Consider the following 144,179-nt stretch of genomic DNA (forward strand, 5'->3'; position numbering starts at 1 on the left):
TTTTATTATTTTTCCCTAACTAAGGGGGTGATAAAGGGGGGTTCGATTTACTATTTATGGCAGGTTTTTATGTTTGGCAGCTGTCATATGCTAAAAGACGTTTTTTATTGCAAAAATAGTTTTTGAATCATTGCATTTTGAAAGCTATAATTTGTCCATATTTTGATCCACAGAGTCATGTGGTCTTATTTTTAACGGGACGAGTTGATGTTTTATTGGTACCATTTTCGGGCACATGATATTTTTTGATCGCTTTTTATTCCGATTTTTGGGATGCAGAATGAACCAAAACCAGCATTTCATGAATTTCTTTTGGGGGGTGTGTTTACACCGTTCCGCGTGTAGTAAAATTGATAAAGCGGTTTTATTCTTCGGGTTAGTACAATTACAGAGATACCTCATTTATATCATTTTTTTTATGTTTCGGCGCTTTTATGCAATAAAAACAATTTTATATAAAAAAATTATTATTTTTGCATCGCTTTATTCTGCAAGCTATAACTTTTTTATTTTTTGCTGATAACACTGTATTGTGGCTCGTTTTTTGCAGGACAAGATGACGTTTTCAGTGGTACCATGGTTATTTATATACGTCTTTTTGATCGCGTGTTATTGCACTTTTTGTTCAGCGGTATGATGATAAAGCATTTTTTTAGCCTAGTTTTTTTTTGAAGGGGTTCACTAAAGGGGTTAACTAGTGGGACAGTTTTATAGTGCAGGTCGTTATGGATGTGGAGATACTAAATATGTTTATTTTTATTGTTTTTGTTTTATTTACAAAAAAAGAATTTATTAGGGATTTTTTTATTATTTATTTAGGATTTTTTTATAAATTATTTTTACACTTGTTTTTTTTTTTCACTTTATTATATTGTCCCAATGTGGGACATTACAATAAAGTGTCAGACCGCTGATCTGACAGTTTGCACAGCACTCTGTCAGATCAGCGATCTGACAGGTGCTGCACAGGCTTTCTCAGTGCCTGCTCTCAGCAGGCACTGAGGAAGCCGCCTCCCTGCAGGACCCGGAAGGCCCCTGTGGCCATATTGGATCTGGGGGCCTGCAGGGAGGAGACCCTCAGAGCCCCCTCCCTGCACGATTCTTCCCTAATCCCCTGGTACACTGCGATCATGTTTGATCGCAGTGTGCCAGGGGTTAATGTGCCATGGGCGGTCCGTGACCGCCCTTGACACATAGTACCAGGTGTCAGTTGTGATAATCAGCTGACACTCGGCTGCAATCAGCGGCACTCCCCCCCACGGGGGCGCCGCTGATTGCTATGACGTACTATCCCGTCCGCGATCATACGGGCCCGGGTACCATGGACGGGATAGTACGTCAGATGTCAGAAAGGGGTTTTAGATAGCATTAGTAACTGGCTTCCTGGATCTCTGCAAAGTAGCAATTACTGTGTCAGAAAGTCCTCTAGCCCTTAGCACCTGGGCCTCAGTAACCAGGCAGCTAGATTCAACTCCTGAGGGTTTGGATGATGAAGAGGCTCTTGTGACAGGAGGTCAGTTTCCTTTGGTAAATAAACTGGTCTGTCTACCTGTAACTCGATAACGAGATTGAACCAACTTCTCCTTGGCCAGACCGGAGCTACTAGGATGGTTGGGACTGCATCCTCCCTGATTTTCCGAAGAACTTTTGCTATTATTGGGATGGGCAGGAATGTGTAAGCCAACCGTAAGCCCCATTTTTGAGGAAGGCATCTACTCCCCTGGAGTTGTCCCTGGGATTCAGGGAAAAAAAGGCTTTGACCTGCGTGTTTTAAATCAAAGCAAACAGATTGATTTCTGGTAGGCCCCATTTGTCTACCAGCATTTTGAAGACTGTTCTGTTTAGGGTCCATTCCCCTGGCTGTACATCCTGGCGACTCAAGAAATCTGCCTGAATGTTTGAAGAGCCTTTCAGATGGAGAAGGTGTTTTTCGGCCCAACAGAATATTCGATTTGAAATGCTCTTTAGGTTGTTCAATCTTGTGCTCCCCTGATGTTTGAGGTGAGCAACTGTAGTCATGTTGTCCAAATAGACCTGGACGTGACATCCGGAGATTAGACTGCTTGCTGTCAGAAGAGCTTCCTCCACCGCCTTTTCTCTGTAGTTGAACGACCTGGCGCTTGTCGCCTGGTCCCATCGTCCCTGGAAAGGTCTATGGGATACTACGGCCCCCCCATCCCCGCTTGCTGGCATCGGATGTAATCGTGACCAGTGGGGATTGTGACCAGCTTATGCCTCCAAGAATATTCCTGGGATTCAACCACCACGCCAGGGAGGCCTTTACATGTCCTGGAGTGTGCACTCTCCTGTTCACAGAGCTGGGATTCACGCTCCAATTCTCGACGATGTGGGTTTGAAGGACTCTGGAGTGGGCCTGCACTCAGGACAATGACTGGATACAGGACGTAATGGAGCCTAGGACCGACATACACTCCCGACTGGTAGGGGATCTCTGGTCTCTGAAGCTTGAGACTTTTGTCATCATGGCCAGGCAATGATCTTCTGGAAGAAAAGACATCTGTTTGGCAGAATCTAGAAGGACCCCCAAAAACCTTCTTGTTTGGGAGGGCTGAGATTTGTTTAGATTGGGAAGCCATCCAAGAGATTTCATAATATCGAGAGATCTCGATACATGACTCCCGAGAATTAGAGCGGAGGAACCCACGATTAGCAGGTCATCCAGATAAGGTATGATGCAGATGCCCTGTATCCGGATATATGACACTGCCTCTGCCATTATCTTGGAGAAGACTCTTGGTGCAGAAGAAATTCCGAAGGGGAGCACGTTGAACTGGTAGTGCTCGACCTGCTGGTTCTTCTGTACCATGAACAGTTAGATACTTCCTGTGTCGAGGATGGATCGGCACATGGAAGTAAGCATCTTTCTGGTCGATGGTTGCCATGAAGAAGTGCTGGCCTATCAGAGGAATGGCCGATTTCACTGACTCATACCTGAATCTGCGATACAAAACGTGCTGATTGAGCCTTTTAGATTTATGATAATAAAAGCCTCCCCCCAATGTTTTTTTTACCAAAAGAAAAAAAAAAATTGGTAGTAGTGGCCTGCACCCCACTCTGTTGCTGGCACTGGGGAGATCATGTTTGATTTTACAAGATTCTGGAGGCCTGATATCAATGTTGTCTGAGCTCCCTGGGATGAAAGGGACTTGACTCTCAGACCCCGAGGAGGGGAGGACTCGAACTCTATAAGGAGGCCCTCCTGGATAACATTGAGAACCCAGTGGCAATCGGTAATGGCTTGCCATTGGTGAAAAAAAATTGCGAGCCTCCCCTCAAACCAGGTCGGAATCATTGTTTATCTTGCTGCTGTTGTTGTTGGGGAACAAGGATATTCTTCCCCTTCCCTTAGCATAGCTCCATCTCCCAGTTTTTCCCTTCCATTTGGATGGGGGGGCTGAGCCTGAGAGGTACGAAAAAAACACTTCCTGGTCGGTTTCTGCTTAGGGAGGGATTTTTTCTTATCTGTGGCCTTCTCTAGAATTTTGTCAAGCACAGGGCCAAAGATGAGATCGCCTTTAAATGGAATTGAGCATAATCTGACCTACGAGCGGACATCCCCACTCCACATCTTAAGCCAGAGGGCTCTTCTGGCAGAGTTAGATTGGACTAGGGATCTAGCAGCAATCCTAATAGAGTCCATGGAGGCATCAGCTAGATAAGCAGTTGCTCTTTGGAGAATGGGCAGAGAGTCCAACAATTCCCCCCTTGAGGTGCCTTGGGAAATATGACTTTCCAACTCCTCCAGCCTTCGAAAGAGGGCTCTGGCCACGCAGGTGGAAGCAATGTTGGATTTTAGCGCCGTAGAGGATGTTTCCCAAGCTTTCTTCAACAGACTTTCTATTTTCCTATCCATAGGATCTTTCAGCTGTGAAGAATTCTCAAAGGGGAGTGGTTTTTTTGCTACTCTCCCCACCTGTGCATCTACTTTAGGCACCTCCCACCTAGTGGAGTCGCCTTCCAGTGGAAATCTGTTTTAATTCTGAGGGAGTAGTGAGGCATTTCTCTGGAAATTCCCATTCCTAGGATATCATATTCAGAATATTCTTATGGATTGGGAAGCCAATCTGTCTCACTGTTTTTAGTCCCCCAAACATCTCATCTTGAACAGACTGAGGGACTAACTCTTCCTCCAACCCCATAGTAGTACGTACTGCGCTCACCAGCTCTTCGATATACTCATAGGAAAAAAGATATTTTTTTTGCCTCTGAATTTTTCGAGGATGTAGATTTTCCCATCTCCCCGAAGATGATGTGTAAGAGTGTTCGGACTCAGAGTCGGAGTCCTCTATTTGGAACTTCCTCTTTCTAGAAGGAGATGGTCCTGGAGAGGGAGGTGGCGGCGGTGGAGAGGTAAAGGTGGCTAAGGAGCATTGCATCTCGTGTTTAACAAGAGTACATATTTCCTCAAGGAGAGAGGGCTGTTCTGCTCTGACCACCTTTTCTGTAAACACTTGACAGAGCTTCTTCTCCCATCGCGAGGGAAGCTTGATATTGCAAATGGCACATTTCTGAGTCTTTTTGGTAGGGGCTTTATGGGCAGACTTGTCTCCTTAAAAGAGAGGGAGAGTAGTGTAAGCAGGAGAACCTACTATTAATGCCCAGGCCCCTAACCCAGGACCCACCCCATTCACAGACTTACTGGAGCTGGGGCAGCACTGGGCTCTGCAGGCGCAGGGCAGGAAGCGCCATCTATACTGACAGGGGGGATCAGTCTTACCTGGAGGTGTCTTCAGGCGGGTTTTTATGGCCATAAACCCCTCCCTCAGCGTGAATGAAGCAATTTCCCTCCTCCTCCCTGGGTCCGTGAGCAGGCCTCTGGTAATTTGCGTGCTCAGAATGCCATTATGTCAATCCAGGGGCCAAAACCAGAAGTGTATGTGCTCCAGGGTGGAATGCAAGACCCAGAAGTGACATGCACGCCCGATGACGTAACTCCGAGGACACCGAACAACGTGAGGAGAGGGAGGAAGAAGACCGGAGGGCTCAGGGAAGCCTCTGGTCGGGATCACTGGCCCGCTTTACCCCCATGTGGGGATGCAGGTGGACAAGGATGGTCCTGAGGCTGCCGGATACGGTGAACGACGGGAGCAGGACGGAGGAAGAGGGCTGAACCCCCGACCACCACTGCCCGGCTAACAGGCTCTGCAACACAAGAGGTAAGCTGCAGTCACCGGCCACCACAGCAAACGAAGTAACCTCTCCCTGCCCCATGGGGGACAAGAAAGACACTGGCGAGTAGGAGGTGGGAGGGGCTTTTAAACTCTTTGTGCTTCCTTTTCCCATTACGGAGTGGAGACAACCTCCATATGCTGTCGTGGAAGGTGACTAGAGAAATTGGGGGTAGATAAAGGCTGCATAAGGCTTTTGGGTACGGTTTAGTTTAATAGCGAATTATGTTCAGAGAAGTAAAGAATAGGCTATATATATAAAAAAGGACTTTGATTAGGGAACGTGATAGGCCGCCCTAAGCAGATGTGTTTTTTAGGAGCGCCTAAAAATGTTTAAGTTGTGGTTAGTCCTAATTTCATGAGGTAGAAAGGGTAAAAGGTGAGTTATCCTTTAGGTGATTTCGTTTACTAAGAATACTCGATAACAATGAACTTGGTAAAAATGTGACTTTCTGCTCTCAAACTACTAGATGACTATGCTTAGATCATGGAGAGCCCCACATACAGAAACAATAAATAAATAAATATAGGTTTAATATATCTAAGATTGCCATTTGTTGTGCATCTTCTATATTTGACAGTCTGAAAAACAGTCGGAGGACTGTAAGCCATTCTTAATGCTTGTTCCTGTGTGTGGGTGTATAGCTGCTTCTCCCATTGACAGATTGAACAGCTTTTACAGATATTTCAGCCAAGTTTCCAATTTGTGTTAATTAATTTGGGAATACATTTATAATTGACACTTTTTATGAGGACATCTTTGAATATGGTATATATATTGTACGTTAACACTTGATGAAAATCTTTCTGTTCAAATGTTGTATTAGAAATACCTTGACCTTTCCACTGATGTCCATTCCCCTATATACAGTAAGAAAGAATGGTGAATAACAGCAATAATGAACAATGGATGATATGAGTCATACTCCTGTAATAATGCAGTGTTACCTAGCAACAAAGTGGACCACTTCAGATTTCATCTTTAAAGCATTTTGACATATGATGGATTGAAATAGTTTCTTAGCTTTCTCTCACTATATAATCATACTTCTTGCTAATTAGAACCCATTTGTCACAATGTTCTACTGCTCAGCGCATTTATGCTAGAATATTCTATAACCACATAAAATATCCCTTTTTTTTCTCATTGCATCAACACATTCCTATTACAGTTAAATAAGGAATTTAAGGTATTTGCAGATAATGGCTGTATATTATCTGTCTATAACTACTCAATAAACAAGCAGGATATTTTCATCACTCAGTAATGAAGAATTCTGTCTTGAAATTTTGTAAATGTTAATAATTTAAGAATGCAGATAGAAAATACTACCTATTTATACAGTTTTCATCAATATATGTAAAGATTTCAAACACGCCGTGTAAGATATTTTCAGTTGCTCCTTAACACAATATGCAAAATTTTCACAAAATTTGTACCTTTGAGATTTGAACGGCGCAAAGTACTTAAATATAATAAAAAAAGTCTTTATGCGGTGGTAAGGTGAAAAAACGCGACTGAGCCTTTGTTACTTGCTTCGTTCTTTCAGAATTCAGTGTGCAGCAAAACTGACCTGGTAAATTTATTCTGTAGGGCAGTATGATTACGACAATAACAAATTTATATGCTTTTTTTTTACTATTATTTTACTGCTATTTTTGAGTCAATTTTGACTTTAAAGGGACGCCACAATTGTTATTTTTTTTAATAATTATTATATAATTCATTTTTTTATACAGCATTAAATTCACTATTTTAACTGTCTTCATTATAATTATATATTATTAATTTTTATTATTTTTTTACTCAACCACTGGGGGCTGCCATTTGCATTTGCTGGTGTGTAAGGACACTTACACACCTGAAATACAGCAGTCCCTGTATATAGGAGTCTAGGTGGAGGGGTACATAGGGCGGAGTGTGCGGTCAGAAAGCTGACATAGAAATAATAAAAAACTGACTGGCACATCCAAGCTAGACACTATCTTAGGAGCAGTTACCTCCATGTATAATATACAAAAAAGTTGTACTCTATCATGCTAAAGCATGTCAATGTGAAATATATGAAATATGAATAGCTATACGGCCCAGGGCCTCACTTTCTCTGAAAACGGCCCTGAGAATAATCCCAGGGTCAGTGATAGACTAGGGCTTCTCTAGACTAGGGAGAGTATAGGGCTCCTCTTCCTTAGCTTTCTTATAGTCAGAGCGACAACAGGTCTCTGTATTTGCAGCATGGACAGATTTATATATGGGGATACTTATGTAATATTTGCCAGTATACACTTGGTACCCTTGATTCAGAAATGACATCACTATTTCACTGACAATTTTACCAGGGATGCCAATTTTCTGTGGGCACACAAACCCTAAACCTAGCTAATGGCAAAGAAAGAAACATGAAAATCTAAACATGTCATCTGGTCAAGGGAAAGACACGGAAGGCGGGATGATCAGGGAGGTGATTTGGGAAGGATTTATTGAAATTGATTTCAAAATTTGATTCTTCTTTGACAGGATAGCACTTTGGCTGTAGTGTATCTCTCTTCTCTTCCAGAACAACTACAAGGGGAGAAGAGAGAGGTACAGCCCAAATTCTGTCTTGTTTTATACACAGTTTTCATTTTGATTACTGTGATAGGGTCTATCACATGATTAAACATCAGGAATCAATGCACTTCTGATTGAACAATGATCTTGGCAACGCATGGAGGCCGAGGGATGGTGTTACCAATACAGAGGTACAGTAAATGTATTTCATGAGATGATGAACACAGACAGGTATTTATATATGTAGAGTGGTAATACAATAAATTGGCTTGATAAGTAAAGGCCAAAAAATGTCTTCTACAGGTCATTGTTTCTTTCAGCAGGTTTATGAAAATGAATGTTTAAACTGTATTAGTGATAAAATTGTGAAAGTGTGGTTTGTTTGGCTCTTTTCCTGCTGAAGGGGGCAAGTTTACCTTTCAAATGGTGTATCATTTGTGTGTGTGGGGCGAAGTAATCAGCAAAGAAGCAGGGCATGTTTACAAATGTGTTTGCATATGTGACTCACCTGCAGTGAAGTGTGCAAATCTCCAATGTGCCTGAAATAGGATAGGCAAACACTTGGGCAAGCTGGAAAGACCCCAAGGCAAATGTTTGGATTTGTTAGTGATGTCTGTAAGCAGCTTTGTGGTAGTGTGCTGCCACCTGCAGGTCATTTGACCTTTCAAATGGTGTATCATTTGATTGTGTGGGTGGAGTATGAACAGAGCAAATGTGCAATTCAATAGGCAGTGCATGTTTACAAATGTGTTTGCATATGTGACTCATCTGCAGTGAAGTGTGCAATCCTCCAATTTGGCTGAAATAGGCTGGGCAAGCAGTTTGGCAAGCTGGAAAGCCCCCAAGGCAAATGTTTAGATTTGTTTATGATGTCTGTAAGCAGCATTGTGGTAGTGGTAGCCTTACAGTGTTGGGGTCCTGGGTTCAAATCCCACCAAAGTACAACATCTGCAAGGAGTTTGTATGTCCTCCCCGTGTTTGCTTGGGTTTCCTCCAGGTACTGCAGTTTCCTCCCACAATCCAAAAACATACTGATAGGGAATTTAGATTGTGAGCCCCATTGGGGACAGTGATGATAATGTGTGCAAACTGTAAAGCGCTGCGGAATATGTTAGCGCTATATAAAAATAAAGATTATTATTATTAGTGTGCTTTGGGGTAGTGTGGTGCCACCTGCAGGTCATTTTTCCTTACTGCAGGTTTATGAAAATGAATGTTTAAACTGTATTTTGTGATCAAATCGTGGATGTGTTGTTTGTTTGGCTATTTTGTTGCTGAAGGGGGCAAGTTTACCTTTCAAATGATGTATCATTTGTGTGTGGGTGCAGTATGAATGGAGATATAAAGTAATCACCGAAAAACAGTGTTTAGTAATAATAAAATAAAGTAGATAAGTGTTTTTATTGTGTGTAGCAAAACCTAAAGAAAAAATATATAAATCTGGTATTTCTGTAATCGCACCGACCTGAAGAATATATCTGCTTTATCACTTATACCGCACAGTGAACCGCGCAAAAATAAAAATAAGAACTATTCTTGTACTGCTGTCCACTTGTTCATTCTGCCTCCCAAAAATAATAAGGCTCGGCTTACATTTTTTCCCCAAAACCGCGATTCAGGCAAAACTGACGGAACCACTGACTTATGAGGCAGATGGAGTCACTTTGGACTGCAGACACCAAACAGAGTATGAAGTATCTCCATCTGCCTTATTATGGTGGGTGGTTCCATTGGGGGATTCATCTAAATTGCATTTTTGCGAAACCCTGATGTAAGTGCTCAGTGTAGAACACAAGAATCCAGCCTTATACTGGAAGCAATAAAAAAAGATGTACCTCAAAATGTTACCAATAAAACCCTAATTTATCTTGCACAAAATCAACCCCCACTCAGGTCCATCATTTGTCACTGAAACTTTAGGGGGTTCCTACGTTACTGATAGGACAAAGTCTCTGGAAAAGCGACATGGTTCCTGCCCCCTCAAAAAAAATTCATTGAATTCTGTGCTCCCAAATCAAAATGCCCCCCAAATTCTGAGCCCCACTGTGCCTAAAACATAGTAAGCGGCCACATGTTTGGCATTATTATAATGGAGAGAAGGCAAAATTAATTCATGGGTGCGTATCGCCAGAAGCACAAGCTGGGCACAATGTATGGGGTTCTACAGTATATGGCGGCTCTACGTTGTATGGGGACCCAATATATGGGTACTAGACTGTCAGATTTGCAATTCTCAAAAAAAAGTCACTGCAGCCATAGCTGAATTCATTGAGAGGTGCAGTTTCTACAATGGGATAAATTTTGTTTTTTTTCTGCAGTTCTGGCACCTTTGATACTCCGCAAATGTGTCCCGCAAACTATTCTAGCAAAATCTGTGTTCCAAAAGCCAAATAGTGCTCCTTCCTGTTCAGCCCTGATTTGTGACATAACAGTAATTTCTTACAGCATATGGGGCAGGTCCTAGTTTGGGAGAAATTGAGCAAGAAATTGTGGGTTCTAGTTTCACCTATTAACCCTTGTGTACCTGCAAATTTTCAGCAAATACAAAAGTTACATTTTTACCACTAAAATGTCATATTTCCACGTCTCATTGTTATAAAATTCTGTGAGGTACCTATGGGATCAAAATACTCATTGCACCCCTAGATGAAATCCTTGAGGAGTCTAGTTTTCAACATGGGGTCACTTGTGGGAAGTTTCTGCTGCTTTCACAAGACAGGGGCTCTTCAAATGCGACATGGCATTCACAATCTATCCCAGGGAAATAGTGCTCTTTCCTTTCCTAGCCCTGCCATAACCCCAAGCAGAAGTTTTTGACAAAATATGGGGTATTGGGGTCGTATCCATTTTTCCTATTATCCAATGTGAAAATTACAAATTCAGGGAGAAAACATTTTCGTGAACAAAATGAAAATTTTCAATATGATGACCTAATGTTATCAAATTTGATGTAGTATCTGTGGGTTTTAAATGCTCACTATACCCCTGGATAAAAATCTTGAAGGGTATAGTTTCCGAAATTGAGTAACTTGTGTGTGGGGGGTTACACTGTTTACGCACATCAGGGGCTTTACAATGTGACATGATGAGCGCAGACCATTCCAGCAAAGTCTGCGTTCCAAAATGTCACTCCTTCCTTTCTGAGCCCTGCAGTGTCCCCAAACAGTAGTTTTCCTCCACATATGGGGTATCGGCAGGGTGGGACTGGGTGGTTAGGGCCCACCAGTGGAATTGACTCTAGGGGCCCACCCTATGGCTACCATAAATGGTTTTATTATTTGCTCATTTATTGGCCTCTCACTAAAATGTGTGCCTTTTAGCAAACTATACAGTATGCAAAAGAGAACTGTGTGTGAACAGTCCAGTGCACTATATCAAAATGTTTCTTGTTAAGCATCTTATATATTGTAGTTGATAACGGAATGTTATTTACAATCAGTAGTTTTTGCACAATTGTCCTGGTAGACCACCTAGTCCCTCAGCCAATTTTCAGGGAAGCTATCAGGTCTCCCCGCCCTCAGAACCACCAAAGTCGTGTCTGCATATATAAACACCCTGCCTAACAGTCTCTGCATTATATTACACACACAAACTGATCTGTAGAAAAAATATTTCTAAAGTCCATTCATCATATGTAAGTGAGGCCTTTGACCAGTCTTTCTGCACTCCCTATCATGCTCAGTGCGCTTCTCTAAAGCCAGGACATGTACATCCAACTCCAGAGGATCAATGCAGTGAGGGGACGAAGCTGCGCACATGCGAGGTAAGTAGCGAGCCGGCAATGACCCCGACGCTTGTAAGTCATGTCATCACGCCCACAGGGGCGTGATAACATCTAAGTTTGCCGATTAGTCTGGGGACACTAACACCCACACGACTTGTCAAAGCTCTCATTTGCATATCATAAGCGGACTTTAGAAATAATTTTGTAGACCTGTTTATGTGTGCAATGTAATAATGGGACTGTTAGGCAGGGGATTTACATATGCAGACACAAATGCTGGTGGTTCTGGGGCATGGGGGACCTGACAGATTCCATTTAAACAATATTCAAAGTGAAGCAAAATGTTATCCAGCAACTTCAAATGGAAACGTTTACTACAATGAATACACCTCTGTCGCCATCTATCCGCCCCTAGAGGGTCTTTTACAACTGACTTGGGAAATACCCCCAGAAGAGTCAGTATGTGGAGGTGTAAAGCAGATTCACTTCAATAAATTTTTCCATCTGAAGACGCTTGTGAACATTTGCGTCATTTTAATCAGACGGGTTTCACAGGATCCGCTTGATGCAACCTGATGCTCCCATTGACTATAAGGAGAGACCACCCGGATCCGGCATTGATACAGCAAAACGACCAAATCTCAACATGGTTTATTTCCAGCTGGCTCGAAATTTTTTTTTTGCTGGCTCGTGACCGGCCTTCCATTATAGTCAATAGGAGCATCTGGCTATATAATGAAAGTGCTGGATTCTGTGAATTCCATCCGGCTTTTCTTAGACTGAAGAGTCTGCCGGATTTCACAACACAAGTATGAAAGTAGCCTACCAGTGTGAATGACTTTTGATGCTGCGAGTTCAGATGCAACACCTGTCCCAGCATCTTCACTGCATTAACAAACCTACAACTACCAGCAGGCCCTGAAGGTTTGAATCTGACAGGACATGCTGGGAGTTGTAATTTTCAGGGGGAAGGTTAGCAATAGAATCTCAGTATGGCGTCAGTCCAGCTTGCCTGAAGCATGTCCCTCTCTCCTCAGCTGGGATCACACGCAGTGAAAGCTTGCCGCCACGTTCTGCAGACTGGAGGTGGGCCACGGGGTCCTCACTGTCTGCCCCATGCGTGAGAAGCAGGGAGCGGAGAAAGTACATGTCAGGAGGCCGGGGCCAGAGTCAACGGCACAGGATGTCCAGCAGGCTGGACAGGGACAAAAAACCGCCCTGCCATACAAACCCTAAAGCCCACATAATATAACACTCCCCATCCCGATCAGTGAATTTTACTATACTTTGTCATGCCCCTCACCACTATCTTAAAGTACTGTAGTTATTTGAAGAGTCACATGTGAATGGCGCCGCACTACGTATGATCGACAACAGCTCCATTACATGGTGCTCTTCAGAGCGCTGGTTCTCAGGATCGTGGTGTCCCAGCAGTTGGATCCCCAACGATTGGATCGATTTTTATTTGCCCTTAGGAATATAGAAAATTATAAACAAATAAATTGCCCACAACTCACGTTGCATCCAAACATTACATTAGGCTGGTTTCACATTTGCGTCTGTGTGCGCAGTGTTTGATCCGCATAGATCCGCATGCGTCATGCGTACATATATTTAACATGGTGTACGCAGGGACGTGCGTTTGCATGCATTTGCGTATGCATGCGTCATTTCACAGTGTTCGGCGAACGCAACATGTTGCATTTTTTGAGGCATCAAAAATCCGTCAAATATGCGCAGGCATGTGCATGAGTCCGTCAAAAAAACGTATTATTGTCTATGGGAATACATTGGTACGCAAGGACATGCGTACGTTATTCAAAATATATGTAGAAATCCCATAAGACACGCTCATTTTATATCGAACGCATGCGCATACACAATGCAAACGCATGCAAAAACGCACACAAAAGCATGCACATGTGTTTTTTCTGACATGCATGAGATGATGCGCATAAAAAACGCTGTGTAAACATGTGTTTTGCATGCGTTTGTGCATGCGGATGATACGCTGCTGACTCAAACGCTAATGTGAACCTAGCCTTACAAACAGACTTCAATGCACCAGAATGTAAGTAAATGTGATCGCTGGTTGCTGGTGCAAAAAATCAAAATGATTTGTTTTTTTTTCCACTTGTGTGCCGTGGTCCTGAAAACTTGCCGGATTCAATGCAGCCACTTTCCCTTACATTAGTAGTGCATTGTAGCTGCAGCATGTGATTATTGGTCGCATGCTTAATTATGGCCAAAGTTGACGAGTAGCCCCAGCAAAATATTACCTCTGTGCGGTATAATCGCTGTAATGCAATTCATATACAGCATCTTACTAAGGCCTCGCTCACAGCCGGAGAAATCAGAAAGACAAACTGACATGCTACGTTCTGGAAAGACCCGCCGCATGTCTGTCTCCGCAGGGAAGCCGCTGGCGTCTGTGGACGCATAATGGGCATGGGAATACTTGAATCCCATCCACTATGCTGTAACATTTGGAAGCTGCACAAGTACCCAGCATCCAACCAGCAGCGTTTATTGACCGTGTGTACATACCCTTAGAGGTTGTAGTATATGACAGAAGTTTAACGTTAGCAATTCTAAGTAAGTATATTGTACAGAGGTCAGGAACAGAAACTGAGAGCAAAGGGCTCTTGTGCAAGAATTGTGTACAGATCCTCACCTCTAAATAACATGTCATAAGAACAAGTTGTATACACATAAGCACCATACACACGACTCACAGATTACACAAGCACCATCCACACGTCACACAAGCACCAGGCACGTACAAGCACAAGCACCATGTACACATAGTAACTGTTAGGCGTCGGATTCCTGCAGCCGCACAACAGGAATCCAATGCCTCACGTGCTGCTCTGCAGCAAGCCATTCCTGAGGCTGTCCCTCTGCCGCTCCACTGAGCACGCTCACGAGACGCTCTCCCATTGGAGGTCGGGAGTCACGTGCTCAGGTCCTTCTCCAGATCTGATTTGTCCATCTCAGAAATCTGTAAGGTCCCGGCAGCGCACAGCTATAAAAGGCCCGCATGGCCGTTCGGCCATGCGCTAGTATAGACTTTTCAAGCTAATGTGTGAATGGTGACGGAGGTATGACTCTGGTGACTGACTCATTTGAAACCCCTTCCCTCTGATATTACGCATGTGGATAGGGAATTAGTGCAGCAGTAAGCGCCAGTCAGTGGCAAGCCTTAGGCCACTGTGCACACTGCACCTCTACTCTAGCATCCGACATTGCGCCTGCTTCCTAGCTTTGTCGACTAGCGGCCTTGCCCTACGCCGCGCTGCAGTTGCAGCCCTCCTTGGCATCCACAGTAGCGACGTCGCACTCACGGTAGGTCTAGACGGACGCAGCTCCTCTGCCTTGGGTCCTGCTCCTGTGACCAGATACAGTGTGTGCATTTCCCTGTGGTCTGTGACACTAACAGGCTCAGCGTTTTCATATGTTTTTGTTGCGGCGCCACTGTGTGTGAATAGAGCCCGCTTTGCGCACTCCGGGTGAAGTCTAACCCGTGCGCATTATACCGCCATATTGCTCGTCTGTCATTACCTAGCAGCGGTGTAACATCTCCTGCACGGTGGACCCCGAGCGGTGAATGCACTTTATTATTTAATTTTATTTAGTGTGTTCCGCCGTTCCTAATAGTAACGTAGTTATTAAGGTTGAAGGAAGACTTTAAGTCCATCTAGTTCAACCCATATCCTATCCTAACTTGCCCTAACACGTTGATCCAGAGGAAGGCAAAAAAACCAATGTGGCAATCAGTAAGCTTCATATTGGGGAAAAAAATTCCTTCCCGACTCCACATATGGCAATCAGACTAGTTGCTTGGATCAACGCAATATTAAGGAAACTAGTGTATATACCCTGTAATATTATACTTTTCAAGAAAGGCATCCAGTCCCTTCTTAAATTTTAGTAGGGAATCACTCATTACATCACATGGCAGACATATCACATAAGCACCATACACCCATGACTCACAAGTCACACAAGCACCAGGTACGCACATCACAGAAGTACCAGGCACGCACATCCCACAAGCAACATGCACGCATGACTCACAAGTCACACAAGCACCATGCACGCAAGTTGCAAAAGCACCAGGCACGCTCGTCCCACAAGCACCAGGCAGGCACATCACATAAGCATCATACACACGACTCACAAGTAGCACAAGCACCAGGCACGCTCGTCTCACAAGCACCAGGAACACACATCACATAAGCACCATACAAACATTACTCACAAGTCACACAAGCACAAGGTACGCTTGTCCCCCAAGCGCCAGGCACGCACGTCGCACAAGCACCCTTGTCCACCAATCACCATTCACACGACACACAAGCACCAGGCACGCACGTCCCCCAAGCATGCACATCAAACAAGCACCAGGCACGCACATCACATAAGCAACATACACACATTACTCACAAGTCACACAAGCGCCAGGCATGCACGTCGCACAAGCACCAGGCACGCTCACCCAAGCATCATCACCATGCACGCTCGTCCCGCAAGCACCATTCACACATGGCTCACACATCACACAATCACCAGGCACCCACATCGCATAGGCATCAGGCACGCTCATCCCACAGGCACCAGGCACGCTCGTCCAGCAGCTCACATGAAACAAGTGCAGTGTACACAAATATACAGTACAGAATATACACAGCACAAACACATTCTAAACATGACAGTAAAGCTACATTATTACTTGCCTCATCCGATTCTATCTCCATTTAACCAAGATGCCAAGATGCATCCCGCACTTAATAGTGGGCTTTAAAGGGTAAGCTCCACCCCCAAGTCAACAAATTTTAAAAAATGTATAACACTGCATCTTAAACTTTATGCCACACACGGGTCACTGTGCAGCTGCTCTGTGTCACGTCTCCGTCAGATTTGGGGCCTGCTGTTCCGGTCGCAGCCACTAGGAGGCGCCGGACCGCCACTTCGCCGTCAGACTCGGGGACGGCTGTTCCTGCCTCGGCCACTGGGAGGCGCCATGGTTCTATTATGTCGCCGTCAGACTCAGGGCCTATGGTCCCAGCTTTAGCCACTAGGAGGCGCCGGTCTGTCACGTCACCGTTGGATTCGGGGCCTGCTGTTCCGGTCACGGCCACTAGGAGGCACCGGACCGTCACTTCACCGGCAGACTCGGGGACGGCTGTTCCTGCCTCGGCCACTGGGAGGCGCCGTGGTTCGCCCGTGAGTTATGGTGGTGACAGAGAAGTAGCTCCTGCGCAGGCATCTGGTGGGCGCAGGCTCCGCCCCTCTGTCAGTCGTCAGGGGGTTACTGCATCACCATCTAGCCTGGTCCTGGGGGCGGCCCTAATGACATCACCAGTCCAGGAACCTGTGAGGGATGACCTGATCCCTCAAATACCTTGGGACTGGTCTTGCAAGCCGCTGGATATATTCTTGGTTCCCCTGTGTGCTACTTAGTGATTGATTTCTGTTTGACTCTGACCTCAGCCTGGATTTCTGACCCCTCTATTGCCTGACGATTTTGTACTTCTGCTACTCTCCTGGTTTGTGACCTTGTCCTGGATATTCTGACTCTGCTACTTCCTAACGATTCTGTACCTCTGCCGCCCTCCTGGTTTTTGACTCTGACCTTGGCCTGAATTTGACTCTGCTATTGCCTACCGTTTTTGTACTTCCCTCTGACGACCATCCTGCTCTGGCCGCTGCTCATATTCAGACAGCTACCTCCTGGGCTCTGTTGTAAATCCAGATCTCTGTATAGGGGTAAAGGGTATCAGTGTTTCTCGGGGTGTTGTCTGGCTGCAGCCCAGAACCGCAGACGGATGTTACATTATATCCGGCCATAAAATTAACTGCTTCTTGTGTATATACCCAACATATACAAAAGCAGTCTCCCTGAACTTTTTTTTTTCCTTCTTCTGACTGAGCTGATTTTTGGCCTGAACACCAGTTGCAGTGCACAGCCTGGAAGATCACTCTCATTTTTCTGCACAACTATGCGGCAGTCTGGAGTCTTCAGGGAGAGAGCTGCACCTCAGAGATCCATGCTCCTGGCACGTTGGCCTCTGGGCAACTACTCTGGCTATGGTTGCCCAGGGGCTCAGGTATTGCCCGCAGATGTGGCTAAAGTTTTATTACCTATCTCAGCTTCATGTGGTCAGAAAACGCTGTGTTTAAACGCGTATGTGGATAGTGGCTCTGAAGGAAATTTTATGGATTCTTTGACTGCTAGGAATCTGGGTGTAACACTACTAAAACTTAATGCCCCTATTAAAACCACGGCTATTAATGGCACATCCATTATTCAGGAGCAGGAGGGGGTTAAGTTTGTTACTGCCAAGGTTGCTATGTCTGTGGGAGCCTTACACACTGAGCTTGTGTCATTTTTTGTGATGGACAATTTATCCTCTGCAGTTATTCTGGGAATGCCGTGGTTACACCAGCACAATCCTGTCATCGACTGGCACTTGGGTGACGTTGTACGCTGGAGCCCACAGTGTCAGGAAAATTGCATATCCCTAGCAGTAAACCAAGTTAAGATTAAAACCCCCCGCATACCGTTGGCTTTCAGAGATTTTGAGGATGTCTTTTCTATTGTAGAATCTGAAAAGCTACCCCCTCACAGGGAGTATGATTGCCCTATTGATCTGATTACGGATGCCCGTCTCCCTAAAGGAAGAATATTTAATCTCTCTGGCCCAGAGCGTCAGGCCATGAATGACTATATTGCAGACAGCTTAAGAAAAGGGTTTATCAGACCGTCCATTTCTCCAGTTGGGGCCGGGTTCTTCTTTGTGGAAAAGAAGGATGGTGGTCTGAGACCCTGCATTAATTATCGGGAGTTGAATGCAATCACTATAAAAAACCAGTATCCACTTCCACTCATCCCTGATCTTTTTAATCAGCTAACAGGAGCCCGTTGGTTTACTAAACTTGACCTCCGGGGGGCATATAATCTGGTCCGCATAAGAAAGGGAGATGAGTGGAAAACGGCCTTTAATGCACCCCTTGGCCATTTTGAGTACCTGGTAATGCCGTTCGGACTCAGTAACGCACCTGCCGTATTCCAGCACTTTGTTAATGATATTTTTAGAGACATTTGCGGGGTGTATGTCGTGGTGTATTTAGATGACATTCTGATTTACTCTGCTGACCCTGTGACACTCTCAACACGTCTGTTCTGTGCTACAGAGACTACGTGAACACTCCTTGTTTCCTAAACTGGAGAAATGTGTCTTTTTTGCTGAGGAGGATACATGGTTTCAGGTAAAGGCTTCCGCATGGATCCTGCCAAGGTCCAGCCTATTGAGGCTTGGGTGCAACCCAAATCGCTGAAAGCGCTTCAGCGATTTTTGGGGTTTGCTAATTATTACCGCAAGTTTATTAGAGGTTTCTCAGAGATTGCCAAGCCACTCACGGATCTGACCCGGAAAGGGGCGAACGTGGCCAATTGGAATCCTGAGGCAATTCAGGCGTTTTCTACGTTAAAAGAGTGCTTTGTGGCCAACCCGGTTTTGGTTCAGCCGGATCTGGACCGTCCATTTATTGTGGAGGTGGATGCCTCTGAAGTCGGAGTGGGAGCAGTGCTATCACAAGGCACTACATCTCTCACTCAGCTTCGTCCATGTGCGTTTTTTTCCCGCAAATTCTCTTCCACGGAGAAAAACTATGATATAGGGAATCGGGAACTATTGGCAATTAAATGGGCCTTCGAGGAATGGCGTCACTTCCTCGAGAGCGCCAAACACAAGATCACGGTAATTACCGATCATACGAACCTGACATACTTGGAATCAGCAAAAAGGTTAAATCCTAGACAAGCAAGGTGGGCATTGTTTTCCTCTAGGTTTAATTTTATAATCACCTTCCGCCCTGGTACAAAAAATGTGAGGGCCTATGCCCTCTCTCGCAGTTTTTGCCCCTCACAAGCTGAGGACTGTGAACCAGTTCCGATATTGGCCACTGGAATCATGTCCGCAGTGTCTTTGGACCTTCTGGAGGAGATCCGTAAATCCCCAGAACAAGCCCCTGACACTACGCCACCCAGCAAATTGTTCGTTCCACCTGCGTTTCGCCTACAAGTGCTTAGAGAATCACATGACTCTGTCTTGGCAGGCCATCCTGGTCTCAATAATACCGCCAGATTATTATTATTAGTTAAATGAGGCGGGGGGGCTCAGCGCTGGCGCTAGGTGGGCCTTCCTGTCTCATGGGCCCCATACCTGCTGTGTGGTGTGCCGCTATTAGTGGCACGCCACTGGCTGGGGGCCCCTGGGGGAGTGGGGGCTCTAGGCAGCTGTCTAGTCCGCCTGCCGCTAACGCCGACCCTGCTTGCTTGGTTAAATGTTGGTTTCTCTCCAGTTGCTATGTCACCCATTCTGCAAATCAATCTAAAAAGGTCGAAGTAGACATTAGAAAGGTGTACTGAATTTTTAAGAGTGACTTTTATGAGAAAAAAAGTCACAACTACCCAAAATTGCAGACAAGGCTGTGGAGTTTGTATAAAATGAACCGACTCCGAGAATATATAATAAATTGGGTACAGTAGTACGATGTACTGTAAATGTTTTCATAATCATTTGGAAAAGCTATGAAACATCCTATAAATGTTTGTTCTGTTCCTGATCTCGACTTTTAGGCGAGATGAATCTGTGCTGCTCTTTATGTACATGCTGAGTAGTGAGGCAGTGCTGTGGAGTCGGAAGTCAGGGAAATTAAGGAGTCGAAGGTTTGGCTTACCGACTCCACAGCCCTGGTTTCACTCTGACGACTAGGGCTAAAGTACAGGCTCTTCAAGTTCTTGCAGAATGAGGTAAGTGCAGCTAATGCAACTTTTTATTTTTCGTCATCCAGTTTTTGGTGTATGGTAACAAAATATATTTCTCAGATTTTGGTAACTACGCTGTGGGTAACGAGAGGCCTTTTACGTTGGCATTAGTTGTAATCGTCAGCAATGAAACATATCACTTTTACTTTGTTCAGCAGAAATGAGGACACTCTTGAAGCCATTTCGGTTGGGACCTTGCCTTTCACATCACTTGTACAATAGTAAAGCTACTGTTTTAACATCAGAACAGTTGCTGTAATCTGACACGTTTTTACTGATGAACTTCTTGAGCAGATTGTGTCACACACTCACCCATCCCATTTGAAAAAACAATCTGAACACAAGATGACTGCAACATTGGGGACATGGCTTAACAAGATTCCCCCATACATCTCAGCTTCTGTCTGTAATTGGTCACCGACTGGCAATCTGTTCTCATTGTCTATTGGCGTTTCTTCTTCTTGAGACACCATGTACTTTATTTTACGTCCAGCAATGCAGATAGCACAGTACCTGGTTCTGAAAAGCCAACAATACTGACACACTTCATTCCTGTTCTTTAAACCTTTACAGGTATCAGTATAAGTATTACTAGCTTGGCCCGTGCAAAATTTTCGCACGTTGGTCGTCGTTGTCGCAGGCAATTTCAGCAAGAGCAAGCTGGTCAAATGTAAATGTGTTTCATGAGATGATGAACACAGACAGGTATTTATATATGTAGATTGGTAATACAATAAATTTTTTTGATAAGTAGAGGCCAAAAAATGTTTTCTGGTTGAGGTGCCACCTGTAGGTCATTGTGTCTTTCTGCAGGTTTATGAAAATGAATATTAATACAGTTTAAACAAAGTCATGAATGTGTGGTTTGTTTGGCTGTTTTCTTGCTGAAGGGAGCAAGTTTACCTTTCAAATGTGTGTGTGTGTAGGGCAAAGTAATCAGCGAAAAAGCAGTGCATGTTTACAAATGTGTTGGTAGTGTGCTTTGGGGTACTGTGGTGCCACCTACAGGTCATTTTTCCTTACTGCAGGCTTATGAAAATTAATGTTTAAACTGTATTTTGTGATCAAATCATGGATGTGTGGCTTGTTTGGTTATTTTTTGGCTGAAGGGGGCAAGTTTACCTTTCAAAGGGTGCATCATTTGTGTGTGTGTGGGTTCAGTATGAACGGGGATACAAAGGAATCACCGAAAAACAGTATTTAGAAATAATAGAATAGATAGGAACCTGTCACCTCCATAAACAATATTTGCCTGCAGAAATAGAGGCAATCTGCAGGTGCAGAGCATTTAAATCACATACATGAGGCTTTCTGGAAGTGCAGGTACAGTGAGAAAAAAAGTTATATTCTTCTTGCAGTCACTCGCTTCCCGTCATCTGGCAGTAAAATGAGCTGTTATAATCACTGATGGTTGCCAACGTGCTGTCGAGTGATTAGAGCGCACTCATGGTACAGCCTCAAACACCGGAAGAGAGCAGCTGCAAGGGGAATATAACTTCTTTCTCCCCATAGCTGCATTTTTAAAGGGAATCTGAAACCCCTTTTTTCGAATATGAGCTGCCGGCACCGCCATCAGGGGCTTATCTACAGCATTCTGTAATGCTGTAGATAAGCCCCCGATGTAACCTGAAAGATAAGAAAAAAAGAGTTAGATTATACTCACCAGGGAGGGGGCGGTCCGGTCCGATGGGTGTCGCGGTCCAGTGCCTCCCATCTTCATACGATGCCGTCCTCTTCTTTCCTGTCGTGGCTCCGGCGCACTGCTCTACCCTGTTGAGGGCAGAGCAGAGTCCTGCAGTGTGCAGGCGCTGGGAGAGGTCCGGCGCCTGTGCACTGCAGGACTCTGCTCTGCCCACAACAGGGCAGAGTAGTGCGCCTACGCCGAAGCCACGACAGGAAAAAGAGGATGGCATCGTATGAAGGTGGGAGGCGCTGGACCGGATCGCGACACCCATCGGACCGGACCGCCCTCCCGGTGAGTATAATCTAACTTTTTTTTCTTATCTTTCAGGTTACATCGGGAGCTTATCTACAGCATTACAGAATGCTGTAGATAAGCCCCTGATGTCGATGCCGGCAGCTCATATTCGAAAAAAGAGGTGACAGATTTCCTTTAATAAGCCTGCCAGACTTGACTTAAAAGGCAGTGGAGCCAATTCACTAAAATGGTGTTGAAAAAGCCAAGCTTAATGAATATGCATGGTGGGGTGAATGACACTTAATAAATTTGGCGCATCTCATCAGTGATGTATGTCACCAGAAATGCTACTGCAGTTAGAGACTAAAGTAACATTTCTGGTGCAAGTGACGTCACTAAAGTGGCATACCTTAAATGAATTTGACCAAAAATAAAAACAAAATTATGGTTTAACTTTTCGAATTAGCAAAATGTTTTATGCAAAAGAACATTAAAAAAAAGGCATAAACACTTTAATAGCCCTTTATATTTGCAGGTAAGTAACATTTTTGTAGGCGATCGTGACCACTAATATTGTAAGATGAAGTCTATAATAAGCAAAAACACTGTTGCCAGCATATTATGCAAGGTTCCAAAATTGTCAGTTGCTGCATGCAACACATGCTGGATTTTTTTTCTAAAGACAAATAATATAGTCAATTTCTTTATTTAGCGGATCTTGGTAAAAAAAGAAAAATAGATTGTAATGTGTACGGTGGCTAGTTGATATGGAACCCATTATTAGGATTCTCATTGTTTTTGTGGTCAAAGACCATTTTACTTTGGCATTTTCTCAGCCTATGGCTGAGTTCTGGGATGATTTAGCGAATCCTGCTTTGAGCAGGGGGTTGGACCAGATGGCCCAGGAGGTCCCTTCCAACTCTACGATTCTATGAAATAAGGGTGTGTTTACACCAGTCGATGGTGGCCGTTTAACAGCCTGTTTGGACAAGCCAACAGTCCATTTCGCACAAGATGATCAACAATAGATCGGTTTGTGCGCACAGACTAATTGTTTTCAGCAGCACTTCGCACAGTGATTTTTAACAAAGTTAAAACATCTTTTCATCTAATGAATGAGTTGCTTGTTCATCGGGCTATTGGCAGCCTGTTTACACTGGACGATTATTGGGAACGCTGTACCATGTAGGGTATTGTAGTACTCTCAGTAAGTAGGCTTGAGCTAGAATACCACAAAACAGCTCCTAGAGAGAGCAGAAAGTAAAATGGTCCTCACAATAAAATCCTCCAGTCATGATCTAAGTGTATGGGCACACTAACCTTTTCAGGTGGATTCAACCTGGAACCCTCCTCAAAAAGCAAAAAAAACTGCCACAAAAACTGAACATTAATAAACAGCAATATAACATTGCTGTGCACGTGCTCTTTCTTTTGTTACTTTGTTTAAAGGGAACCTGTCACCCCTTTTTTGAGATATCATATGATATCATTCAATTGTGTGTCACACAAGGATTCTCTTAGTACTTTTGCCTCCCCCTGACCCTGCACCTTTCATGCATAAATACCTTTTTTATATCAGTTCAGATGTATGTAAACTGCCACGGTCCGGTCCGATGGGCGGGGCTTATTCAACTGCTCCCCCCCGTCTTGCTCTACACAAGAAGAAAAGCGTAGAGCAAGACAGGGAGGGGGGAGCAGGTGAATAAGCCCCACCCAGCGGACCGGACAGCTGCAGTTTACATACATCTGAACCGATATAAAAAAGGTATTTATGCATAAAAGGGGCGGGGTCATGAGGAAGCAAAAGTACTAAGAGAATCCTTATGTGACACACAATTGAATGATATCATTATATGATATCTCAAAAAAGGGGTGACAGATTCCCTTTAAGTACTTTAGGTTTCAGAAACTGTAAAATGGTTGAAATTAGTAACATTCATTCTTTGGGCATCTTCCAAACAAAACTCTTTATAGTTGAAAAGTATAGGGGAAAAAAAGAAGCTGGTGATGAAGCTGCTGCAAAAAATGATGGCAAAACAGCCAGCGAAACAATGTGAGGAGAAGCTTGCTGGCATAGGAAAACCTTAGCGGCTCCAGTGGAGTCCTAAAGGCGTTGTATCCACATAGGGTTAAACCTTAAGAGTTTTCCCACTTTACATATAAAAAAACCCCCAAACATTGCCTATCATCTAAATTAAGAAAAGCAGATAGAACTCACACCTTAGGGTCCAGCGCTGGTTCCAGTCAGGGCTGTGGAATCGGAGCCCATTTTTGTGGCGTCGGAGTAAGAGTTGGTATAAAATGAACAGACTCCTAAAATATATAATAAATTGGGTACAGTAGTTCAATGCAGTTTGTGAGGAATATTTTTTTCATAAGAATTTGGGAAAGTTATGAAATGTCCAATAAATGTCTGTCCTATTCCTGATCTAAGATCAAGACTTTTAGCTGAGATGAATCTGTGCTGCAGTTTATGTTTATGATAAGTAGTGAACCTCCTCTCCTCTACAGATAAGGGGAAAAAATAAACACACAGGGAAGGAATGCCTGCATTTATCTCAGAACTTCTGGAGTGAACAGGAAAGCCGGATTAAGGTAAGTACTTATTAAAGGATGTCTAAACTTTCAATAAACTATGCATCAATAGTCCAGTATATATTGTCTATGTTTGCTTGAGAAATTAGCTACTCTGATTACTTATATACACTATACATAGAATATAAGGGGAAAACTGTTTTCTAACATCTCAAATTCGGAAATATTGTAACAGGATTGATGAGGACATATATATTTTTTGTGTGTGTGTTTTGGAATATTATTCAGCACTAACATGCTCCCTAACTCCTCCCCTCTTGCTAGACTGTGAAGAAATATGATGTGAAGCATTTAGTGAGCTGTAGACTGAGACAAGCCTGACATTGAAAGTTGAGTATAGCTATCTAACAACATATTTTACAAACTTTATACTTATCTGTCCAATTTATTTATGCAAAGATTGTTTTATTACACAGTACATGATTCCCTATTCTTGCAAGAATTTCAATATACCTTATTTTTTTACAGGACAAAATTATTTTGAGAGCGAATTTACATAATTACAAAATGTCTAAGAAGCATCTTATGAAGTCAGCTGTATTTGAGCATTTCACAGTGACTCAAGGTAAAAAACAGTGTGTAAATAACCCAGATGAAAACAAATGCTGTGATGCAAAATCAGTGCATACTCAGGCAGTGATAAAAATGCTCTTTCAAGAGCTTCCAATCTAAAAAGACATTTACAACGCTGCCACCCAGAAGTTTACAAAGCTGTGATTGAAAAATATCACAGCAGCACCAAGAAACCAGAGCCCAGCACTTCCCGCCAGGCAAAGGAGAAAAGAATGTCTCAAACATCAGTTACGAGATATTTTGCAAGTGACAAATTTACTGTAACAATGACAGCCGATGTGTTTAAAAGACTGGTCATCGAGCTTGTTGTAAAGGACAGTGTACCATTATCATTATTTGCATGACCAGCTTTGATAGCTCTTAATGGAGAAATGGCCCGCAAACTTGGTGTTTCTCTGAAAAGAGAAAAGTATTAGAAAATTAGTGATTGAAGAAGCCCTTAACCAACAGGAAGATCTTTAAAAGGCTTTCAAGAGACACTTTGTGTTTCTTAACATGGATGCCTGCACAGTACACACCTCACAGAGTGGACTATTTTGCTACTAAGACGCTCGAAGTATAAAGATACTAAAGCTCATCATAGCAGCCAGTTTCTCCAGACCTTTAGTGGAAAAAGTTCTGCAAGATTACAAACTCACAAAAAAGGTTCTTGCTATTGTAACTGATAATGCTTCAAACATGATAAGTACAATTAAACTGATGAATGAGAATAATGAAGGTGAACAGCAGCTAGAAGAACATTTCACATTCAGTATGTTGGACATGGAAGGCCACAGTTCTGTTCCCATAAAGGAGGAACAGACAGATATTACTACAGAAGAACAGCAAAATGGTTCTTTACAATTAGATGATCTTGTTGAAGCGGCTTCACACCTCTTTCCTATTCATCAAATGCGCTGTGCTGTGCACTAGATGCAGCTGGCAATAAGAGATAGTCTGCAAGAGGGACATGCTGGAGCTGTGATTAGCAAAGTGAGGAAATTGGCTATTGCTGCCAGAACCCCTAAAATTGATTCCATCTTGAAGAGACGTGCTGGAAAAGGGGCAGTTGTGGTCCAAGCCACTTGGTGGGGCAGCACCTATTTAATGATTGAGCGATTGCTTGAGCTGAAACCCTTCCTTGTAGATATGGCCAACCCTCAGGTAACACTACATGAAGGTCAATGGACAGAGGTGGCTGAATTGAAGAAATTGCTTCATCACCCATTTACAGTGCCTAAAAAGTTACAAGCTGAGGTTTTAACTCCTGGCATTTTTATAAAGGCATGGAAGAACTTGCTATTTTGCCTGTTCCATCTATGAAGGAGGATCTGATGGAGGCGAAACTATTTCTCAGAACAAATTCATAGATTGCACAAATTATTCAGTACGTTTTTGTTAAACTATTTTTTCCACTTACTGTGTAGTGTACAATAAATTTTAAATATGCAAGTTTTTTTGTTCTAAAGTTGTATCATAATAATGATTAAGCCTGATGCTACTGTTTTACTACAGTAAATTTATCACTTAAACATGAGCCATGTATGTATGAGGGAGTCGAGGTCAGAGTTGGAGTGAGTGTCATGGAAAATGAGGATTCCGAGTCGGAGGTTTGGCTTACCGACTCCACAGCCCTGGTTCCAATCTAAGTGTTTTGGTTGCAGCAGTGATGTGAACTGATGACATGATGTCACCTCTGCAGCCAAACCACCCAGTGTGAAGCAGCAGTGAAGATCTGGCACTGGGCCTGGGGGGTAAGTCCTATCTTACATTATAAGCAACGTTTGGGGGGGGGGGGTCCGCATTGGTAAAAATGGGAAAACCCTTTTACGTAACGACAGCAATAAAGCTATTAGCCGAAGAGTTAGGAAATCTTCAATCTGTAGGTTGATTTGACAGTTATTTTTGGTTTTGTTTGTGTTTTTTTTTAACCAAAAAGCCAGAAGTGGGTAGAAACTGAACAAATGACATACTTACTATTAGAAATACTTTTACTTCTGACTTTGGCTCAAAAATTCATCAAACTTCATTAGTGATTAAAATAAATAAAGATCAATTCTTTTTTGCTTCTTTCGCTGTGTCATACATATTCGGCAATCCTGGGCTCCTGATGGCAAAATATACACTCCAAAAGCTTTTATTACTTAGCAATAACATATTAGGAGTTATTTTTAGGTTTGTCAAACTTTCAAAATAAAAAAATATTGTTAAATGGAACCAAAACCAAACCTAAGTTAAATATAGTTTATTTCTTGCCAGTTGTTGAAAAATGTGTGCTGCAAAAACCAGTAACATCTGCCCTTCCAATGGTTTTCATGGAAAGCATTTCAAATCACTTGCAAACAGATTTCCCAAATAAAAGGACAGGCAAACTATGATATTTATAAATGCAAAACTGCATTTCAAGGTGCGCGGCAATCAGAAAGAAAGACTGTTTCCAATACCTGTAAAACAAAAAACAAAAAAACAAGACCTGCAAGAAGTCAAGTTCTTTCAACCACAACGTATGTAGTGATTTAAAAGGACTATTTATGGGGGGAGGGCGGCCGATCAATCACATGTGCAAAATACAATATTTTACTGTAATTTTTTTTTTTTACTTGGAACAAAAATACAATAACTCTAGCTTGATAACAGCATTCCATTCATTTTACTCCACAAAAGTAAAGGGTTAAATTATGGATTTAGTTGGAAGCTGCTGAGGCAGAGCAGGAATATGAAATATGGAAGAAAACAAATCTTGAACAGAAAAGTAATATAACACATCTAAGTGTGCTAAAATTTAATACACCCCAAAGTCCTTATTGAAAAGCAGCTAATTAGAAAAAAAATTAGAGAAAAAAAAAGACTATTTTCCGCGTAAGTAACGTAACACATTCTATTCTGAGCCACAAGAAAGCACTTCTCTGGGATAGTTTGGTGTACACATTTTACACTGTGGAGCAAATACAATGAACCTCAGCCCAAATACAAGAATTGTAAACCAGCATACAAATGTACGGCACATTCACACCGCTTCTCACTCACACAGAAGAAATGAAAACTATTCTACGGAATATTAGAAGATGCTAGGTTATCAGCACACGAAGGGTGAGATTTTTCCACGACCGTATGCAGTATTGATTTTCTTCTCTCAAAAATTGTAAATCCATTGAAATTTCGTTTCAAACAAGATTAAGCAGGTAAATTTGCATTTGTGTGCAGCTGCCCATGCAAATAATAAATACTTCAGTCCAATCCAAATGAAACGTCGGAACTTGTGCACCTCGTCACATCAACATTCACTTCACAAGTCTGTCAGCATCAAGTTAGAAAAAAAAATCCATATATTCACCTTCAGTCAAACTGACAAGCTAAATAGAAACAAGCCCATAACATAGTGAGACCCATGTCAGAAGTAGCGAGGTCCATAATCATTGGGAAGCATACCGAAAGGAAAACCTTGCTCCCTCAACTGGATGCAACATGGCTTAATTCCAAAAACAAGACTCCCCAACGTCCCAAGTCTTCATCTTCTGTATCCAGCCGCTTCCTCATCCACTTGTTAGACTGGGTAATTCAGAGTGGTTGGGATCAGACACACAGCGGGACAACAGTCAGCGCTGTAAATGTAAGTGCCCCCTGCCGTCCAGTTCAGGAAGTATGCCTGCAGTGGCAGAGGTTGCCGCTTCTTGAAGGATCTAGCTTTGATCTTGTGGGAACAGTCTCTAATCTAGGGTTGGTTTGTGTTTTTTTTTTTTTAATGTGGCAGATCATGTTTGCTGTGCCAGCTGTAGAAATGAACGCCACAAATTATTTTATAGAGTAAAATTCAGTAATTGTCAAAAATTACCGATTAAGAAGGGTTATTGAAATAGGAACCATGTTCTAGATGCAGTCCTCTTGCAACGCTTTTCTTTGGGTAAACACATGGAAAAAAAATTTAAAACTTTTTTAAACCTTTGCAGCTAAAATAGTCATGTCTACCTAAATTACATAAAACTGCTATTGTATATTGCACGCAGAACAGCAAGGGTCATCCTTATCGGGCTGGGCCGCATAGTTCATTTGCCTTACGATTTCTGCAAAGAGCTCATCCACCATCGTTTTACTTTTCGCTGACGTTTCCATGAAAGGACATCCCCAGTCTTCAGCCAAAGCACGGCCTTCGTTGGAGGATACCTCACGCTCACTTTCTAGGTCAACTTTATTGCCAACCAAGATTACTGGCACCTTCTCATATCTGTAGGGAAAGAAAAAAACAAATTACATCTATGCTCAACACAGAATACGATTATAGCACGCATGCTACAAACCAGGTATAACACTTCACTAGCTGCCTGAACACCATGTAATGAGCATATCCCCAAGAATGATACAATAATGATGGCAGAACCAGTCTGATAAAGGGGTAAAGCTGTTTATGCAAAAAATACTTTTTGTCTCCATTCAGTTATTGTACAATCTTTTCTCACTTCTTCCAGGTTCGATGTCCTATTGTAGCTTGGTTTCACTAACTGATTTTTCGTATTTAGGATGCAGTCAGACGGACGATTAATACAGACGATAATCACATCGATGTGCATGGACTTATCCTGACCTGATCGGAACAGAATCATGTAATTCTATACAACTGTCAAGCTCAGGTCAGAAGAGAGGTCAGTGCCCTTAATCTTAAATGAAGAAAATATAAAATATTATATATACACATACATACCTCAAAAAATAAAGGCAACACTTAAACAACAGAATATAACTCCAAGTAAATCAAACTTCTGTGAAATCAAACTGTCCACTTAGGAAGCAACACTGATTGACAATCAATTTCACATGCTGTTGTGTAAATGGAATAAACAGATGGAAATTATTGGCAATTATCAAGACACCCTCAATAAAGGAGTGGTTCTGCAGGTGGGGACCACAGACCACATCTCAGTACCAATGCTTTCTGGTCACTTTTGAATGTTGATTGTGCTTTCACACTCATGGTAGCATGAGACAGACTCCACAACCCACGCACTGCCCCCCGAGAAAGCCACAGCGAAACGCCCGTCAGGGCACCTGCGCTTTGGTCACGCATCTATCATGGGTAAGCTCTGCATAGGGTGGTTTTAGTGACTATTTATATGCTAATCTTGCACCTCTCTGCATTGTTTACATGGGCATACTTCATGTTGAAATGTCATTGCTATTTAAAAGGTTGCACTATGCACTTTAATTATTATCCTTTTTTTACTTTATTGTAAATAGACAATTGACATGTCCATTCTGATGGTGCTAACCATTGCTTGTATGGTTATATAGCTGCCCGCCTGTTCTTGAGTACATCTTATATTTTACTATTGTGGATTGTTATTGGTATTTATGTAATTTTCAATAAAGACATTGATTTTTTTTACTTATATCTATCTTTAGTTATTTTGATAAAAGTGTTACTGATATTTGGACTTAAAAAAGGCTCTCTGAAAGTCTGTTCATGTATTCTAACCCACACAAGTGCCTCAGGTAGTGCAGCTCATCCAGGATGGCACATCAATGCGAGCTGTGGCAAGAAGGGTTGCTGTGTCTGTCAGCGTAGTGTCCAGAGGCTGGAGGCGCTACCAGGAAACAGGCCAGTACACCAGGAGACATGGAGGGGCCGTAGGAGGGCAACAACCCAGCAGCAGGACCGCTACCTCCGCCTTTGTGCAAGGAACAGGAGCACTGCCAGAGCCCTGCAAAATGACTTCTAGCAGGCCACAAATGTGCATGTGTCTGCACAAACGGTTAGAAACTGACTCCATGAGGATGGTCTGAGGGCCCGACATCCACAGATGGGGGTTGTGCTCACAGCCCAACACCGTGCAGGATGCTTGGCATCTGTCACAGAACACCAGGATTGGCAAATTCGCCACTGGCGCCCTGTGCTCTTTACAGATGAAAGCAGGTTCACACTGAGCACAGCCCTCCATGTGCACGCCAGAGGTAGTCTGACTGCCATTAGGTACCGAGATGAGATCCTCAGCCTACTTGTGACCATATGCTGGTGCGGTTGGCCCTTCCTCCTAATGCAGGACAATGCCAGACCTCATGTGGCTGGAGTGTGTCAGCAGTTCCTGCAAGATGACGGCAATTAAGCTATTGACTGGCCCGCCCGTTCCCCAGACCTGAATCCGATTTGAGCACATCTGGGACATCATGTCTCGCTCCATCCACCGTCACATTGCACCACAGACTGTCCAGGAGTTGGCGGATGCTTTAGTCCAGGTCTGGGAGGAGATCCCTCAGGAGGCCATCCGCCGTCTCGACAGGAGCACGCCCAGGCGTACAGTAGGGAGGTTATACAGGCACGTGGAGGACACACACAACACTGAGCATCTTTTTCTTGTCATGAGGCATTTCCACTGAAGTTGGATCAGCCTGTAAGTTGAAGTTCCGCTTTGATTTTGAGTATCATTCCAAATCCAGACCTTCATGGGATATTAATTTTGATTTACATTGATAATTATGTTTTATTGTTCAGAACACATTCCACTATGCAATGAATAAAATTTTGCAACTGGAATATTTCATTCAGAGATATCCAAGATGTGGTATTTTAGTGTTCCCTTTATTTTTTTGAGCAGTGTCTATAATATTACTTTATTTTCCCTATGAGCCCTTTTTTATAATAGTACAACCATATAAATATCAGTGTGTCAGGGACAGAGTAAAAGTAATGCGTTACGAGCTATTTTATAATAATGTGTATTATCTATAATATAAACGCTGGATGCACCCTGTCCGAAGCTAGTACAGGCTGCACCTGCGCAGTGTGGCCAGAGTCAGAAGAATCTATTCAGCATCAATACACCAGTGGCACAGTACCTCAAGGAGAAAGTAAGGACAGGGCTGGAGGAGTGTAGCGTAAGAGTCAGCGCTTGCACATAGCATGATCTCCGGAGCTATTTTATTGAAGACAATTTCGCACAGTGTCTTCAACAAAATGGCACTGGATATCGCATACACATATGGCGCTACCCGGCGTCATTTTATTTAACGCAGACAACACGCTGCAGGGGAGTAGGGGGAGAAGGTGAGTAGGTATGTGCATGTACAGTTGAAACTAGACGTTTACATACACTATATAAAAAGACACATATGAATGTTTTTCTTAATATCTGACATGAAAACAGAATAACCCTTTCACGTTTTAGGTCAATTAGGATTACCATAATTATATTTGTCAAATTGCCAGAATAATGAGAATGCAGTAATAAAAATGCCTTACAACAAAGTCAAAAGTTTACATACATTAAGATTACTATGCCTTAAATCAATTGTGGACTGCCCATGTGATGATGTCATGGCCTGCCCGTTCCCAGACCTGAATCCAATCAAGCACATCTGGGACATCAGGTCTCGTTCCATCCACGAAGTGGAGAAATTTCACTGCACACTCAGAGTTCAATGCAAGTTTTTTTTAAACTATTTCTTAAATCAAGTGCAGGCAGCAGAGAAAAAAATGAGCATAAAGTGAAAGTGATAAAAGCGATGTAACGTTTCGACCCAACATAACCAGAGCGACTATGTGAACAAGGCCCGGGTACGGTGGAAACGTTCGATCGCTTTTATCACTTTCACTTTACACTCATTTTTGTCTGCTACCTGCACTTGATTTAAGAATAACAAAAAAACAAAAAACCTTGCATTGAACCGTTTGAGTGTGCGGTGATATTTCTCCACTTGATGCCCCAGGGATTCACGACTCCCTTCCACCTCGCCTCATCTGCTGGGTGCACGACAATTTTAGTTTTCTTGTTTCATCCACCCAAAGACTGTCCAGGAGTTGACTTATGATTTAATCCATGTTTGAGAGGAGATCCCTCAGGAGAACATCCACCGCCTCATCAGGACCATACCCAGGTGTTGTATGGAGGTCGTATAGGCACGTGTAGGCCACACACACTACGGAGCATAATTTCCTTGCTTGGGGCATTTCCACTGAATTTGGATCAGCCTGTAATTTTATTTTTCACTCTGATTTTGAGAATCATTCCAAATCTAGAACTCCATGGGATTTTTTGATTCACATTGATCATTTTTATGTTTTATTTTTCTAAACGCATTCTACTATGTACCGAAGATTTGTAACGTGAATATTTTATGCAGTGATATCTAGGATGTGGTATTTTAGTGTTCCCTTTATTTTTTTGGAGCAGTGTAGTTTGTTTCATCACCAACATTGTCCTCCAAACACTTTTACTAGTATATATATATATATATATATATATATGAGAGATATATTAACAACCTACTGTCCATATGGAAAGGCGCTGATACTTCATATAGAACGACCATATCATTCTATATGGCCATGGAATAGATTGGAATCACTGAACAAATAGATCTCTTCCTAGACCGCCATTACAAATATTCCAGTAGGAGAGTGAATACAAACCAAATATAACTGTTCACAAAATAATAATTTTTTTTTGCAGAACCTTAAAAAAAAAAAATTCTTAAGATATCCAGATTGACAAATAAAAAAGTTAACTTTCTCAACCCAATATAGTCCGTAGTATCATGATTTTGTCGTTATAGGCAAAAAATGCCTACAAATATTAAATTACGAAAAAGTGGAAAAAAGATCCAGCTTCACAAAAAGTCCACGTTATTGTATAAAATATAGTCCAGAAACAGTAAAATTTACACGAATAACAAATAGGCAAAGCGTTTCAAACAAAAACCCTGTTTTTTTCAGAGCTGCTTCCCATTTGTGTTACCACACTTTTTATCCATTACCCCCAATAAGATCAAATACAAATCACATGGTGCTGGAAAAGAGAAAAAAAAATGGGGGGGGGGGGGGGGGGGGAAAGGAGGGTGGAAGGGAAGACAAAATGTAAAGGAAAAAAATAAAAACTGCACAAAAGAGTAAATAAAACAGAAAATTATGATAATGCAAACCTAAATATAAACATATAAACACATCAAAAAATTAATACATATGATAAACAATAATGAAACATAATTTATTTTCTGGCATTTAGTCCGTCGGGAAAACATGCATTCAAGTAAAAAATCCAGTACGCTTCACGTGTCATAAGGCTTTTTTTATGTCGCCACCTCTCATATTGCGCATCAATCTTTCAATACCAGTAACTTGAAAAAATTCAGTGCTTCTTTGATGCTGAGAAATAAAGTGTTTGGATGCAGAAGAAATGGATCGATTTGTACTAGAAGGAGACATAATATCGGTTATATGCCCAGATATACGAATTTTGAGCATGCGAGACGTACAACCCACATATTTTAAATTGCACTTCAAACGTGATTAAGTAAATTGCATTTTTGCTGTTGCAATTAATATATTGCTTTATTTTATGTTCTTCCACATTTGCACTATCATAGAAAAACTGTGTAATATTTGAATGTGCACATGTCCTACATTTGCTTGTGCCGCAATGGTAAAAACCACAATAGTGTAACCAAGTTTGTACTCCAGCCTTGGAACCAAAAAAACTCGGAGACAGCGTATCAGACAGGGTGTTAGCTTTTTTTGCTACCACTCGACACCCATTAGACAAAATATTAGATATAATGTCGTCCTCAAACAAAATTGGTAAATGTTTTAAAATGAGAGATTTAATAGTGACAAACTGGGGACTATATTGAATAGAGCAAACAATTTTGTTATGAGTGTTGTTATCATTAATGTGTTTTTGGTGCTAGCATATCGTGCCGTTTCTTTTTGTGCACTATTTTTTTTAGCTCTTTCTAAACACCAATTAGAATAGCCTCTTTTCCTAAGCTTATCACAGCACAAATTGATCCCCTCCTTCAAGACATTCACATCATTGCAATTTCTAGTGATTCTAGTAAGCTCACCCACAGGTACAGATTTGACAGTGTGACCAGCATGGCTGCTAGAAACAGGCAATATGCTATTGCCAGAGAGTGGTTTGCAAAATCAACACCCTTTAATGTCAGATCCAAAATGAGATTACATGCGGATCAGTCACAAACGTAAATTTTAAATTGAAATCATTGCAATTGAAATAATCAACCAATTTTGGTATGGCAGATACATCACCACTCCAAATGAGGAGTGTATCATCGACGTATCTGCCATACCAAAAAATATTAGACAAAAATGGATTAGTAACATAAAAAACGCATTATGACACGTGAAGCGAACAGGATTTTTTACTTGAATACATGTTTTCATGATGGACTAAATGCCAGAAAAGATAATTTTCTGTTTTATTTGCTCTTTTGTGCATTTTGTTTTCCTTTACATTCTGTCTTCCCTTCCACCCTCACTTTTTTTTCCCTTCCTCCCTTTTTTTTTTTTTCTCTTTTCCAACACCATTTGATTTGTATTTGATCTTATTGGGGGTAACGGATATAAAGTGTGGTAACACAAATGGGAAGCAGCTCTGAAAAAGAACAAGGTTTTTGTTCGAAACGCGTAGCCTATTTGTTACTCATGTAAATTTTACTGTTTCTGGACTATATTTTATACAATAAATTGGACTTTTTGTGAAGCTGGACCTTTTTTCCACTTTGTTCTGACTACTACGTGATGACTGCACGTGGTCCGTGCTTCCCACAACACATGCCGACAGGTGAGCTGGCTATCTTTTTCCCTTTATATTAAATTACGATGCAAGACTTTTTGATATTAGTAATAGCAAGATTAGATTTATAGCCAAAAAGGCACCTACATTAGACTCACTTTTGTCAACAATCCTTTTTATTAAAGATAAAAAAACAAACTAAAACAAACATTTCCTTGAAACTCCTTAATAAATGCAGCCATTCACAATGCGTTTCTTCCAAAGTGTACTAGTTTCTTCTATAAAACAGGTCAACGTTTTTCTTTAACCCCTTTCCGACATCGGGCGTACATTTACACCGATGTCGGACTCCCTCCCTTTGATGTGGGCTCCGGCGGCATCTTTCCCGAGACATGTCAGCTGTTTTGAACAGCTGACATGTGCTGACATGTACCCGCGGCTATTAACTAGTTACATGCCGCTGTCAAACACTGACATTATTATAAAATAGCCATTCACTGTGTGTCGGCATGACAACCCGATGTCTCCTGGAGACCTCTATGGTTATCACTGCCGGCTTGCTGTGAGTGCCACCCAGTGGTCGGCGCTCATAGCAAGTCAGTAATTCAGCTACATAGAGGCGAACTGATTATCGCCTGTATGTAGCCGAGCCAATCGAGTCGTGGCAGCTTCTAGTCTCCCATGGAGACTATTGAAGCATGCCTAAAGTAAAAAGAAAATGTTTAAAAAATTTTAAAAAACAGCAATAAAAGTTCAAATCACCCCCCTTTCGCCCCATTCAAAATAAAATAAAAAAAATCAAACATACACATATTTGATATTGCGTTCAGAATCAATCGCCTGATCTATCAATAAAAAAAATGATTAACCTGATCACTAAACGGTGTAGCGAGAAAAAAATCAAAACGCCAGAATTACGTTTTTTTTGGTCACCGCGACATTGCATTAACCCCTTCCTTACCGATGACGGAATAGTACGTCATCGGTAAGAATCCCCGCTTTGAGGTGGGCTCCGGCGGTGAGCCCACCTCAAAGCCGCAACATGTCAGCTGTTATGAACAGCTGACATGTGCCCTCAAGAGGCGTGAGTGGAATCGCCGTCCACCCACGCCTATTAACTAGTTAAATCCCGCTGTCAAAGCTGACAGTGGGCATTTACATAGCATTTCCGGCCGCCGGGTCGGAAATGAGCTCATCGCCGACCCCCGTCACATGATCAGGAGTCGGCGTCATGTTGCCTGGACAACCACAGGTCTCTATGAGACCTCTATGGTTGTTCCAGGCAGATGGCTTTGATCTGCTCATCGCCCATATGTAGCAGAGCCGATCGGGTTGTGCATGCTTCTAGCCTCCTGTGGAGACTATTAAAGCATGCTAAAAGTAAAAAAGTTTAAAAATAAAAAAAACTAAAAAAAAAACCTAAAAGTTCAAATCCACCCCCCTTTCGCCCCAATCAAAATAAACAATAAAAAAAATCCCACATACACATATTCGGTATCGCCGCCTTCAGAATCGCCCGATCTATTAATAAAAAAAAAACCCATTAACCCGATCGCTAAACGGCGTAGCGGGAAAAAATTCAAAACGCCAGAATTACGTTTTTTTGGTCGCTACGACATTGCATTAAAATGCAATAACAGGCGATCAAAAGAACGTATCTGCACCAAATGTTATGATTAAAAACATCAGCCCGGCCTGCAAAAAATAAGCCCTCATCCGACCCCAGATCACGAAAAGTGGAGACGCTACGGGTCTCAGAAAATTGCGCAATTTTCTTTTTAGCAAACTTTGGAATCTTTTTTCACCACTTAGATAAAAGAGAACATAGACATGTTTGGTGTCTATGAACTCGTAATGACCTGGAGAATCATAATGGCAGGTTAGATTTAGCAAGTAGTGAACCTAGCAAAAAAAGCCAAGCAAAAAACAAGTGTGGAATTGCACTTTTTTGCAATTTCACCACACTTGGAATTTTTTTCCCGTTTTCGAGTACACGACATGGTTAAACCAATGGTTTCGTTTAAAAGTACAACTCGTCCCGCAAAAAATAAGCCCTTACATGGCCATATTGATGGAAAAATAAAAAAAGTTATGGCTCTGGAAAGAAGGGGAGCGAAAAAGGAAAAATAAAAAAAAGCTCTGGTAGTGAAAGGGTTAAAATGCAGTAATGGGCGATCAAAAGCTCACATCTGCACCAAAATGGTATCATTAAAAACGTCAGCTCGGCATGCAAAAAATAAGCCCTCACCCAACCCAAGATAAGGAAAAATGGCGCATTTTTTTTAAACAAATTTAGGAATTTTTTTTCGCCACTTAGATAATAAAGAACCTAGACATGTTTGGTGTCTATGAACTCGTAATGACCTGGAGAATCATAATGGCAGGTCAGTTTTAGCATTTAGTGAACCTAGCAAAAAAAGACAAAACAAAAAACAAGTGTGCAATTGCACCTTTTTTTTTTTTTTTTTGCAATTTCACCACACTTTGAATTTTTTTCCTGTTTTCTAGTACACGACATGGTAAAACCAATGGTGTCGTTCAAAAAGTACAACTCGTCCCTCAACAAACAAGCCCTCACATGGCCATATTGATGGAAAAATATAAGTTATGGCTCTGGGAAGAAGGGGAGCGAAAAACGAAAACACAAAATCGAAAAAAGCTCTGGGGTTAATGGGTTAAATTTTTTTGTCTACATGTTAGTAGAATGTTCTGCTTGCAAATTCCAATATGTGGGCTGTACTATTGGCCCACTGAAGAAACAAATAAGGAAACATATTTCTGATGCGGCCAATTTGACAGTTATGAATACATCTGTAGTCTCCAAGCATTTTTCACATGTCTGCAAGGGGGATGTTTCAACATTGAAATTTGCAGGCGTAAACAAAAAATGTATATAAACCTGTTTGAGGAGGTGACATTGGAAGAAAAATCCTCAATAGAGAATCATATTGGCTTTTTACATTACACACAAGGACCCCGTCGGGACTAACAGTAATATGAGACAGGACCTTATTCTGCGGCATAATTACTGCGGCTTACAAAAGTATTCACCCCCTTGGCTTTTTACCCATTTTGTTTAAAAAAACATTTAAACACATGTTTTAATGTATCAGACTAGTGTGCGATACATCAACACTAAACAGTTTAAATCGGTGAAGTGGGGGTGAGAAAAATATAGGTGTAAGTTATATGGGATCAAATAACCAAAAATTGACATGTGCAAATGTATTCACCTCTTTTACTATGAAGTACCTAAAACTTTCTGGTGTAAGGGTCCCGTCACACATAGCGACGCACCAACGATCTCGACAACGATATGACCTTGTCAGGATCACTGGTGTGTCGCTACATGATCGCTGGTGAGCTGCCAAACAGGCAGCTTCACCAGCGATCAGCAACAGCGACACGTGGGTAATAAGTGCGCACGTCACATAGTTACCCGCTGTGTACCTTAGATACCAGCGCGCTGGTGCAGGGAGCATTCCAGCTCCCAGCGCCAGCGCGCTGGTATCTAAGGTATAAAGCGGGTAACTGTGACGTGCACCCTTAGTTACCTGCGTTTACATTGGAAACCAGCGTCCAGATCACTGATCTACCGCCTGCCGCACGATCAAAAAGGGTCCAGGGCATTCAAGCACGATCAGTGATAACCGGCAGGGGGGCGGGTCACTGATACGTGTCACACACAGCGATGTCGCTGGTGAGATCGCTGTTGCGTCACAAAACTTGTGACGCAGCAGCGATCTCGCTGTGTGAGATGGGGGCTTAAAGAATTCCCTTCACAAGTCATAGGCTTAGTGAAAGGAAGTCCACCTGTGTGTAATCTACTGCGAGTGTCACATGGTTGTCATTATATACACACTATCTGGAAGGTGATAGAGGCTGTAACACCATTAAATCTGTTGTCCACTACTTGGACAACCCCTTTCTTGATCTAAATGTTTGATCACGATAAAATAAAAAAACCTATACGCACCTCCCTTGCTGGCGTGTTCCAGCGGTGTCAGTACTTGCGGTCCCAGGGCTCTCGTGCAGTTGTAGTGATATGTGACCCCCCAGCACCCAATCATCGCTGGCGTCACTCTCCCCACCTTCGGACAAATCGAACATGAAAAGGAAGTCCAGGCTGCAGCTGCTCTCACTTCCTCTTCATGTTTAATTCGACAGGAGGTTGGGAAAGCACAGCCAGCGCAGGGTCATGTGTCACAACAACAGCACGGGGAAAGCGAGTGCAGACAATGCAGGAATGGCGCCAGCACGGGAGTTGAGTATAAGCTTTTTTATTTTAAATCATGGCCAAGCATGGGGTATGAGAAGCTGTCCAAATAGGGGACAACTTCTTTAAGCAAGAAGCACCACTAACCAACACCATGAAGACCAAGGAGATCTCCAAACAAGTCAGGGACAAAGTTGTTGAGAACTACAAAGTCAGGGTTGGATTATTTAAAAAAAACAAAAAAACACACACACCCCAATCTCTGATGATCCCTGGAGCACCATCAAATGGAAAGATTATGGTACTATAACAAACCCAACCAAAACTCTCAGTCCGGGCAAGGAGACCATTAATCAGAGAAGCAGAAAAGAGACCAAACGTAACCCTGAAAGACGTGCAGAGTTCCCAAGCAGAGACTCAATATAGGTGGCCTTTATGAAAGAGTGGGCAGAAAAAAGCCTTTACTTACACACAAACATTGTAAGGCTCATTTTGGCTTTGCCAAAAGACATGAGGGAAATTCCCCAAACATATGGAGAAAGGCGCTGTGGTCAGAAGAGAACAAAATTGAACTTTTTGGCCACCAAGGTACTATGCCTGGAGACAAACAGCTCATCACCCCAAGAATTCCATCCCCACAGTGAAACATGGTGGTGGCAGCATCATTGTGGGGATGTTTTTCAGCAGCACGAACATAGAAAATGGTATGAGTCGAGGGGAAGATGGATGGTGCAAAATACAGAGATATTCTTGAGCAAAACTTCTCAGTCTGTTAGTGAATTGAGACTAATACAGAGGTTCACCTGCCAACAAGACAATGACTCAAAGCAACACTTGAGTGGTTTAAGTGGAAACGTGTAAATGTTTTAGAGTGGACTAGTCAAAGCCCAGACCTTAATCCAACTGAGAATCTAGTCAGACTGGAAGATTGCTGTTCACAAGAGGAAACCATCTAACTTGAGGAGATGGAACAGTTTTGCCTTGAGGAATGGGCAAAAATCCCAGCGGCAAGATGTGGAACTCTCAAGAGACTTATCCAAAAGCGCCTTGGCTTTACAAAGTCCTGACTTTGGGGGGGGGGTGAATAGTTATGCACACTAAAGTTTTCAGTTATTTTGTCCTATTTGTTGTTTGCGTCACAATTAAAAAAAACAAATGTTCACAGTTGTAGGTATGTTCTTTACATGAACTTATGCAAACCCTCAAAAAAAGTTAAATTCCAAGTGCTGGAGGTAGCAAAACAAAAACTGCCAAGAGGGTCAAATACTTTTGTAAGCTACTGTAGAGTTTGCTTCACTTTTCATGCCTCGCATAGTTTAAATTCAACTGTTTTTAGTTGAATAGATGGAAACCACTAAGCCACTGTGATAGGATATTGCATTTACATGTGATTAGAGCATCTCTCTATTTAACAGAGAACAGACACTATATTATATATACCTTGAATAAGGCTTACTGCTGAAACATTTTTTTTTTTTTAGTTACCGTACATGTGGTTTGGTTTTATTTTTTTTTTTTCTTATAGCTGGAGGAATTCGGCTTTTTATTTATTTATTTTAATGTTTGCAGCCCTGACCTGGGTGTCTTCGTGTTGTGATTCACTATTGCCACTCCAAGTACTGCCAGAACCGACTTTCCCCTTGCATTTCTTCCCTTTCTAAAAATGTTATTCTATGGGGCCATGCAGAAAAGTATGTCCAAGGAGAAAAAAACAAACAAAAAAAACAAACAAAAAACATCAAAGCCTGCACGATTTGTATCAGATATTGAATGAATCAGTGGAAAATGACGGACCACACTGATGATATCTGGGTGTGGTGCAATTTTCATGGACTGAGAGAATTGAGAAGATGGAGAAATGTTTTGTTCCATCTTCTCTACATTTGAGAAAATCAGATCACAATCCGATCAGAATGTGATTAGCATCATCAGCCCGATTCACTCAAATGATAGAAAATACAGTGGTTTGACCTTAGATTAATCAACGTTGGATAAAGCCCTAAAGTAGGGATTCTTAAAGAGGGTCTATCTGGCAGGCACGGTACCATATAGGGAATGTGCCTCTGACTGCAGAGCCCCTAGATAATAAGCTAGAAACACTGTGCAGTGCCCCCCTCCCACCACTCCCCAGGAGATGCCATAATTGGGACGCCCAACTGACCAACGGGAAGAAAGAGGACCAGCCACACCCTCAGGGGTTAAAGTCAGGTGCTAGGGTCGGTGACTTCTTCTTTCTCCCCAGCTGACCCTTGGTGTTGAACAGGCCCTGATGATATTGTGTGGGGGTCGGAGTCCTGTGTAGGTCATACACATGATCCTCCGTTGCGGTAGTGTAGAGGGGGCCAAGGTTCCTAACCTTTCATCGGCTTACTTGCCCAGCGGTCAGTGACGGGGCTTTCAGTGATGAGTCAGTTGGGAATTGTACTTGCCTCTCTCTGCTTGTAAATTTAATAAACTGTGACCGACGTGTTCAACCCATCCAGGCCTGTCGGTGTTTGTTATTGCGGGATTGGTGGGAGGCGGGAAGGCACTGTTTATGTCACACGGGTCTCTGCAGTCTGGCAGGCACGGTACCGTATAGGGAATGTGCCTCTGACTGCAGAGCCCCTAGATAAGCTAGAAAGAAACTCTCTGCAGTGCCCTCCACACAATACTCCCCATTTGATGCCATAATTGGGACGCCCAACTGACCAACGGGAAGAAAGAGGAAGGAGCGTCCGGCCACCCCCTCAGGGGTTAAATTCAGGTGCTAGGGTCAGTGACTTCCTCTTTCTCCCCGGCTGACCCTTGGACACGGGTCTCTGCAGTCACCTGTGTATGGCTGTCTTATTAAAAGGAAATGTTTAATCAGAAAATTACCCATCGCTTAAAATGTTTTCGTGCTAAATGTGATTTTTTATTTTCCTAATATCACAATCTTTCTAAAAAAAAACCAAGTCTTCTAATTTACACAATGGCTGCTGGGGCTTTTTTAAACTCTAAACTTGTGGCTTCAGGAAATCCACATTAGCAGCAACGACCAGACTCAGACCCTGTCTTTAGTGTAAAACGGTCAAGGTGAATGGAAGGGAAGCTTTGACAGTGGTTAGTGTGAAAATGTTATTACTAATTTTGTTTAATGAAGATTGTGATCGGAAAAAATAAAAAGTCATTTAATTTATGCAGCACAAAAAATTGGCTAAAACAATGTCATTTTCTGACAATACATTCCTATTATTAGAATAATCTGCCCCATTTCCTTATACACCAATTAGAAAAAAAAAGTGTCCAATCCCTAATGCAAGCCTGAAGGATCAGACTTTCTAGAAAGTCTGGTCCCAAAACCCCAGGGTTGTGGGATCCCAGCATGCTTTGCAAGATCCCATAAACCTCCATGGCTCCTCTATCATTTGCAAAGTGTAAGTTTTCCAGTGTTTAAATAAAACAGCGCTGCCGCTTTACGTAAGTGCATGAAAGACGCGTCCTGTACAATCTACCCTGTGATAAATGATTACCACTGTCATATCCTGCAAGTTGAGGAATATTTAGGTCTTTCGAATAGAGCAACTTAGGCTGCACTTGCATTAGCCGATAATTACAAAACGGCCATTTTCCGACTGACATTTTGTTTTAAAAAGATGGATAATCACATGAAAAATGAGTGAAATGCTCATTGGTCACATGAAGTTTTATGCTGCAAAAATATATATATGCTCATAGAAGGATCGCAGTAAAAATCATACTGTGTGCATAGAATTACAGTTGGCTTATATAAACAGCCTACTAAGCACTGCTTCCGTGTAGTCAATAAGCCATCATTTATTCACCGCCATTGGGATTTATAAATGCAGCCTTACTACTGTGCACAACTGTTAAGGTGGCCACACGTTATGCTCTGCTGCTTTTGTTCCTTAACCCCTTTCTGCCATCTGACGTACTATCCCGTCCATGAGACCCGGGCCCCTATGCCCATGGACGGGATAGTACGTCATAGCGATCAGTGGCGCTCACGTGGTGAGCGCCGCTGATCGCGTCCGGGTGTCAGCTGATTATCACAGCTGACACCCGGCACTATGTGTCAGGGGCGGTCACGGACCGCCCCCAGCACGTTAACCCCTGGCACACTGCGATCAAACACGATCGCAGTGTACCGGGGATTTAGGGAAGCATCTGCAGGGAGGGGGCTCCCTCCGTGCTTCCCTGAGACCCCCGCAGCAGCGCGATGTGCAGCTCTGCTGCGGGGGGCCTCCTTCCCTGCAGGTCCCCGGATCCAAAATGGCAGTCCTTTGGGGGCCTGCAGGGAGCCGGCTTCCTCATGCCTGCAAAGCGCTGGCATGAGGAAGCCTGCAACACTGCCTGTGACAGATCGCTGATCTGTCACAGTGATCTGTGATGTGACAGATCAGCGATCTGTCACATGACAGTTATGTCCCCCCTGGGACATTGTAATAAAGTAAAAAAAAAAAAAGTGTAAAAATAATTTATAAAAAAAATCGCTAATAAAAAATATTCCCTAATAAATTCATTTTTTGGAAATAAAAAAAACCCAAAACAATAAAAGTACACATATTTAGTATTGCCGCGTCCGTAACGACCCGCCCTATAAAACTGTCCCATTAGTTAACCCCTTTAGCGAACCCCTTAAAAAATAAAAAAACAAAGCAAAAAATAATGCTTTATTATCATACTGCCGAACAAAAAGTGCAATAACGCGCGATGAAAAAGACAGATATAAATAACCATGGTACCGCTGAAAACGTCATCTTGTCCCGCAAAAAACGAGCCGCTATACAGCATCATCAGTGAAAAACTAAAAAAGTTATAGCTCGCAGAATAAAGCGATGCAAAAATAATTATTTTTTATATAAAATTGTTTTTATTGCATAAAAGTGCCAAAACATAAAAAAAACAACATAAATGAGGTATCGCTGTAATCGTACTGACCCGAACAATAAAACCGCCTTATCAATTTTACCACACGCGGAACGGTGTAAACGCACCCCCCAAAAGAAATTCTTGAAATACTGGTTTTTGTTCATTCTGCGTCCCAAAAATCGGAATAAAAAGCGATCAAAAAATGTCACGTGCCCGAAAATGGTACCAATAAAAAATGTCAACTCGTCCCGCAAAAAATAGGACCTCACATGACTCGGTGGGTCAAAATATGGAAAAATTATAGCTCTCAAAATGTTGTGATGCAAAAATTATTTTTACAATAAAAAGCGTCTTTTAGCTTGTGACAGCTGCCAAAAATAAAAACCTGCCACATATAGTAAATCAAACCCCCTGTTATCACCCCCTTAGTTAGGGAAAAATAATAAAATTTAAAAAATGTATTTATTTCCATTTTCCCATTAGGGTTAGGGCTGAGATTATGGTTAGGGGTGTGTTGGGGTTAGGGTTGGAGTTAGAATTGGGATGTTTCCACTGTTTGGGCACATCAGGTGCTCTCCAAACGCAACATGGCGTCTGATCTCAATTCCAGCCAATTCTGCATTGAAAAAGTCAAACGGTGCTCCTTCCCTTCCAAGCTCTGCTATGCGCCCAAACAGTGTTTTACCCCCACGTATGGGGTATCAGCCTACTCAGGACAAATTGCAAAACAACTTTTGGGGTCCAATTTCTCCTGTTACCCTTAGAAAAATAAAAAATTGGGGGCAAAAACATCATTTTTGTGGAAAAAAATATGATTTTTTTATTTTCATGTCCGAGCGTTATAAACTTCTATGAAGCACTTGGGAGTTCAAAGTGCTCACCACACATCTAGATAAGTTCCGTGGGGGGTCTAGTTTCCAAAATGGGGTCACTTGTGGGGGGTTTCCACTGTTTAGGCACATCAGAGGCTCTCCAAACGCGACATGACACCCGCAGACCATTCCATCAAAGTCTGCATTCCAAAACATCACTACTTCCCTTCCGATCCCCGACGTGTACCCATACGGTAGTTTTCTCCCACATATGGGGTATCAGCGAACTCAGGACAAATTGGACAACTTTTGGGGTCCAATTTCTCCTGTTACCCTTGGGAAAATAAAAAAATTGGGGACTAAAAGATCATGTTTGTGGAAAAAATGATTTTTTTTATTTCCACACCCGGGCTTTATAAACTTCTGTGAAGCTCTTGGGGGTTCAAAGTGCTCACCACACATCTAGATAAGTTCCTTGAGGTGTCTAGTTTCCAAAATGGTGTCAATTGTTGGGGGTTTCCACTGTTTAGGCACATCAGGGGCTTTCCAAACGGGGCATGGCGTCCAATCCCAATTCCAGCCAAAAAAGTCAAATGGCGCTGCTTCCCTTCCGAGCTTTGCCATGTGCCCAAATAGTGGTTTACCCCCACATGTGGGGTATCAGCATTCTCAGGACAAATTGCACAATAACTTTTAGGGTCCTGTTACCCTTGGGAAAATAAAAACTGGGGGTGAAAAGATCATTTTTGTGGAAAAAATGTGATTTTTTAATTTTACGACTGTATGTTATTAACTTCTGTGAAGCCCTGGGAGGTTCAAAGTTCTCACCACACATCTAGTTAAGTTCCTTGGGGGGTCTAGTTTCCAAATTGGTGTCATTTGTTGGGGGTTTCCACTGTTTTGGCATATCAGGGGCTTTCCAAACGTGATATGGCGTCCGATCTCAATTCCAGCCATAAAAGTCAAATGGCACTGCTTCCCTTCCGAGCTCTGCCATGCTCCCAAATAGTGGTTTACCCCCACATATGGGGTATCAGCGTACTCAGGACAAAATGCACAATAACTTTTGGGGTCCTGTTACCCTTGGGAAAATAAAAATTGAGGGTGAAAAGATCATTTTTTTGGAAAAAATATTTTTTAATTGTACGTCTGTACATTATAAACTTCTGTGAAGCCCTTGTGGGTTCAAAGTTCTCACCACATATCTAGATAAGTTCCTTGGGGGGGGGTCTAGTTTCCAAAATGGGGTCACTTGTGGTGGGGTTTCCACAGTTTAGGCACATCAGGGGCTCTCCAAACAGGACATGATGTCCGATCTGAATTCCAGCCAATTTTGCATTGAAAAAGTCAAACGGCGATCCTTCCCTTCTGAGCTCTGCCATGCACCGAAACAGTGGTTCCCCCCACATATCAGTTATCAGCGTACTCAGGAGAAATTGCACAATAACTTTTGCAGTCCAATTTCTCCTGTTACCCTTGGTAAAATATAAAAAACTGGACCTGAAGTAATTTTTTTGTGAAAAAACCCCTCAAAGTGACTTCAAATGTGATGTGGTCCGTAAAAATAAAATGGTGTTGTAAAAATGAGAAATCGCTGGTCAACTTTTAACCCTTATAAACTTCCTAACAAAAAAAAAATTTGGTTCCAAAATTGTGCTGATGTAAACATGTGAAATGTTACTTAAGTTTTTTGTGTGCCATATCTCTGTGATTTAAGGGCATAAAAATTCAAATTATGGAAAATTGCGCCAAATTTCTGTTTTATTCACAAATAAACGCAAGTTATTTGAATGAAATTTTACCACTAACATGAAGTACAATATGTCACGAGAAAACAATGTCAGAATCACCGGGATCCATGGAAGCGTTTCAGTTATTACCTCATAAAGGGACAGTGGTCAGAATTGTAAAAATTGGCCCGGTCATGAACGTGCAAACCACCCTTGGTGATTAAGGGGTTAACTACCGTACTTGTGGACCACCTAATAACATCAGTGCAAGCCACATGTGCCTTAGGGTCCCGTCACACCAAACGATGCACCAGCGATCCCGTCAATGATACGACTTGGTCAGGATCGCTGGTGCATCGCTACATGATCGCTGGTGAGCTGCCCAACAGGCAGACACACCAGCCATCAGGACCAGCGAGGACGCTGGTATCCAAGGTAAATATCAGGTAACTAAGAACGTGCGTCGCTTAGTTACCCGCTATGTACCTTGGATACCAGCGTGCTCGCGCTGAGAGCTGGTATCCAAGGTAAATATCGGGTAACTAAGCACGCGCGGCAATTAGTTACCCGCTGTTTACCTTGGATACCAGCTCCCAGCGCAAGCACGCTGGTATCCAAGGTACACAGCGGGTAACCAACGGCCGTGAGCTTAGTTACACAATATTTACCTTGGATACCAGCTCCCAGTGTCTGCTTACAGTGCTGGGAGCTTGCTGATCGTTGGTCTTCCGCTGCCACACGCAGCGATGCATGCTGGCTAGCGGGAGACCAACGATCAAAATATGGCCTAGGACATTCCTGCACGATCAGCGATACCCGGCAGGGGGGCTGGTTGCTGATGCGAGCCACACACAGCGAGATCGCTGATGCGTCACAAAATCAGCGATCTCGGTAGCGATCTCGCTAAGTGTGATGGGCCCCTAACAGTGACTTATCTAAAACACCCTTGCAGAGTCAACAGCTGAGCGGAGATTGTCCAGTAGTAGTTGTGAACCTGAATTACAGATATGACGACTTCCTGTAGAGAAGGCATAGACTGTTTACCATCTCTTCCTTCTTGATCACTGTATACACAGCACTGAACAAGTGATGTGTATACAGTTTAGGAAACACTAATAAAGGATTCCCGATTGTAGGAGTGATGGGAGCAGGAACTAATAGGCCTTCTAGACTCAGATCCGCTCTGCTGTGCAGACAGGAGGCAGTTTTGAGCTGTAACTGGGGCTAATATTGCATCCCCTATTGCAAGGGAAATGCACCTAGCCATGAACAGGGGAAAATGGGCCAGTCCTGAACGTCTCTATAAAACCACACAGGATACACAGAAACAAAACCCATGCGGAGGATGAATCTGTTGCATATTGGATGCTTGCAAATAGCAACTCAAGCATCCCAATGACTACAAAGGAGTCCTTGTGGGGTTCGTTATTTTACAGAGAAAAGTCCAGCCTACTTCATCAAAGATGAACAAAACTTGGCAATATACCTCCAGTGTAAGACTACTTTTACACTTACAGTTTTTTATCGCGGTCCATTTTTGCGGCCCGTATCGCCGCATTTTTTACGGTATGCCGCAATAACGGACCGCAAAAAGGCTTGTGGATGGCCATTTTTCATTTTTCCAATACTACTGTATGTAAATAGTATTGGAAAAAAAAACGGTGTTCAACAAAACCGGAACTCACAGTGCACCACAAAACAAACTTCCGTTTGTTTTTGCGGCCCCATTGATTTTCAATGGGGGCCATGTCCGTACGCTGTGGAAAAGATTGAGCAAGCTTGATCTTCTATCACAGCCGCAAATACGGCCCTCATGGCTGTACGGCACTCCGTTGAATTTTTGCGGGCCGATTTTATGGCCCCATAGAAATCTACACAAAGTCGGCCTGCAAAAAGACGGTAAGTGTAAAAGCAGCCTTAGGCATACAATTACGCTCAGCATGACTTTTTTTCTTGATGAATTCAGCATGAACAGTTATTAAAAAAAAAAAAAAAAGGAAGCGCACCAGAAACCCTACCTTCATATGAAAATCACAAGTACAATAAAGTTCCCATACACTACACTAGAATCCCTACAAATGCATCTTACAAAAATGAGTTGTAATGTAGTCAGATGCATGAGGCCCACGTATAGAATACTTCGTGAGTAAAGATAGCCAATACTTGTTTTGCCCTCAAGATAGGGTATGTTCACACGTTCAGTATTTCACATCAGTATTTGTAAGGCCTCTTTCACACTTCAGTTTTTTACAATCAGTCACAATCCGCCAGGTTTTGAAAAAAACGGATCCGCAATTCTCTTTTGAGGATCCTTTTTTTCCCCCATTGACTTCCATTATAGGCGGATTGTGACGGATTGCCGTCCGTTGCATCCGTTTTTTTTGCGGATCCGCCAAAAGTTCCTGTCCGTCACCATCCTCAAAGATTTCAAAACGGAGCTTGCAACGTTTTTTTCTGTGGCGGATCCTCCAGACACTCATTTAACCCGAAATTCTTTCTGGGTGCCAGACAAAAAAAAAAAAAATTCTCTCTCTCCCCTTTTCCAGGCTGCGATTCCTTTAAAATTCTTCATTTGTCGGATCCGTCAAAAAAAACGGACGGGTGCCATCCATTGTCATCAGTACTAAAACGGATCCGCCATCCGTCCTTTTGGCGGATCTTGACTGATGCAAAAAACTGAAGTGTGAAAGAGGCCTAAGGCAAAACCAGGAATAGAGCCAAAAATTCAGAAGTGGTGACGTGTTTCTATTATACTTTTCCTCTGATTGTTCCTCTCCTGGTTTTGGCTTCAGATACTGATGTGAAATCCAGACAAATACTGCCGTGTGGACGTGACCATACAAGAAAATAAATATATAAAAAATCCACTCCGGGACATCACTAGCCACCATGAGCTTTACTAGTCAGTCAATTATTTTCAGGTTCAGGTTACAATGTAGTTTATGTAAAATGAAAGTCTTTCTTTCCACTCATTTTCATAAATGGATCAATGGCCTGGAGTATACCATGCATTAATAATGTAAAACTATTTTCTCAGAGTACAGTACACATTTACACACACAGCATTTATCCTCATGTTTCGCTCTGTTCCCATCCTCCGTGTATGTGTGTACTACACGTCTCATTGGTTACCACATCTGTTTTGCAGCCCTGGAATGGAGCCATAGATGGAATTTATTCTGAGCGACCTCTGCATGGTTTTACTGGGTACTTCGGTTACCTTGCATTCTATAAAACTGGTCCTGGAGTGTGTGGATATGGAGCAGGGAAAGTATATTGCGAGTCCTCTTGGGATATTGACAGATGTGAGTGCATTCATTCTCGCCTTCTCTGGAATATGTTACCACCATACAAATGATTGGTAATAAATACATCTGCAGTGTACATCACTGAAGACATAAGGCTCATAAAACTAATGCAATTTGTTTACAGTACATCTTTAACTCCTTGTCCTTCTGCAGTGTAGTAGCAGTTAGGGGTCCTTGGAGGTCCAGCACCGCTATTAGGGTACTATGAGCACTATCATTGAGTCCGCACTATCAGCAACAGGACCAGAGACGTAATGCTCAAGGCAAGTTCATTCTAAAGCCAAACCCAGTCACAGCACGGACTACAGAACGGTGGTTACTGACAGATGTAGAATCTAAGGCACGGGTCCCCAACCTGCAGCTCAGGAGCTTGGCTCGCAGTCCCATGAATTGTGGCTCATGGCTGTCTTGGTGCATTAGCTGCAGGACTAGCAAACCGGTATGGAGTAGCCTCCAGAATGAGTTAACAGGCATTTAAACGCCCTATTCTGCAACTTCGAAAAAAAGAAACCTGGGCATCTTTTCAGCCATTCTATTAACTTGTATTGTAAGGTATAAAGCATCTTCAGAATGGAAAATGCCTGAAGAATGGGTCAGCTCACGTCTTTAGACCTCTTGCTATCTTTGGAAACCTGAAGTAGTTGAAAGCAGGCCTGTGGAGTCCGTAAGCCAAACCTCTGACTCCCTCATACATGGCTCATGTTTAAGTGATAAATTTACTGTGGTAACATGGTAACATCAGGCTTTTAATCATTATTATGCTACAATAATCAAGCCATTTAGATAGAACATAAAATATATTTATTGGACTACAACTTTAGAATAAAAAAAACTTTAGCATATTTATAATTTATTATACACTATGCAAAAAGTGGAAAAATCAGTTTTCAACAAAAACGTACTGAACAACATTTATGCAGTCTATGAATTTGTTCTGAGAAATAGTATCGCCTCCATCAGATCCTCCTTCATAGATGACCTCAAATCTGACCTAATTATTTTAAGTCTAGAGAACAACCTCTCTACACTAACTTGGGCTGGTGGCAAAGCCGTAACCACATGGGCAACATCTCTAACAATTTTAGGGTGTAAAGGAATTTCCTTGTGCACAATCAGTTTTGATGAACGATTGAACTCTTTTACTTCTGAGAGCAAGTGATAAATGTAGCTGAAATATTATGGTCACTGTTTTCTATGGGAGTGGAATCTTTTTCCTTGCAGCAACGCTTTGGCTGCTCCAAGTCATCCAAATACTTTTCGAAATCAAACTCCTCATCTGATGAGGATGAAGGAACGGCAGCAGCAGCACTGGCAGGACTCGAGTCCTCTTGCTCTTGGCCATCCTGTAGCCCACTCATCCTAACTGCTACCTTAATCAGAGCTTCTTTTCCTTTACTAAGATGCTGATCATCCAGCAATATATGATGACTTGGATCCACATAAACAGCTGCAAGAATTTACATTTTTTTATAGCAGTGTCTCTTCGTTTCATTGAAGCAGCAATGCCATCTGCGATTAAACCTCTTTGGGACAGGCAAAGCAACAAGTTCTTCCACTCCTTTATAAAAATGCCAAGAGTTAAATCCCCAGCTTGTAACTTTTTAGTCAATGTAAATGGGTGATGAAGCAATTCCTTCACTTCAGCCACCTGCGTCCATTGACCACCATGTAGTGTTACCTGAGGGTTTGCCATATCTACAAGGAAGGATTTCAGCTCAAGTAATCGCTCAATCATTAAATAGGTGCTGCCCCACCGAGTGGCTCGATCCACAATTGCCCCTTTTCCAGGACGTCTCTTCAAGATGGAATCAATTTTAAGGGTTCAGGCAGCAATAGCCAATTTCCTCACTTTGCTAATCAAAGTTCCAGCATGTTTCTCTTGCAGACTCTTATTGCCAGCTGCAGCGAGTGCACAACACAAGCGCATGTGATGAATAGGAAAGAGGTGTGCAGCAGCTTCAACAAAATCATCTAATTGTAAATAATTATTTCGCTGTTCTTTTGTGTTCCTCTGTTATGGGAACAGGACTGTGGCCTTTCATCTCCAACATTCTGAATGTGAAATGTTCTTCTAGCTGCTGTTCACCTTCATTATTCTCATTCATCAGTTTAATTGTACTTATGTTTGAAGCATTATCTGTTACAATAGCAAGAATCTGTTCTTTTTTAGTTCATAACCTTGCAGAACTTTTTCCACTAAAGGTCTGGAGAAACTGGCTGCTGTGATGAGCTTTAGTATCTTTTACTGCCAGTGTCTTAGTAACAATTTTTTGGTTGTCACAAACATATCGAATGTTGAAAGCAAAATAGTTCACTCTGAGGCTGGGATCACACATGCGAGAAACACGGACAAATCTCGCATATCAATACCCGACACTGCTGCCGGCACTCGGGAGCGGAGCGTGTGGCTGCATGTATTGCTATGCGACTGCACGCTGATGTTCGCTCTTTCCCTCCTCCTTTGCCTGGCGGGCAGTGCTGGTCTCTGGTTTCTTGATGCTGCTGTGATCTTTTTCAATCACAGCTTTGTAAGCTTCTGGGTGGCAGAGCTGTAAATGTCTTAAAATTGGAAGCTCTTGAAGGAGCATTTTTATCACTGCCTGAGTATGCACTGATTTTGGCACCATAGCATTTGCTTTTATCTGGGTCACATACACTGACACAAAATGTTTTTACCTTGAGTCACTGTGAAATGCTCAAATACAGCTGACTTCATAAGATGCTTCTTAGACATTTTGTAATTATGTAAATTCGCTCCCAAAATAATTTTGTCCTGTAAAAATGGGATATATCGTAAATCTTGCAAGAATAGGGAACCATGCACTGTATAATTTAGGATAGAAATAAAACAATCTTTGCATAAATCAATAGGACAGATAAGCATAAAGTTTGAAAAATATGTTGTTACTCTGAACTTTCAATTTCAAGCTTGTTTCAGGGTACAGCTCACTAAATGCTTCACATTATATTTCTTCACAGTCTATGAAGAGGAGAGGAGGAAGGGAGCATGTTTGTGCTGAATTATATTCCAGAACACTCACACAAAAAATATATACACTCACTGGCCACTTTATTAGGTACACCTGTCCAACTGTGTGTTAAGACTTAATTTCTAATCAGCCAATCACATGGCGGCAACTCAGTGCATTTAGGCATGTAGACATGGTCAAGACAATCTCCTGCAGTTCAAACCGAGCATCAGTATGGGGAAGAAAGGTGATTTGAGTGCCTTTGAACGTGGCATGATTGTTGGTGCCAGAAGGGATGGTCTGAGTATTTCAGAAACTGCTGATCTACTGGGATTTTCACGCACAACCATCTCTAGGGTTTACAGAGAATGGTCCGAAAAAGAAAAAAAATCCAGTGAGCGGCAGTTCTGTGGCCGGAAATGCCTTGTTGATGCCAGAGGTCAGAGGAGAATGGGCATACTGGTTCGAGCTGATAGAAAGGCAACAGTGACTCAAATTGCCACCCGTTACAACCAAGGTAGGCAGAAGAGCATCTCTGAACGCACAGTGCGTCGAACTTTGAGGCAGATGGGCTACAGCAGCAGAAGACCACACTGGGTACCACTCCTCTCAGCTAAGAACAGGCATCTGATGGCTACTTTCAGCAGGATAATGCGCCATGTCATAAAGCTCGAATCATCTCAGATTGGTTTCTTGAACATGACAATGAGTTCACTGTACTCAAATGGCCTCCTCAGTCACCAGATCTCAATCCAATAGAGCATCTTTGGGATGTGGTGGAACGGGAGATTCGCATCAGGGATGTGCAGCCGACAAATCTGCGCCAACTGTGTGATGCCATCATGTCAATATGGTCCAAAATCTCTGAGGAATGCTTCCAGCACCTTGTTGAATCTCTGCCACGAAGAATTGAGGCAGTTCTGAAGGCAAAAGGGGGTCCAACCCGTTACTAGCATGGTGTACCTAATAAAGTGGCCAGTGAGTGTATGCCCTCATTGATCCGGTTACTGTTTTTCCAAATTTCAGATGTTAGAATATAAGGTGAAAAAATTGTTTTCTATGTATAGTGTATATAAGTCATCAGACCAGCTAATTTCTCCAAACATGAGCTAAGAGGAAAAACAAACTAAAACATCAAGCATACAGAGACAACATATACTGGACTATTGATTTATGCACATTTTATTGAAAGTTTAGATATGCTTTAAGAAGTACTTACCTTCCTTAATCCTCCTTTCCTGTTCACTCCAGAATTTCTGAGATGAATGTAGGCCTGTGTGTTTATTATTTTTCCCCTATCTGTAGAGCTTCACTAATCATGAACATAAACTGCAGCACAGAATTGTCTCAGCTCTAAAAGTCTACATCTTAGATCAGGAATAGGACAGACATTTATAGGACATTTCATAACTTTCCCAAATTCTTATGAAAAAATATAATAAACTGAATTGAACTACTGTACCCAGTTATATATTTTAGGAGTCGGAGTCAGTCCATTTAATACCGGCTCCACCAAAATGGACTCAGACTCCACAGCCCTGCTACATACCACGTTCCAATATATCTTACAAGAAGAAAACTATTCTGCCCATCAACACAGTGAACACCGAGACAGAACGCATTATAAGTCAATGAGCCTTGTTGGTGTCTCATGTGACGAATGAAAAAGTCGCAGTTACTCACCGGTTAACGGTATTTTTCGGAGTCCATGACAGCACCACCTGAGAGAGGGGATCCGCCCTTCAGGAACAGGAAATCCTACAGATACATAAGGGCGGCACCTTTCCCACGCATCAGTTGGTTTACAGAGCACAAGAGGACCACCAAGGTTAATAGCATAATTTATGTACAACACTTTACACAACTATTCATTACCAGTGTACATATAAGATGAAGAAGTGCACACCCAAACTAAACTAAAGGGAGGGAATATACGGGTGCTGTCATGGACTCCGAAAAATACCGTTAACCGGTAACTACGACTTTATTTGGTCGTCCATGACAGCACCAACTGAGAGAATTACAGAGAGTAATAATTACTTTAGGGAGAGACTACAGCCTGCAGAACCCTGACACCAAAGGAGAGGTCTGAGGAAGCACCCAGGTCTAGTCTATAATGATTGTAAAAGGTGCTCGGAGAGGACCAAGTAGCTGCCTTACATATTTGATCGATCGAGACCTCTGATCTCTCTGCCCACGAGGTTGCCATGGCCCTGGTGGAATGCGCCCTCAGCTTGCCAGGAGCTGGTTTGCCCTTCGAGGAGTATGCTAATGAAATGGCCTCCCTAATCCACCTCGCTAGCGAGCTTTTTGAAGCCCTAAGGCCCTTTCTGGTGCCCTGCCACTTTAAGAGACAGGTTTTTTGTGGAGGTTGATGAGATAGGCTCAAATGGGGCCTCCGCCATGGCCGTGAGGACTAGGTTTAGATCCCATGGCATAAATTTATTTCTTACTACCGGTCTGGACCTGCCTGTTGCCTTAATAAACCTATTGATCCAATAGTTACTGGCAATGTTGCAGTTAAACAGGGCCCCTATGGCTGACACCTGTACTTTAAGGGTGCTGGTGGAAAGCCCCATGTCCAGACCTCCCCAAGGGTCGGACACCGACATGGTCCTGAGGCATGAGAACCATGCCCTCTTGGGCCAAAACGGGGCAATCACTATAATCCTCGCCTTGTCCTTCCTGACTTTCCTCATCACCAGGGGTAGTAGAGACAGGGGAGGGAAGGCGTATGCTAGCCCGAAGTCCCATTTAATCAGAAGAGCATCTACTGCCAGTGGGCTTTCTCTGGGATTTAGAGAGCAAAACTGAGGCACTTTCCTGTTCTCTCTGGTGGCGAAGAGGTCCACTTCTGGCTGCCCCCATTTTTGTACGATTAGGTCGAAGATGGAGGTTTTTAAGGACCATTCCCATTGTCTTAGAAGGTTGCGGCTTAGGAAGTCCGCTGTGGTGTTTTCTCTTCCATTTATGTGCAGAGCTGTTAAAGACAGAAGATGTTGCTCTGCCAATTGAAACAGCTGCTCTGCTACATTCATCAGGGGTCTGGAACGAGTCCCACCTTGGTGGTTGATGTAAGCCACGGTGACCTGATTGTCGGAGAATATTCGAACATGGTGACCCTGTAGATATACAAGAAGGCTCTTAACTGCCTACTCTACGGCTGTTAGCTCTTTTAGGTTGGAGGCCATTTTCAACTGATGGTAATCCCATAGGTCCTGGATTAAGACCTCCCCCATGTGGGCCCCCCAACCCGTAGGGCTTGCGTCTGTGGTGACTACCCGGGTTACGTTATATTCCAAGGGCACCCCTCTGGCTAGATTGTTTTCGTCTAGCCACCAATCAAGGGATTTTATAGTCTGTTGGGACAAGGTCAACTGGCCTTCTAGATAACCGCCCAGGATTTTTTGATGACGTAAAACCTCACCCTGTAGCACCCTTGTATGGTACTGGGACCACCGGACCGCGGTGATGCAGGAGGAGAGAGAATCTAGGAGGAACATTGCCTTCCTAAGAGACATGGTGGGGTTATTGGAGGCGTTCAAGACCTGATGTCGTAGGCAAACTAATTTTTCGGGTGGAAGACGACACTCCTGATTCTGCTAATCTAGGATTAGGCCCAAGAACTGCTGAACTTTCATGGGCTGTAGACGGGACTTCTTAATGTTTAGTAGCCACCCTAACCGTTCCAGAGCTGATTTTGCTTTTTGCAATTGATCCAGACAATGGTCTGCTGTTCTGTCTACAATAAGGAAGTCATCCAGGTAGGGGATTACCAGGATGTCTGCTTCTCGTAGATGGGCCATAACCTCCACTATAACTTTAGTGAACACTCGGGGGGGCGACTGCTATACCAAAGGGAAGGGCGACATATTGGAAATGCTGTACCGACCCCTCTAAATGAACCGCCAATCTGAGGAAACGCTGATGAGACGCATGGATGGGTATATGGTAGTAGGCGTCTTAAATCCAACACCACCATAAAGCAGTTTTCAAACAGTAACTTTATTGTGGAATTGATCGTTTCCATTTTAAATGGCCGAATGATCAAGTATCTATTGAGTGCTTTCAGGTTGATTATAGTCCTGTAAGAACTATCCGGTTTACAGACCAAAATAGCGGGGAGTAGAAGCCTTCGCCCTTCTCTGCCTCTGGTACCTTTATCAGTACTTTTTTATGGCATAGGTCATCGCTTTCGGTCTCTAGGGCAGCCTGTTCCGACAGAGAAGACCTGAGCGGGGTGACCTTAAAACTGTTCCGGGGTGCACAGGTTATTTCTAGCCTTAGACCTGAGGCTACCAACCCCAGGATCCAGTTACTGTTTGAGATCCGTGACCAGGCTTGGTAGAATGCTGATAGTCTACCTCCCACCAGTGCCGCTAGTCATTGGGGAGGTTTGCTGGACTCACGGGATGCTTCCTGGCGTCCCCCTCCAAACATAAACCCAGTACCTTTTTTATTTTTATCTTCCCATCTGCCCTAGTCTCTGGATGATCTTCTACGGAAAAATCTCTTACTAGCGAAGGGACGTCTATAGGAAGGGGTGGGCAGGGAAGGGAATTTCTTTTTATCGGCTTTCTCCAGGAGTTCATCTAGGACTGGACTGAATAGATATTCCCCCTCACATGGGATGGAGCAAAGCCAGGATCTGGCCTGGATATCCCCGGGCCAGCACTTCAGCCATATAGCCCATTGGGCTGCATTTGATAGACCTACGGCTTTGGTCGCCATTCTTGCAGAATCTGCCGAAGCATCGGCTAAAAAGGCTGCCGGATTCTGGATGGTAGGTAGGGTCTTCAAGATAGATTCTCTCGAGGCTCTGTCCTCTAATTGTGACTCCAGCTGGTCCAGCCAGACCATCATAGATCTGGCTGTGCAGGTAGCTGCTACTGCCAGCCTCAGGGCGCCAGCTGACATTTCCCATGTCCCTTTCAGGTAGGAGTCTGCCTTTTTATCTAGTGGATCTTTTAAGGAAGCCAAGTCGTCAAAGGAAATAGCGGATTTTTTGGACGCTTTAGCCACTGCTGCATCCAATTTTGGGGCTTTGTCCCATTTGTTCACCAAGGGGTCCTCAAAGGGATATCGTCGTTTAAAAGCCGGTGGTAGGGAGCCTTTTCTTTCTGGTTTCTTCCATTCGCTATTGATCAGGTTTTGGACCTTGTCGTTTAACGGGAATGACTTACGTTTCCTGGGGTCTAAACCGCCGAACATTAGGTCCTGTGCTGACCGCTCTGGTTTTGCGTCTGTTACCCCCATCGTGGCCCTAACTGCCTTGACTAATTTATCCACTTGATCTAGACCCAAGCAAAAACGACTGGCGTCCTCCTCTGAAGAGGACGCAGACGAGGAGGTCGAGGGCTCTGAGGAATCTTCCTTTCCTCTAGGGTCAGCTGAGGAGTCCGACCCTGAGAAACTTGCTTTCTTTCTTTTCTTAGACGATTCCCCCTGGGATACGAACTTTAGAGCTTTAACTTCCGTCCTGATAATTTCCCTTAGACTCGTAGCGAAGTCAGGGGTTTCTTCCGCCACCTGTAAGAGTGAGGAAAGGGTAAGGAAGTATGTATGGTAATTTTTGGGACTACGCCTCCCTTTTTTTTTTTAACGTCTGCCGTATACATGACTGGCAGTTTTCTAGGGTAGGCATCCGGCAAGGGGCAATTGCAAAGGGCGCACTCCCTGTTTTTCGCTTTGTCAGCGCACTTCTTCCCCTATAGGAGAAAACATAAGGGGAACACTGCACATTCACGAAGATCTCTTACCGTGAGCAGAAGGCGTAGGTAACGGATCACGGGGGGGGGGGGGGAGCTGGATCCTTCGGCATGGACGAACTTCTGTGGCCGGATTGTCCACTTCGTTTTTTCTTTTGCTGGGAGCTTGTCTGGGACCTCCCTGAGGTACGTTCCTGCTCTCGGTCCAGCTGGGCCACGGGAGCTTCCGGCTCATTCATTGCTGCAAATGGGCCCGAAGCAGCCCTGCAGCGTTTTCTGTGGCCTTTTATGCTCTCCCCCCCCGGAAATCCGGGTCCGCAGGCGATATGTCAGGGGTTCCATTTTTCTCCCTCCCCCCCCCTCCTCCACGCCGCCATCTGCGCCGCCGCCACCCAGCAGTGAACAGAAAAAAGCCGGCATCCGATCTCCAGCCCAGTGCCGCCGGCTCTGTCCCCGACACTTCCGGCGCTTCAGTGAATGCGCGGGGGCGCGAAAAATGACAGCGGCACGGCGCCATGGCCCGACCCGGCACGCCACCACGCTACGCCAGCCGGCCCTGGATGATGGCCTGGACTGCTCCAGGAGACCAGGACGGGGGTTCGGGGGCAACATACTCACGTGCCGGCGCTGGCCCTGGAGACGGGCATCCTCCGGACCCCGCTCTCACCTGCTCCGCACACTGTCGTGGAGCCCTACCCGGACCCACCGTGGCGCTTCCAGGGACCCCGCACTGACCGAGGTAGGAGACCCCCCGCTACCTTAGTCGGACAGCCGGCCTGGGGATTCCTCGTTCATGATGATACGATCTGTAGGGAATCCTGTCCTTCAGGAACAGGAAACCAAATGATGCGTGGGAGAGGTGCCGCCCTTATGTATCTGTAGGATTTCCTGTTCCTGAAGGGCGGATCCCCTCTCTCAGGTGGTCATGGACGACCGAATAAAATTAATGAGCTTTTCTATCTTAGAACAGCATTCCTTCAGGTAGTTACATGTGAATTCCTGAAAACAGTATTAGGGCTTATGCTCATCTGCATTTAAATCAGATGAGTGCAATCCAATAAAAAAATAAATAAATAAAAGAAAAAAAATCGGATTGCACTCTGACTAATGTTTTTGATGGATTTCGATTTTTTGTGTCACCTGGAAGAAAAAAAAAATTTGCAATGTGCTATGAGTGGCCGAGTACTTTGGACCAGACTCACCAAATCAAAGTCAATGGGTACAAGAAAAAAAAAAAAACGGACAACACACGGACCATCAGAATGTCATCCGACTTTTACGGATACATTACCATTATGTAACATAGAACACTGTAAAAGGTCCTGTAAATTATTGTAGAATAATAGTTGCAGAGGTAAAAAAAAAAAAAAGCACTACGTACGCATGTCAGAGGGATCATCCTTATTCTCTGAGTCTGCCCTCCCTGTCATGAACATGAACTGGCATTCTCCCACGCTCGAGAGTGCAGTGCTGGTCCAGGGCTGCAGCGAGGGCAGACTCAGTGACGTCAGCGCTGGTCTCTGAAGCAAGAGCTGGCACCATTTAATTCATTCAGCAGTAGTTTACAGCTGGGACGGTCGCATTTAGCACCGCTCCTGATTGTAAACTGTATATGGCCCAGGTATGGATTACAACCACCAATTATTACCCCATTTGCCACAGCTACAGGGCAGTGGGAAGAGAGAGGCTAAGTGCCGGAATTGGCACATCTTAGAGAGCTGCTATTTCTGTGGCAGCTGGGGGCAGATGTTTGTAGCGGGGGGGGGGACCAATAACCATGGCTATGAATATCCCTCTCTGACGCAGAAAATTGCGCTGAAGCCCACGCCATTTTTTTCCCAAAAAGGTCCTTAAAGGGAATGTCACCTACTTTTGGCGGGCTATTTAAAAGAGGTCTGTCCGGTCCGATGGGCGGTGTTTCCATCTTTGCCGCCTTCCCATCCTTGGCCGCCGTCCGCAGTTTTTTCATGAATAGGAGTAGGTGTCCGCCATCTTTCGCGCGTGCGCTAAGCATTCTTGGCTTGCGCACGCGCAGTATGCTTTGCCCAACTGCGGGCAAAGCCGAAAAGACTTACTGTGCATGCACCGGTTAACTAGGCCCCGGAACACAGCAAAATACTTCTGGGGCTTATTTCCCTTTAAATACACACGTTCCATAATTTGCACACACAATATACTAATTATATTTGTCACTGACATCTATATATCAAACTATTTTTCTAGTGTTTACTGTATCTAAACCATGTCTTCTATCCTGTCGGCTCCTGCATTGATTTTACAGAAGCCATCAAATGAATTAATGGCTAATCTTCTATCTATAACTCTATGCAATGTAAAGATAAATATTAAAATTTATATTATATACACTGCGTTCCAAATTATTATGCAAATTGGATTTAAGTGTCATAAAGATGTAATTTTTTGTTTTTCAAATAATCTCATAGATGGTATTGTGTATCAGGGCTCTTTGGATCACTGAAATCAATCTCAAATTCCTGTGACAATTAGTTTACCAGGTGAGCCCAATTAAAGGAAAACTACTTAAGAATGATGTTCCACATTATTAAGCAGGGCACAGGTTTCAAGGAATTTAGGAAAGAAAAAGGACCTCTCTGCTGCTGAAAAGCATCAAATAGTGCAATGCCTTGGTCAAGAGATGAAAACATTAGATATTTCCCAAAAATTTAAACGTGACCATCGTACTGTTAAGAGATTTGTGGTTGATTCTGAGCACAGACATGTTTGTGCTGATAAAGGCAGAATGAGGAAGGTTTCTGCCAGGCAAGTTCATCGGATTAAGAGAGCAGCTGCTAAAAAGCCATTACAAACCAGCAAACAGATATTTAAAGCTGCTGGTGCCTCTGGAGTCCCTCGAACCTCATGGTGTAGGATCCTTCAAAGGCTTGCTGTGGTGCATAAACCTACTATTCGGCCACCCCTAAAAAGTGTTCACAAGCAGAAATTGTAGCAGTGGGTCCAGACATACATGAAGACTATTTTTCATACAGTCTTGTTTACTGATGAATGTCGAGCAACCCTGGATGGTCCAGATGGATGGTTGGTGGATGGCCACTATGTCCCAACAAGGCTGTGACTTCAGCAAGGAGTAGGAGGAGTCATGTTTTGGGCCGGAATCATGGGGAAACAGCTGATGGGGCCCTTTAAGGTTCCTGAAGATGTGAAAATGACCTCTGCAAAGTACTGTATATAGAGTTTCTGACTGACAGCTGTCTTCCATGGTATAAAAAGCAGAAATGTGCCTTCAGGAGCAAAATCCTCTTCATGCATGACAATGCACCATCTCATGCTGCAAAGAATACCTCTGAGTCATTGACTGCTATAGGCATAAAAGGAGATAAACTCATGGTGTGGCCACCATCTTCCCCTGACCTCAACCCTGTAGAGAACCTCTGGAGTATCATCAAGCAAAAGATCTATGAGGGAGGCAGTTCACATCAAAACAGCAACTCTGGTAGGCTATTCCGACTTCATGCAAAGAAATCCAAGCAGAAACTCTCCAAAAACTCCCAAATTCAATGGATGCAAGAATTGTGAAGGTGATATCACAGAAGGGTTCCTATGATAGCATGTAACTTGGCCTGTTAGGATGTTTTGTAGTTAAATAGCTTTTTTGTTCAGTGAATGTGACCTCCTAATGCTGCAAATTTCACAAATGAACATTTTCAGTTCTTTAAAACAGATCAAATGTTTAGAAATTCTACTGTGCCTAATAATTTGGCACAGTGCAATTTGAGTTTTTATTCATTTTGGAGATTATACTGTTATCATTGGGAGGTTTCTTCAATAAAATTTGATGTATACTCTAACGGGTGATGACTTTTATTAGACTGACTGTCATTTGTACTGACTATTTAGGAAAATCATAGAAAAATATCATTTGCATAATAGTTTGGAACACAGTGTATATACACACACCTATTCTATGTGTATATATGTAATCTACAGTTAGGTCCATATACACTGTGTGCAGAATTATTAGGCAAATGAGTATTTTGATCACATCATCCTTTTTATACATGTTGTCCTACTGCAAGCTGTATAGGCTTGAAAGCCAACTGCCAATTATGTAAATCAGGTGATTTGCATCTCTGTAATGAGGAGGGGTGTGGTCTAATGACATCAACACCCTATATAATGTGTGCTTAATTATTAGGCAACTTCCTTTCCTTTGGCAAAATGGGTCAGAAGAAAGATTTGACGGACTCTGAAAAGTCAAAAATTGTGAGATGTCTTGCAGAGGGATGCAGCAGTCTTGAAATTGCCAAACTTTTGAAGCGTGATCACCGAACAATAAAGCATTTCATGGCAAATAGCCAACAGGGTCGCAAGAAGCGTGTTGATAAAAAAAGGGCGCAAAATAACTGCCCATGAATTGAGGAAAATCAAGCGTGAAGCTGTCAAGATGCCATTTGCCATCAGTTTTGCCATATTTCAGAGCTGCAAGGTTACTGGAGTATCAAAAAGCACAAGGTGAGCCATACTCAGGGACATGGCCAAGGTAAGGAAGGCTGAAAAATGACGACCTTTGAACAAGAAACATAAGATAAAACGTCAAGACTGGGCCAAGAAATATCTTAAGACTGATTTTTCTAAGGTTTTATGGACTGATGAAATGAGAGTGACTCTTGATGGGCCAGATGGATGGGCCAAGGCTGGATGAGTAAAGGGCAGAGAGATCCACTCCGACTTAGACGCCAGCAAGGTGGAGATGGGGTACTGGTATGGGCTGTTATCATCAAAGATGAACTTGTGGGACCTTTTCGGGTTGAGGATGGAGTGAAGCTCAACTCCCAGACCTACTGCCAGTTTCTGGAAGACACCTTCTTCAAGCAGACAGGAAGAAGTCGGTATCGTTCAAGAAAACCATGATTTTCATGCAGGACAATGCTCTATCACATGCATTCAAATACTCCACAGCGTGGCTCCCCAGTAAAGGTCTAAAAGAAGAAAAAATAATGACATGGCCCCCTTGTTCACCTGATCTGAACCCCATAGAGAACCTGTGGTCTCTTATAAAATGTGAGATCTACAAGGAGGGAAAACAGTACACCTCTCGGAACATTGTCTGGGAGGCTGTGGTGGTTGCTGCACGCAATGTTGATCGTAAACAGATCAAGCAACTGACAGAATCTATGGATGGAAGGCTTTTGAGTGTCATCGTAAAGAAAGGTGGTCACTGATTTTTTTTTTGTTTTTGAACGTTAGAAATGTTTATTTCTAAATGTTGTGTTGGTTTACCTGGTGAAAATAAACAAGTGAGATGGGTATATATTTGTTTTTTATTAAGTTGCCTAATAATTCTGCACAGTAATAGTTTCCTGAAAAAACAGATATTCTCCTAAGATAGCCAAATCTAAAAAAAAAAACCACTCCAACTTCCAAAAATATTAACCTTTGATATTTATGAGTCTTTTGGGTTGATTGAGAACATAGTTGCTGTTCAATAATAAAAAGAATCCTCTCAAATACAACTTGCCTAATAATTCTGCACGCAGTATATACAACACTTTCTCAGCCACATCTCTTATAACTAGAAAAGTGCTTGAAAATATCACTTATCTGACCTAGTTGTAGACAACAATATACGGCCCTGATTTACCATGGCGTTTACGCCAATCATGTAAAACATCTTCAAATGTCGGACTGTATGAAGGACTACAAATCGATAGGCAGGGGAGACCAGTAAGGCAGAATATCTATATGAAACAAAATATAACATTAAGGATATGTGTACACGTTGCGGAATTGCCGCGGAACACTACGGTATCGCGAGACCGCTACGTCATCTCGGGTCATTGTCGCAAGGCATCGCTGAGGCCTGGGGACGCTGCGCGGGACGCCGGAAGGTGAGAATAACACCATTTTTTATTTTATTTTTTTAACAGGGATATGGTACCCAGGGCCTGGAGGAGAATCTCCTCTCCTCCAGACCCTGGGTACCATCTGCACATTTTCCGTTTACTTTGCGACTTTGCAGCATGTGGCCATAGCCACATGCGGAAAGTGGAAGAATGCATTCCTATGTGTGCGGAATTCCCGCGATTCCGCAAAGAACGAGCCTGCTGCATATTTTTCCACGACGCGATTTTGCCGTGGAAAAATACGCAGCATTAGCACAGCATGTGTGGAATGCCATTGAATTCAATGGGCTTCTTATTTTATGCGTTTTTGCAGCGTTTTCACGGCGAAAAAACGGGGCAAGAATGCATAAAATCCGCGGGAATTCCGGACGTGTGCACACAGCCTTAATAAAGAATTTAAGAAGCCCTCAGGCTAAAACAACATAACAGACATACAGTGATACATATAGATAACCAGCAATATGTGCAAGGTGTAGGGAGGTAAAACTTGTTTCCTATTACATATTTTGTTATAATCACATATTGAACTACGCAGACAAAATAAATACGAACAATCTCACCATATTCTCAGGTGGTGTCCACATGATTGGAATCCAGATCTGATCCCTCTACTAGGTAAGGCCGGGATCATACATGCGAGAAACACAGCAGTCTCATATGTTTATACCTGGCACTCAGGAGCAGAGCGTGCGGCTCCATGCATTGCTATGCGGCTGCACGCTCTGCTCCTGAATGCCGGTGGCAGTGCCGGGTATTAACATGCGCGACTTGGTCGTGTTTCTCGCATGTGTGATCCAGGCCTAAGTCAAAAAGTAGATCCTATCAGAGACGAGGATGCGCCATTCAAAAGCCAGATATTACCCCTCCAATATGACTCTTAAGGATCACACAGCTAGATTCCCCACCCCCTCATCTCCAATTGATACACCGTCCCCTAAAGTGACACTGATCCAAACCCTCATTAGATTCTCTAGCTCCTACCTCAATGCTCTGGTTAATAAGCCCAATTTTACTTACTGGTCAATGGGGAACCAGTTCCTATTGTAGCAACGTATCATGAATGGCATCAGTTATCTGCTCCAAAAAGAATATACATATTGGATCTTCTATTTGACTTTAGTAAATTGTCTTTTCGAAGACGAATTTTAAAGGGAATCTGTCAGCAGGTTTTTGCTATGTAATCTTAAGACAGCAAGAGTTAGAGGCTGAAATACATAATTCATGGTTGTGTCACTTGTCAAAATGTGTGTAAGGGTATGTTCCCATGGTCAGTAAACGCAGCGGGTTGGAAGCTGTGTACAGCCGCAGCGTCCAGCTGTCACAGCATAGTGGATGGGATTTCAAGAACTCCCATGTCCACTATGCGTGCTCCGACACCCACGGCTCACCTGCAGGGACGGACATGCGGCACGTCTTACCAGACCACAGCATGTCTATTTATCTTGCGGAGACGCCTCCTCCTGTGATCAGCAGCTCACTGTCTGTAGACACTGTTTATACAGAGCCTGGTGTGGGCGGGGACAGGTTCCTCAGCTCTGCTTCATTCTAAGGTCACGTGCACACGTTGAGCATTTGGTTGAGTTTTTTACCTCAGTATTTGTAAGCCAAAATTAGAAAAAAAACGCAGGAGTGGTGTCGTGTTTCTATTATACTTTTCCTCTGATTGTTCCACTCCTGATTTTGGCTTACAAATACTGAGGTAAAAGACTGTCCAAATACTGAACGTGTGAACGTGGCCTTAATCTAAAAACTGTGTCAGAACGACTGCATCCAGTAATCTAAGTGATACATCGCTGGATTCAGCTTCTCTTTGCCTACATCACGCAGTTCTCAGACGTGGTAGCAAAAACCTGCTCACAGACTCCCTTTAATCCCATTTTAAGTACTCCAAAAACAACAGTCTAATGACATTCTTATGTTTACTTATGATTAGAGAAGAGCCCTGCTTATTCGGCAAGCTATAGCGGGAACCCGGATACATGGAGCGCACCGGCTGATCGGCGCCGCAGCTGCATGTGTCACTGTCACAGCACATGCATGGAGAACCTGTGTGCTGGGCTCTCCATGCATGTGCTGTGACACAGCTACGACACATGCAGCTGCGGCGCCGATCAGCCGGCGCACTCCATGTATCCGGATTCCCGCAGTAGCTTAATTGGTAAGTGCTATAACTTGCCAAATAAGCGGGGACCGGAACAAATTCGCTCAACCCTACTTATGATCCCTAATTTTAATGTTTCTGCCATGGGTCCTGTTGACTCACATAGTGTGATCTTCCTCTTCCACTTCTATCATGCACATTGGCATGTTTTTACACTCCTCACACCTATGTGGAGCCTGCATTGGTCAAGCACCTGGAGCATGTAAAGATGGCATTTAGCTTCTAGAACGCAGTAGGAAAGACCAAGACGTTAGGAGCTTATCTTGCAGAACGTTCCAGGCATGTTGGGTGCTGGGAATTGCAGATTTGAGTATCAGGCATGCCTACACCAGGAACGGAAGGATATAAACATGAGTGACCACTGGAAATTGGAAAAAAAAAAAAGGAAAATTGTAAAATGTTTACACAAACCACTACTACGAACTTGGACCTGCCATAAAGGGCCTCTACCATATGAAAGGTTAGCACATTTAGAATGAAAAGCTGACAATTTGAACCTTAAGATGTTAGAAAGTTTCTTTTTTTTTTAAAGCTCTGATTACACAGGAAAATTCATGTTTATATCTAGAAACCCCAGACAGACCCCAAAGTTCTCACACTTGAGAACGTGCTCCCATTGCAGCCAGTCAATGGCTGGTCCAGGTATCACCTCAGGACAAGATGGAGATTTGAGCTGCTGATGTATCAAGCTCTCAGCATCGCCAGGACTGGAGACAATGGCAGAAAACCACGGCCTTCCAGTATACGGTCTATGGATGCAATAAGAATGTTTCCATTCACTGAATGCACATCGTGTATATTCGATTTGTCATTCATATTTGCACACAAAGTCTGAAGCATAATACTGAATCAGCTGGTAGACGAGATTATAAAACTCATCTATACATTGCAGAAATTCTCGTGTGTACATTGGCCTGCAGGGTGGATTTAGGAATGCGCAGAATGTCAATACTTTGGGGATTTTTCCCTCTGCAGTGCAAGGGATGAAATCCACAGCTAAAATCCACATCTAACACAAATGAATGTGGAAAACCGGCATCATGTGCGGGTAACCTGAAGAAGGCAGCCGCAGCCCATATACGTCTTTAAGGCACGTGTACAGCTTACCCGCGGTGGGATCCCTCCATGAGCCAGAATGGATACCGGCTGCACTAGTGCCTCCTACTGTGGCGGGCTTGTACCATTCTTCCTTGTACAGAAGACGCTCCCCCTTTACATTCTTAGGAACTAAAACAAATCAAGTGTTGCCCATCATTGCCATGTGTTTGGAGCAGAACGCTGGACAGTATACTTACCTTCAGACGACCTCCGTGTCCCCCTCTGACATCTGCCTCAATGGCATCAGACACTAGGGACATGACCAGTGGGGCTACCTGGTATGAGGACACGGCAAGGTGACGGAGCGCCCAAACAGGTGGCAGAGGCTCAGTGTGACATCTCGGAAGTATCATGCAGCGTTCGCCTCAATATTGGTAATAACTTGACCTCCCCTTTAAGCATTAGTTACAGAAACCCCTTTAAATGTTGACATTGCAATTAGCGACAAAGTGAAGGCGATGAGCTGCGCACAGCTGATCACCACAGGAAAGGCTGGAGGAGGAAGACAAAGGCTGCTCCGGGGCCGATCGTGTGCGGCAGTGCCATGTCTGTGTGCAGGCCCAGACCATACAATGGCGATGAGGGACTGCAGAGCCCCCCGTCCTCCCACTGAACACCACGCCCTACACGGCGCCCACCTTTTCACGCGGATGATCTGGTCCCTCATGGGCTTGATGTCCTGGAAGCTCTGCTGGTTCACCAGGCTGTACACCAGGATGAAGCCCTGCCCGTTCTTGATGTACAGATCCCGCATAGACGCGAACTGCTCGGTACCGGCCGTGTCCAGGATCTCCAGCACGGAGGGGGACGAGTCCACCTCGATCTCCTTACGATAGAAGTCCTCAATGGTCGGGTCGTACTTCTCGATGAACGTTCCGGTGACGAACTGCACGGTCAGAGCCGACTTGCCGACCCCGCCGCTGCCCAGGACCACCACCTTATACTCGCGCATCGTCCCCCTCCGCTTCCCGGCGGCATGCACCGCTCCTCACACCTCGCCGCTTCTCCGCCTCCTCCTCCGTCGTCGCCGCCGCCCCTCTGCAGCGGCTTCCCGAGGCATGGGAAAGAGGCCGGGCTGCTTGGCCCGCTACCCGGAGAGCTGCCCCCACCGCCTCCTGTGCCCACCGAGCGGTGCTTATCGCTAGCCGCCCCCGGCGTATCGCGCCGGCCTCAGCTCCCCCCTCACTGGGCTCCCAAGCCTCGCCCCCGGCGCGTCACCTCACACTAGCCATAACTATTGGAGCCTACGTCTATTTCCATAGCAACTGTCTATCCTCCAGAACACGGGAAGGGGCCAGCTGACAGAACCAATCACCGCCTCCTCCTCACGGGATGATGAGACGAGAAGAAGCGGCATCCGCAGCCAGGGCCAATCACTGCGTCATATCACCATCCAATCACATCTAGCCGTGCCCCCTGACGTCACAGCGCCGCACAGCTCAGAGGAAGATGCTGTTGCTGAGGGGTCAAGTTGTGTGCAACAGTCATCATGGTAATAATCAGCGCAGACAGGGGCCAGGTACAGTGTGAGGAGACCCAGGGGAAGAGCTCTGTACTGTGCTCCCATACATTACACAGTGTCTGCAGGGGCCAGGTACAGTGTGAGGAGACACAGGGGAAAAGCTCTGTACTGTGCTCCCATACATTACACAGTGTCTGCAGGTACAGTGTGAGGAGACCCAGGGGAAGAGCTCTGTACTGTGCTCCCATACATTACACAGTGTCTGCAGGGGCCAGGTACAGTGTGAGGAGACACAGGGGAAAAGCTCTGTACTGTGCTCCCATACATTACACAGTATCTGCAGGTACAGTGTGAGGAGACCCAGGGGAAGAGCTCTGTACTGTGCTCCCATACATTACACAGTGTCTGCAGGGGCCAGGTACAGTGTGAGGAGACCCAGGGGAAGACCTCTGTACTGTGCTCCCATACATTACACAGTATCTGCAGGTACAGTGTGAGGAGACCCAGGGGAAAAGCTCTGTACTGTGCTCCCATACATTACACAGTGTCTGCAGGGGCCAGGTACAGTGTGAGGAGACCCAGGGGAAGAGCTCTGTACTGTGCTCCCATACATTACACAGTGTCTGCAGGGGCCAGGTACAGTGTGAGGAGACCCAGGGGAAGAGCTCTGTACTGTGCTCCCATACATTACACAGTGTCTGCAGGTGAGAAACCAACAGAACAGTATTTGAATTTAGGTCAATAAAGAAGTACCATATTGTAATCTAAATACAAAAATTCGGATAATAATAAGAGAAACAATATCTTTATTATAAAAGTATACCTTTATTAAAATAGGGTAACAATAGTATACAACCGTGTCCTCTGTGTACAATAAATAATAATAATTAAAATAAAGATTGAAAAAATACCAAAGACATAGCAGGCTGGCAAGTCATTAATCCCAAATATGTACATATATATATATATAAATGATCCTGATACATAAAAAATCTTTCTCATATAGATACGTGAAAGTATAAGTGGGGAATTTGTATATAAACACCCTGAGAAAACAAAAATATATCTGATGTAAACAAAATGTCAATATCCAAAAAATTCAAAAAATTGTCATCTTGATATGAAGTGCCAAGAGAACAATATAACTATTACAAATAGTTAAATAAAAAATTGTCATCTCAATATAAAGTGCCAAGAGAACAATATAACTATTACAAATAGTTAAATAAGGTGCTTTTCAAACAAACAACATATACCTTGGAACCAAAATGCCAAGTGCAATATAAATAATAATCATTAAAAGTGCCAATGTGCATATAGCTAGGGTAAATAATGAGAGAGAATGAGAAAGGTGTATACCTGGAGCACAGCCTGCCGGTCACAGAGAAACACAGCCCCGACGCGCGTTTCGGAATTGATCCTTCGTCAGGGGGTGGTCTCTGATCTAAACCGGGTCCTTTAAATATACATCCGCTGATTAATGCCCGGGATTTGGGCCTATTGCGGCGCGCGCGCCGCCATGGTAACCCGGATATACAACCCGCCCCCACATCACATGACCGGCAACCCGGAACTAACCGCCGTTGCCTAGTCACAGACCCAGGAGCGAGGAGTCCAGGATCCTGGCTGCGCAAGCGCACAGGTCCACCCATAGCAATACTCAGCAGATCCAATGTGAGGGGGAGAGGATTCAACGGCGCATGCGCTAATGGACCAACAGGAGTGTGAATGCGCACGCGCTATCCACAGCATGTTGCCATGGACACGCAACGCAGACACACAACCATGTCACCAGAAGCACATGCGCACTTCCTAAACCCAGACACATGGGTAAAAAGTCTATATAAATGAATGTAAATAGAAGGGGAAGGGGGAATAGATTGACACCATATCATAATAATAATAATAATCTTTATTTATATAGCGCCAACATATTCCGCAGCGCTTTACAGTTGAACAGTTTCAAACACAACAGTCATAAGTAACAACGTTAACAATACAATAATTAAAGCGAAATAAGACGACCCTGCTCGTGGAGCTTACAATCTACAATGAGGTGGGGGAGATACAAAGCACAGGTTTGTATTTACAATGATGTATTTACAATGACGGTCCAGCCATCTTCAGGGGGTGGGGGTTAGATGGAGATAGTGAATGGGCTACACACACACAAACATGACTTTGATTACTGAATGTGATAGGCCGCTCTGAACAAATGTGTTTTGAGCGAGCGCCTAAAACTATGCAAATTGTGGATGGTCCTAATATCTTGGGGTAGAGCATTCCAGAGGATTGGCGCAGCACGGGAGAAGTCTTGGAGTCGGGAGTGGGAGGTACGGATTAGGGCAGAGGTTAGTCGAAAGTCATTTGCAGAGCGCAGCGGTCGGTTAGGCCGATAGACAGAAATGAGGGAGGAGATGTAAGGGGGTGCCGCACTGTGGAGAGCTTTGTGGGTGAGAACAAGTACTTTGAATTGTACCCTGTAATGAATTGGCAGCCAGTGTAACGACTGGCGAAGAGCGGACGCGTCTGAGTAACGATTAGCCAGATGGACAACCCTGGCTGCTGCATTAAGGATAGACTGGAGAGGGGAGAGTCGAGTGAGAGGGAGGCCAATTAATAGAGCATTACAGTAGTCTAGGCGGGAGTGGATCAGGGCGACAGTGAGAGTTTTTGTTGTTTCCATGGTGAGAAAAGGGCGGATTCTAGAGATGTTCTTTAGGTGTAAGCGGCATGAGCGGGCAAGAGATTGTATATGGGAGGTGAAGGAGAGATCGGAGTCGAACATAACACCCAGACAGCGCACCTGCTGTCGGGGTGTTATTATGGTGCCACCCACAGAGAGGGAAATGTCAGATTTAGGGAGGTTAGTAGATGGTGGGAGCAGAAGAAGTTCAGTTTTGGAGAGGTTGAGTTTCAGATAGAGAGCAGACATGATGTTGGAGACTGCAGACAGACAGTCAGTGGCGTTCTGTAGTACAGCGGAGGTAAGGTCAGGGGATGATGTGTACAGTTGTGTGTCATCAGCATAAAGATGGTACTGAAAGCCAAATCTGCTGATGGTCTGTCCAATTGGGGCCGTATAGAGAGAGAAGAGAAGGGGGCCAAGGACTGAGCCCTGAGGTACCCCAACAGTGAGAGGAAGAGGAGATGAAGTGGAGCCAGAAAACAGAACACTGAAGGAGCGGTCGGAAAGATAGGAAGAGAACCAGGAAAGAGCAGTGTCCTTAATGCCTAGTGACTGGAGCCTAGAGAGTAGGAGAGGATGGTCAACAGTGTCGAAAGCTGCAGAAAGGTCGAGAAGAATGAGCAGAGAATGGTCACCATTACGTTTTGCTGTCAGAAGTCACTTTGATGAGTGCAGTTTCTGTCGAATGTAGGGGGCGGAAACCGGACTGTGAAGGGTCTAGGAGGGAGTGAGTGGAGAGGTAATGGGTAAGGCGTGAGTATATCAGGCGCTCCAAGAGTTTAGAGATGAAGGGGAGATTGGAGACTGGTCTGTAGTTGTTTGTGCAGGATGGGTCAAGGGTGGGTTTCTTTAGTAATGGAGTAATGATAGAGTGTTTGAAGGAGGAGGGGAAAATGCCAGAGGAGAGGGAGAGATTAAAGATTGTAGTTAGGTGAGTTGTGACGACTGGGGAGAGAGACTGGAGGAGATGTGAGGGAATGGGGTTGGTTGTGCATGTAGTCGGACGAGAAGAGGAGAGGAGCCTGGAGAAATGCAGGGAGGGATGGGAGTCACTGAACTTGGTGATTGGGAGCGGATTTCCTGACGGATATTGTCTATTTTCTCTATAAAGTGGGAGGCCAGGTCATCAGCGCAAATGTCTGTGATAGGGGCTTGTGCTTTTGGCCTGAGGAGGGAGTGAAAGTTGTCAAAAAGTTTCTTGGGGTTGTTGGATAGTGAGGAGATCAGGGTGGTGAAGTAGGTCTGTTTGGCGAGGTGAAGGGCAGAGTTATATGTCCTTAACATAAATTTGAAGTGTATGAAGTCTTCTGGTGTGTGTGTTTTCCTCCATAAGCGTTCAGCACACCTAGAGCATCGCTGGAGAAATCGGGTTTGCGATGTGAGCCAGGGCTGTTTCACTCTGTGTTTGGAGGTTCTGAGGGTGAGGGGAGCTACTTGGTCAAGGGTGCTTCTAAGAGTGTCATTGAAGTGATGTACAGCCAGATCAGGACAGGACAAAGAAGAGATTGGGGACAATGAGGAGTGTAGGGAGTCTGAAAGTGTATGAGGGTTAATGGCTTGTAGATTTCTGACTGAATGGTAGGTAGGAGGGTGCTGGAGTGAGCGAGGATTTGTGAGTGTAAAGGAGAGAATGTGGTGGTCAGAGAGGGGAAGCGGTGAGTTATCTAGGTAGGAGATTGAGCAGAGCCGGGCGAAAACCAGGTCCAGGGTGTTACCGTCTTTGTGTGTTTCAGAGGTTGAGAGCTGAGAGAGGCCTAGAGAAGTGGTTAGTGATAGAAGCTGGGATGCAGATGTGGAAGTGGGGCTGTTAATGGGGATGTTGAAGTCTCCCAGGATAAGGGTTGGTAGTTCTGAGGACATGAAGTGCGGCAGCCAGGCAGAGAAATGGTCCAGGAAGTGGGTGGGTGAGCCTGGGGGCCGGTATATGACCGCTACTCTGAGGGAGAGGGGACGAAAGAGCCTGATGGTGTGGACTTCAAAAGAAGGGAAAGAGAGTGATGGAACTGAGGGGATGACCTGCAAAGTGCATTGTGGGGACAGGAGTATGCCGACTCCACCACCAGGTCTATTTGTCGGTCTCGGGGAATGGGAGAATTGTAAGCCACCATGGGAAATGGCAGCAGGAGAGACAGTGTCAGAATCCTGAATCCAGGTTTCCGTGAGGGCCAACAAATTCAGAGAGTTTTTCAGAAAGTAATTGTGTAGGAAAGGAAGCTTGTTGCATACAGACCGTGGATTCCAAAGGGCACAATTGAAAGAAGGAGATGAAGGAGTGCAAGTGATATTAGTAAGATTATTAAGGTTTCGATGTGAGGTAGGGTAGGGGTTGAGGTTGGGGGATGGTGGACCGGGGTTGGGGGAGATGTCCCCTGAAATCAGTAGGAGCAGGAAGATAAAGAGCAAGTAGTTTTTTGAATTGTATGAAGATTTTATGTGCAGTGTGTTTGGGCAAGATGGGCTGAGGCTTTTTAAGAAGGTGAGAAGTGCATGGGAGCTGTACATGGGAGAAGGAAAGAGAGAGGAGCCGATGTATACGAGTCGTGATGGAGGGGGGATTGGTCGGTGAAAGTGGATTGCAAGAGAAAATATGAGGATAGGAATAAAGCACATGGATAAAAGGGACAGCAGAGTGTGGGTTACCTGACTCCAGCCTTGACTAACTGCCATGTAATAACTGCTGTATCCCGACGCTTATCTTCGTGACGCTTTGCTTCTGTGATGCGTGCACCCCCACATGCGTGCACCCCTATGGATGGTTCTAAATTTATAGTCCAGACTGCAGGGTCAGAAGAGATGGATTGTGGGAACTGGTTGAGGATAATTTGGCAGCTGGGGTCAGCACACCAGGGTTTTTTTTTTTTTGGGATGATCAAAGACATTCAGCCTGGCAACATCTATTTTAACACCTCCACCAGATAAGATCTACACTGATCCCAGTCATGGATATGCAACTGTGAGTTTTAAGTACAATGCACCAAATGATTTATAACAAAGAATTAGCACACACATTAAAATATGTTTCTAGATGGTAAAGCAGCAGATGACACAGCAGACAGCAAGCAGAGGGAATTTTTACCATTAGAGTCTATTGCAGCAGATGAGACAGCAATCAGAGGTGGGAAGTTGTACCATTTGAATATGTTGCAGAAGACAGCAAGCAGAGGGAATTTTTACCATTAGAGTCTATTGCAGCAGATGAGACAGCAATCAGATATAATCACAAGAGATATATATATATGGCTGAATGATAAATATCCACAATTATATAAGCCAAAATTGTGTAAATTAGCAATAAACATAGTAAAATGACCACAATATGGGTAATATATACCCCCAAGATTATATATAGCATATTCTCAAAAAAGAGGGGGAAGAAAAGAAGTGAAAAATAAATAGATATAAATAAAAATAAATACAATTAAAATAATAAATAATAAATAAAGATAATAATAGTGATAATAGAAATAATGATAGTAGATATAAGTAAAATAAATATAAATATAATTATAATAGGAAATATAAAAATAATAATAAAATAAAAAAATAAATAAATAAATAAAAAATAATAAATAATAAATAAATAATAAACAAAAATAGGATAATATTAATATTATAATAAATACAACATATATAGGAGAGATAGTATATGAAATAAAATCCCCATCTTCATTCCACTTTTCATTCCAGATATCTATATAGACGAAATATTAGCATGTCAGTCCATGAATCCTCATAGTGAAGAATCTCACTCAATCGACTCACAAAAACTAGAATTCTAAAAAGAATAAAAAAGGTTAAAATTATTAAAAATAGTAAAAAGAACAGATTCAGAGAAAGAAAGCAGTTCACAACTTATAATTATAAGAAAGGAGCAAAGCTCAGATTCTCATTTAATCCCAGGGGCGATACTGTATTAAGGTTCCAGATCCACTTTGCTTCCAACCTAGCCAAGGGAGCACTGATCTTTCCGCCCCTAATATTGGGTTCTATCATATCAATGCCAATTATCCGTAAAAGGTCTGCATTGCAATTATGATGCATCTTAAAGTGTTTTGGAATAGTTTTTAACATATCCAAATCCTCTATTTCTTTTGCAGCAATAATCCCCAAAACATGTTCCCGAACTCTTACTTTTAACTGTCTTGTTGTCAGTCCGACATATATTAGGGAACATGGACAGGTAGCATAATATACTACCGCTTTTGATGTACATGTTATTGTGTGTGTAATTTTATATGTCTTAGACCCGTCTGAATTAGAAAATGTATTAGCCCGATCGACATTTGGACATGCCACACACCTACCACATGGTTTACATCCCCATGGTGGTTTTGATATTGATAAAAATGTCGACTGGACTGGATCAAAGACATAATGGCTTTTGACCAATTTATCTCCCAAGTTTGCTGATCTTCTATATGTCATACTAGGTTCTAATCCAATGTATTTGGATAATATAGCATCGGTATGTAATATAGGCCAAGCTTTCCTTAAACAATTCACCATGGCATCTGTCTGACCGTGATATTGGGTAATAAACCTCACTGTTTTCTCTTTTTTTAATGGTTTAGCCGAATAAAGTGCTTCATGGCGTGAGGTATTTTTTGGCCCTATTAAAAGCCCTTTTAATGGATCTATTGCTATACCCACGTTGTAAAAATCTGAGTTTAAGATCTTCCGCCTGTTTCCTAAAATCTTCTTCGCTGGAACAAATCCTACGCAACCGTAAAAATTGGCCGATAGGAATCGATCTTTTTAGAGCTGGGGGATGTGCCGAAGTTGCATGGAGATATGAATTCACTGCAGTGGACTTGCGAAATAAATCAGTCTGCACACAATTTTCTTTATCTCTTCGAACACTAACATCCAAGAAATCAATTACATCTTTGTTGACTTGATAAGTAAGATGTATATTAAGAGAGTTAGAATTTAAATTGGATATAAATTCTTTGAGTGTGTCTGTTGATCCTTGCCAAATCAAAAAAATGTCGTCAATGTACCGCGCCCAAAAGAGAACGCGATCCACCGACGACAGATGGTCCGATAGAAAGAGGTCCCTCTCCCACAGCCCCAGGAATAAATTAGCATATGCTGGTGCAAAAGATGCACCCATAGCTGTACCCTGGAGCTGCAGGTAGAAGGACCCCTTAAAAAGAAAAAAATTGTGTGACAGTGTAAAGGACAATAATTCCTCCACAAATCGATTCATGGACATGGACATTGTTGAAGAGCTCAAATAGAACTTTGTTGCTTTAATACCATCCGAGTGACGTATATTTGTATATAATGACTCAACGTCACAAGTCACAAACAATGTATCTTCTCCAATGTGCAGTCCATCAACCTTTTTGAGAAAATCATTCGTATCCTTAATAAAGGATGGTAAAAATTCCACTAATGGCTGTAATTTGGAATCAACAAATTTATTAATATTTTCCATATAATTCCCACATCCTGAAATTATTGGTCTCCCTGGAGGTATGGTTTTATTTTTATGAATTTTGGGTAGCATATATAGGGTGGGAATGGATGGTTCGTCAATCAAAAGAGCCGTAAACAGTTCCCTTGATATGACCCCACCATTTTGGGCTTTCTCAAGGATACACCGAAGTTCTGCTTGAAATTTACTCAAAGGGTTGAATGTTAACTTCTTGTAACATGTACCATTTTTTAATTGACGAAATACCTCCGTCTCGTATAAGGTCTTTGGCCAAACCACCACATTCCCACCCTTATCCGCTGGTTTAAAAACCACATCATTCAATTTCTGAAGTTTTTGGAGACCATCTCTCTCTTGTTTATTCAGATTGCTCTTACTAGGATGCTGTGAGATTTTCTCAAATTCCTTACTCACAGTCTTTACGAAAACATCAATCACAGGACAAGTAGATAGTGGTGGAAATCTACGGGAACGCGGCCGGATTGATAGAGGGATCTTACCTTCCTCTAACGTATTGTGTTCATGGGCCAAATCATCGAGGATAGTTATCTCCTCTTGTTCCGCTTCTGTTGGAAATAGTTCAAATATAGTTTCATCATGAAAGTGACGTTTAAATAATAACTTTCTTGCAAAAAGATTTAAGTCTTTAATGGCAGTAAAAGGGTCAAAATAAGAAGTTGGACAAAACATAAGACCTCTACTCAATAAATCATTTTCAATAGGAGAGAAATTATGTTTACTTAGGTTAATTACCTTAAAATTGTTCCCATAATTCTCAGGAGAGTATCTGGTAAAACGCTTTGTAGAATGATATCTTAACTCTCTTTTACGTTTAGGTGTAGAAATATTGGATATAGATACAGAAGCGGAAGTTGAGGCGCCAGATATATCACTCATTGGTGGATTAGATGTCACTGATGAAAGCCGATCCCGTTGACCATCCCCATCGCTATCCTGTGACTGATTTTTTCGCCATTTGTATATTCTTCCTGAATTAAAATCCCTTTGATCTCTACTGAGTTTATTGCTCTGGTTGACTTGTATATCTTTTATCCACTGATCAATATATTTATCTAATTGTAGACTCATTGATTGTAGTTGTTCACCAGAGAGGTTAGATTTGGCATTATTATATGCTTCCTCCAAGCTTTTGTCTATTTCAGATAAGGAATTTTCATTCAATTTAATTAGTAGTTCCATTAATTTCCTAGACGTTTCATTGCATGTTTTCTCCCAACTTTGAATAAAGTCCTTATCACTAACCACAAATTACGGGGTGACTTGGACTCTCAGGCCTCTTGGAATAAGCTGTTTATCAATATAGTTTTCCAAAAAGGCTTTATTCCACCAATATCGTATTCTTTTATGTGTTAAATTTTTAATGATATTAAATGTGGAATCAAATTGTGAACTGCCAACAACCATTGCTGTAGTACCACTGTTACCAAAAACCTCTTTAACTCTTCCTTGCCAGGATAATTCCCTAGCTTTGAAGTCCATTATCAGGCAGAAAAAACCTGTGCGAAACACAGAAATTAGCAAGGATACCAATATAGCCTGAATATAGCAGTATATTATATAAATCAATCAATTACTTACATATAATATTTAATAATTCTACTATATATAGCAGCTAAAAGAATGGTAGACCATTCGAAATATTTAAGAGAAACCAACAGAACAGTATTCAAATTTAGGTCAATAAAGAAGTACCATATTGTAATCTAAATACAAAAATTCGGATAATAATAAGAGAAACAATATCTTTATTATAAAAGTATACCTTTATTAAAATAGGGTAACAATAGTATACAACCGTGTCCTCTGTGTACAATAAATAATAATAATTAAAATAAAGATTGAAAAAATACCAAAGACATAGCAGGCTGGCAAGTCATTAATCCCAAATATGTACATATATATATATATATATAAATGATCCTGATACATAAAAAATCTTTCTCATATAGATACGTGAAAGTATAAGTGGGGAATTTGTATATAAACACCCTGAGAAAACAAAAATATATCTGATGTAAACAAAATGTCAATATCCAAAAAATTAAAAAAATTGTCATCTTGATATGAAGTGCCAAGAGAACAATATAACTATTACAAATAGTTAAATAAAAAATTGTCATCTCAATATAAAGTGCCAAGTGCCAAGAGAACAATATAACTATTACAAATAGTTAAATAAGGTGCTTTTCAAACAAACAACATATACCTTGGAACCAAAATGCCAAGTGCAATATAAATAATAATCATTAAAAGTGCCAATGTGCATATAGCTAGGGTAAATAATGAGAGAGAATGAGAAAGGTGTATACCTGGAGCACAGCCTGCCGGTCACAGAGAAACACAGCCCCGACGCGCGTTTCGGAATTGATCCTTCGTCAGGGGGTGGTCTCTGATCTTAACCGCGTCCTTTAAATATAATAATTCCCCACTTATACTTTCACGTATCTATATGAGAAAGATTTTTTTATGTATCAGGATCATTTATATATATATATGTACATATTTGGGATTAATGACTTGCCAGCCTGCTATGTCTTTGGTATTTTTTCAATCTTTATTTTAATTATTATTATTTATTGTACACAGAGGACACGGTTGTATACTATTGTTACCCTATTTTAATAAAGGTATACTTTTATAATAAAGATATTGTTTCTCTTATTATTATCCGAATTTTTGTATTTAGATTACAATATGGTACTTCTTTATTGACCTAAATTTGAATACTGTTCTGTTGGTTTCTCTTAAATATTTCGAATGGTCTACCATTCTTTTAGCTGCTATATATAGTAGAATTATTAAATATTATATGTAAGTAATTGATTGATTTATATAATATACTGCTATATTCAGGCTATATTGGTATCCAGTATCTGCAGGTGCAGTGTGAGGAGACCCAGGGGAAGAGCTCTGTACTGTGCTCCCATACATTACACAGTGTCTGCAGGTGCAGTGTGAGGAGACCCAGGGGAAGAGCTCTGTACTGTGCTCCCAGACATTACACAGTGTCTGCAGGTGCAGTGTGAGGAGACCCAGGGGAAGAGCTCTGTACTGTGCCCCCAGACATTACACAGTGTCTGCAAAGGCCAGGTACAGTGTGAGGAGACACAGGAAAAGCTCTGTACTGTGCCCCCAAACATTACACAGTGTCTGCAGGGGCCAGGTACAGTGTGAGGAGACACAGGGGAAAAGCTCTGTACTGTGCTCCCATACATTACACAGTGTCTGCAGGGGCCAGGTACAGTGTGAGGAGAGCTAGGGGAAGAGCTCTGTACTGTGCTGCCATACATTACATAGTGTCTGCAGGGGCCAGGTACAGTGTGAGGAGACCCAGGAGAAAAGCTCTGCACTGTGCCCCCATACATTACACAGTGTCTGCAGGGGCCAGGTACAGTGTGAGGAGACCCAGGGGAAAAGCTCTGTACTGTGCTCCCATACATTACACAGTGTCTGCAGGTGCAGTGTGAGGAGACCCAGGGGAAGAGCTCTGTACTGTGCCCCCAGACATTACACAGTGACTGCAGGGGCCAGGTACAGTGTGAAGAGACCCAGGGGAAGAGCTCTGTACTGTGCTCCCATACACTACACAGTGTCTGCAAAGGCCAGGTACAGTGTGAGGAGACCCAGGAGAAAAGCTCTGCACTGTGCTCCCATACATTACACAGTGTCTGCAGGGGCCAGGTACAGTGTGAGGAGACACGGGAAGAGCTCTATACTGTGCCCCCAGACATCACACAGTGTCTGCAGGGGCCAGGTACAGTGTGAGGAGACCCAGGGGAAGAGCTCTGTACTGTGCCCCCAGACATTACACAGTGTCTGCAGGGGCCAGGTACAGTGTGAGGAGACCCAGGAGAAAAGCTCTCCACTGTGCCCCCATACATTACACTGTCTGCAGGGGCCAGGTACAGTGTGAGGAGAGCTAGGGAAAGAGCTCTGTACTGTGCTCCCATACATTACACAGTGTCTGCAGGGGCCAGGTACAGTGTGAAGAGACCCAGGGGAAGAGCTCTGTACTGTGCTCCCATACATTACACAGTGTCTGCAGGGGCCAGGCCAGGTACAGTGTGAGGAGAGCTAGGGGAAGAGCTCTGTACTGTGCTGCCAAACATTACATAGTGTCTGCAGGGGCCAGGTACAGTGTGAGGAGAGCTAGGGGAAGAGCTCTGTACTGTGCTCCCATACATTTACATAGTATCTGCAGGGGCCAGGTACAGTGTGAGGAGACCCAGGAGAAAAGCTCTGCACTGTGCCCCCATACATTACACAGTGTCTGCAGGTGCAGTGTGAGGAGACCCAGGGGAAGAGCTCTGTACTGTGCCCCCAGACATTACACAGTGTCTGCAGGGGCCAGGTACAGTGTGAAGAAACCCAGGGGAAGAGCTCTGTACTGTGCTCCCATACACTACACAGTGTCTGCAAAGGCCAGGTACAGTGTGAGGAGAGCTAGGGGAAGAGCACTGTACTGTGCTCCCATACATTACATAGTGTCTGCCGGGGGCAGGTACAGTGTGAGGAGACCCAGGAGAAAAGCTCTGCACTGTGCTCCCATACATTACACAGTGTCTGCAGGGGCCAGGTACAGTGTGAGGAGACACAGGGGAAGAGCTCTATACTGTGCCCCCAGACATTACACAGTGTCTGCAGGGGCCAGGTGCAGTGTGAGGAGACCCAGGGGAAGAGCTCTGTACTGTGCCCCCAGACATTACACAGTGTCTGCAGGGGCCAGGTACAGTGTGAAGAGACCCAGGGGAAGAGCTCTGTACTGTGCTCCCATACACTACACAGTGTCTGCAAAGGCCAGGTACAGTGTGAGGAGAGCTAGGGGAAGAGCACTGTACTGTGCTCCCATACATTACATAGTGTCTGCAGGGGCCAGGTACAGTGTGAGGACACCCAGGAGAAAAGCTCTGCACTGTGCTCCCATACATTACACAGTGTCTGCAGGGGCCTGGTACAGTGTGAGGAGACACAGGGGAAGAGCTCAATACTGTGCCCCCAGACATTACACAGTGTCTGCAGGGGCCAGGTACAGTGTGAGGAGACCCAGGGGAAGAGCTCTGTACTGTGCCCCCCAGACATTACACAGTGTCTGCAGGGGCCAGGTACAGTGTGAGGAGACCCAGGAGAAAAGCTCTGCACTGTGCCCCCATACATTACACAGTGTCTGCAGGGGCCAGGTACAGTGTGAGGAGACACAGGGGAAGAGCTCTATACTGTGCCCCCAGACATTACACAGTGTCTGCAGGGGCCAGGTACAGTGTGAGGAGATCCAGGGGAAGAGCTCTGTACTGTGCCCCCAGACTTTACACAGTGTTTGCAGGGGCCAGGTACAGTGTGAGGAGACCCAGGAGAAAAGCTCTGCACTGTGCCCCCATACATTACACAGTGTCTGCAGGGGCCAGGTACAGTGTGAGGAGACCCAGGGGAAGAGCTCTGTACTGTGCCCCCAGACATTACACAGTGTCTGTAGGGGCCAGGTACAGTGTGAAGAAACCCAGGGGAAGAGCTCTGTACTGTGCTCCCGTACACTACACAGTGTCTGCAAAGGCCAGGTACAGTGTGAGGAGAGCTAGGGGAAGAGCTCTGTACTCTGCTCCCATACATTACATAGTGTCTGCAGGGGCCAGGTACAGTGTGAGGAGACCCAGGAGAAAAGCTCTGCACTGTGCTCCCATACATTACACAGTGTCTGCAGGTGCAGTGTGAGGAGACTCAGGGGAAGAGCTCTGCACTGTGCCCCCATACATTACACAGTGTCTGCAGGGGCCAGGTACAGTGTGAGGAGACCCAGGGGAAGAGCTCTATACTGTGCCCCCAGACATTACACAGTGTCTGCAGGGGCCAGGTACAGTGTGAGGAGACCCAGGGGAAGAGCTCTGTACTGTGCTCCCATACATTACACAGTGTCTGCAGGTGCAGTGAGAGGAGACCCAGGGGAAGAGCTCTGTAATGTGCCCCCAGACATTACACAGTGTCTGCAGGGGCCAGGTACAGTGTGAAGAGACCCAGGGGAAGAGCTCTGTACTGTGCTCCCATACATTACACAGTATCTGCAGGTGCAGTGTGAGGAGACCCAGGGGAAGAGCTCTGTACTGTGCCCCCAGACATTACACAGTGTCTGCAGGGGCCAGGTACAGTGTGAAGAGACCCAGGGGAAGAGCTATGTACTGTGCTCCCATACATTACACAGTATCTGCAGGTGCAGTGTGAGGAGACCCAGGGGAAGAGCTCTGCACTGTGCCCCCATACATTACACAGTGTCTGCAGGGGCCAGGTACAGTGTGAAGAGACCCAGGGGAAGAGCTCTGTACAGTGCTCCCATACATTACACAGTGTCTGCAGGTGCAGACTGTACCCAATCAGCGCCGGCTTCACTGTCCCCACCTTTAGACGTATTGAACATCAATGGGAAGTCAGGGCTACAGCTGCTCTCTGACTGCGCTCTGACTTCCTCTTGATATTCGATTTGTCTGAAGGTGGGGACTGTGAAGCCGGTGCTGATTGGGCATAGGGCTCACATGGCATAACCTCATGTGAGCCCCGAGAACTCGAGTGATGACATTACTGGAATGGTGCCAGCACCGAAGGGGAATATAGGTGTTATTATTTTAACGGAGCCAAATATGAGGAATTAAAAGTGGTTGTCCAAGTAGTGAACAACCCCTTAAATAAATTTGACAGATCATTTTCTATATAACTTACTAGTAGAATACCCACGGCTTCGTGCGCGGAAAATATGTTAAATCGTTGGTTATGGTAGCTAAAGTAAAATTTTCAGAGTGCTACAGTAAATTTTTTCTTCCACTTTAAATTTTTATTTTGCCATTTTACTGATTTGTCGTAACATTAATGTGAACAACAACTTTTTTATTTCAACATTTTTATTGATTTTACATATTCAATACATATTGTGTAGTATAAACTACAGGGTGGGCCATTTATATGGATACACCTGGGTGGGCCGACTTCAAAATGGCCGCAATGGTCACCACCCATCTTGAAAAGTTTTCTCCCTCCCATATACTAATGTGCCACAAACAGGAAGTTGATATCACCAATCATTTCCATTTTCTTTAGGTGTATCCATACAAATAGCCCACCCAGGTCTAACCTTATAAATGGCCCACCCTATATTACAACTATTTTTTGAACTATGTTTTATCAAAAAATGAAAATGTATGCACCTTACACAAACATATAAAACATTTACACCCAATAGCTGTTTTTTTTTCATTGGTTGGCCTAGCAGTCTTGGGATCAGCCTGTGTTAGTTTAAAGTGATAGCCATCTTGGCCATTCCAAAATATTATCGGATATTGCCGAGCATCATATGATCTATGTGTTTCTGCAATAAGTTGAAGATTGTCGCTTCGTCGCTGAATAATTATATCTCGGCTTTTAAAGGCCTGTCTAACCATTACAATAGCTACTGTATTTTCCAGCATATAAGATGACCTTTTAACCCCTGAAAATCTTCTTAAAAGTCGGGGGTCATCTTATACGCTGGGTGTCGTCTTATAGTGCGGGTGCAGACCAATCTGCATATGGTGGGGGGGAAGTGGTCGCGATGACGAAGGGAGGGGACGTTTCACAGTGAAGGTGTAAGTGGCGTATCCCCCTATTACCTCATTGTGGCAGTGGTGCTCTCTGTGGGTCTGCTGGGGGGTGGCAGCGGCTCCTCTTTGTGCAGCGTGGGGGCTCTGTGCTGGGGGGCGGCGGCGGGTCTTTGTGCAGCGTCAGGGCTCTGCCGGCATTTCCTCAAAGCCCAGAGACCCAGCTCCATTGCTGCGATGCGGTGGCCTCCAGGAAAATGGTCACTGGGGGCGGCTGCTCAGATTCAGATCTCAGGAGACGCCCTGACTTTTAAGAAGATTTTGTATTTTAAGTGGAAAAGTTGGGGGTCGTCTTATACGCCCAGTCGTCTTATACTCCGGAAAATACGGTACTATGTTAACAATTGTAGAATTAAATTGCCTTTCATGCTCGCCATCCGGTGTCTTGTCTGGTCTTATTACAACTTGATATTCATCACTTGGCATTCTTTCTAAGGCTATTTTGAAAAGGTTTACTAACTGATTGTGAAAAATCTTTTGCAAATTCAGCACAATCTCTTTTTTTTTGTCACAACGTCTATCAGCTTGCATTTGTTCGTCTCCCCAAAAATACATGTGTAAAAACTTTGGATCTTCACTTACTACAGGAAGCATTGAACCTATTTGGTGATATATTTGGCCCTGGACTTTAAAAGTTGGCATAAATCCTGCTTCCTGGAGTCCAGCTGTCGTACCAAAGGATGTCATCTGGAAAGATGAATTGTATCTCCTAATATATTGCAGAAAATTATTGGACTCTGAGTTGTTCCTGACATGTATGAAAGAAGTGGTTCATGAGGTAGATCTAAAGGTGGCAAACTGACTTTGCTATTTGAGCAGCACATACCAGGCAATTTCAAGTTAAACTTCTTTGTTTGACATTGTTTGCATATTATGTCCATTTTGCCAATTATGACTTTCTGATGTGACCTATAGTCTTGAACTGGGTTGTAGTAAAATGCTTCCAAACTCAAATTAGCCTGGCTACATCTTTGCACACATTGCATATGTCGTATGCGGTCATTTTCGCAACGTTCATCCTTTTGTTCAGATGTTTTCATATGCCTTGCTTCTGCCTGCCTTATTCGATTCTTGTGAAGACGACATTCCCATTGCTCTAATGTCTCAGCTGCCTTACATTTAGCCTGTCTCATCCGTTTCTTTTCAAGCCGCGAGTTATGTTGTTCACTTGTCTCAGCTCTTTGACACAATTTTGCTTTCTTAGCTTTTGGATGAACTTGCCCAATAGATGGACGTTTTTTGGGCGGCATTTTAAAAAACAGTCGTTAGTATTATGACCCTTTAGTATTCACCTGACACTGATAAGAGATGTAATAGGATGAATAGTAATTATAGAGCAGCCCTCACACAGTATTACTATGACCTGAAGGAGCTCACATCTCAGTAATGAAAATCGCCTCACAGGCAGACTTGTTTAGTTGCCCACCCAATCAGAGCTCAGCTTTCACTTTACCTTAGCAGCTTCAGTGATGAAAGCTCCCTGTATAGTAAGCAATAATGACAATCTTACTATGAGGCATTTTTCGCCTGACCAATATTGCTGCTCAGTAATGTTCGTCCGTGTTCATAGGGTGCATCCATGTGAGTGTGTTTGCATGTGTGTGGTCCTTGCGTGCGTGTGTGTGGTGTGCATGTGGTATTTATGGGGTGGAGTGGTATTTGTGAGGTGGTGTTGTGTAGTGTGTTGTGGCATTTGTGTGGTGTTGTGCTTGTGGGTTGGTGTATGTGTGCAGTCTGTGTGATGTTTGTATGGTGTTTGTGAAATGTTTGTGTGTTGTGTGTGGTGGTTCAGCCCCTTTAGCAGTGTCTCTTTGGCGCCGTCGCTATAATCCGTCCCTGTCAGTCACAACTGTTTTCCCCTCAGCACTTTTACTTATACCTTCACATTTCTCCATTATATGTATAGGGCCTAACTTCGGGGGCCCCAATCTCATGACAGGGGATGCTAGCGAGATTTAACGTGTGCAGTATTCTGCTCTTGTGGATGGAGAGGGGGCGTGACAAATTTCACCCAAATTGGGCGAGAACTGTGGATTTGTATAGAGCGGGCTACTACAGATTTCACATTTCCCCATTATATGTATAGGGCCTAATTTTGGGGGCCCCAATCTCATGACGGGGGACGCTAGCGAGATGTAACGTGCGCAGTATTCTGCTCCTGTGGGTGGAGAGGGGGCGTGCGGAATTTCACCCAAATTGGGCAAGAACTGTGGATTTGTATAGAGCGGGCTACTACATAAATCCCCTCTGTGTGCTCTGTGGGTCAGAAAAGAGTTGTATTTATCTAGTTCTATGGAAAGGAATGGGGCTGAAGCTGCCATTAAAGCACCTGGCCACCAAATGCTTGTTGGAGCTTCTATCTAAAGCCTCTTTCACACTTCCGTTTTTGACCATCAGTCAAAATCCGCCAGTTTTTGAAAAAAACTGATCCGCCATTTTTTGGCGGATCCGTTTTTTCCCCCATTGAGTTGCATTACCGGCGAATCTTGACGGCCGTTGGATCCATTTTTTTGCAGATCCGCCAAAATGTTTGCGTCCGCCGGCATGCCTGGACGGACCCTGCAACGTTTTTTTGGCTGTAGGATCCGCATTTTTCAGTGCGCATGCCCGGAGAAAGGAAGTCAGCCGGGGATTTAACCCTGAAATACTTTCTGGCGGTGGTAAAAAAAAAATATCTCTCTCTCTCTCTCCCCCCCTCCTTCCCGGACTGCGGTTCCTTTAAAATTCTACATTCAACGGATCCGTAAAAAAAAACGGTCCGCTGGCATCCGTTTGCACCACTTAGGCTGGTTTCACATTTGCGTTTTTTAGCGCTGGAAAAAAACGCATATGTGCGCATGCGTTTTTTCCCCTATATTTAACATGGGTGCGCATACCTGTGCGCTTGTAAGCGCATGTATGCGATTTTCATGCGCTGCGTTTTTTTGGGGTGTGCGTTTGTATTTTCCAGACGCAGCATGTTGCATTTTTTGGCCCTGCAAAAAAGCGCATGCGCACATATGCGCACGTTTTGCGCTAAAAATGGCCATTATAGCCTATGGATGCGCATATGTGCGCACTGGCATGCTCATGTATGCGTTTTTTTGCATATGCGTTTTTTTTTTTTAACCATGGAATTTAGGGGTTTGGGTTAGAGTTAGGGTTAGTTAAGGGGGTTTAGGGTTAGGGTTAGGGTCAGGGTCAGGGTTAGGGTTGGGGTTTGGGTCAGGGTTAGGGTTAAGTATGGTTTGGTTAAGGGTTAGGGTCAGGGTTAGGGTCAGGATTAGGGTTAAGTATGGTTTGGTTAAGGGTTAGGGTCAGGGTTAGGGTTAGGGTCAGGGTTAGGGTTAAGTATGGTTTGGTTAAGGGTTAGGGTCAGGGTTAGGGTCAGGATTAGGGTTAAGTATGGTTTGGTTAAGGGTTAGGGTCAGGGTTAGGGTCAGGGTTAGGGTCAGGGTTAGGGTTAAGTATGGTTTTGTTAAGGGTTAGGGTCAGGGTTAGGGTCAGGATTAGGGTTAAGTATGGTTTGGTTAAGGGTTAGGGTCAGGGTTAGGGTTAGGGTCAGGGTTAGGGTTAGGGTTAGGGTCAGGGTTAGGGTTAAGTATGGTTTTGTTAAGGGTTAGGGTCAGGGTTAGGGTCAGGATTAGGGTTAAGTATGGTTTGGTTAAGGGTTAGGGTCAGGGTTAGGGTTAGGGTCAGGGTTAGGGTTAAGTATGGTTTTGTTAAGGGTTAGGGTCAGGGTTAGGGTTAGGGTTAGGGTCAGGGTTAGTTAGGGTTTAGGGTTTGGGTTAGGGTTAAGTATGATTTGGTTAAGGGTTAGGGTCAGGGTTAGGGTTAGGGTCAGGGTTAGGGTTAGGGTCAGGGTTAGGGTTAGTAAAGTCATGGTTTGGGTTAGTGTGAGGGGCCACCTAATGTTGGAAAAAAACGCAAACGCGGTAAAAACGCACTAAAAACGCATACAAACGCATAAAATCGCTGCGTTTTTTTCATGCATGCTCATAAAAATGCTTGAAAAAAACGCAGCAGTTGTATGCTTTTGTATGCGTTTTTTCAATGCATTTTTTTTTGCGGGAAAAACGCGCTGCAAAAAAAAGCAAGTGTGAAACTAGCCTTACAAACGGTTCCGCTTTCCGCCATTTTGGCGGATTTTAAATGACAACAAAAGACGGAAGTGTGAAAGAAGCCTAACCCTAACTTATTCTCTGTAGTCTTGTAGGTAACTAACTCTCCATTTCTCTCTATCCCTTCCTTTTCATATGACAATATCCTGTTAGCTCACAATGCAGTAAATTGGAAAGGCAGTATATAGTTAAATCTGAGGTTGATTTTATGTCTTCAGCCATTATTAAAAATAACATGCATATTTTTAAACTTAACATGCATAATAATGTAACCACATTTAACGACATCTGCCATTTTACTGCCCATTCCCTAAATTTATTCATGTCCATCTGTAGGACATTTTGTGCAGAGTTTGGAATATTACATTTTTATGTCATTGCAAACACCGAGAAAGTACTATTACAAGTTATGCAGTATTTATAAATTTATAACAAGAGTCTGCTTGAACCCCTTAGCCCTGGAAACATAGTGTGCCTCAAAGTACATTTTAATTAACAGATCTTGGAATAAAAATGTTTCACAACTAGACGTGTTAATTTTTTTTCCGGTTTTGAGATAGTGTTATAAATGTGCCCCTGCTGTATCTTGACTGTGTGCAAGCAGGTGACCAGATGCAACACGCAGGCAGGGATAAGTAATAAGATAAGAAGTAACCAATTAAACTGTTTATTTCTCTAGCGTGGTGGGAAGATGGGGTAAGTGTGGCAATGGTAAATAGTGTAAAGCCGAATAATTACAGCATGCAATATACAATATCAGAATATCAGATATAAAATGACTTCTCAGGTTCAGTATAACTGTTATAACACTCTCGTTATATAATCTTACAACTTCCTGAGGTAGTAGTCACAGTATTATAAAAGTGACTGTTCTATTTCTTTTTCTAGCACAGGCCCTAGCGGGGGTCTCCAGTTCTTCCCACTAGGCTGCAAGTCCTTCTGACAAAGTCTAGCAAAGCTCACTGGGTCTCTCTCGGATCGACCGGACCCCGTCCTGTATGCTGTACTATCCCAGGCCAACCCCTGTACCATTTGTGAGTGCTGGAAGCAACGATCCAGCTCACTTGTGCCTCCTGTTCACCACCCAAGGTGTCCACCCCGAGCTGTGATTCTCAGTGAATCTTTGATGCTTGACCTGTGATGGATGTCTCACGTATCCAGTGGCATGAGGGCTGGGCCTCGGCTCTTTACTGGTGTCATCTGGGCTCCGGATCTTGACAGACACAAGTCTGGTCCTTGGGCCGTGTTGTCTGGATTTCGGAACATGCTTGGTGCTGGTCTGGCTCCTGGACGCTGCTCGATGCGGCTTGGTTTCTGAATTGTGACTTTCGTAGTCTGGATTCTGCTTCCACAACTCGCTGGCTCAAGCTTCCTGTCATGGCCTGACACACAGCTTCTTCCTCAGCATATGTCCTGACCGTCCCTCTTGTTGGCACCAAATTTACTCCCATCTTGGCATGAAGGCCTCTTATACCAGGGAACTCTCATCAAGGTCACCACATGACCCTGGGCCCCATCTAAACTTGTTCCCACTGAAACTATCCCTATTCTGGTAGGTTGTGCAGATGTGATATTGTTGTGATCTCACAATAGCAGCCATGTCTACAAAGACTGGGGCAGCAAGGATGAGCAAGAGCTGGAGCAACAGCGGGTAAGTACAGCTGTATTATTACACACTGGAAATCTATGGAATAAAAAGAATTAAAGACACAGAACTTTAAGGGTAGATTTACAGAGCGTTTTTGGAAGCAACATCATGGCAATCCAGGCATTCCTTTTTTTGCCAAAAAAAAGATGCGGCCAGATTCTTAATATGAAATGTACTGCCACCAATGTTTTTTTTTTTTTTGTCTTTTGATGCATTTCAGTGTTTTTCTGTATTGGACTAGAAGAAAGCCAGAATGTCAATGTTATGATTAGAATTAAACGCCACTAAATGCTTGTAAAACATATTTAACCATTCATTAAAAACAAGAAAAAATGTGTGTGAAAGAGGCTGTAGAAATTATCACACAAAAAATATGAATAGTGAGAAAATCTAAAAAGCGATCTTGTGAAATACCTACATTTTCTTCATTAGATAAATATTACATTGCTGTCAGTGCTTGCACTCCATAGTTTTTGTCCCAATATGCTCTATATTTCTTACACTGGTCAACACAAAAAAAATCATCAGCAAAGGTAATATGTCAGTTTTATGGAGTTTGATCTGCTGATTCCAAAAATATGCTTAGTTTTGCTCTAATCACAAAGTTTCTGAGATAGAAGTATTTTTGTTATTACGTTATTTCTGCAGTTTCAATGTACAGTTGTGGCCAAAAGTATTGACACCCCTGCAATTCTGTCAGATAATACTCAGTTTCTTCCTGAAAATTATTGCAAACACAAATTCTTTGGTATTATGATCTTCATTTAATTTGTCTTAAATGAAAAAAACACAAAAGAATTGTCCTAAAGCCAAATTGGATATAATTCCACACCAAACATAAAAAAGAGGGTGGCAAAAGCATGGGCACTGTTCAAAAAATCATGTGATGCTTCTCTAATTTGTGTAATTAACAGCACCTGTAACTTACCTGTAGCACCTAACAGGTGTTGGCAATAACTAAATCACACATGCAGCCAGTTGACATGGATTAAAGTTGACTCAACCTCTGTCCTGTGTCCTTGTGTGTACCACATTGAGCATGGAGAAAAGAAAGAAGACCAAAGAACTGTCTGAGGAAATTGTGAAACCAAATTGTGAGGAAGCATGAGCAATCTCAAGGCTACAAGTCCATCTCCAAAGACCTGAATGTTCCTGTGTCTACTGTGCGCAGTGTCATCAAGAAGTTTAAAGCCCATGGCACTGTGGCTAACCTCCCTAGGTGTGGATGGAAAAGAAAAATTGACGAGATTTCAACGCAAGATTGTGCGGATGTTGGATAAAGAACCTCGACTAACATCCAAACAAGTTCAAGCTGCCCTGCAGTCCGAGGGTACAACAGTGTCAACCCGAACTATCCGTCGGCGTCTGAATGAAAAGGGACTGTATGGTAGGAGACCCAGGAAGACCCCACTTCTTACCCCGAGACATAAAAAAGCCAGGCTGGAGTTTGCCAAAACTTACCTGAAAAAGCCTAAAACATTTTGGAAGAATGTTCTCTGGTCAGATGAGACAAAAGTAGAGCTTTTTGGGCAAAGGCATCAACATAGAGTTTACAGGAGAAAAAAAAGATGCATTCAAAGAAAAGAACACGGTCCCTACAGTCAAACATGGCAGAGGTTCCCTGATGTTTTGGGGTTGCTTTGCTGCCTCTGGCACTGGACTGCTTGACCGTGTGCATGGCATTATGACATCTGAAAACTACCAACAAATTTTGCAGCATAATGTAGGGCCCAGTGTGAGAAAGCTGGGTCTCCCTCAGAGGTCATGGGTCTTCCAGCAGGACAATTACCCAAAACACACTTCAAAAAGCAGTAGAAAATGGTTTGAGAGAAAGCAATGGAGACTTCTAAGGTGGTCAGCAATGAGTCCAGACCTGAATCCCATAGAGCACCTGTGGAGAGATCTAAAAATGGCAGTTTGGAGAAGGCACCCTTCAAATATCAGGGACCTGGAGCAGTTTGCCAAAGAAGAATGGTCTAAAATTCCAGCAGAGCATTGTAAGAAACTCATTGATGGTTACTGGAAGCGGTTGGTCACAGTTATTTTGGCTAAAGGTTGTGCAACCAAGTATTAGGCTGAGGGTGCCAATACTTTTGTCTGGCCCATTTTTGGAGTTTTGTGTGAAATGATCAATGTTTTGCTTTTTGCTTCATTCTCTTTTGTGTTTTTTCATTTAAGACAAATTGAATGAAGATAATAATACCAAAGAATTTGTGTTCGCAATCATTTTCAGGAAGAAACGGAGTATTATCTGACAAAATTGCAGGGGTGTCAATACTTTTGGCCACAACTGTATGTGTGGATTTTCCTATGTTCCAATTTCTTTGCTTGTTTAAGGCTATGTGCACACGGTGCGGATCCTCCCGCGGATTTTTCCGCACAGATTTTAAGAAATCCGCAGGTCAAATGACCTGCATTTTTCCTGCGGATTTCATCCTTTTTTTTTGCGGTTTTACTGCCGTTTTTGTGCGGTTTTCCACTGCGGTTTTTCACCTGCGGATTTGTAGAATGGAGCAGGTGGAAAACTGCAGCAAAACCGCACAAAAGAAGTCACATGCTGCTTTTTTTTTACCGCACAAAAACCGCGCGGAAAAATCCGCAGCGTGTGCACAGCGTTTTATTTTTTTCATTGGCTATAATGGTACTGTACATCACCTGCAGTTCTGCTGCAGATCCGCAGCGGCAAATCCTCTGCGGATCCGCGGTAGAAACCGCACCGTGTGCACAGGGCCTTAGGGCCCGTCACACATAGCGACTCACCAGCGATCCCGACAACTATATGAACTTGTCAGGATCGCTGGTGTGTCGCTGCATGATCGCTAGTGAGCTGCCAAACAGGCAGCTTCACCAGCAATCAGCACCAGCACGACGAGCAGGCGCGTCGCTGTGTACCTAAGTTACCAGCGCGCTGATGCAGGGAGCTGGTAACCAAGGTAAACAGCGGGTTTCTAAGCTCCGCGCGGCACTTAGAAACCCGCTGTTTACCTTGGTTACCAACTCCTGCTCGCTGGTCGTTGCTCTCCCGCCTGCCACATGCAGCGATGCGTACTGGCCAGCGGGAGAACAACGACCCAAAAAAAGTCCAGAGCTTTCAAGAACTATCAGCGATACCCGGCAGGGGTGCCGGTTGCTGATACCTGTCACACACAGCGATCTCGCTGGTGAGATCGCTGTTGCGTCACAAAACTAGCTAGCAAGATCGCTGTGTGTGACGGGGGCTTTACATGTGAATTTTCTTACAGGGACAACATCAGTAAGGCTATGTGCACACGTAAGCTTTTTTTCGCGTTTTTACCAAATAAGACGCTTAAACGCTTAAAAGAAGCATCCCATTCATTTTAATGAATTCTGCATTTTTTGTGCATATTGATGTGTTTTTTCCGCGAAAAAAACGCATCGCAGAAAAAAACGCAGCATGCTCATTAATTTCGTGGAAAATCCCGCATTTCTAACTATTTTCTATGAGACTGGGGACGATCCGGAAAACAACGCATAAAAAAGTGCGTTTTCTGGGAAGGAGTCCGGTTTTCAGTCAGTAATTTTCTGCATACGTGTGCACATAGCCTAAAGATTTGGTGAGTTTTATGGGTAGGAGTATTGACAGTGCAGTCAACCATTCTCGGAAAGTCACATGTTATGAGGAGGAGCTAAATATTATGAGGTGGTAAGGTTTGAGTCAGTTAGAAAAGGATGGTGATGGCAGCAAGAACTGGTATGTGAGACTCTTGACAGGAGACAGGTCTCTAAAGGGATATATAAGGCTATATGCACACGCTGCGGATTCTGCTGTGGATCCGCTGCGGATTTGGCCTCTGCGGATCCGCAGCAGTTCCGCAGACAGTGTACATTACCATGTAAGTCTATGGGATTTACAATCCGCAGTGCACATGCTGCGGTTTTTCAACTGCGGAAAAGTTGCGGTTTTGAATCCGCAGACAGAATTGACATGTCAATTTTTTCTGCGGATTCTACTGCGGTTTGCCACCTATTCCATTGTCCAGGTGTCAAACCGCAGGGGAAAACCGCTGGCCAATCCGCAGGTAAAACCGCAGGTCATTTTAGCTGCCGTTTTACCTGCGGATCCGCAGATACAAATCCGTGGGTGAATCCGCAGCGTGTGCACATAGCCTAAAGCTGGAGTCACACATAGCGACTTACCAGCGATCCCGACAACGATATCAACGTGTCAGGATCGCTGGTAAGTCGCTATGTGATCGTTGGTGAGCTGTCAAACAGACAGCTTCACCAGCGATTAGCACAGCGACACCGAGCGCGCGGCATCGCTGTGTTCGTTAGCGCTGATGCCATGGATCCATGTCAAAAATAGAATTAAAATAAAAAATATTGTTATTCTCACCTTCCGACGTCCCGCGCAGCATTCCCGCCTCTCTCCACGCTCCGGTCCCAGTAATCCTTTGCGAGAATTACCGCAATGACGTCCGTTCTTGCGGGATCGCGAAGTCTCGCTGTCATTCTTGCAAAGGATTACTGGGACCGGAGCGTGGAAAGAGGCGGGAATGCTGCACGGGACGTCGGAAGGTGAGAATAAAACAATATTTTTATTTTTTTTATTATTTTACAGCTGATCGCTGGTCTCCTGCCTGTCACACGCAGTGATGCGTGCTGGCCAGCGGGAGATCAACGACAAAAAAAATGTCCAGAGGTTTCTTGCAGCGATCAGCGATACCGGCAGGGGGGCCGGTCGCTGATCGCTGTCACACAGCGATTTCGCTGGTGAGATCGCTGTTGTGTCACAAAACTTGTGACTCCGCAGCGATCTCGCTAGCGAGATTGCTATGTGTGACGGGGCCTTTAGGGAAGGCAACGAATTGGATTGTTGGAGCAGTTGGATTCTTCTCTGGCAATTTCATCTTTTTCATGTGGATGTCAAAGATTGCCAAAAGGGCCTTCTTCTGTTTGCTTAGAAAAGGGAGGGAGATTATAGAACAAACATTCTGCTTCAAGGTCTGCAAGAAGCTACTAAGAGCTAGAGTGGCATTAATGTCCTGTGATGTCCTGTCTACTGTCAAGCCACCAATGGAGCTAAATAATTAATGGGGAATAAACCAAGAGGAAAAGGTCAACATGTAGGGCCTAATTTATTCAAGCGGTATTCACCAAAATTGTACCTTAAAACTGCTTAAAATTTAAGCTAGTCTCAGCCAGCTCCATCATCGTTTTGAAAAGTGGATGGAATTTCATGGGGATCAGGGTGTGGTGGAGTGTTTCACAAATTCATCATAATTTAACCCCTTCTTGAAATCTGACGTACTATCCCGTCCATGGGACCCGGGCCCCTATGCCCATGGACGGGATAGTACGTCATAGCGATCAGCGGCGCTCACGGGGTGAGCGCCGCTGATCGCAGCCGGGTGTCAGCTGATTATCACAGCTGACACCCACCTGGCACTATGTGTCAGGTTCAGGCACGGACCGCCCCCGGCACGTTAAGCCCTGGCACACTGCGATCAAACATGATCGCAGTGTACCGGGAGTTTAGGGAAGTATCGGCAGGAAGGGGGCTCCCTCCGTGCTTTCCTGGGACCCCCGCAGCAGTGCGATGTGCAGCGCTGCTGCGGGGGCCTCCTTCCCTGCAGGTCCCCGGATCCAATATGGCAGCGGGGACCTGCAGGGAGGCGGCTTCTTCATGTTGCAGGCATGAGGAAGCCTTCTGCAGTGCCTGTGTCAGATCGCTGATCTGTCACAGCGATCTGTGATGTGTCAGATCAGCGATCTCACACATGACAGTGATTTCCCCCCTGGGACAGTGTAATAAAGTTAAAAAAAAGTGTAAAAATAATTTATAAAAATTCGCTAAATAAATTAAAAAAAAATATTCCCTAATTAATTTTTTGGAAATAAAAAAACAAAAACAATAAAAGTACACATATTTAGTATCGCCACATCCGTAACGACCCGCCCTATAAAACTGTCCCATTAGTTAACCCCTTTAGCGAACCCCTTAAAAAATAAAAAGAAAAAACAAAGCAAAAAATAATGCTTTATTATCATACCACTGAACAAAAAGTGCAATAACGCGCGATCAAAAAGACGGATATAAATAACCATGGTAGCGCTGAAAATGTCATCTTGTCCCACAAAAAACGAGTCACCATACAGCGTCATCAGCGAAAAAAATTAAAAAGTTATAGCTCGCAGAATAAAGCGATGCAAAAATAATGATTTTTTATGTAAAATTGTTTTCATTGCATAAAAGCGCCAAAACATAAAAAAATGACATAAATGAGGTATCACTGTAATCGTACTGACCCGAAGAATAAAACTGCCTTATCAATTTTACCGCCCACGGAACGGGGTAAACGCACCCCCCAAAAGAAATTCTTGAAATGCTGGTTTTTGTCCATTCTGCGTCCCAAAAATCGGAATAAAAAGCGATCAAAAAAATGACACGTCCCCGATAATGGTACCAATAAAAACGTCAACTCGTCCCGCAAAAAATAAGACCTCACATGACTCGGTGGGTCAAAAATATGGAAAAATTATAGCTCTCAAAATGTGGTGATGCAAAAACTATTTTTACAATAAAAAGCGTCTTTTAGCGTATGACAGCTGCCAAACATAAAAACCTGCCATAAATAGTAAATCAAACCCTCCTTTATCACCCCCTTAGTTAGGGAAAAATAATACAATTAAAAAAAAAGTATTTATTTCCATTTTCCCATTAGGGTTAGGGCTAGGGTTAGGGTTGAAATTAGGGTTAGGGGTGTGTTGGGGTTAGGGTTGGAGTTAGAACTGGGGGGTTTCCACTGTTTGGGCACATCATGTGCTCTCCAAACGCAACATGGCGTCTGATCTCAATTCCAGCCAATTCTGCGTTGAAAAAGTCAAATGGTGCTCCTTCCCTTCCAAGCTCTGCCATGAGCCCAAACAGTGTTTTACCCCTACATATGGGGTGTCAGCCTACTCAGGACAAATTGCAAAACAACTTTTGGGGTTCAATTTCTCCGGTTACCCTTAGGAAAATAAAAAATTGGGGGCAAAAATATTTTTGTGGAAAAAAAATATGATTTTTTTATTTTCACACCTGGGCGTTATAAACTTCTGCGAAGCACTTGGGGGTTCAAAGTGCTCACCACACATCTAGATAAGTTCCTTGGCGGGTCTAGTTTCCAAAATGGTGTCATTTGTGGGGGGTTTCCACTGTTAAGGTACATCAGGTGCTCTCCAAAGGCAACATGACACCCGCAGACCATTCTGTTGTGAATAGAGTTGAGCGATACCGTCCGATACTTCAAAGTATCGGATCGGAATGGATCGGCCGATCTTTAAAAAAAGTATCGGTATCGCCGATTCCGATACCGGAAGTCCCATTCAAGTCTATGGGACTTCCGGTATCGGAATAAGAAAAACCCTGTTTTTGCCTTGTACAGCCTCTCTGGGGTCTGTACGGGCCTTTCGGGGGGCTGTGCCGGCCTGCCAGGGGGTCTGTGCAGGCTCCGGTGGTCTGTGCCGGCCTGCCGGGGGGCTGTGCCGGCCTGCCGGTGGTCTGTGCAGGCTCCGGTGGGCTGTGCCGGCCTGCCGGGGGGCTGTGCCGGCCTGCCGGTGGTCTGTGCAGGCTCCGGGGGGCTGTGCCGGCCTGCCGGTGGTCTGTGCAGGCTTCGGGGGTCTGTGCAGGCATCGTCCGATGGGACTACAAGTCCCATCGGGCGATGCCTGCTACCATGACAGTGATTGACACATTAGCCAATGATGGGACAGTAGTAGTCCCATCATCCGGCTAATGTGTTAAATGTTAAAAAAAAAAAAAAATACTACATACATACTACATGCATGCTACATACATACTACATGCTACATACATACTACATGCTACATACATACTACATGCTACATACATACTACATGCATGCTACATGCATGCTACATACATACTGCATGCTACATACATACTACATACATACTACATACATACTACATACATACTACATGCATGCTACATGCATGCTACATACATACTGCATGCTACATACATACTACATACATACTACATACATACTACATGCATGCTACATACATGCTACATACATACTACATACATACTGCATGCTACATGCATGCTACATACATACTACATGCTACATACATACCACATATATACTACATACATACTACATGCATGCTACATGCTACATACATACCACATACATACTACATGCTACATACATACCACATATATACTACATACATACAATACATTCATACAATACATACATAGACATACAGTACATATAACATAGAGTAACATACTTACCAATACTTGTCACATTGTTCCCCGAAGCCATTGTCTTTTCCGGAATAAATATTAACATAACAAACCACAAAAATACTCACCCACGATCCGAAGCAGTCCACGAGTGTGTCCCACGACGATCTTGGGTAGAGAACTGCAGCATCAGCTGTTGCTGCCGTTCTCTACGGGCTGCAGGAATCCAATGACGGAAGGTAGGTAACCTTCCGCACTGTCTTCCTCCGCCACTTAAAAAAAAAGTCCCTAGTCTCACTTTATGCCATTGCTGTGTGGGAAATTCCCACGCAGCAATGGCATAAAGTGAGACTAGGGACTTTTTTTTTTTTTAAGTGGCGGAGGAATACAGTGCGGAAGGATACCTACCTTCCGTCATTGGATTCCTGCAGCCCGTAGAGAACGGCAGCATCATCTGATGCTGCAGTTCTCTACCCAAGATCGTCGTGGGACACACTCGTGGACTGCTTCGGATCGTGGGTGAGTATTTTTGTGGTTTGTTATGTTAATATTTATTCCGGAAAAGACAATGGCTTCGGGGAACAATGTGACAAGTATTGGTAAGTATGTTACTCTATGTTATATGTACTGTATGTCTATGTATGTATTGTATGGATGTATTGTATGTATGTAGTATATATGTGGTATGTATGTAGCATGTAGTATGTATGTAGTATGTATGTAGCATGCATGTAGCATGCAGTATGTATGTAGCATGCATGTAGTATATATGTAGTATGTATGTAGCATGCATGTAGTATATATGTAGTATGTATGTAGCATGTAGCATGTATGTAGTATGTATGTAGTATGTATGTGGTATGTATATAGTATGTATGTAGCATGCAGTATGTATGTAGCATGCATGTAGTATATATGTAGTATGTATGTAGCATGCATGTAGTATATATGTAGTATGTATGTAGCATGTATGTAGTATGTATGTAGTATGTATGTGGTATGTATGTAGCATGTAGTATGTATGTAGCATGCATGTAGTATGTATGTAGCATGCATGTAGTATGTATGTAGTATGTATGTAGCATGCATGTAGTATGTATGTAGTATGTATGTAGTATGTATGTGGTATGTATGTAGCATGTAGTATGTATGTAGCATGCATGTAGTATATATGTAGTATGTATGTAGCATGTAGTATGTATGTAGTATGTATGTAGTATGTATGTGGTATGTATGTAGCATGTAGTATGTATGTAGCATGCATGTAGCATGCATGTAGTATGTATGTAGCATGCATGTATGTATGTAGCATGCATGTAGTATGTATGTAGTATGTATGTAGCATGCATGTAGTATGTATGTAGTATGTATGTAGCATGTAGCATGTATGTAGTATGTATGTGGTATGTATGTAGCATGTAGTATGTATGTAGCATGCATGTAGTATATATGTATGTATGTAGTATGTATGTGGTATGTATGTAGCATGTAGTATGTATGTAGCATGCATGTAGTATGTATGTATGTAGTATGTATGTAGTATGTATGTAGTATGTATGTAGTATGTATGTAGCATGTAGTATGTATGTAGTATGTATGTAGTATTTTTTTTTTTTTTTTTTAACATTTAACACATTAGCCGGATGATGGGACTACTACTGTCCCATCATTGGCTAATGTGTCAATCACTGTCATGGTAGCAGGCATCGCCCGATGGGACTTGTAGTCCCATCGGACGATGCTTGCACAGACCCCCGGACATCAGCACAGCCCCCCGGCAGGCCGGCACAGCCCCCCGGCAGGCCGGTACAGACCCCCACAGGGTGCACAGACCACCGGCAGGCCGGCACAGCCCCCCGGCAGGCCGGTACAGACCCCCACAGGGTGCACAGACCACCGGCAGGCCGGCACAGCCCCCCGGCAGGCCGGTACAGACCCCCACAGGGTGCACAGACCACCGGCAGGCCGGCACAGCCCCCCGGCAGGCCGGTACAGACCCCCACAGGGTGCACAGACCACCGGCAGGCCGGCACAGCCCCCCGGCAGGCCGGTACCGACCCCGGGCAGTCCACACAGCCCCCCGGCAGGCCGGCAGGGACCCCCGGAAGGCCCGAAATGACGGCGCATCATGATGCGCACACACCGCGCATCATGATGACGTCAGGCCGTCAATCAACTTTGAACTTCCGATTCCGATGCCGAATTCCGATATTGAAAAAATATCGGAAGTCGGTATCGGAATTCCGATACAGCAAGTATCGGCCGATACCCGATACTTGCGGTATCGGAATGCTCAACACTAGTTGTGAATTCTCTTTCTGGCTTCCCTCTAGTGATTACTGAACGTAGTGGAGCTGGTCAGATTGACAGAGGGGTTGCGAATTCTTCTGGGCTCCCTCTGGTGGTTACTGGAGGTAGTGGAGCTGATCTGATTGACAAAGGCTTGCCACCTGATAATGAGGAAGATGATTGGAGATCTGAAGTTTCTGATTGGGATTTAAGACAGCTGACTCCCTCTATCCCTGCTGGTGATTTTCTTCCTGTTCCTTCTGAGGTCTGATGTCTCCTGCTCTGTCCCTGCATGCTCAGCTAAGGCCTGTTTCATATGTCCGTTTTTTGACGTCAGTCAAAATCCGCCAGTTTTATAAAAAAACGGATCCGCCCCTTTTATGGCGGATCTGCTTTTTCCCCCCATAGACTTGCATTAGTGGCAGATGTTGACTGACGGTCGTCCGTTGCATCCGCTTTTTGACGGATCCGTGAGAATTTTAGCGGTTCCCGGGCGGAACAGACGGACCCTGAAACTTTTTTTGGCTTGACGGTCCGCTATTTTTAAGTGTGCATGCCAGGAAGATTTGCTCCAGGAAACATTTTAACCCTGAAATTCCGTTCGGGAAGCGGCGAAAATCTCTTTCTCCTTTTCCAGGCCGCGGTCGCTTTAAATTATGGCACTTTGCATCTTCCGCGGATCCGTCCTAAAAATTGGTCCGCTGACATCCGTATGTCACAAAGCGGAGTCGGATCAGTTGTTTTTTTACCTTTGGCGGATTTCAGCTGACCGCTGACAACGGAAATGTGAAACAGGCCTTAGTGGTTCATTTGCTATTCTGTTTGCATTTGATCTGGTTTTGTTTATCTCTGCTTTGTGCGGGTCAGCCAGCTCCGGCTGGGGCTGTGCTGACTCACCGCCCATATGTTACTGCTTGTGCAAGTTAGTTTTGTCCCCTGTTAGATTGGTCTCTTTTTGCTTTGCTTTCAGAATATACAAGAGTGCTGATATAGTGGGGGCGAAGTCATGCAACTTCAGTGTTTTTTGTGCATCAGACGTGTTGGACTTTTTGCAGGGTTTTTTGCGTGATTGCAGACAGTGTCTTTCCTTTCCTGTCCTGTCTAGTCAGTGTGGGCACCATCATTTGCTCAGTCTATTTTCCTGCCTGCGTTTGTGTTTTCATCTTGTCTCACTGACAATATATGTTTGGGGGCTATATATTCCTTTGGGGCCTGCTTCGGGGCAGTTTAGATTTCCCCTTTCTTGCTTTAGGTTTAGTTAGCTCTCCGGCTGTGCCGAGGCGTCTAGGATCATCGTAGGTACGCTCCACTGCTACTGCTAGTTGTGTGGATAGGATCAGGGGTCTGCAATCCGCTTAGTTACCCACCTCTCTGGTTTTCTGTGGCTTAGCCTGGGTCTGCTATCCTCCTCGGTGACCCATTCATAACAGAATCACCAGCCTAACTGTAGACTCTAGGGTACTCTAAGAAGGAAAGAATTTTTTAAAAAAAAGTGTCAGAATTTTTTTTTTTATATATTTTTTCCTCTTTTTTTTCTGGGGCTGTAGGAGGATATTTTTTGTCTAAATGGAGACTAAGCAATTGTCTGATCGTGTTGAGCAGCTCGTTGCTGAAGTGTGAGGAATTTCTGTCTTTCTCGCTCAATCATCTGCTGTTGAGCCAAAAATCCCAACTCCTGATGTGTTTTCTGGGGATCAGTCTAAATTTTTGAATTTTAAGAATAATTGTAGATTATTTTTTGCTTTGAAACCTAACTCATTGGGGAGCTCTGTGCAGCAGGTTAAAATTGTCATCTCCCTGCTACGCGGCGATCCCCAGGATTGGGCCTTTTCTTTGACACCCGGAGATCCTATTCTGACTAATGTGGACGCGTTTTTTCAAGCCTTGGGGTTGTTGTATGATGAACCTAATACTATTGATCAAGCTGAGAAAACCTTATTGACATTGAACCAGGGTCAGGATTCTGCAGAGTTATAGTGTCAAAAATTCTGAAAGTGGGAGGTCCTTACTAAATGGAATGACAATGCCCTAGCAGCTCTCTTTCAGAAGGGTTTGGCAGAAACTGTAAAAGATGTTATGGTGGGATTTCCTGTTCCCTCTGGTCTTGACGACTCTATGTCATTGGCCATTCAAATTGATCGGCGTTTACGTGAACGTAAAACTACACAAGAGGCGTTGCCGCCTTTCGAACGAACTTCTGAACCCATGCAATGCGATAGGGTTTTGTCTAGGGCGCAACGTCAGGAGTTTAGAAGGCGTAATAAGTTGTGCTTTTCCTGTGGGGACGCCTCTCATACTATTTCTGTCTGTCCTAAACGAGAAAAGCATTTTGCTCACACATTTGCGGTGGGCAGTTTACAGCCTAAGTTCCTTTTGGCGATTACCCTGATCTGCTCCTTGTCTACATTTTCTGCTAAGGCTTTTGTCGATTCAGGAGCAGCTTTAAATCTGATGGATTTGGACTTTGCTAAACGTTGTGTTTTTCCCATGATACCTCTACGGACTCCTATCCCTTTGAGGAGTATTGATGCTACTCATTTGGCGGAGAATAAACCCCAGTTTTGGACCCAGGTGATAATGCGGGTTGCCCCGGACCACCAAGAAAATTGTAAATTTTTGGTGTTGCACAATTTGCATGATACTATTGTTCTGGGTTTTCCTTGGTTGCAAACTCATATTCCTGTTTTGGATTGGAAATCTGTGTCTGTGGTGAGTTGGGGTTGTCAATGTGTTCTTAGTGACACTCCTGTTTTCTCCATCTCTCCCCAGTCTTATGATATTCCTGACTATTTGGCTGATTTTTCTGATGTATTTAGTGAGAGTAAGTCTGCGTCTTTGCCTCCTCATAGAAGTGCAATTGAGTTAATGCCCGGGTGTAAATTTCCCAAGGGTCGGCTTTTCAACTTATCGGTACCCGAACATGATGCTATGCGATCTTATATCAAGGAGTCGTTGGAGAAGGGTCATATTAGACCATCCTCTTCACCTTTAGGTGCTGTTTTTTTTTGTGGCCAAGAAAGATGGTTCATTAAGGCCATGTATTGTCTATCATTCCCTTAACAAAATCACTGTTAAATATCAGAACCCGTTACCCTTGATTTCTGATTTATTTTCCAGAGTTAAAAGTGCCTGTTGGTTTACCAAGCTTGACCTCAGGGGGGCATATAATCTTATTCGCATCAAGCACGGGGATGAATTGACGACAGCGTTTAATACTCCGGAGGGACATTTTGAGTACCTGGTGATGCCTTTTGGGCTCACTAATGCCCCTTCTGTCTTCCAATCTTTTATGAATGATATTTTCCGGGACTTTGTGGATAAATTTTTGATCATTTATCTGGATGATATTTTGATCTTTTCCAGTGATTGGGATTCTCATGTGGAACATGTCCGGACTGTATTCCGGATTTTGTGGGAAAATTCTCTGTATGTTAAAGGATCGAAGTGCCTTTTTGGTGTACAGAGGATTTCATTTTCGGGATTCATTTTTTCCCCGTCTGCTATTGAAATGGACCCGGCCAAGATACAGGCCATTTATGATTGGGTTCAGCCAACTTCTTTGAAGGCTCTCCAGAAGTTTTTGGGTTTTACTAATTTCTACCGTAAATTTCTAAGTAATTTTTCTAGTATTGTTAAACCACTGACTTATTTGACCAAAAAGGGCGCTGATGTGGTGAATTGGTCTCCAGAGGCAGTCTCGGCATTTCAGGAGCTAAGCAGAGATTCACTTCTGCTCCGGTTCTACGGCAACCTGATGTCTCACTCCCATTTCAGGTGGAGGTAGATGCTTCTGAAATTGGTGCAGGAGCCGTTTTGTCCCAAAGAGATCCGGTGACTTCTAAGATGAATCCTAGTGCCTTCTTTTCTCGAAAATTCTCCCCATCTGAACGTAACTATGACGTGGGGAATCGGGAATTGTTGGGCATGAAATGGGCATTTGAAGAGTGGAGACATTGGTTGGAGGGAGTTAGACATCAAGTTGTGGTCCTCACCGACCACAAGAATTTGATTTATCTTGAATCAGCCAAACGCTTGAATCCTAGACAGGCTAGGGTGGGCCTTGTTTTTCACGCGTTTTAATTTTGTGGTCTCTTTTCTTCCGGGCACTAAGAATGTTAAGGCGGACGCCCTTTCTAGGAGTTTCTTTGCGGATTCTCTTGATGTGACTGAGCCTACTACCATTCTAAATGAGGGTGTAGTTCTTTCCGCCATCTCACCCGATTTGAGACGTGCCCTGGAGGAATTTCAGGAGGACAAACCTGAACGTTGCCCTATGGGAAAATTGTATGTCCCTGACCAGTGGAGGAAAAGAGTAATGTCTGAAATTCATTGCTCCGCGTTGGCTGGTCATCCAGGTATTTTTGGCACCAGAGATTTGTTGAGTCGGTCTTTTTGGTGGCCTGCCTTATCTCATGATGTCAGGAATTTTGTGCAGTCCTGTGGGACTTGTTCTTGGTCCCAAGCCCTGTTCTCGTTCAAGTAGGTTGTTGATGCCCCTGCCGGTGCCCAAGAGGCCATGGACGCATGTTCAGCTAAGTGGTTAATTTGCTATTCTGTTTGCATTTGATCTGGTTTTGTTTATCTCTTCTTTGTGCGCGTCAGCCAGCTCCGGCTGGGGCTGTGCTGGATCACTGCCCATATGTTACTGCTTGTGTCAGTTTGTTCTGTCCCCTGTTATATTAGTCTCTTTTTGCTTTGCTTTCAGTATATACCAGAGTGCTGATATAGTGGGGGCGAAGTCGTGCGACTTCAGTGTTTTTTGTGCATCAGACGTGTTGGACTTTTTGCAGGGTTTTTTGCGTGATTGCAGGGTCTTTCCTTTCCTGACCTGTCTAGTCAGTGTGGGCCCCATCATTTGCTCAGTCTATTTTCCTGCCTGCGTTTGTGTTTTCATCTTGTCTCACCGACAATATATGTTTGGGGGCTATCTATTCCTTTGGGGTCTGCTACGGGGAAGTTTAGATTTCCCCTTTCTTGCTTTAAGTTAAGTTAGTTCTCCGGCTGTGCCAAGGCGTCTAGGATCATCGTAGGTACGCTCCACGGCTACTGCTAGTTGTGTGGATAGGATCAGGGGTCTACAATCCACTTAGTTACCAACCTCTCTGGTTTTCTGTGACTTAGCCTGAGCCTGCTATCCTCCTCGGTGACCCATTCATAACACCATTCCATCAAAGTCTGCATTCCAAAACGTCACTACTTCCCTTCCGAGCCCCGACGTGTGCCCATACAGTAGTTTTCTCCCACATATGAGGTATCAGCATACTCAGGACAAATTGGACAACAACTTTTGGGGTCCAATTTCTCCTGTTACCCTTGGAAAAATAAAAAAATTGGGGACTAAAAGATCATGTTTGCGGAAAAAATATGTTTTTATTTTCACGCCCGGGCGTTATAAACTTCTGTGAAGCCTTTGGGGGTTCAAAGTGCTCACCACACATCTAGATAAGTTCCTAGGGGGTTCTAGTTTCCAAAATGGTGTCATTTGTGGGGGGTTTCCACTGTTTAGGCACATCAGGGGATTTCCAAACGCGGCATGGCGTCCAATCCCAATTCCAGCCAAAAAAGTCAAATGGCGCTGCTTCCCTTCCGAGCTCTGCCATGCGCCCTAATAGTGGTTTACCCCCACATGTTGGGTATCGGCGTACTCAGGATATATTGCACAATAACTTTTAGGGTCCTGTTACCCTTGGAAAAATAAAAATTGGGGGTGAAAAGATCATTTTTGTAGAAAAAATATGTTTTTAATTGTATGGCTATACGTTATAAACTTCTGTGAGGCCCTTGTGGGTTCAAAGTTCTCAATACATATCTAGATAAGTTCCTTGGGGTATCTAGTTTCCCAAATGGGGTCACTTGTGGAGATTTTCCACTGTTTAGGCACATCAGGGGCTCTCCAAACATGACATTGCGTCCAATCTGAATTCCAGCCAATTTTGCATTGAAAAAGTCAAACGGCCCTCCTTCCCTTCTAAGCTCTGCCATGCGCCGAAACAGTGGTTCCTCCCACATATCAGGTATCAGCGTACTCAGGACAAATTGCATAATAACGTCTGCAGTCCAATTTCTCCTGTTACCCTTGGTAAAATAAATAAAATTGGACCTGAAGTAATTTTTTTGTGAAAAAAGTTAAATGTTCATTTTTTTTAAACATTCAAAAAATTCCTATGAAGCAACTGAAGGGTTAATAAACTTGAATGTGCTTCTGAGCACCTTGAGGGGTGCAGTTTTTAGAATGGTGTCAGTTTTGGGTATTTTCTGTCATATAGACCCCTCAAAGTGACTTCAAATGTGATGTGGTCCGTAAAAATAAAATGGTGTTGCAAAAATGAGAAATAGCTGGTCAACTTTTAACCCTTATAACTTCCTAACAAAAAAAAAATTTTGGTTCCAAAATTGTGCTGATGTAAAGTAAACATGTAGGAAGTGTTACTTATTAAGTTTTTTTGTCTGCCATATCTCTGTGATTTAAGGGCATAAAAATTCAAAGTTGGAAAATTGCAAAATTTTCGCCAAATTTCCGTTTTTCCACAAATAAACGTAAGTTATGTGAATTAAATTTTACCAATAACATGAAGTACAATATGTCATGAGAAAGCATTGTCAGAATCAGTGAGTTCCATGGAAGCATTTCAGAGTTATTACCTCATAAAGGGACAGTGGTCAGAATTGTAAAAATTGGCCCGGTCATGAACGTGCAAACTACCCTTGGGGGTAAAGGGGTTAAATCATAATGGCAAATGGAGATGACCGTTTGACCATCTGAGGAAAAACAGTACAAACTCTGATTAGACTCTAATCAGAGTTTGATCACAGTATGATCAGAGTGTGATCCGATTTTCTTACATGTGAATTAAAAAAAAAAACAGTTTTTCCATCTTCTCCTTTCAGTGTGTTCATGAAAATCAAACTACACTTTGAAGTCATCCAAGTGTGGTCCAATGTTTTCCATGAACCCATAGACATGAATAGGCAAGTGACTTCAGAGGCAAATCGCTCATGTGCGCTGCCTCATTGACATTGGTCTGAGTGTAATCCGGTGTTTTGATGGATCACACGCTGACAGAAACTATGCTTATCTTCCAACCGTCCCAGATTTATTAGGATTGTCGTGATTTGAGGGAGCAGTCGTGACTTCCACTCACTTCTCTCCTGCATTTTCATCTCTTCGTAGCTCCTCCTTGGGGGCAAGGATGGTATTTCTGTACACACAATTAATTAAATAAACAATTCTCTTCTTGTGATCGGGTTATTCCAGGAATTTACCGTATATATTCGCGTATAAGCCGAGATTTTCAGCCCATTGTTTTGGACTGAAAGTCCCCCTCTCGGCTTATACGCGAGTCATATACTGTGGTTCGGCGGGGGAGGTGGAGCGAGGGTGTCAGAGACCATACTCACCCCCTCCTGGCACATCTCTACAGCCCCCCCGCTTCTCCGTAGGTCTCCTGCACCTGTGTTCAGTGGTCACGTGGTACCGCTCATGAATATACATATATTCATATGTTTAATGAGCGGTACCATGTGACTGCTGAAAGCAGAAAGACAACCAAGGGAGAAGCAGGGGCTGCAGAGGAGACCATGCGCCAGGAGGGGGTGAGTATCATGGGAGGCAGAGCAATATTCACCTGTCTCTGTTCCATCGCCGTGCACCGCTCTGTCTCCGGGTCCTCTGGCTGTGACGTTGAGCAGAGGGCGCGATGACGAAGTCAGTGCACACTCTCTGCTGAATGTCACTGCAGAGACCCGGGAGACAGAGCTGTGGACAGCTATGGAACGGGGACCCGTAAATATCGCCAGTGCCGGGGGCCTGAGCCAGCGTTGACATCAGAACCTGTCACCACCTGCTCAGGACATCGGCACCTGGCCCCCAGCGATGGAGAAGTGAGTGTCATTTTTTTTTTAATTGCAGCAGAGGCAGCAGCAATATATGGGGGGTATTTATGGAGCATCTTATGGGGCAGCATTAACCCTTGTGCAGCAGCATATGGGGGTATTTATAGAGCATCTTATGGGGCAGCATTAACCCTTGTGCAGCAGCATATGGGGGGTATTTATTGAGCATATTATGGGGTAGCATTAACCCTTTTGCAGCAGTATATGGGGGATATTTATGGGGCAGCATTCACCCTTGTGCAGCAGCATATGGGGGGTATTTATAGAGCATCTTATGGGGCAGCATTAACCCTTGTGCAGCAGCATATGGGGAGTATTTATGGAGCATCTTATGGGGCAGCATTAACCCTTGTGCAGCAGCATATGGGTTTTTTTTTTATCTACGGAGCATCTTCTTGGGCCACCATTAACCCTTGTGCAGCATTTTATGGGGGGTATTTATCTATGGAGCATCTTCTTGGACCACCATTAACCCTTGTACAGCACCACCCTCTGCTTATACATGAGTCAATAAGTTTTCCCATTTTTTTGTGGCAAAATTAGGGGGGGTCGGCTTATATGCGGGTCGGCTTATACACGAGTATATACGGTAATCCATAACCTCTATCATTGTAGGCGGTAGTTAACGCTAAGAGCCACAGCTTGAACTGATGAAGAATGAAGAATTTTGTATACTTGAAGCTGCATTGCAGGCAGTGAAATCAAAGGCAGCTAATACTGGTACATAGAGATACATTGTACATAGCAATATGTTTCTATGTACCTGTATTCTGTAGAGAAAACAAAAGATTTTGTTTCTTCATATAAAAGTAATAAAAAATAATGAAAAGCAATTACAATAATATAAGTTTAATGTGCTTTATTAAAAAAATAGCAAATAATATGGAAATATTTAGTGTCCCTCTAATCGTAACAACCCGTACACAACAGTCATTAGATTATTTACAGGGAGTTGTAAATGCATAGCTCCCAACCGTCCCGATTTGAGCGGTCAGTGTTTTGTCTCGACTTCCTCACACTTTCTCTTCATTGCTCTTTAGCTCTTCCTCCTCCTCAGTGGGGAGTGTCGGCATCTCTGCTCTGCACACACTTACATTAATTGAATAAACAATTATTTTCTTGTCTTCTGCTCTCCACTGGGAATCAAACCTATGACCTCTATCTTTGCAGGCAGCAGCTAAAGCAATGAGTCACAGCCTGCACTGATCAGCCTCAGATAATTGCAGACTCTGACCCCACAGGCAGATTATACTAATACCTAAAGATACATTGCATACACGTACAGTAGAAGTTCAGTTGCCACTCTTTGTGTTCTTCAAAAGTTGGGAGGTATGACAATGGTCATCTGCATGAGCCCTAAAATTGGCATAAATAATGACAGAAATATGCTCCAAACCCTGACTAGCATTCATTTCTTGTGATGAAGCACATCAAATGATAGATGCACTAAATTCATTAAGAGACGCACACCTCTTAATGAATTTGGCAAGTGTTAAGGGCATGTCACACTAAGCGATATCGCTAGCAATATCGCTATAACTTGTGACGTTATAGTGATATTGCTAGCGATATCGCTGTGTCTGATACCTACGACCGGCTCCCCCGCTGGTTATCGCTGATCGAGCGAGAACGTCCTGGACCGTTTCTCGTCGTCAGCTTCCTGCGGCGCTTCCTGCTGTGACGACGAGCGACGCGTGGAGCCGGGCGGGAGGACGCAGGATCGCCTGGTCTGACAGGTAAGTAGCGATCCCCGTCCCCAGCGATGTCGCTGGTGAGATCTGCCTGTGTGGCAGCTCACTAGCGACCACTAAGCGATGTACCAGCGATCCTGACCGCGTCATATTGCTGGTCGGGATCGCTGGTACATCGCTAAGTGTGACAGTACCTTTACACCAGTGCACTCTTCATCAAAATGTCTGTCTTGATTAATCAGAACCAGAGTGTTTAAAAAAATACTTTTACTCATTATTATACTTTAGATAAGAGAAGTTAAGTGAAGTTTTTTTTTGCATACAATGGTTCATGGATAACCCATTTTATAGTGTAAACAATGTAACCCATTTAACACTAGCTGACTTAATTAATGATAAAATAATGCACATCTAGATATCTCCATGCATTGTTGGCTACTAGTGTGGTCTCAGGCAGGGCAATAAGTCAATAACATTAAGCCCTGTGATTGGCTGCAGCGCTCAGTCACATCTGGCTTGCAGTCTGCTCAGCCCCATCCAGTATCTGCTGGTAGATTGTGATTGATTGAGTACAAACTTGGGCAGTGTATGATTTCTGAAGCTTACTATTCATACGTTTTTTCTAAATATAACATTAAATATACATTTCTACAGTACGTATAAGTAAAGAATATACATGTTACCATGATAATCAGTATGCAAATATCCTTTATAACTTACTAGTTCCTGAATTTAAAAAATGGAAAATTATACAAAATAAAATAAGGTTGAAATTAGGTCTCATCATACCAGCATCATGTTTATAAAGGGGTGAGAACTGCCGTAATGAAATTGTTTTTCAAAGACACTACACAAGTGCTGATTCACTTCATTGACTTTAATTGGGTACAATGAGGTTCAGTTATAGGAGTAGCAGAATGCTCCGTTCTTTCAGCTCACAGACTGTCAGAAAGGAAAGTTTTGCTAAGCAAACAATCTTATGTATAACTATTATGTATAACTATTGAGTTTGTCAGTCTAACCTATTTATAAGGTTGAACATTCCTAAAAATAATAAAAGCAAATACAATATTCCACCCGATGAATTCATGGAACATATAATTAGAGTTACCTGTGAGCTCCTGTATTAGATTACATGATACCCCATAAGTGTTATAACCAAAAAGACCCTATGTGAAAGTGTAGCCACAGATTCTACCATTAACAGATTTCATCAAATAGTTCTCTACAACAGGGTATGACAGATAACCCCAAAATAATGAAAAAGGTGGTTCTTAAGACCTCTCACTGACTGAGCATTTGCCACTTCACCGCTTTTTATATCTCCTATACAAGTAGTTTAAAATATAATTTCTTATGAAGACTTTTATCAGGGTTGTAACTGGGGGGAGTGTTAGGTGAAGTATGTGCACTTGGTGCAGTTAGGTAGGGGGCACTTCTGCCATGAAGCAAGAGTAGCATCTCGCATCATGCAGTGGTGTGCGTTGTCTCTCAGGGGTGGCATTTTGCTGCCCATTTGGAGTTGCTTTTGGCCTTTCTCTTAACCCTCTGAACCATTTGTTAAGCTGACAGCAGGCTCAGAGGACAAGTAAAATGCCAGCTCCCTGGTGTCAATTGTACTTGCATTTGAAAGGCGCAAATACAATTGAAGCTGTGATCCTCTGAACTTCTGGGGTGGAGTGAAAGTGCAGCAGCATGATGAGGTCACCTGATCTTGCTGTGGATAAACACTCCAATTAAACCGAAAAGACATGGGAGTTTTACAGGGGAGTAAGTGGTGTGAGGGGACAATATGGGGAGGAAAGTGTGAGGAGGGCGTATAGTATAGATGCTTAGCAGTATGTGGGGGACAGCATAGAGGTGGGTTTGAAGGAGAGGTGTGAAGGCACAGTATGTGGGAAAGTTTGCAGATGGAGGAAGATGTGAGGAGATAGCACAGTATAGAGACTGGGCAATATGGTGCAGAGTATAAAGCAGTGATTCCCAAAGTGGTCCAGGTGGACCCCCAGGGGTCCACGGGAGACTCAACGGGGTCTACGTTGGCGTGAAAAAAAAAAATGGGGGTTCGCAAGTTGTAAGTGGGGGTCCACGAAAATTTATCTGGCTTTACCTATCAATGTAGGCAGATAATATTTTAAGAAGGTCAGTGACTGTTACTTGTAAAAATTTGCATATTCGATATTCAGTACAACGCGTGTCGAGACTTGCAAAGCGCCGCCCGCCCTCTTGTTCAGACGTGCAAAGGGACGAAATACGACTTGTGCTGTGCTTGCAATCTTGCATGAACTTGATTGATTCTTCACCAATATAAATACGAATGCCAAGGACAAACGTTACTCATTTGTTTCCGAAATTTTGAAAAGAAAAGGGTAAGTGAATCGATGTCAGTGTTTGCCAGTGCCGGAAAAAGTAAGTACCTGCCTATTTGTTATACATACTTTTAAATTGTAATCTAAATACATAGTCACCAATTGGCTCTGTCACAGACTTCCAGCGCTTATGTTGCTGTCCCACAATTCCAAGCGCCGGCCGGAAGTCATTGTTCTCTGAATATGGCGATGGCTGCACTCCCTCCCATCACCTCCGCTGCACACATCTCCGGTGGCAGCAGATGGAGCTTCTGCCATGTTCGGGCGATATCGTGGGTTTATAAGCCACCTTAAAAGAATTATACCAGGAGTAACTGCAATTCACTGTGTCATCCACCGACAACACCTGGTAGTGAAAAATTTGAGTAATAGATTGCATCAATCACTTCAATTTGTGATTAAAGCAGTTAACAAAATAAGAAGCAATGTGTTGATACCCGTTTATTTGCACAATTGTGCAACGAAAATGATGAAGACTTCCAACGATTGCACTTACATACTGAAGTACCCTGGTTGTCGAAAGGTGTATGTTTAACAAGATTTTACTCACTTTTTGAATCAGTTTTAGAGTTTCTGGAAAGTAAAGATCCAGATTTAAAAGAAAACCTGATCAAATTGAAAGCAGACATCGCGTATTTGACAGATTTGTTCAAAAAATGTAATGACATTTACTTGCAATTACAAGGGGACAGCCTAAATTTAATAAAAACAAAGGGTTTAATTTCAGCTTTTATTGGAAAATTGAAATTTATGAAGCAAAATATTAGTCGGCGCGAATTCTCTCAGTTTCCAAACTTGTCACAGGCAGAATGTCTTGATGAGTATATTCAGACATACGTTCAACATTTAACTGCCCTGCATGATGACTTCAAAAACAGATTTGAAGATATTCTGACGATGGAAATACCACCATGGATCATAAATCCATTTGATGAAATGGAAGTGGCGGATGTGGTATTACAAGAGGAGCTACTCAACTTAGCACCAATGAGGAGCTGAAGGTGAAATTTAAAAAAGGCTATCAAACATTTTGGCTGCAGGCAGAAATACCCGAAAAATATTCTGGGCTGTGGGAAATTGCGAGAAAACTTTTGATAGCGTTTCCCTCGTCATACCTTGTCGAAAAAAAATTTAGTGTCATTACAAACCTATTAACAAAAAAAAGGAGCAGACTAAACATCACAGAACGGGGAGATTTGCGGTCATTCCTTACAAAACTGGAGCCAAATATTGATAATTTGCTGTCAATTCATCAAGTACATCCGTACCATTAAAATTATGACATTTTTTTTTTTAAATTGTTGATTCGCATTGTTGAAGTTACGTTACATTATTAATGATTAATTTTAATTCTATTAAGGCTGTAATCATATTATTTTAATAAATAGAACACAAGAAAATATACTATTTTTTTCTTTTTACCACTCCGAATTTAGGGTTGGAACTCAGCCGTAATGCAAATTTCCATCGTTAGATCTAATCTTCACATTTTTTGACGAGTTTTGGGAACATGGAAGAAATCTAGCAGCAGGGGGTCCACCGAAACCAGTAAAATTTTGAAAGTGGTCTCCGAGAAAAAAAAGTTTGGGAACCTCTGGTATAGAGAGATGACAAGTGGGACGGCACATTGTAAAGAGAGCGACCAGTATGGAAAGTAAAGTGGGCAGTGTGGGGTGCATATCAATTCAAATACTTATTTCTTAGTAATGGGGCAATGGACTGTCTAGGTAAATTTCTGGACCTGTCTGTGAAAAAATTACATGCGCATACGAATAGTTTGGGGATAAAATCCTGCTTACAGATTTCCTTTAAGGACATATTTGAGTTATAGGTTCATGTTCTATAACTATGTTGAACTGCTCTGACATTGGAATTGATCTCTTTATTATACTTGGTGCTGTATTCATGTTCTGAGTTGGTTCTGGTGATGTAATCATGTACTGATAGACGTTCTGGTGAGGTATTCATGCATTGTGGTGGTGCTGATGTATTTATGTACTGATTGAGTGTCTGGTGAGGTGTTCATGTGGTTCTGGTGATGTATTCATGTACTGATAATAGTTGTGATGCTGTGTTTCTGCACCTTTGGTGGTTCTGGTACAGAAATTACTGTACTTTCATTGGGTCCGATCCTCTGCACATGTAAGAATCCATAACTTGTAAGATAACATGCTTATTTTACCAAAGTATTGTGCCAGCTGACAAGGTAATTGTACTTTATGTGTAGTTATCACAGCTGACACCCGGCATTATGTGTCGGGCGGTCACGGACCGCCCCCGACACGTTAACCCCTGGCACACTGCGATCAAACACAATTGCAGTGTACCGGAGGTTTATGGAAGCATCGGGAGGGGGCTCCCTCCATGCTTCCTTGAGACCCCCACAGCAGTGCGATGTGCAGCGCTGCTGTGGGGGTCTCCTTCCCTGCAGGTCCCCGAATCCAAAATGGCGGCTGGGACCTTCGGGGGCCTGCAGGGAGGCGGCTTCCTCATGCCTGCAAAGCGCCGGCATGAGGAAGACTGCAGCACTGCCTGTGACAGATCGCTGATCTGTGAAAGCGATCTGTGATGTGACAGATCAGCGATCTGTCACATGACAGTTATGTCCCCCCTGGGACATTGTAATAAAGTTAAAAAAAGTGTAAAAATAATTTATAAAAAAAATTGCTAAATAAAAAAAAAAAAAATATTCCCTCAAATTCATTTTTTGAAAATAAAAAAACAAAAACAATATAAGTACACATATTTGGTATTGCCACGTCCGTAACGACCTGCCCTATAAAACTGTCCCACTAGTTAACCCCTTTATTGAACCCCTTAAAAAATAAAAATAAAGAAGCAAAAAATAAAGCTTTATCATCATACCGCCGAACAAAAAGTTCAATAACGTGCGATCAAAAAGACGGATATAAATAACCATGGTACCGTTAAAAACGTCATCTTGTCCCGCAAAAAATGAGCAGCCACACAGCGTCATCAGCGAAAAAATAAAAAAGTTATAGCTCTCAGAATAAAGTGATGCAAAAATAATTATTTTTTATATAAAATTGTTTTCATTGCATAAAAGCGCTAAAACATAAAAAAAGACAAATGAGGTATCGCTGTTACCGTAATGACCCGAAGAATAAAACCGCTTTATCAATTTTACCGCATGCGGAATGGTGTAATTGCACCCCCCAAAAAGAAATTCATGAAACGCTGGTTTTTGTTCATTCTGCATCCCAAAAATCGGAATAAAAAGCGATCAAAAAATGTCACGTGCCCAAAAATAGTACCAATAAAAACATCAACTCGTCCCGCAAAAAATATGATCTCACATGACTCGGTTGGTCAAATTATGGAAAAATTATAGCTCTCAAAATGTGGTGATGCATAAACTATTTTTACAATAAAAAGCGTCTTTTAGCGTGCGACAGCTGCCAAAAATAAAAACCCGCCATAAATAGTAAATCAAACCCCCCGTTATCACCCCCTTAGTTAGGGAAAAATAATAAAATTTAAAAAAAATGTATTTATTTCCATTTTCCCATTAGGGCTAGGGGTGTATTGGGGATAGGGTTGGAGTTAGAATTGGGGGGGTTTCCATTGTTTTGGCACATCAGGGGCTTTCCAAACGCGACATGGCGTCCGATCTCAATACCAGCCAAAAAAGTCAAATGGCGCTGCTTCCCTTCTGAGCTCTGCCATGCGCCCAAATAGTGGTTTACCCCCACATATGGGGTATCAGCGTACTCAGGACAAATTGCACAATAACTTTTGGGGTCCTGTTACTCTTGGGAAAACAACAATTGGGGTGAAAAGATCATTTTTGTGGAAAAAAACAGATTTTTTAATTGTACGGGTGTATGTTATAAACTTCTGTGAAGCCCTTGGGGGTTCAAAGTGCTCACCACATATCTAGATAAGTTCCTTGGGGGGGTCTAGTTTCCAAAATGGGGTCACTTGTGGGGGGTTTCCACTGTTTTGGCACATCAGGAGCTCTCCAAACTTGACATGGCATCCAATCTGAATTCCAGCCAATTTTGCAGTGAAAAAGTCAAACGGTCCTCCTTCCCTTCTGACCTCTGCCATGAACCCAAACAGTGCCCCCCCCATATATCAGGTATCGGCGTACTGAGGACAAATTGCACAATAACTTTTCCAGTCCAATTTCTCCTGTTACCCTTGGTAATATAAAAAAAAATTGAACCTGAAGTAATTTTTTTTTGTGAAAAAAAGTTAAATGTTCATTTTTTTTTTTAAACATTCAAAAAATTCCTGTGAAGCACCTGAAAGGTTAATAAACTTCTTGAATCTGGTTTTGAGCACCTTGAGGGGTGCAGTTTTTAGAATGGTGTCACTTTTGGGTATTAAAGTGACTTCAAATGTGATGTGGTCCGTAAAAATAAAATGGTGTTGTAAAAATGAGAAATCGCTGGTCAGCTTTTAACCCTTATAACTTCCTAACAAAAAAAACTTTGGTTCCCAAATTGTGCTGATGTAAAGTAAACATGTGGGAAATGTTACTTATTAAGTTTTTTGTGTGCCGTATCTCTGTGATTTAAGAGCATAAAAATTCAAAGTTGGAAAATTGCGAAATTTTCAAAATTTTCGCCAAATTTCTGTTCTTTTTCACAAATAAACGCTAGTTATATGAATGAAATTTTACCACTAACATGAAGTACAATATGTCACGAGAAAACGATGTCAGAATCACCGGGATCCATGGAAGCGTTCCAGAGTTATTACCTCATAAAGGGACAGTGGTCAGAATTGTAAAAATTGGCCCGGGCATTAAAATGCAATCCACCCTTGGGAGTAAAGGGGTTAAAAATGCAATGTCACTGTTGCTGCCATCTGAGATTTCTGCCTAAAAAGTCAGCATCAGGAACACCGCAAAAGTATCGGAATGTATGGCGTAGGCTCAGAAGCTGACTTTTTTCCACACAAAGTAGATGCCATGACGACTATGTTACACAGCAGATATCTTTCTCGACCAGCAGCTAGCACTAAACTCTTAACACTTGTGACAGCAGCATTCAACTTGAGTGGTCACTGGTGCACATACATACCAGCTCCCATTGGGCCCCCATGATGAGCGGAGTTACACTTTTTCACTGCAGGTTTATATTGCACTCAATTTTTTTTTGCCTCAGCAGCAGGAAAGATAGTTATCATCACACGCTAAAGACAAAGCAGTCCACAACAGCTGAATGTTGCTGCAACCACACAGAGCGGCAGCAATCAGCTGTTTTTTTTCACCTGCTGCTCTGTGTATACAGCAGCTGAGCCAGTAATCTGAGGCAGGTGTTACTAAGCTTCTGCCCAAATCCTCTAGTGTGTGGATGTGGGGAGTGAAGACAAATCTGCAAAGTCAAATTGCAGATCCATCATATGGTAGATCAGGTTATGTGGGCATAGTTACATAGGTTGAAAAAAGACATTCATCCATTAAGTCCAGCTTTTCTTCACAGTTGTACATTCACTATCACTGGATTTTTACAAACCACAATGCCATTTGTTGTAAGAAAAGTATTCAGCCCTTTGCTAAAATCTATTATATGGTCTGCTGTTACTGACTCTTGTGGATGGGCATGCCACCGTTTGCTCTAACTATAAAGAACCCTCTCCTCATTAGCTGCCGTAATATCCTTTCCTCCACAGGTAATACCCCTTTGTGTTTTGGAAGGAATAATATAGAAATACTTGGCACTCAAGTAATAGATGAAAATAAGTGGTTTTATTTACAGTATAACAGTACAATTTGTTTCGGTAGACAAGGACCTTCATCATAGTACTAGAAAAAATAATTGTAACAAGAAAATATAAGAGAGTCACATATGATACAACCATTCATGATAATAAGGATCAAACTCTATAAAGAGACCATGGACCAATAATCATGTTTTTTCATAAAAATAGGAAGAGAAAATGAGAAGAAAAAAAGTCATACCACTCTGTTAGGGGTATAAATGAAATGGACACAATGTCTGATGGTGTAAACTCTGTGAAAGGAATCACATAGAGTATGGAGTGAAAATGTGACTAATTACAGTGCAAGCCAAAACAAGTGATGTGCAAAAATACCAGATGTCCTAAAATGATGCAGCGTCGGTGTGACGGCGTGAACATGCTATCCACCTTTAGTTCATGGGGACACTGGTGAGTTGTGGAGTACATCTGGCTTAAAGAACCAGGGGCAGGGATAGCAGCGATTGTAACCATTCAAAGGACGGGCACGTGACCGGAAGCGACAACACGTTTGACACCAAAAGGTCCTGTACAGCCGTGTAGTGAGAAACCAGTACTATATAGAGTTTGAATGGGTGTATCCTATGTGACTCTTATATTTTCTTATTACAATTATTTTTTCTAGTACTCTGATGAAGGTCCTTGTTGACCGAAACGTCAAATTGTACTTTTACATTGTAAATAAAACCACTTATTTTCATCTATCACCTGAGTGTCAAGTCATTCTATATTACTATATGGTTTGGGACCATACTTGTGCACCTTACCTTGGAGTATCGCTATTTTCTAACTTTGGAAGAAAGAAGTCATGTACCAGTTCTTTTTATTGAACACATATGTATTTATACGTATAAATGAGATTTCCTCAGAGTCATCTTTTTTTCTAAGCTAAACAAGCCCAATTTTTCTAACCTTTCATCATAGGAAAGGCATTCCATCCCATGTAATAACTTTATACTACTGGGCAGTGAAGAAAAAAATAATTACATTTTTACCACCAAAATTTTGTTTTAGCCCCAGATTTTACGTTTTCAAACAAGAAGTGGGTAAAAATGGCACCATAATTTGCCCCACAATTTCTACTGAACATGACAGTACCCCATATGTGGCTGTACAGTACTGTTTAGCCACACGGCGAGACTCGGGAGAGACGGAGCGCCATTTGCCTCCTGGAGAACAGATTTTCCTAGAATAGTTTGCGTACTTCATGCACAGAGCCTCTAAGTGCTAGAAGAGTTCCTCTCTCAAGTGACCCCATTTTGGAAATTATACCCCTTTGGAAATGTATTTACAGGTATAGTGACAATTTTGACTCCATGGGTGTTTTCCAGAAACAAGCAGCAATGAATGTTGCCGAGTGAAAATTGTAAAGTGCAGTTGTAGTGACCAATAAGTTGTAGTGACCTTAAGGTGACCAGTACATCATGCCCAGCTCATGCTTCGGGAGACACGCACCTGTAAATTAGCCGTGCTCTCATCACTTCAGAAATACTAAACATGTGGACACTAAATGTGGTTTAGGGCCCCGTCACACATAGCGACTCACCAGCGATCCCGACAACGATATGAACTTGTCAGGATCGCTGGTGTGTCGCTACATGATCACTGGTGAGCTGCCAAACAGGCAGCTTCACCAGCGACGACGAGCGGGCGCGTTGCTGTGTACCTTAGATACCAGCACGCTGGTGCAGGGAGCTGGTAACCAAGGTAAACATCGGGTTTCTAAGCGCCGGGTGGCACTTAGAAGCCCGCTGTTTACCTTAGTTACCAGCTCCCTGCACCAGCACGCTGGTAACTAAGGTACACAGAGGGTTTCTAAGCGCTGTTTACCTTGGATACAAGCTGGGAGCTCACTGGTCGTTGCTTTCCCGCCAGCCACATGCAGCGATGCATGCTGGCCAGCGGGAGACCAACGACCCCAAAAAAGTCCAGAGCTTTCAAGAACGATCAGCGATACCCGGCAGGGGGGCTTGTCGCTGATAGATGTCACACACAGCGATCTCGCTGGTGAGATCGCTGGTGCGTCACAAAACTTGTGACTCAGCACAAGTTGTGATGGGGACTTTAGGCACACTGGGGCTCAGAAGGGAGGGGACATTTGGGTGCGAAGAATTTGCTGAATTTCTTTTAGTAGGTGAGGAGCCATTTTCCTTTTCCAGAGTCTTTGGATACCAGTAGCTTGGAAGCCCCTATATTTCCGTTAACAGATGACGGACCTGAGTGGGGACTTGCTTTTTTTGTGGTTTGAGTTGAAGCTTTTGTTAGGAACATTTTACATAATGTTCGGGATCAAATTTATCCGGCATTCTACACTGAGCACTTACTTCTGGGTTTCCATCTAAATCTCTGAGTGACATGATTCAGATAAAATCCCCAAGGGGTCCATTCACTATAATTGGACAGAAGAGTTTCTCTGGCCTCAGTTTGGCCTCTGTTCAGCGGTGTTCTTCCTTTCAGGGGTGTACAAAACTGGCCGACTGCACTTTTATGCATGCCTAAAAAGACGGGCACTGCCGGATCACAGGTCCTATGGTGTCCAAAGTTCCTCCATCTGCCTCATTATAGGGAATCATCCAAAGGGTGCTCTGTCTGAATCACATATTTCAAAGATGTACATTGAATCCCCGTTGTAAGCTCTCAGCACAGAGTGCAGGATAAATGAGCTCCGAGCCTTACTGCAATCTTTGGGAGGCAGAATAAACAAATCAACAGCAGATGAAGAATTGGCTTTATCTATTTTATACATGTGGTATAAGTGATATGGCGACTTTATTCTTTGGGCCAGTGCGATTACAGCAATACCAGATTTATAGTTGTGTGAAAAAGTGTTTGCCCCTCTCCTGATTTCCTATACTTTTGCATATTTGTCACAGTTAAATGTTTCATATCATGAAACAAATTTAAATATAAGACAAAGATAACGCAAGTAAACACAAATGAAGTTTTTAAATGAAGATCTTTATCATTATGGGACAAAGAAATCCAAACCTACAGGGCCATGTTTGAAAAAGTGATTGTCCCCTTACCGCTTACCACATAAATTAACTGGTTTATCACATCTTTAGGAAGCTGAGTTCAAACTCTCTATCTATATGCAGGCCTGATTATTGCCACACATGTTCTCAATCAGGAAATCGCTTAAATAGGACCTTCATGAAGAAGTGAAGTAGACCAAAAGACACTCAAAAGCTAGACAACATGTCGTGATCTAAAGAAATTCAGGAACAAATTAGAAACAAAGTTATTGAGAGCTATCAGTCTGGAGTGGAAAAGGTTTCAGTTTTTTTATGTGTTGGCGCTTTTACCCAATAAAAACTATTTTATATAAAAAAATTATTTTTGCATTGCTTTATTCTGAGAGCTAGAACTTTTTTATTTTTGTGCTGGTGGAGCTGTATTATGGCTTGTTTTGTGTGGGACAAGATGATGTTTTCAGTGGTACCATGTTTATTTATATTCATCTTTTTATTGTTTTTTATTCCACTTTTTGTTTGGTGGTATGATGATAAAGCATTGTTTTTTGTCTTGTTTTTTATTTTTTTATGGAATTCACCAAAGGGGTTAACCAGTGGGACAGTTTTATAGGTTGGGTTGTTCCGGACACAGCAATACCAAATATGTGTACTTTTGTAGTTTATATTTTTTCATAAAATATTTTTTCATGAGTACAATATATTTAGATTTTTTAAAAAATATTTTTACAATTTTTTTTCCCTTCCTTAACTTTTTTTTTAATTGTTTTACTTTGTCCCACTATGGGAATTTCATTTCTTTGCAGGCTGATCGCTTGTATAGCATAGAGATGCAGGAGCTTCCCTATGCTATGCATGCTGTCAGCACTGCACTGACAGTCAAACTTGCTTCATCATGCTGTGAGCATGATCAAGCAACTTTGCTAGCTCTGGTGACCCGGATTTCACCATGACGACATTTTGTCCCATGGCAGCAATCGCGACCCTGTGATGACGTTGCGGGGTCTCCGATCCAAAGGCAAAGGGGCTTTCTTTCCGCTGCCTGCTCCCAAAATGATGCGATCGAGTTCAGTCACAGCATTTAGGGTGTTAAAGTGCCAGGACAGGAGCGGGACCGATCCTGAAACTGTGTGCCGGGTGTCAGCTGTCAGAATCAGCTGACACCCGGTGGCAATCGAGCGCACACAACGTGTGTGCACGCAAAATCGCCGAGACGTATCTATACATCCCAGGTCAATAAGTATCAGGGCACAGGGATGTATGTATATGTCTAAGGTGGGAAAGGAATTAATTATTATCTGCCTCTGCAAAGTCCATATATATCACATCAGCTACATGATTAACATCCATATTTGCACTTACCTCCTTATAGAATCCCAGCATCTTGGTTAGACTTACAGTGCCTTGAAAAAATATTCATATACTGTAAACTGCTCCAAATTAGTTCACATTACACTCACAAACTTATTTTTTATTTGAGATTTTATGTGACATACCAGCACAACGTAGCAAGTATTTGTGAAGTGTAAAGAAAATGATACATGATTTTCTAAAAACTTTTAAAATCTAAATCTTCTGAAAATTGTTACGTGCTTTTGTATTCAGTCGCCCTTTATTCAATACCTTGTAGGACCTCCTTTCACCACATTTACTGCTGCAAGTATCGTGGGGTGATATATCTATACGTGCTTTGCACATCTAGAGCCTGAATTTTTTTGCCCATTCTTCTTTGCAAGCTAGATTGATGCCAATGGAGAAAGAAAGAGCCACTGGTGTCCTTAAATATGTGAATAAAAGGCAATTTTTATTTTTAAATAATTAATAGTAGTAACATGCATATAAATATACATACACAAATACCAGTGAAAAATGCAGGAAAGGAGACTAACCCCAAGTGCCCAGTAACCTCTTAGGCAGGTTGAGAAAGTGTCACACAATTAACCAAATCATGGTAAGCCAGAGGAGTCAAGTAAAGTAACGGCCACAATGGCACAAAAACACGCAGAGCCCAAAAAGTTACCAGGCTTACCAGAGAGAGGTGACACGGACAGGACGGAGGATGTGAAGCTCCCCTGATACGTGTTTCACAGCTAGGCAAAGCCGCTTTCTCAAGGGGATGTGGATAGAGTCCCAACAGGACCTTCAAATAGCCCCGTGACCCTGGTCAAATGGTAGTATGTGACCAATGGAGAGTGATTCAAGCGGCGCATGCGTGGTGCACCAAAGGAGTCCTGCGTGCACCAAAGGTGTCACGCACACAGTACCCGCCCCAGGGATTAACCCTGTATGCGGTGCATGCGATGTAGAGACACCCCGATGCAGACAGGGCCCCGATGGAAACATCGCCATGCGCACCATCACCGCCATCTTATGTGGGGCAAAAAAGTAAATAGAAATGTAGAGGGAAAGGGGAGAAGGGGAGGGAAATATATAATAGGCTGAAAATTGGTGGAACACAAACACCGAACCCATAAATATAGGTGTTTAGCAGTAATATGTAAAAATCATTATGAAAATGCATATATATATAAATAACCAATGTGTGTCTTTGCAAACTAGCTATAGCTCAGTGAGATTACAGCTAGAGCATCAGTGAACAGTACTTACAAAGTCTTGCCACAGATTCTCAATGGGATTTAGGTCTGGACTAGTGATGAGCAATCATGCTCGTCACTACTCGTTACTCCCTTGAGCATCAGTGTGCTCGGGATACTTGTTACTCGGCGAGTATTTTTTTAATGCTTGAGCTCGAGTCCCCATCCCGCATGTTTGGCTCTTTTTAGATAGCCAGTAAACATGTGAGCATTGCCTGCCAGTCACTGTAATGCAGTAGCCATCTCGGTTGGGGCATTACTGTGATTGGCTGTCCGCATAGTGTCATTAGATCTATATAACACCCTTGACGCTATGCTCAGCACACTGTACCCCGGACACAGGTAGTTTAGAGAGAGGTGCTGATGAGAGAGGGACAGAATTGTAGCTGTGTATTAACCTGGGATTCAACCACATTTACATTACTTTCAAATCTAACGACAGCCCTTCTTAGGGCTTTTATAATAATCTAGATTATCGGGAGGATGCGATAGCATCACACCTCTTGCCATGTTAACCTTCAACACACACACTCAACACACACTCCTCTCACCTTTCACCATCTCCACTCACTCTTTCACTCCACATACGACCCCTTCTCTCACTCCGTCTCTCATACTCACGCCGTCATCGCCGCTGCTCCACGATCCCCGACATCTTCCGCCGGCGCCATCCTGGATCCAGACGTTGTCCACGCCGGCGACATGTTCTTGCGGCGACGCCATCTTGAGTATCGTGAAATCCCGCGATAGTCAAGATGGCGTCGCCGGAAGAACATGTCGCCGGCGTAGACGACGTCGGGATCCAAAATGGCGTCGACGAAATCTCGCGAGTTTTCGCCGACGCCATTTTGGATCCCGACGTCGTCCTCGCCGGCGACATGTTCTCGCGGCGACGCCATCTTGACTATTGCGGGATTTCGCCGATCCAAAATGGCGTCGCCGCAAGAACATGTCGCCGGCGTGGACGACGTCGGGATCCAAAATGGCGTCGGCGAAATCTCGCGAGTTTTCGCCGACGTCATTTTGGATCCCGACGTCGTCCTCGCCGGCGACATGTTCTTGCGGCGACACCATCTTGACTATCGCGGGATTTCGCCGATCCAAAATGGCGTCGCCGCAAGAACATGTCGCCGGCGTGGAGGACGTCTGGATCCAGGATGGCGCCGGCGGAAGATGATGTCGGGGATCGTGGATCAGCGGCGATGACAGCGTGAGTATGAGAGACGGAGTGAGAGAAAGGGTCGTATGTGGAGTGAAAGAGTGAGTGGACGTGAGTGGAGATGGTGAAAGGTGAGTGGAGTGTGTGTGTTGAGGGTTAACATGGAAAGAGGTGTGCGGTGACGTCACCGATACAACTGGACGGAAGTTGTTACAACCGGAAGTTGCTTAGGGCATTTATTATTATAGATAGTAACATTGCTGTTAGCAGCACTTAGGGAGAGAATGTGCTGAAGAGTTACTATAGGAAATTGTAGGGTGAATTGCACTTCCTTTATGCTGCAGCCTGCAAATGATACTAAAACCTCTTCTCATGGCTAATAATTTTCTTTTTGCTCTTAATCCTGCAGATTATTCTGAGCAGGGAAATATTATACACCATTTTTACTGTAGAAGTTATGTATCAAAACCATACAGCCAGACTTGTAACCAGTCCATCTGAGGTGTGCAAATTTTCCTGCAATAGTAAAACTGCAATTTTTTTCAGCAGTGAAATTTTATATGGCATTTATCGTGCTCCAGTTGTGCCTCAAAACACACAAAAAAATTGTTTGGTTAGAAATAGCATCACTATATTTATTCTGCAGTCTAAGAAGTCATCTAAAGTAAATTTTCCTGCCATTGTAATACTGCAATGTTTTCTCAACATAATTTACAATGGGCACGGCGCATGGTAAGGGATGGGGAAGTGGACGTGATGTTGATGGTCTAGAGGGACTCTGACCCCGTGTCCTTGGGGCAGAGTTCCATGACCACATTCAGAGCGCCCCCTTGCCGAGCTCTGTGAGTGCTAACAGATCCGGAATTTAAGTTTCACGGTACTGCGGTTCTGTGACGTAACAGAGACCGCTCCTGTTCACACCGGGTGATGTTACCCATGTATGACCTTTGTATACCGCTATATACATCCGCCAGAGGCGTAGCTAGGGTTTTGGTTCAGGGGGGGGCGAAACTTCTGAGTGGGCCCCTAACTAGGTAACTGTGATTACAACTCGGTGACGCCCCCTAATAGTGGATGTAGAAGATGACTGCGCTGTTACTGAAAATAATCCTTATATAAAGACCAACATGGATATTACCAGAGCTGTGGAGTCGGAGTCGTGGAGTCGGAGTTGGTGCTCATTTTGGTGGAGTCGGAGTTGGAGTCCGTATAAAATGGACCGACTCCGACTCCTAAAATATATAATAAATTGGGTACAATAGTTCAATGCAGAATGTGCTGAATATTTTTTCATAGGAATTTGGGAAAGTTATGAAATGTCCTATAAATGACTGTTCTATTCCTGATCTAAGGCTACATTCACACACAGCGTTTTTGCTGCGTTTTTTGAGGATACGTTTTTCAGTTGCAAAAGCAGATCAGCTTTTTAAAAAACGGCATCACCTGAAAGGTTTTTGAGCTCATAGCTAATGTTTTCAATAGCAAAAGCAGATTAGAAATCTGCTCTATCTATATATCCATTTATCCATATCATATCTGTACCAAAAAGAATGATAGCCGGATAGCACACAGACTAACACTCCTTTTTTTAGCACCAGTCAGGTACACCTCATAGCTGCCCAAAAGGACGCCCAGGACAGGCATTGCTCGTCTTCAGTAACACATCAACATCAATTGATAGTTGGAATAAATAGACTGCATTCACCACCACATCTTCTTAAGGTGCAGGCTTTATTTTCAAGTGTAGTAGGGGAGTGCAGTATGAGGTTCTGCAGCAGCTGAGGTGTGCAGTATGAAATTCTGCAGAACAGTATGAGGTTCTGCCCCCCCCCAGGTTTTATCCTGGCTACGCCCATAGTATGAATGTAGCCTGAGGATCTAGGTTTTATCTTAGCCGAGATAAGTCATAGTGTGTGTGTATGTGTGTGTGTGTATATATATATATATATATAGTACAGACCAAAAGTTTGGACACACCTTCTCAATCAAAGCGTTTTCTTTATTTTCATGACTATGAAAATTGTAGATTCACTCTGAAGGCATCAAAACTATGAATTAACACATGTGGAATTATATAATTAACAAAAAAGTGTAAAACAGCTGAAAATACTGTCTTATATTCTAGGTTCTTCAAAGTAGCCACCTTTTGCTTTGATTTCTGCTTTGCACGCTCTTGGCATTCTCTTGATGAGCTTCAAGAGGTAGTCACCGGAAATGTTTTTCACTTCACAGGTGTGCCCTGTCAGGTTTAATAAGTGGGATTTCTTGCCTTATAAATGAGGATGGGACCATCAGTTGTGTTGTGCAGAAGTCTGGTGGATACACAGGTGATAGTCCTACTGAATAGACTGTTAGAATTTGTATTATGGCAAGAAAAAAGCAGCTAAGTTAAGAAAAACGAGTGGCCTCATCACTTTAAGAAATGAAGGTCAGTCAGTCTGAAAAATTGGGAAAACTTTGAAAGTGTCCCCAAGTGCAGTGGCAAAAAACATCAAGCGCTACAAAGAAACTGGCTCACATGAGGACCGCCCCAGGAAAGGAAGACCAAGAGTTACCTCTGCTGCGGAGGATAAGTTCATCCGAGTCACCAGCCTCAGAAATCGCAGGTTAACAGCAGCTCAGATTATAGACCACGTCAATGCCACACAGAGTTCTAGCAGGAGACACATCTCTACAACAACTGTTAAGAGGAGACTTTGTGCAGCAGGCCTTCATGGTAAAATAGCTGCTAGGAAATCACTGCTAAGGACAGGCCACAAGCAGAAGAGACTTGTTTGGGCTAAAGAACACAAGGAATGGACATTAGACCAGTGTAAATCTGTGCTTTGGTCTGATGAGTCCAAATTTGAGATATTTGGTTCCAACCACCGTGTCTTTGTGCGACGCAGAAAAGGTGAACGGATGGGCTCTACATGCCTGGTTCCCAACGTGAAGCATGGAGGAGGAGGTGAGATGGTGTGGGGGTGCTTTGCTGGTGACACTGTTGGGGATTTATTCAAAATTGAAGGCATACTGAACCAGCATGGCTACCACAGTATCTTGCAGCGGCATGCTATTCCATCTGGTTTGTGTTTAGTTGGACCATCATTTATTTTTCAACAGGACAATGACCCCAAACACACCTCCAGGCTGTGTAAGGGCTATTTTACCAAGGAGGAGAGTGATGGGGTGCTACGCCAGATGACCTGGCCTCCACAGTCACCAGACCTGAACCCAATCGAGATGGTTTGGGGTGAGCTGGACCGCAGAGTGAAGGCAAAAGGGCCAACAAGTGCTAAGCATCTCTGGGAACTCCTTCAAGACTGTTGGAAGACCATTTCCAGTGACTACCTCTTGAAGCTCATCAAGAGAATGCCAAGAGTGTGCAAAGCAGTAATCAAAGCAAAAGGTGGCTACTTTGAAGAACCTAGAATATAAGAAATATTTTCAGTTGTTTCACACTTTTTTGTTAATTATATAATTCCACATGTGTTAATTCATGGTTTTGATGCCTTCAGAGTGAATCTACAATTTTCATAGTCAAGAAAATAAAGAAAGCTCTTTGAATGAGAAGGTGTGTCCAAACTTTGATCTGTACCGTATGTATGTAATCGATATTATACAGTGTATTACATATTTACAATTTATTACAGTTTTTTGCGTTCTAAAGATGTATTCCAATAAATAGATATTATGTTCTATCTAAATATCTTGATTATTGGATCATAGAAATGATTAAATGTCTGATGTTCACATTGTACTACAATAAATTTTTCACTTAAGTATAAGCAATATATGTGGGAGTCGTGGAGTCGGAGTCGGAGTTGGAGTTGGAGTCGGTGTAAGGGAAATTGAGGAGTCGGAGTCGCAGGTTTGGCTTACCGACTCCACAGCCCTGGATATTACCACAATATTGTCAGTGGTAAATACCAGTCCTACAAAACATATGTGATTACTGCACAGGTATAGTTGGTGTCTTACCGCTGACGTTCTTTCTGATGGAATCGGTCACTTTTCACGTCTTTTCCTTCTGGCCCAGACCGACATGACAACTCCTCCAGCCACGACTCTGCTACAGAGAATACAACAACGACACATTTCACTTCTCATATTCCAGCCCCATCACCATCTATCTCCAACCTGCACAAACCAGTCATCCTGCTGATACCCCAATGCTGAGCCACTGCTGCTTTATGTGTCCCTATTACTGCACCTGATACCCCAATGCTGAGCCGCCGCTGCCATATGTGTCCCTATTACTCCACCTGATACGTCAATGCTGAGACGCCGCTGCCGTATGTGTCCCTATTACTGCACCTGATACCCCAATGCTGAGCCACTGCTGCCGTATGTGTCCCTATTACTGCACCTGATACCCCAATGCTGAGCCGCTGCTGCTGTATGTGTTCTTATTACTGCACCTGATATCCCAATGCTGAGCCGCTGCTGCCGTATGTGTCCCTATTACTGCACCTGATACCCCAATGCTGAGCCGCTGCTGCTGTATGTATTCTTATTACTGCACCTGATATCCCAATGCTGAGCCGCTGCTACTGTATATGTCCCTGTTACTGCACCTAATATCCCAATACTGAGCCGCTGCTGCCGTATGTATCCCTATTACTGCACCTGATACCCCAATGCTGAGCCGCTGCTGCCGTATGTGTTCTTATTACTGCACCTGACACCCCAATACTGAGCCGCTGCTGCCGTATATGTCCTTATTACTGCACCTGATACCCCAATGCTGAGCCGCTGCTGCCATATGTGTCCTTATTACTGCACCTGATACCCCAATACTGAGCCGCTGCTGCCGTATGTGTCCTTATTACTACACCTGATACCCCAATACTGAGCCTCTGCTGCTGCCGTATGTGTCCCTATTACTGCACCTGATACCCTAATGCTGAGCCGTTGGTGCCGTATGTGTCCCTATTACTACACCTGATACCCCAATACTGAGCCTCTGCTGCTGCCATATGTGTCCCTATTACTGCACCTGATACCCCAATGCTGAGCCGCTGCTGCCGTATGTGTCCCTATTACTACACCTGATACCCCAATATTGAGCCTCTGCTGCTGCCGTATATGTCCCTATTACTGCACCTGATACCCCAATGCTGAGCCGCTGCTGCCGTATGTGTCCCTATTACTGCACTTCATACCCTAATACTGAGCCTCTGCTGCCGTATGAGTCCCTATTACTGCACCTGATACTCCAATACTGTGCCGCTGCTGCCGTATGTGTCCCTATTACTGCACTTGATACCCCAATACTGAGCCTCTGCTGCCGTATGTGTCCCTATTACTGCACCTGATACCCCAATACTGAGCCACTGCTGCTGTATATGTCCCTATTACTGCACTTGATACCCAAATACTGAGCCTCTGCTGCCGTATGTGTCCTTATTACTGCACCTGATGCCCCCTATACACACATGGCTCTGCTCCACACCCCCTATACACACACAGCTTTGTTCTGTACACCTTGTACACGCAGCTCTGTTCCGTACACCTTGTACACATGCGGCTCTGTTCCGTGCACCTTGTACACACGCGGCTCTGTTCCGTACACCTTGTACACACACACCTCTGCTACGTACATGCTGTACACACGCGTCTTTGCTACGTACATGCTGTACACACGCGCCTCTGCTACGTACACGCTGTACAAACGTGGCTCCGTTTCGTACAACTTGTACACACCTAGCTCTGCTCCGTGCACTTGTACACATGCGGCTCTGCTCCGTGCACTTGTACACATGCGGCTCTGCTCCGTACACCTTGTAAAAAACGCGGCTCTGCTCCCTACATCCCGTACACATGCGGCTCTGCTCCGTACACCTTGTACACACACGGCTCTGCTCCGCACACCCCATACACACGCGGCCCCGCACCATACACCTCGTACACATATGTCTCCAATCTGTACACATTGGACACACGGCTCCACTCTGTACACCCCGCACACACACGGCTCTGCTCCGCACACCCCGTACACACACGGCTCTGCTCTGTACACCCCATACACACATGGCTCTGCTCTGTACACCCCGACCCGTACACACTTGGCTCCGCTCCGTACACAAACGGCTCCGCTCACTCCATACACACGCGGCTCCGCTCCTCTGTACACCTCATACATGCATATCTCTGCGCCATACACCTTCTACACACACAGCTCCGCTCTGTACACCTCATACACACACAGCTCTGCTACATTCACCCTGTAAACCCCTCCTGAGCCCACACAGCAACTTACTTCACCTCATCCAGCACCATGACAACCAGCACAGCAGAGCCCTGCAGAAGCCCCTGATCATGTGACCCCCTGACTCTGCCCCTCCCGTGACCTCATCACAGGTCCTGTGTGCACAGAATAACCCAGGACGACATTGCTGGCTGTGAGGTGGGGGGTGCACTGCTGGCACCGGGGCCCCCCACTGCCTTCTCAGAGGCCCATAGCGGCTGGGCGGCAGAGTAGGGAGATCGATTCTCCCTGCTCTGCCGCAGAATGTAACTGTATGGGAGCGCTGTGCACGCCGATACAGTTACAGTAGTGTAGCTCCAGTGGGCCCCCTCGGAGCTCGGGGCCCAGGGTGACCGCCCCCTCTGCCCCCCCAGTAGCTACGCTACTGACAGCCACCATTACTAAGCAGCAGTTTACCACCTCTGCACGGTGGACCCCGGGCTGCGAACGCACCTACTATCATTATATTTGGTGCGTTCTGCCAGCCTGTAACATTATACTAGGGCCAGGGTCTGGCTAGTAATGGCGGACGAACAGCGACTGCTGCAGTACATCCGGCAGCTGCAGGGCAGGTTGGTGGCTCTCGAGCGTTCAGCCACAGCTGTGGATGTTACTGCGGTCACTGTTCAGGTAGCCACAGAGGCTGCCTCCCGTGTGACCACTGCCATCCCTGCCCCGACTTTGTCCCGCCTCCCGCTGCCCAAGGAGTTCTCGGGCGATAGTGCTTCTTGTAGGGGTTTCGTGAGCCAGAGCTCTATACAGCTGGAGCTGCTGGCAGCACAATTTCCCTCCAAGTGGGCTAAAGTGGGATTTATTATTTCCCTCTTGTCGGGCAGGGCTTTGGAGTGGACCACACCGCTGTGGGAGCGTGGTGATCATGTGGTGCAGAGTGCCTCACGGTTCTTGGACACTCTGAAGCAGGTCTTCCTGGGACCGCGAGTCACCCATGACACAACGCTCCGGCTGCTGGCATTGTCACAGGGCTCGTCCATGGTCAGCCACTTTGCCATCCAATTCCGGATGCTGGCCTCGGAGATAGAGTGGCCAGATAAGGTCCTCATTCCGGCATTCTGGAGAGGTTTGGCTGGCCATGTGAAGGACGCTCTGGCCACCAGGGAGATTCCCACTACACTGGAGGAGCTTATCACCGTCTCTTCGCTTTGCCGAGCGAAGGTTGGAGCGGTCCCAGTGTAGGCAGAGGTTTAGGTTGGCACCTGTTTTGCTAAACCTCTGGAATCTCCCGATCGGGCGTCCGAGCATCAGGGGGCTTCCCGTGAGGGATCCAGGCCTGGGCCCGCTCGAGCCCCTGTGATCTGTCATGGTTGCTGGCAGTCCGGTTACTTTGCCAACCGGTGCACACAGCGGCTGGGAAGACGCTCGCGCCTAGTGGCCGTAGGAGGCGGCTCACTAGAATCCACGGCGTCTTCCTCCAAGTTGTCCTTTAAGGGGACACTTGGGTTTGGTTCTTCCACTCTGGCGGTGGAGGTTTGCATGGATTCTGGAGCGGAGGGCAGTTTTATGTCATTTGCCTTCGCTTAATTGCACGCGATACCACTGGTTAGGATGTCCAAGCCAGTCACTGTCAGAGTAGTGAACGGCGCGACTCTGCCCTCACAGATTACCCACCAAACCGCTCCACTGTTACTCTCGGTGTCTCCATCTCATCAGGAGACGATATCCCTCCTTGTCATGCCCAAGGGTATTGACTAGGTCCTTCTGGGGGTCCCCTGGTTGCGGTATCACTCTCCCCATATAGAGTGGTCCTTGGGGAGAATTCTTGGTTGGAGTAAGTCATGTGAGGGTAGATGTCTGAGGGAGTGCGTCCAGGTTGCCTCCACCGAGGTCCCCGCAGATCTTTCCTCACTTCCCAAACACTATCGACAGTATGCGGACGTGTTCTCCACAAAGGCAGCGGAGACCCTTCCACCGCATCGCCCCTATGACTGTCCTATTGACCTCTTACCTGGTGCTGAGCCTCACCTGGGTCGAGTCTATACCCTATCTCTCCCGGAGACAGAGGCCATTTCTCAATACATCAGGGAGAATCTGGCAAGAGGATTCATTAGGAAGTCAGTGTCACCAGCAGGGGCAGGATTCTTCTTCGCCCAGAAGAAGAGTGGGGAACTACGTCCTTGCATCGATTACAGGGGTCTTAATGCCATCACCGTTAAGAATAAGTATCCTCTGCCCCTGATATTGGAGCTGTTTGATAGGCTACGGGGAGCGAGAGTGTTTACCAAACTTGATCTGCGGGGGGCTTACAACCTGATTCGCATCTGTGATGGGAACGAATGGAAGACGGCATTTAACACCAGGGACGGGCACAAGGAATACCTGGTGATGCCCTTCGGGCTCTGTAATGCCCCGGCCGTCTTCCAAGACTTTGTGAACGATATCTTCCGGGATATGGTTACCACCTCGGTTGTAGTCTATCTGGATGATATCCTCATCTACTCTCCAGATATTGACTCCCACCGGAGAGATGTTTGCAAAGTTTTCGACCTCCTGTGGGCAAACTCCCTCTATGCCAAGTTGGAGAAGTGTGTGTTTGAGCAGGAGTCCTTGCCTTTCCTGGGCTATATCATCTCCGCCCAGGGTTTGGCCATGGATCCTGCCAAGCTACAGGTGGTGATGGATTGGCATGATCCCCATTCTCTCAAAGAGGTGCAGCGCTTTATGGGGTTCATAATTACTATCGCCAATTCATCCCCCACTTCTGAACTTTGGTAGCACCTTGGTAGCCCTTACCAAGAAGGATGCAAACCCCAAGTTGTGGTCGGAACCTGTCTTTAATGCCTTCTCCTCTATTAAATCCCATTTCGCTTCGCCCCGATGTGGATATACCCTTCATTCTGGAGGTGGAAGCCTCTTCCGTCGGTGCTGGAGCGGTCCTGTTCCAGAAGGACTCGCAAGGTCAGAAGCACCTATGCTTCTTCTTCTCCAAGACTTTCACACCGGCGGAGAGGAATTATTCTATCGGGGACAGGGAGTTGCTAGCAATGAAGTTGGCCTTTTCAGAGTGGAGACACCTCCTGGATGGGGCTCGCCACCCTTTCCAGGTGTTCACCGACCACAAGAACTTGGTTTATTTACAAACAGCCCAGCGGCTGAATTCTCGCCAGGCCAGATGGTCCTTGTTCTTCTTCCGATTCCACTTCACCCTGCATTTTCTCTCCGGGGAGAAGAACGTCTGGGCCGATGCTCTCTCCCACTCCATGGCGTCATCGGAGGAGGAGGAGCCTTGGCTGATTGTCCCATCTGAGAGCCTGAGGACCGTGGCTCCGGTCGCCCTTGAGTCTGTACCTCCGGGCAAGACTTTTTTCCCTGCCTGTCTGCGACTGGAAGTCCTCTCTTGGGCTCATGCGTCCAGGGTGGGTGGACATTTTGGGAGCAAATGGACCTCTGAGCTTCTGGTGAGGACGTACTGCTGGCCGCATATTGCCCGTGACGTCAGGGACTATATTCAGGCGTGCGTCTCTTGCGCCCAGAATCGGTCCTCTCAGCAGCGGCCCGCTGGACTACTCTACCCCCTGCCGGTAGCGGACAGGCCCTGGGAGATGGTCGGTATGGACTTTGTAGTGGGACTGCCCAAGTCCAGTGGCAGCACCTTCATTTGGGTTGTTACCGACCATTTCTCCAAGATGGTGCACCTGGTACCACTCTCTCGGCTACCTTCTGCACGGGGCCTGGCAGCGTTGTTTATTAAGCACATTTTCCGCCTGCACGGTATGCCGGACAAGATTGTCAGCGACCGGGGTCCTCAGTTTGCATCTCGGTTCTGGAGAGAGCTCTGTTCTCTGCTCAGCATTGAGCCAAATCTCTCCTCGGCCTATCATCCTGAGACGAACGGGTTGGTAGAGAGAGCCAACCAGACCCTGGTCACATATCTACGACATTTTGTCTCAGCAAGGCAGATGACTGGGCATCCTTGCTGCCGTGGGTGGAGTTCGCTTTGAACAACGCTGTGGCCGACTCCACCAGTCAGACCCCATTCCTCCTAAATTACGGCCAGCATCCGCGCATCCCTGTGCCCATGCCCGTGTCATCCACCGACTCTAGGGTGGCAGATTGGGCGGTGGAGGCACGTAACATTTGGGATCACACTCAGGATGCTATCTGGGCCTCCAAGGAGAGAATGAGGACCTCCACTGATGCACATCGGTGCCCTGCTCCGACCTTTGCCCCTGGCGACTTAGTGTGGCTCTCCGCCCGAAACATCAGGCTGCAGGTTGAGTCCACTAAGTTCGCACCACGCTACATTGGCCCCTTCAAGGTCCTTGAGCACATCAACCCTGTGGTCTACCGTCTGGCCCTTCCACCACACATGGCTATCTCTGACACATTCCACGTGTCCCTCCTTAAGCCTGTTCACATGTCCCGTTTCTCCGAGTCATCTGCCGGGACATCAGACCTGTCTTCGGAAGAGTTTGAGGTCAATGCCATGGTGGGATCCAAGGTGATGCGGGGCAAAAAGTTTTATTTGGTGGATTGGAAGGGTCATGGTCCAGAGGCTCGGACCTGGGAGCCAGTGGAGAACATCCACGCTCCGCTCCTTATTGCAGCATTTGAGCGTAGCGAGGCTCAGAGAGGAGGGAGGGGTAATGTTAAGCATCGGGTTACGGTCGCTCCACAGCAGGAATCCCGAGCCTTGCATTCGGCAGTCTCCCATTCCTCTCCGGCCACACAGGAGGCTGCTCAGCAGACTTGTTAATCCAGGCGCTCTGCTCAGACCAGCTCTGTAGGTTTAGTTGCTGCTGCCACCTCTGGTCCAGCTATAGCAACACAGGCTGGTCAGCAGCGAGCTACTCCAGGGACTAAGTCCTCCTTTCGGTCCACTGAGCATGCCCGTGGGACGATCTCTCATTGGAGATCGGAGGTCACATGCTCAGGTCCTTCTCCAGCTCGGATTGGACCATCAGGAAGGTTCCAGAAGGACTCTGCTATAAAAGAGTCGCATGGCCGCACGGCCATTTGCTAGTATAGACAAAGTTTAGACCATGTGGAGTGAGTGTTGTATGCATGTATGAATGTCTCTGGTGAATGACTCATTGGAAACCCCTACCCTTGGTACGCATGTGTTGTGCAGCCTAGCCTGTCAAGCGCCCAGGTCTAGGTGTAGGTAGAGGCTGAGTCAGAGACTAGAATCAGTGTCCACTGCTGGCTCTACACGCCACGGTGCATGTGCTCGACACATCTCCAAGGTCAGCATCTATAGTGGTGTCCGCAGGTGCGACGCCACTGAACAGAAGGTCTAGAGGGACTCTGATCCCGTGTCCTTGGGGCAGATTTCTGTGACCACAATCTGAGCACCCCCTTGCCGAGCTCTGTGAGTGCTAACAGACTCTTGCATTTAAGTTTCACGGCACTGCGGCTCTGTGACGTAACAGAGACCACTGCTGTTCACACCTAGTGACATTAACCTGCGTATGACCTTTGTATACCGCTATATACATCCGCCATTACTAAGCAGCAGTTTACCACCTCTGCACGGTGGACCCCGGGCTGCGAACGCACCTACTATCATTATATTATTTGTTGCGTTCCGCCAGCCTGTAACAGAAACAGTATCTGCAGGTAACAACTGCCTCTTCCCCTGGTCTATGTGCACGACCAAACCCCTGCCCATGATGCAGGCGAAGATGCCTTCCACCCTGCACCTGTCGTTTCACACTTGCAACCTTAGACAGCAACCACGTCCTTTTCACTGCACAACGTTCAGTTGTCCCTACCCAGTCCTTGGAACGCAAGCATAAATACGCAGCCACCCACCCACAAGCCACAATAATAAACGGCCACATTTCCAGACTGCTTGCCCTGGTGGCAGCCATCCCTTGGTACTCGGTCCCCAGCCCCTGCTATTTCTAATGGTGTGCCGTCCCCGTCTTACACAAGCACGTGTGCCATAACATCAGCCATTCCCTGGCCAACACTGTTACTAGGAAAGTCCCCTTAAACACAGACACCTGGACAAGTGCTTATGGCCTGTGACACTGTATTTCCCTGATGCCAAACTTGGTGAACATTGTGGAAATCAGGACCCAGTCGGACCCTGGGAAGGAACACGTGCTACCTACACCAACGATTTTGGGACCTAGTTCAATCAGGGTTGACTCCACCTTCTAAAGCAGTTCCTGCACCTCATCCTCACCCTCTATCTCAGAAGCGTAAACATCAGTAATAAGCTGGAAGCATTGCAGCACTGCCTTGGCAAAGCAGCAACAAGCACTGCTTAAGATAATCGGCTTAGGTGACAAACCGCACACCGCCGCAGAGTTGTTGAAAGGTCTAACAGACCTGACTGATCTGTGGATCTCCCCACTGAACCTACAATCTAACATGGTCGAGTATGACAATGGTTGTAACCTGGTGGCAGCTCTAAATCTTGGCAACCTCGCACACGTACCATGCCTGACCCACGTGCTCAACTTAGTGGTTCAGCGGTTTCTGAAATCTGACCAGATCTGCCTGAGCTACTTGTGAAAGTATGCCACGAGTGTGCCAATTTCCGCAATTCAGCTACAGGTGCCGCTGCCTTGGCAGTGCTGCAGCAGCATTTGCAACTTCCATCTCACCACCTCGTGTGCGATGTCACCACTTGTTGGAACTCAAAGTTACATATGTTGACAAGGCTTTGTAAGCATGAGAGGGCAGTGGTTGAATACCATGCCTGTTGATATTCCAGTCAGACTCTGCACATAAATAAGAGCTGATGAGTGGGCATGGATGTCTGACATCTGTGCGGTTCTCCAAAAGTTTGAGGACATGAGCAAAATGTTGAGCGGCAATGACGTAATCAGTGTCACCATCCCGCTTTTCTGTCGACTGAAACGCTTTCTGCTCACAATTAAGGAGGAGGCTTGGAGGTGGAGAAAGTTGAGATGGAGCAAGAAACTATACTGTGTGATGCTATGCAGCCCAGCCTCATTTCACCTTCTCAACGTGGATTGGGTTATTAAGAGAAGGAGAAGGAGGAACAGGAGCTGGTTGCCTGCGCTACAGCGGTAGGACCCGCATCACCTTCATCCTAGCTTTTCAGTGTAGATGGCCTGAGGATGAGAAGGAGAGGGAGGATGAGGAGGATGAAGAAGACAACATGGACAGTCAATCTCTTGGTGGGGACAGGGAAGTCTTGGCTGTTGGCAGTCTGGCACACATGGCTGATTTTATGTTTTTTATGTTCCGCTGCTATTCCCGTGACCCTTGCGCTGTACGCATTTTGACCAACACTAATTACTGCTTGGTCATCCTTATAGATCCACGCTACAAGAACTTTACATTTCTCCTTCCTGTGGTCTAATAAAATGTTGCAGCACTACAAGGCCCTAGTTTAAAAATTTTGAAAAAATTCCCATTTGACAACGCAGAGGTCAGATTTAATTGGGCAAGAAAGGAGTGGAGACGAGTGAGACATATACCAGATGCAGCAGAGGCAGGAGAAAACTCTCAAGGATCTGGGACACTTTTCTCAGACCCTCCCATTGCCCAGGTCCTGATGTGCAGGGTACTCTGACAAAGAGGGAAAAGTTTTGGAAGATTATGAAGGAGTACTTTTCTGACTGTACCGTGTCCTCCGTGATTCCTCTGTGCCTTACAACTATTGGGTATCCAAGCTAGACACGTGTCATGAACTGTCTCTCTATTTCTTGGAGGTCCTGTCCTGCTGCTAGCAGTTTGTCAGAGCAGGTGTCATGGCTCTGTTGTCGGGTGTCCCGGGACCAGGGGCTCTTTCCCTGTCCTAATGCTAGGGGTGCCCTAGCTCGCCCTGTTCCCCAGATTACTTCTGATGGTGAAGACACAAGTGCCACGTACCTTGCTTTAGCTCCTGAATCTGCCCTCAGTCTGTACCCTTCCTCCTCCCAGGGAAGAGGGGAGTAGTAGTGTACCGTAAAACACCAACCAGATGAACAAGGTATATGAACAAAGATAACGAAAAATACCAATCATACAAATGTACTTACACAAACAACAGAGGAATTCACCGGGGATTGGAGGATGGGGTTAAACCACATTAGGAGAAGGGAATTATTACACATCTAAAACCTAGCAAACCTAGTCACTGATAAATCCACCAAATGCCTTCTCAAATAACAACCAACAACAACCACCAGCCATGCAGCAAAAGCTTTCAGGAGCTCTCAATTGAGCAGATTACCTCAATTGTGCAAAAACTTGCACCATTTAATATGAAGGTGAAGTGCTTCTAATTAGTGCAGGAGTAGGAGATATCAGACGCTGCAGTTTTCTGGCTACTCTCTGTCGCAGTAAACCCATGACAGCGGCTTTTTAGTGCCGCTGGGGGTATTATAACTGATAGGCGAATCCTTCTGTCAACTGAAAATGAACAAGGGCTGGATTGGGCTAGACTTCTCAACACCATTGGATGACAGCAGCTGAACATAAACTTAAATCCAGTCATTTATTTTCTGGGCTATTCCTATGCACCCCTTCCCACACAAACATGGGTTTACTCTTCAGGATTTCTTCTTTTTTGTGTAGTCCTCCTTCTTCACTACCACCACCATATCAACAGGGTGATCATGCTACAGTCATATGTTAAAGTTTGGGCACCCCTATTAATGTTAACCTTTTTTCTTTATAACAATTTTGGTTTTTGCAACAGCTATTTCAATTTCATATATCTAATAACTGATGGACTCTGTTATATTTCTGGATTCAAATGAGGTTTATTGTACTAACAGAAAATGTGCAATCTGCATTTTAACAAAATTTAACCGGTGCAAAAGTATGGGCACCTCAACATAAAAGTGACATTAATATTTCGTAGATCCTCCTTTTGCAAAAATAACAGCCTCTAGTCACTTCCTGTAGCTATTAATGAGTTCCTGGATCCTGGATGAAGGTATTTGTGACCATTCCTGTTTACAAAACAATTCCAGTTCAGTTAAGTTTGATGGTCGCCGAGCATGGACAGCACGCTTCAAATCATCCCAGAGATGTTCAATGATATTCAGGTCTAGGGACTGGGATGGCCATTGCAGAACATTGTAATTGTTCCTCTGCATGAATGCCTGAGTAGATTTGGAGCGGTGTTTTGGATCATTGTCTTGCTGAAATATCCATCCCCTGCGTAACTTCAACTTCGTCACTGATTCTTGCGCATTATTGTGAAGAATCTGCTGATACTGAGTTGAATCCATGCGACCCTCAACTTTAACAAGATTCCCGGTGCCGGCATTGGCCTCACAGCCCCAAAGCATGATGGAACCTCCACCAAATTTTACTGTGGGTAGCAAGTGTTTTTCTTGGAATGCTGTGTTTTTTAGCCTCCATGCATAACGCTTTTTTGTATGACCAAACAACTCAATCTTTGTTTCATCAGTCCACAGGACCTTCTTCCAAAATGTAACTGGCTTGTCCAAATGTGCTTTTGCATACCTCAGGCGACTCTGTTTGTGGCGTGCTTGCAGAAACGGCTTCTTTCGCATCACTCTCCCATACAGCTTCTCCTTGTCCAAAGTGCGCTGTATTGTTGACCGATGCACAGTGACACCATCTGCAGCAAGATGATGCTGCAGGTCTTTGGAGGTGGTCTGTGGATTGTCCGTGACTGTTCTCACCATTCTTCTTCTCTGCCTTTCTGATAATTTTCTTGGCCTGCCACTTCTGGGCTTAACAAGAACTGTACCTGTGTTCTTCCATTTCCTTACTATGTTCCTCACAGTGGAAACTGACAGGTTAAATCTCTGAGACAACTTTTTGTATCCTTCCCCTGAAAAGCTATGTTGAATAATCTTTGTTTTCAGATCATTTGAGAGTTGTTTTGAGGAGCCCATGATGCCACTCTTCATAGGAGAATCAAACAGGAGAACTACTTGCAAGTGGCCACCTTAAATACCTTTTCTCATGATTTGATACACCTGGCTATGAAGTTCAAAGCTCAATGAGGTTACAAAACCAATTTAGTGCTTCAGGAAGTCAGTAAAAAGTAGTTAGGAGTGTTCAAATCAAGAAAATGATAAGGGTGCCCATACTTTTGCACCGGTCAAATTTTGTTTCAATGCAGATTGCACATTTTCTGTTAGTACAATAAACCTCATTTGAATCCAGAAATATAACTGAGTCCATCAGTTATTAGATATATGAAACTGAAATAGCTGTTACAAAAACCAAAATTGTTATAAAGAAAAAAGGTTAACATTAATAGGGGTGCCCAAACTTTAACATATGACTGTACCTTCGCTATAAATTTTTTAAGAACATTGTTTTATATACATGTTTATACCCCCCAGGGGTAAATGTTTTTCAGCCCATACACTTAGTGCATGGGCATTACCAGTATAGGATACCCACTCCTTAACCCCTTCACCCCCAAGGGTGGTTTGCACGTTCATGACCGGGCCAATTTTTACAATTCTGACCACTGTACCTTTATGAGGTCATAACTCTGGAACGCTTCCATGGATCCCCGTGATTCTGACATTGTTTTCTCGTGACATATTGTACTTCATGATAGTGGTAAAATTTCATTCAAATAACTTGCGTTTATTTGTGAGAAAAACGGAAATTTGGCGAAAATTTTGAAAATTTCGCAATTTTCCAACTTTCAATTTTTATGCCCTTAAATCACAGAGATACGGCACACAAAAAACTTGATAACTAACATTTCCCACATGTTTACTTTACATCAGCACAATTTTGGAACCAAAATTTTTTTTTGTTAGGAAGTTATAAGGGTTAAAAGTTGACCAGCGATTTCTCATTTTTACAACACCATTTTATTTTTAGGACCACATCACATTTGAAGCCACTTTGAGGGGTCTATATGATAGAAAATACCCAAAAGTGACACCATTCTAAAAACTGCACCCCTTAAGGTGCTCAAAACCACATTCAAGAAGTTTATTAACCCTTTAGGTGTGTCACAGGAATTTTTTTGAATATTTAAAAAAAATGAACATCTAACTTTTTATCATAAAAAAAATACTTCAGGTTCAATTTTTTTTATTTTACCAAGGGTAACAGGAGAAATTGGACTGCAAAGGTTATTGTGCAATTTGTCCTGAGTACGCTGATACCTGATATGTGGGGGGGAACGACTGTTTCGGCGCATGGCAGAGCTCAGAATGGAAGGAGCGCCGTTTGACTTTTTCAATGCAAAATTGGCTGGAATTCAGATTGGACGCCATGTCATGTTTGGAGAGTCCCTGATGTACCTAATCAGTGGAAACACCCTACAAGTGACCCCATTTTGGAAACTAGACCCCCCAAGGAACTTATCTAGATATGTGGTGAGAACTTTGAACCCACAAGGGCTTTACAGAAGTTTATAAGGTACAGCGGTACAATTAAAAAATCATATTTTTTCCACAAAAATGATCTTTTCACCCCAATTTTTATTTTCCCAAGGGTAACAGGACCCTAAAAGTTATTGTGCAATTTGTCCTGAGTACGCTGATACCCCACATGTGGGGGTAA

The 144,179-nt window shown here is 43.9% G+C and overlaps 1 protein-coding gene and 1 pseudogene across 1 annotated transcript; one reads left to right on the forward strand and one right to left on the reverse strand.

Moving 5' to 3' along the window:
- Positions 1–27,592: 27,592 nt before the first annotated feature.
- On the reverse strand, positions 27,593–69,862 carry RAP2A (RAP2A, member of RAS oncogene family). The gene is made up of 2 exons (XM_073569552.1): positions 69,259–69,862; positions 27,593–29,584 (listed from the first exon to the last, which is right to left on the reverse strand). The coding sequence occupies exons 1-2, from the start codon at positions 69,570–69,572 to the stop codon at positions 29,347–29,349; spliced, it is 552 nt and encodes a 183-aa protein (XP_073425653.1). The 5' UTR covers positions 69,573–69,862; the 3' UTR covers positions 27,593–29,346.
- Positions 69,863–90,636: 20,774 nt separating this feature from the next.
- Positions 90,637–115,333, forward strand: LOC141084708 (SCAN domain-containing protein 3-like; annotated as a pseudogene).
- The last annotated feature ends 28,846 nt before the right edge of the window (positions 115,334–144,179 follow it).

The sequence above is a fragment of the Dendrobates tinctorius genome, unplaced genomic scaffold, assembly GCF_039654945.1.
Source record: "Dendrobates tinctorius isolate UK_male_01 unplaced genomic scaffold, ASM3965494v1 ptg000026l, whole genome shotgun sequence".
NCBI lineage: Eukaryota > Metazoa > Chordata > Amphibia > Anura > Dendrobatidae > Dendrobates > Dendrobates tinctorius.

What these genes read in the sequence shown, in the direction of transcription:
- RAP2A (XM_073569552.1), bottom strand. Translation starts at nt 69,572, where the DNA reads ATGCGCGAGTATAAGGTGGTGGTCCTGGGCAGCGGCGGGGTCGGCAAG. An exon ending in CAGATCATCCGCGTGAAAAG is followed by an intron (nt 29,585 to 69,258) that starts GTGGGCGCCGTG and finishes CTTTCCCTACAG; the next exon opens with ATATGAGAAGGTGCCAGTAA.